General features: G+C 36.4%; 1 protein-coding gene across 3 annotated transcripts; it reads right to left on the bottom strand.

The window, feature by feature from the left end:
- Positions 1-28374: 28374 nt before the first annotated feature.
- LOC149793101 (uncharacterized) lies at positions 28375-122208 on the bottom strand. 3 transcript variants are annotated; one of them, XM_089967010.1, is made up of 8 exons: positions 121667-122207; positions 50770-55952; positions 50276-50349; positions 49583-49740; positions 46519-46658; positions 45894-46142; positions 45490-45547; positions 28375-36429 (listed from the first exon to the last, which is right to left on the bottom strand). In XM_089967010.1, the coding sequence occupies exons 1-7, from the start codon at positions 121788-121790 to the stop codon at positions 45527-45529; spliced, it is 5949 nt and encodes a 1982-aa protein (XP_089823136.1). In that variant the 5' UTR covers positions 121791-122207; the 3' UTR covers positions 28375-36429; positions 45490-45526. The 3 variants fall into 3 exon arrangements, with proteins under 3 accessions (XP_089823136.1, XP_089823135.1, XP_089823137.1); XM_089967011.1 differs by having other exon boundaries at positions 36331-36429; positions 45504-45547; positions 121667-122208; XM_089967009.1 differs by lacking the exon at positions 45490-45547.
- Between the last annotated feature and the right edge of the window lie 10736 nt (positions 122209-132944).

Here is a 132944-nt window from a genome sequence, read left to right as displayed (position 1 = left end):
TGTGTTGATAACAAATGATTAAATGGGGAAATCTTCTGAACAGCAACAAAAGCTGAATGTAGCCGATTGATAAGATCATTGATATGTTCAGCAATCACTGATTATGATGTCCTAAAATTTTCTTGTACTTAAATGACTCTTCCATCACCACACACGGTCCCGAAAGCAAGTGATATTACACATATAGTTGAAATCGAATTGTCAAATGTTAATATATCAAACATACCTCGTATTCCCACAATTCCCAACGAGTCATTCTCGTTTTCCATAACAGACGTCGTATTCCCACAATTTCAGATTAGCCAATATAGTTGTCCATAACAGAAGAGTGTACGATTCCTAGAGAGTAGTATTTCTTTTTACATCAACCCACGTGTATAGGGACACATTAAACATCATTCAATTTTCAACACATAAAAATAAAAATATAAATAAAATACTGACTTGTTTTTTTTTCTTTCTTCGGAATATCAAATTTTCAGACCATACACTAGCGCAAGGATACGATGACACTAACCTAATAAAAGGGCGATATGAGAGCTTTAAGGATACGTAATATTTACGCTTCCTTGCTCATGCTAAATGAAATCAAAAAGCCCAAATAATAATTCTCGCAAGTAGCAGTTTTCATGTTAACATTCTTGGGTATGGATATTACAGGCTGAGGTCTAAAAAATTTTGGTGCATTTAGTCACAATGTATAAATCCTAATTTGGAATGACCTACGACCTGCGAAGAGATTCGTCTAGAACATCGACGTACTATCTCAAGTTCTATGATTTCTCATTCTGTGATAGTATTGTCCTATCACAGATAGGAATCTCAATAATCGACAAGTCCATGGGTCTGAAACGGAATTGAACCGGCAGTCAAACGGCAACTGCACGAATCTAAAACAGAATTAAATCAGCAGTCAAACGAGAACTACACGAGTATAAAACGAAATTAATTTGGCAGTCAAACGACAAATCCACGAGTCTAAAAAAGAATTAAATTGGCAGCCAAGCAGCAGTTGCTCGAGTCTAACATATTAAATTGGTTGTCAAAGGACAATTACATGAGTCTAAAACGAAATTAATTTGGCAGTCAAACGACAACTACACGAGTATAAAACGAAATTAATTTGACAGTCAAACGACAAATCCACGAGTCTGAAAAAGAATTAAATTGGCAGTCACACACAGCAGTTGCTCGCGTCTAACACATTAAACTGGCAGTCAAAGGACAATTACATGAGTCTAAAACGAAATTAATTTGGCAGTCAAACGATTAATGCTCGAGCCTGAAATGGAATTAAATTGGCAGTCTAGTTATAAACGATGTCTAATGACTATGTATGAATTTTATTTTCAAATATGGCAGTATAAGATGATTATTTATCATTTATTAGCCAACTAATGATGATATTTGTTTTTAAAAAATGTATATAATTTAAAAACAAAATTTCTGATTCGATTTTGCACCGATGATAAGCCTCGTTATGGTCGATAACCCATATTTGGAATTAGATGTTGTGTCTGTTGTCATATGTGCAAGTTTTATTGTGTGTGGCGTTTTATAATCAAATGATTGGAAATAAATAAAAGCATTAGAATATTAATGTTTGTACAACGAGATTTCAGTTTATGGCTAGATAGTGACGTCAACTCTATAGAACTCTTCAGGCGACAACATGCTCTTGAATGTTCCATACAGGGACCGTTTATCATAACGGACATGATCTTGAGTTTTGTCTACATAAACGCTTTATCATAACGGATATGCTCTTGATCCATGACTACCCCTGATTATAACGGATATATTCTTGAGCCATACCTACACGGTCCCTAATTATAACGACATCATGTTGACCCATAACTACACGGACCACAGATCTTCGCAGATACGATCTTGCGCCATGCCGACATGGACCCCTAATCATAACGGATATGCTCTTGATCCCTGCCTTCACGGAGCCCTGATCATCAAGGATACGCCATTGAGCCATTCATTCACGAAACCTTTATAACGTACATGCTCTTGAGCTATACCTATACGGACCCCTGATTATAACGAAGATGCTCATGACCATGCCTACACGGACTTATGGTTATAATGGACGTTTTTACGAGACATGCCTAGATGGACCCCTGATTATAACAGACACGCTCTTGAACCACGTTTAAACAGACTCCTGGTTATAACGGATATGCTCTTGAGCTATACCTGTTTGGACCGCGAATTATAATGGACAAATGCTTGGGAATTTCAAGGACATGAATTCAAAATACTTTATTCACTGAGTTCGTATCATTAATAAGTGCACTCATATCAAAATACTTTACTCACTGAGTTCGTATCATTTATAAGTGCACTCATATCAAAATACTTTATTCACTGAGTTCGTATCATTTATAAGTGCACTCATATCAAAATACTTTATTCACTGAGTTCGTATCATTAATAAGTGCACTCATATCAAAATACTGTATTCGCACCGTTCGTATTATTTATCAGTCCATTGATATCAAATAACTCTATTCACTGTTCGTATTATTTATGAATGGACTGATATCAAATTACCGAGTGGTTAGAGCGGCCGCCTTGGATGTGGGAGGTCGTGGGTTCGATCCCCGGCTGAGTCATACCAAAAACTTACAAAAATTGTACTAACAGCTGCCTCGCTTGGCGCTCAGCATTAAGAGGTTAGTGTTAGGACTGGTCGGCCTGGCGTCAGTATAATGTGTCTGGGTGGGACATCATGCTACATGTTTGCGGCATGATGCCACAGTGCTAGCATCACTATAAACTGCTACACTACAGACATCGTAGCGATATGACTGAAAAATGGTTAAAGCTACGTTAAAAATCCAAATCACACACACACTCAATTTACTCTGTTCACTGCGTTCGTATTACTTATCAGAACATTAATATCAGTTACCTCTATTCACTGTGTTTGCATTATTTATCAGTGCACTGATATCCAATTACAGTATTCACTGCATTTATTTCATTTATCATTACGCTGATATCAAATTTACTTTTCCCTATGACATAAAATAACCTTTTATCATAATGGATATACTGTTGAGCTTTGCACGGAACCCTAATTATAACGGACATGTAGACCAAGTAATTAATTCTCATCTGTACACAGTCATTCAAGAGACGGTAGTGAAGTCATTGCTTACAGGCAAGGCAATGGGTATCTTTTACCTTCTGACCCGGATTTGAATCGCTATAGATTAAGAATTAACATTTTCTAACCTGTACGATAATGCTATTTATTCATATTAATAAAAATTATATTAGTAATTTCAAGCATTCTCCTACTGAATCGAGGGATAACACTTTCTGTTCTGTTTGGTGCATATTTGTAATCCTGTATAATTATTTATATATACCTTGATTTCTCTATTAGGAACCCGGAATAACTTTGTACAGATAAGAATCAATTACTAGGTCAACATGTGGTGGTGTCTGTTAGGCACGGATGCCTGTACCACTGACACTATTACATCACTTTTTGGTTATGTACATATAGTCGAGACGGTATAGGAGTCGGTGCTTACAGGCTAGGTGATGCGCGTCGTTTACCTGCGGTTACGGGTTAGAATCTCTGTAGAGTACGAATTCAAATTCCTGTATGATAATGCTATTTATTCCTATTTAAACAAATTATCTTAGAATTTTCAAGCATTCTCCTGTAGAATCCAGTCAACATTTTCGCTTCTGTTTGGTAATGATAAGGCTATTTATAAAGCCTCCCAATATACATACGATTAATACAATAAAGTTTTAGTTTACATACCAGTCAAATATATACATGAGAATATAATAATACAATTACACAGCCAGATGATTCACACAAAATTATATACAAAATAAAGCAATATAATACTCCTACACACGTTATAGTGCATCTTTAATCAGGTTATCTTCTATCTTGACGAGCCTAATGTCAATGTTGTATTCTTGCAACATCAAACTCTATCTCAACAATCCCTGACTATTTTCTTTCACTTTTGTTATGAACTTAAAGGGGATGTGATATCTAAATACAATAATCGGAGAAGGAGCTGAATTAACAAATACTTCAAAGTACTGTGAAGCCAATATTGAAGCCAATATTAAAGCCAAGCACTCCTCGATAGTGAATAATTTCTCTTGTGCTCTTTAAATGTTTTAGAGAAATACTTCATTGAAAGGTCCAGACAGTTTTTGTCTTCTTGAATTAGAACTCCAGCAACCCTACGAACAGACATTTTAAAGATTGGTTAAATCCGGGGCTGAAAGTACAGGAGCACTCTTAGGTGTGGCTTTTAACGTATCAAAAGCCTCCTGTCATATTTCAATAAAACATGGTTCTCTTACTCAAGAAATTGTTCATGGATTCAGTAAATATGGAAAGACTTAAGCAAAAGTTCCGATAATATCGAGCCATACCAAAACTCTCACCAACTGCTTCTTAAAGACAGGCACTGGGAATTCCGAGATAGACCTAAAATTAACTTCTAGAGGTTTAAATTGACCGTGTTCCACCATATATCCTAAACATGTCACACAAGCACGGTAAAACTACTTTTATCAAAATTCATTGCAGCAAAATTGCATCACTGAATCGATCAAAGAATTTCCGAATGGTTTCCATGTGACCTTTCCTAGTGTTGTTGTACATAATGATGTTATTGATATACGTATCACAGTTATTAATGCATATGGAATATTGACGGAGAATATCTCAAACCAAATGGCAACAATTTATATTTATAAAATCCATCTAGAGTTGTAAAAAAAGTCAAACTTTCGTTTGCTCTTTTCGCGAGTGGAATCTGCAAAACTTCTTTTAAAAAATGGAAAGTATTATATAGTTTCATCACTTGAACACATGGCGAACTTTAATTAACTTTACTTGGTTCAATAAAATCATTCCCCAACAAATACTGAATTTTATTTTACAAACATTCATGCCTGAGAGGATTCATCATGTAAGGATGCTATTTCACAAGTGGAGAATCTACAATTTCAGCGGTATGGTCGAATTTATTTGTTCGTGTTGGAAGTTAGTGCACCTATTCACATAATTGCTGTTTTAACTCACTCGTTTTTGTGGCTGTATACGTGAATAAGTTCTGGATCGAAGCATTTAATGTTTATGAATTCTTAACAATAACTAAACCAAAGTTACTGCAGCTGGATTGCATGTCATCCTTATTTACATCCGCACCGTTTATTTGACTGAATGATTAGCTAGGCTATCACGACAAAAGCTCCCGTTTAACATATTTTTGTGATAAAGCTGTTTTGCTCCAAGGAGTATTAATGTAAGTCAGTTGCTTTCTTTTCAATTGTATAATAATCATAGACTTTAGCCCAAAGAGGTATTTGAGTTATGACATGGGAGCTAGAACTCTTAAACCAGGCAGAAAACTCAATTGTTTTGTATTCTTTCATATCTTAATTTCCGTTTTGACTGAGGAGAGTTAATATTAGTTTGTGCTACTTTACGGGCCTTTGGCAAGTTATATTTGAAATCGGAAACATAGTAAAGAAGACTGAATTTCTGTTCGAAAGAAGTTTCTCTTTAGCAACTTCAATAGTCCACAGACGGTATATCCAGAATCTAGTCCAAAAGAACTAAAACCCAAAGATTCTTGAACTTTTTCCCTAACAGCAAATAAACACCCTCATCCAGAATTTTTTCCGATATCTAATCAATATAACCAAATCTTTTAAATAAAAGTTGAATGAAACATTTTCAGAGACCCTCGACTTTCAGGGTGATAGGCAGACGATTTAAACTGTTGGATGACAAATTCAAGCATAGCTTGTTGGCAAATGTTAGACTTGAAATGTGACCTGTGATCAGACTGGATAGATTTTTGCGGGCCAAATAGTGTAGATTTTGTGAATGCACACATTATGGTCGACAAGTATGTGTTGTCTGACTTGGCCTTAGGCAAGGGACCGACACGGTAAACAATCTTTCTGCTAAATGCAAGCGTTTGTTGCAGATGAACCTTAGGTATACTCTGATTGCATTTTTCTATCATTTGACAAGTGTGACAAGATCTACAGTATTTAGAACCATCCCATTTAATTGTCGGCCAATACAAATGAGTTTAAATCTTGTGGTAAGTCTTATTAGCTCCTAAATGACCAGCCAAGATGGTTTCTTGGGGTAGACTAAGCACTCTGATAGCTCAATGGCTACTCGTCACTACCGGGAACTTCAGGTAGTCTCCATTTTCTCAAAAGGATCATGTTTGTTTTAAAAGAAGAAAAACAAACTGGGAATTGTGTGGCTTCAAGTTCGCTGATAACCCTTTCATACAGGTGATCGCAGGATCTATTTCCTGTTCGACAACGAGTGATTTGTTTTTGTCATCATGATTAGAATTTTTTTAAAAAAATGAATATTAACAAGATCATTGTGATTACTATCTCTTGATTGATCAATACAAGTATCAATAGTGACCGCATAAAAAGTCTGGCCGAATAATTGTGTCAGATTAAGAAGCCGGTTCCTGATAAACATCGTCCTAATTCTGGTACTGTCATAGCTCTAGTAACTGCACAAGCAAGGTATACATTCATTTTCGATTGGATCAAAGTTTTGATTCAAACATGAGCTTGTTAGTGACGAGATTATTAATCATAATCTTATCTCCGGCTGGGTCATCATCTAGTAATAAAAGAATACCATGAATGGGTAAAAGAAGTGTCTATTCCGATAGTCATGCAATCTATGACTAAGTCTGGTGACAAATTGATAGAAAGGATAGGAAAATTAACAAAGCCGCATTTTACTCCCTGCACAAGAACATCTTCACTTTAAGAATACTTCCCAGAAAAAGGCAAAGTACCTGTACACAAAAAACTCGGAGAAGCTCATGCGTCCCTTATGTTTTAATAGGTTAGGCGTCGCAGAATCAACAATTAGTGATATAGAATCTTTCGACATGAATAGTTCATAAATCTCCTTAATAAGCTCAGACTGGGGTTTGTTTGACCAAACAAATGTATTACGTTCATTATTAGACCATGACCTTGACTTCTGAGAAATAAGAACATTTGGAAACGCTCTGTCCTTATTCTGTTGCTAATTTTTCAACATCTAGCAACCAGAAATAACGCGCTCTTTTTTTTAAAATGCCAATAGCCAGTGATAAGGTTTTACATTCAGTATTATTAGAAGTTTCGTTCCTAAAAGTTGTGTCAGATTGAGCTTTGGATGTTCTCCTTTAAGACTGAGATAACTTTCTGCCAAAACAACTGCAGAGAGGAAGACTTATTTATCGACTGGTCCAACAGCATTTCTCAAGGTCCTACCATTTGCTGATAAAGAATGTTCTTGACATTATATTTTACTCTTCTCCTACTCTCTGAATTTTTTATTCTCTCTTCTTTTTCTCTCTGCTCTACAATTGTATTTCTCTCATTGTTCTCTCAGAATATGTATTTCTCTCCTTTTCCTGATGCTGAAGTTATATTTACATAACTTCTTTCTGACGCTGCAGCTTTCTTAACTCTAATTCCAGCTGGTGTTTTCATTTTTGTTCTTTTACTTACCTATAACACCAGATAACACTTTCTAATCAATCCTAAGGCAAATTTATCTAGAGAAATATTTTCCACCAAATATAGAATCAAACCATAAGTAATATATTGTACAGTGATTACAATGGAGGGATGATGATGACAGACCATATATTTATTTTAGACAAAAATAATGGCAAGTGCCACAAATTACTTCCCCTCCTTTGAGTTTATTTTGAGGTAAAACTTGTTTCCTCCCATACTTGTGTCATATTTTAAGGTAAAGAGAGTTACCTCCTCTGCCAGCTTTCTATTGTTAGCAACGCAAAATATACCAGTTGTGCTAGGCACATACTTGGCAATGTATTTATACCAGAAGTCTTTGTACAAATAGCTATTGCATGGCCTAAAGTCTGCAAGCCATTCTGTCTTGACCTTAGAGCTATGAGACAGTTAGAGATACACCCTAATCTTCCGATGTGAAAGTTGCATTAAGTTGACAAAGTTATAAAGCTGTTCACACTAGCGACCCGGTGCAGAATGATATCTGTTCCGTTATGTTCCTTAGTTGCTAGGGAATTAAACGTTTCAAGAGTGAGCACCCGACCAGAGACTGTGATTTTGCAATAAAAAACAAACAAATAAAAAGAAGAAAAATAAATTTCCACGCATATATCCACATACTAGTGTTGTCAATAGACCCACCTTTTATAAACTTCCAGATTGTATGATGAATTCAAGAGACGATATTGTTACGAATCCATAACCTTAAACTAAATAACAGAAAAATGCAAAAACCAGCAAGTTTGATAAAATTCAACAAATGATTTATTTCCCTAAAATACAGAAGGAAAATTTAAAAGAAACTCAGTATTGTGCAAAAAGAATTTACAGGATGGTGAATTAAATCTCCAACAGTCCAAAAAGTTCTATCACAAGTCCTAATATATGAAGTTCCAACTGAATTCCAGTGGTATTACAAATAAGTTCCGATACTGAATGTGTTGATGTGTCTGTTGTCTCGGTTATATTAATATGCCAGTGGTCTGTAATGTGGTGATGTGCTAGCAATCTTTTGATGTTTCATAATAATTTAATCCAACAAGTTTCCTGTTTGAATTCACTGTAATTTCAAATCAATGTTCCAGTCCAAGAATAATTTTGATGAGCAATTTGTCTTTGCATTCAATAATAATTTGAATAAATAAATCCACCCAAATGAAAATACTGAACACAGCAGTAAGACTAATTCTGCCTAAGATTTTGAAGCAAGAATAAGAATTTCTCGGGTAGCCAACATTATATAAAAAGACAAGATATAAAATTAGAACCAGGATGAGGGTCGAAGTTCATTTCTGTAGCATTCTAAATTGTCAACAAGACAAGGTCTGTTACTAAAATTATAATAAAGAATATGAGATAAATCAGGTAGACCAGGTATTTCCATGCTGGAATACCACTGTCTTAGACTCACATTAAGCTAACTGTGTTTACTTCCATTAATAATGATCCCAATATTTAACCTATTCTCACAGAGAAATATTAGCCATGTGTTATGTCGTTTACAAAATAATGGCCCTAGTCAGATACACAGCAAACTTGATTTTGGACAAGGTCAGGTACAAAATGCAAATGTGTATAACATAATCATTAAGAAAGAGCAACAAACAATAACAATGAAATATACATAACACCTAACCTCATAACAAAAAAGGTGTATACACAAAAATCTTATTGTGACTACTAGTTAAAGAAAGTTCCCGATTGGCCGAGTGGTCTAAAACGCTAACCGTTACGAATCATTGCCATCTCACCTATGTCTGCATGGGTTTGAACCTCGAGTTCGGCCAATGTGGGTATGTGAAAAACTCGCCAGTAGCTTCTCTTAGGTCGGTGTTCTTTCCGGAGTTTAACGTTTCTTCCTCCACCATTTATACTGGCCGCCATGTATAGCCTATCTTGTGCTGAAAATGGCGCTAAACCCTACAACAGCAACAACTAGTCATAGATACATGTGGTTAACAATTTCACAAAATGAAGTCATTTGAATGATACATAAAATATATGAAGTAATACATTACTTCGATACACATACTAGTGAATCTGTACTTATATCATCTTATCCCTTGGTGTACCTTATGTCATTATTGTAATCCTGCAACTTCAAACTCAACCTTAATAATTTTCCGATTTTTGGTTTTCATCTGGCTAATGAAAGTAAGCAGCTTGTGTTCACCGGTTACAATAATCGGAGAGTAATCTGAACTAATATACACTTCCAGTTGTTGTAAAGCCAGTATCAAATTCAAATAATCCTTATAGAGTGTGCAATAATGTATCTGAAGGTTGTTTATTTTTTATAGAAGAAAAAAAAATACTTTGGAGCTAAACCATTTTGCTTTCTTGACTAAATACTCCGCCAACGGCAGCATCACTTGTATCAACTGAAATTTTTACCGATTGTCTGAAATCTGGATCTGAAAGAACTGGTTCACTCAGTAGTATGGTCTTTAACTCATGAAAAGCCTCCTGACAATTTTCAGACCAATGAAAAAGGTTTTCTTTACTCCACAAATTGGTCAGGATGTCAGCAGTTATCGAAAATCTGGAGCAAAATTTCAGATCGTATACAGCCATACCCCAAACATCGCATCAGCTACTTTTTTCTGATAAGCACAGAAAAAAACATTTTTACGATGTTAGATTGTTGATTCTATACGTTTGAAACAGCATCCTTACAGGACCAACTCTTCGAAGCAGGACTGTTTGGAAAATTAAATTCAAAACCAGTTTTATAAAATCATGTAAAAGTGCCTGGTGTTCACCGTGTTATCTTGTGCCGAAGTCAGATAGTACATTATGTTTGTGTACTGACTATAGAAAAATCAAAAGTGTCAACAGTGGCACCAAAACAGTAATGTCCAGAGCAAAGAATAAATGACTGCATCGAAAAAAATTGGAAATGCAAAATGTCACCAAGTTTGACCTTCAAAAGGATTCTGGCAAACTCCACACTCAGAACGAGCAAAAAGAATGTTCGATATTTGCAACTCCATTTGTGATGATGCCATTTGGTATAAATCCTCAATCAATATTCTATTGTGTAATGACATGATAACCTCTGGTCTTGATAATTGTGATGGATACATCGATGACGTCATCATCTACAGCAATACCTGGAAAGATCACTTGGAAACTATGCCGAAATTATTAGATAGACCCAGTGACGCAAATCTGACAACTTATTTTGGTAAAAGTGAGTTTTAAAGTACTTATGCTTCATTTAAAAAACGTATTGTGAGGTCAAACCTATAGAAATTAAGATCAATTCTCTCTCTGAATTCACAGTACATGATAGCTACAAGCGACTGAGTTATGGGTATGACCGGATATTATCGGATATTTCCTCATTTGCTTTTGTAATTTTTGAATCCTTGACACATGTGTTGATTAAGAAATGAAAGTTTAAGAAATTTCACCAGGTTTTTCATAAATGAAGATCATACTTAAGAGTGGACCAGTTCTTTCAGCTCAAATTTCAGTCAGTTATTTGAAATCTCAGTTGATGCAAGTGCTTGAGAGATTGATGTAGTACTGTTTCAAAAAGATAAAATTTATTTGGATTATCCAGTGTGCTAATTTTCAAAAAGAAAACTAAAGTAACTAGAGAAATGTTTCCAAAAGCGAGAAGAAATGTTTGGCTTTGATATTGCCTTTGCATCACGTTGAAGTGTGTATTAGTTAAGCTGATTGTTTTATTTTTTGTCAGCAATCACAACCTCTTACTTTCATTAACAAAATAAAAAGCATCTGTGCTTGCGAACCTCTCTTTGAAACCCAAATCTATGATTGAGAGGAATAGCGCACGAAAATGACAATAATGATTAAAGAATGTGTTCAGCCAATCCAAGGTTGTAGCTGGGATTCACAAACATTACATTTTCTAAAGTTTTTAAAAAATCGACAATACTGTCTGTGTGGCCTGTAGCATGCTGTATGATAAATTGCACATGCTTTACAATGTCTAACCCATCTTTGTTAAACATCATAAGCGGGACAGAAGATCTTGAATAATTGTCTCTGTTTATAGCGATTTCGTCGAGGCGATAACAAAATTGCTCAAGCATGCTTTAATTTCCTTTCCATCGATAAGCGAATGTGCGTTGCTAAACTGATAAAGTTGATGACCAATCCAATATTAACACCACGAGAGTAATTATTACTACTGTTTTTTAATCAATTTCAGAAAATTCCTCACACCGGTGAAAATATCGAGACGTATCATGCATTTATAAATCTAGTCGACTTCTATGACCAGGATCTTTTGGGTGGTGCGCATATTACTGGAAATTTATTTTTACTTCTACCTTCGAAAGCACTTCTATGTCAAACGCGGGATCGGTAACTTTTTCAAATCTTGCCATTGTTTATATGTTATCTGTGTCGTCTAATACCTATTTGTCGCCGCTTGCATCATATATTGGTGTTGATATATAACTCGATCCGCTAAAAGGTTAAATGGTTAAAAATGAAGTCGAACTTCCAAGCGTCTGGAAATCATTCATCCGGAACCTCCTCTGGAGTATTTTAAAACTTCTCATGAATCTTTGCATAATTTTTTTAAATCTCGTCGTTGCTGTCCTCGTGTCTTTATTGGTTTAAAATTAAACAAGCACGACAATGTAACCATGGCTATGAGAAATGGTGTAAAGCCATATTTAGTTCCATGGTCAGGTATGGCAAATTCCACAATAAAAACAACGCCAACCTTAACTTAAAACAGCAACACAGTCTTACGCAGATGCTGAAGCATTGATATGATCCCCGGACTTTTTTTATAAACGTTTTACGATGCCTCTATTTTGCTTATATGCGCTTGGGATAATTTCCCGCCAATTTTGAACCTCACAAGAGCTCTTAAGGTGACTGCGATGCGTGTCAGGTCTTCTTGCACCTCCTGGTATTTGTATATTACGTTCATGCACGAACTGTTTCAGTCATTGTAATACTAATCTTGTTGTTGCCACTGCAACATGTTGTGTCTGATGTTTGGGAAGTCCTCTCGCAGTCAGCTATGATTCATTTACGGGTCCTAATAACTACGTATGGCAGCAATAAGTATACGGCCATGTAAGGAAATCATTGTTTAATAGCAAACACCGTAAATATTGTTTATTTTTTATTTTAAATACCGTTAATAAAATTTTAAGCATTTTTATGTTTTCAGGATACGAAGCTGCAATCGCGTCAATCCAGGCTTCTTTTTTTAACTGGATCTTTTTGATCGAGGCAGCGCCGGCGCCTACATTCGTTGCAAGTCAGTGCGAATTACAATATTCGTAATGGCACATTCATGTTTTCCAGGGCATAAACGTTTGAATTGATTGAATTGATTGCGTCCGAATCTCACCAAATTTTTAATTTATTTACAATATATATATATATATATATATATATATATATATATATATATATATATATATATATATATATATATATATATATATATATATATATATATATATATATATATATATATATATTCTGTAAAATTAAATATTTTTGTAATCTATCCCCTTTGTTTAACACATTATCTTTCATTGGATAGTAGTTAACATTATACCATTCATTAAAACGGTGTCACACGAGCAAGATATGCCACCATGCTGCAGCCGCCAAAGTGTGATAACAAAGCGATCTTTCTGTGGAAATAAAAAGCTTTTGTATAGGATATTAACAAAATCACTGCCTCTTTATGTTGAGATATGCATCAAAACAACTCGAAAATGACCATCCAATGTGCACTCAAATGCAAGAACTTCAAACGTGTTGTAACGCTTGTAACAAGATTTGACCTGAATGGATGTTTGGATTGAATGACAACACAACACAATGTAATGAAAGATGGATGTTTATGAAATGAATTAAATATGTATATACTCTACAAATACATTCATTCTATCAAGCTCTAAACACAAGATTCATATAATATCAAGTAATGAAAGTAAGATTCAAATAATCTCATATAACGAAAGTAAGATTCAAATAATCTCACGTAATGAAAGTAAGATTCAAATAATCTCATATAACGAAAGTAAGATTCAAATAATCTCATATAGCGAAAGTAAGATTCAAATAATCTCACGTAATGAAAGTAAGATTCAAATAATCTCATTTAATTAAAATGACTCAGTTGTACTCAGTTGAAACAACATAATCAATTGAAACAAACATATGACTCGTGACTCAGTCATTTGTATAGCCGTATGACTCATACATACTTGTAAAAACTTGTAAATGTGTCCATTGTCAAACCACCCAGTTCCCCTGAATTCTTGCGTTGGCCCACACTTATATTGGCCACACACACCCTTCATGGATCCACCATGCACACAAGTTTACAAATCAGCGGTTCCATCCTTGTATGGTCTAGATGCTCAGGCCAGCTTCCATCTCCATGCAGACACACAGACGGCCAGACCGACAGCCTGATATAACCGCACACACATACGCAAAAACAGCGACAATAAAACCAAACTGGCAATAATACCAGGTACAGAATTTAAATCTATAGATACATGCCACTAAATTAAACTCTTAATAGCAGCTTGTAACAATTCAAAAGTTCACAACGTTTCAAATCCGCGTAGTGGTAAAGGCATCATTAAATATGCTTCACTTATCAAATAAAATAAAAATGTATCACTTACCCCTTATGGCTGTACAACAGAAATGGAGAACGCACACACGATCCAAAAGACCAGTGTGTCAGTCAGAAAAGACTTTGCTCGAAATCGCACAGGAGAATGAGTATTAGCAAGGGTACAATACCCGTGCATACCGGGCTTTCAGTGTCTCTCAACGCAAGCGATCTACGACGAGATACATGCTTGTACAGTTGCTTGACCAGAAAAACAATTATCCGCCCTAGGTAACGTTGTCAAATCGTTCTAATGCGAAACCAAGTTATTTCTTGCCGTATTCTGTGACAACGCTCGTTTCTGAACCTGAAATTATTTACGGTTACCGAACCTTCCCTGAGTATTTACTGTGTGTGCTCGGTGTCTTAGCATTCTACTCAGAAATGCCACCATTTCAAAGGCTCTTGTGCCATTTCTTCATATTGTTTGTCATTACAGATGAATTTACTATTATGCATACGTTTGAGTGCCAACAGCGCTTTAATATAATATGCCAACATCATTTTATTCTATTAATTTAGTCTTGGTGAGTTTCATTTCTACAACTATATTCGCTAATTAATTTACACTGAGTGACATACTCAGCGGGAGCGATTTCATTCTTTCAATAACAATATCAAAAATGATTTTTCATGTTTTTGCTCATGCGACTGGCCAAGTCTAAGACGATACTTTTCCAAGATAATGCCCCGGTCATTTAATTTATGAAATAGTTCTGAATATGCATTTGAAAAATAATATATCTTCTAAACGTCTTTGACTAACCTCTTAGTAACATCATTTGAGGCTCGCCAGAGGGGATGTTCACCGAGGTTTCACAGTTTAAATCAAGCTCACGTGATTACGGATCAAGTCACGTGATTACGGATCAAGTCATGGGGTATAGAAGGATTTGACCTACATCAGTAAGCGTGGCCCGAAACCCCATAATGGTACTACATTGTGGAAAGACATTGGTGTTCGAAGAGAATACTGTGTATGGGCCTGCTGGGAGGAGAATTTGACGAAGACAAGTGAGTTCATGCCACTTATGTTAACCCTCTAGTGTTACCAAAACAAACGGCTCTTTTCTGTGCCATCAATATATCTAGAAAAGAGATATACTAATCATTTAGTGGTTCTTTTGTATTTTATGGTGGTGCTTGCTTAACTTAACATATTCATCAAAGAAAAATGTGAACCATTCTTCATTAATATTATTGATATAGATATGTCACTTTCATGACAGAAAGGCATTCGTATCAATGTTAAACAAAATATTTAAATGTTTATATTAGTTCGAAGTATCAAAAAAGCAAACTTTCTGGAAGAAATGGTAATATAGTAAGCTGCATCTTTACGAGACGTGGACAAATGGTTTATCTCAGTTGAGCGTGTCATTTAATTTCCTTTAGCATTCGATACCTTGTTGTTTACTGTTTATATCAAGATGTAGAAGTATACATAAACAATCAATATAAGAATTAGTAACCAGCTGATGGTAATGTAGTTTTAACAAGCTACAATTTTCAATATGTGTCTCTTGTTTGCTTCATAATATTTGTATTTTAACACGTGCATTTGGACTTAAAACACGGACACAATTTTGCCCTTATTCTCTACTTAGATCGTATTTACTTTTTCTTCTTTAATTTCGTTGTTTTTCATTTGAGGAGTTATTTGAGACTGTGCAATAGCATCAGGAATTATATTTATTCACACATCTTTATTTGTATTACCTTCGTTTGTCTCTCATTTGCTATACTGAATAAAAAAGCATATCCAACCAATACATTGATTGGTATCAATAGTACTATTGTACAAAACGGAAGACAGGTTATTAATCTCATCCAACAAGCTATGTTCCAATCTTTGAACTCAAAATGTGATATTTTTTCCATCGTTATGACTTGTCAATATTAACGAAGATAATTTGGAATACGCTAGCGTTGATGCGTGTAATTTTACCATGTAATAGTGCAATTTTGCAGTTGTGCACGTACATATTGTTTTTTTTGCAATGATATTAAGAAGACCAGCAATCGTTGTTGCAGTTGAAACATAAATTGTTATAACTGCTGGCGCCATCATTGTTATCGTTGACAATAATACGTCGGTTCCAGATATAATAGTAGATACTGAATAAACAATTATGTCAATAACAACCACACTTCAAGGATATTTTTTTACTTTTACTGCATACTCGTCAGCGATATTTTTTTTAGTTTTGTTTGCCATTCACGTGCTTGATTGTATCTAAAATTCTGAACGTTGATCGGAAGGTTCGTTATATTTTAAATAGGTTGGTATTTAGCCACTAATTCAAGGCACCAATAATAAATCAAGCCGAGTTTGTTTTTTCTTCGGGTTCCACAGATCCAGGAGATCCACCTGACAGAGTCAGTGGATAACGCCGTGAAATTGTAGTAGATATTATAAGTGTTACAGTACCAAGTACTGAGAGTCTGTATTTCTCACCCATGCGACAGAGAAATCTACTTGTTTTGCTAGCGTTACTTTTCTTATCTCAGTCGAGTCATCTCAGACCAGTCGTCTCAGTCAAGGTGTCCACGCGCTCAGAACTACTGTAAAAAAGAAACCCTTGTTGTCTTCAGCTGTGCCTGACGTAGTTGTACTAAAATCAAACAACAACAACAACAACAACTAATATATAACAAAAACATAGTAACTTAAGTTAAATCCATCTCTGAGAACACACAATACAAAAACATTTGGAGAGAGACAAATACAAACGCATTTGATGTCGAGCTTTTTGATATTATGCTTGTTCGTTCCACACAGCATGGTCAATTTTATCCTATATGAAGGCCTAGCTCAGTAAATGTTCAGGTTAGCGTCATTAAATGTAGCTAAAACTTCTAACTAGTTTTAAATACTTCCTGTGAAACAAATGATATACTGTTAGCTACATCTAATGACGTGTTAGCTACATTTAATGACGCTGACCTGAAAAATGACTGTGCTACAGATATGATAAAATTCTCAACGCTGTGTGAAATGAACTATAACAGAAAACACTGATCCATGCACATAGACTATAGACCTATACACTTCATAGCCTCCCAACTCTCTTAACATCTACGGAAAACTTAGTAGCAGCCAGAAAAGTGTTATACAAAACATGCTTTATTCTAATTTTGTTAAGCATCTCCATTGCAACCCGGCTGAATCAAAAAAAGAAAAATTACAATATTTAATGACAAATAATGCACTTACCAGCCAGAAGGAGTCATTTATCCGGCAACACATTAATCCATAAGCAAATTTCACTGTAGCACTTGCCATATTTCCAGGACAGACAAATCAATGTTCAAAGAATCCGTGAACTTGAAGTTTAGCACATGGTTATCCGCTAGAGTCCGTTTTTGGAGGATCTATTTATACACGGGGGTAATTTTGAAACATCAACTAATGAACACTTTTCATCAGAATTCTAACACAGATTTGCAGTGACCTTGACGGTGATCCTAACATCAAAGAAAACAATATATGTTACCATAATAACATATATGTATCATAATTTCCATTAATCGGTCAATGTCGGATCTGACATTTTCTCGTTAATAGACAGCATGGCTTAGTGTGCATTCCTGGTACATATGTACCGGACACGACAGTGCAGTATCAAAGCTAGTAAGCATTTATTGATCCGTGATAGAACATAAAGTGTTATAAATTGATGGTACAATGTTAAAATTGAATAAATGAAAACCAATAATTTAAAAGTGTCAAAGGATAAGTACGTTAAAATATGTAGGTATTATGTTATTTATAACATTTCCGGTCCCAACATCTCCATCGCTTGCAGCATTCATACATAATACATATGCGCTAAGATAGCAACCTGCCATAAAACAAATAACCTATTACGACTTATAAAAACTGATTAAATTTTATAATCAATATAAATTATTTCCTCAGCGTAATATTCATTGGTTGCTTGACTAAATAGGGACACCTGATTATGAACCAAAAATAAACTGTGCTACCATGATAATATCCGATTTTGACTTAAATGAAATTCTGAAGGCGGAAAACACAAACTAGTGTATGATAAAGAAGTATATCTACGCCGAAATTTGTGATTACCTCAACAAGATGTACCAAGAAACAGGAAAATAATAGAATGAGTATTGACTTTAATGTGACTCAGTTCTTTGTCTGATCCTGGATGTGAATTCTCCCTTGTTTGACTCTCTTCCATTGTAAACATATACATGATTAATTTAAATAAAATTTGGAATAAATGCGTACTTATGCAAGGAAATAAATAACTTGTAAAGGAAATAAATATATACACAAACAATACGACTACATCCGGTGGTGTCAAACGCTTGTGATACAAAACAAATTTCTTGACATACACATGGTTAAGAAAGAAAACTATGTTTACCTGTGTGAACTAAATAGATGACGATTTCATGTTAAATGCATTTAAATATATGGCAGCGACATATAAAGTGTCATCGCCACGTTTGCTTTGCTCTACTGTCAGCCGGTGACTTCACAACTATAGTCACGCTCAATGACACGCAATCAGCAAGGGAGACTACTCAAGTATGAGTTGTACTGTATGAGAAGAGTTATAATGCCCTAAATTGGTAACGTTTCGTGTCTAAATCGAGTAGAATCAATCAAGGGCATTAGGGTAGTTTCGAATTTTAACCACACTAATTATTACGAAAGAAGGCGTAAGCCGAATGAGCTTGAGACTTGTGCTTATAAATTCACACCAACTAAATCTTTAATTTTGTTTACCTTTTTTTTTTTGAATTAGGATTGGTTTGTTATCCATTCGATCAGAATCAAACACAAAATTTGCTCTCTGTGCTACGTTTCAATGACGGACTCCAGTCCAGCATATCTATCCGATTTCACCCATGTGTACACACCAGCAAGATATTTACGCTCCTGCATTTGTATGGGAAAATATGAACCTAGGTTTCGTACTGATTGTGTGAATTTAAAGTTGGTGTTGCTGATATTTATTGTTTGAGGTAAAGGATGTGAATGAGAAAGTCTTTGTGTTGTGATCAGAATGGCCTCAGTTTTATCATCATTCATCTGCAGCTTGTTACATGTCATCCATGATTTCACATCAGAAATGCACCTCTCTACACTTTGGATGGTAGCATCAACTTAAATTGGGTGGCTAGATTTGTATATTTGCGTGTCATCAGCGTACAATTAGTGAGACACTGGATGATGATCTATGACACTTGAGAGCGGCTGAGTGTATAGAATGAAGAGAACAGGTCCAAGAACAGACCCTTGTGGAACACCACAACATAGATCAACTGGGCTGGAGTGTATTCCATTTGCAGACACAATCTGTGTCCTGTTGACCAAGTAGGACTTGAACCACAGTAAGCCTGTATCATGAATGCCAAATACATGCTGGAGACGGTGAAGTAATATATCATGGTCTATTGTGTCAAATGCTGCAGACAAATCAAGGAGGATGAGGACTGTAATCTTTCCGCTATCCAAAGCAAAGAGAATGTCATTAACTAGTTTTAGAAGAGTAGTTTCAGTTGCGCACAAACCTCCGCCCAGATAAACTTGAATTTAGTCCAGCTCTAGACAGAACTTTCGAAAGAAAATGGCGTTTTGGTCTACTTGAAAGTTGGTGTCATATTGTGAATGAATGCGAATTGCAACAACTTTTCCATTTCATCTGGAATGAATAGATTTTTGTATTTTTGTCGTTTGTACGAAATTCTGTGATTATGGACTGGATATATCTATACCAATTCTACATGAAGTACAAGGGATTTCAGAGGCAACAGAGCAGTGTGTTTCTGCAAGCGTATTTCTGTTCTGTCATCGAATGTTTGAAATCAAAATGTAGGAAAAATATGAAGTCTTTCAATTGCAATTAACAAAACGACGCTATGGAATACAACGTTTATTTCATTTTGAGTGCAGTAAAGAGAATGTAATTGCACTTGGAATATAGTCGTACAGTTTCAAAATGTGTAATCAAGCTTGAGAACCCATGACATTGATCATGTAATTCGGATTTGCAGAATTAAGAAAATACATTTTGAGGAAATTCAGGATGTAAAACAGTAAGTATATTTTTGCCATTCCTATTACCAGCTAAAGAAGACAGTTTATGCCTTGTCACTTGCATGTTATTTGAAGGAACCCAGCAATTTTATGAAATTTGGCGTCTATCGCCCACCTAAATCCGAAACATTGTATCAAATAAGTTAACGCGGATTGTGGCAGTCCATGAAACATCTGCTTCAGTTCACTGAGAAACAAATTTAATCAGCCAAAACGTAAAACGCCAACTACGTGGGTGTACATGATTTGTTTACAAAGAAGTTATTATACAGCCATCGCTGCACATTTATGATATCACGTTCAGTCACCTGCTTCGTTGAAAGTTTTTTTTTAGTCTATGAATTCATCCACATTGTCAACGTTGACATCTCTACTTTCAAATGGTTCAAACAGTTGGTTCACTTTATCCACAGACACAAAAAAATGAATCAAAAGTGCTGGCATCTGCGTCCGTTGTTTGTTTACAAATATAAAGTAGTTCCTTTATTCACGCGAGTTCAATATGAAGTACGCGCGAGTGCAATTCGTAAAATATTGCACGATTCTGGCGATGTAAAGTTAACGTGAGCATATAATAAATTTAAATCTCGAGTAACATGTTTATCTATCAGTATAAAACCCACGAGCTATGAGGTAATCAGTTCTGAAGTGGCAAAATAAACTGAAATGATTTTCTTAACACTTATTCAATATATACATTTGACGGTGGACCAATTGTAAACTCGATGGTCTTTTTTCGAAAACATTATGTTTACTGCCACATGACAGATTTGTTTAATGATGTTTGTCGTTTCAATCGACACGTGTCTTCCGATAAAAGCTATGCCCTTTATTAGCTCAAACTATAGAGAAATAAAAAATGCAATTTAGCAATATGCTTTCTTCTATGACTTATATAGCTGTGACAATTGTCAATAATTAAAGTGCATTTTTTCAGAACAATAAATTACAAAAAGTCCTTATGATTTTAGAGCGTAATTGATTTGGATTTTTTTACGTAGCATTAACAATTTTTCAGTCATATCCCTACGATGTCTGCAGTGTGGCAGTTTATAGTGATGTCTAGCACATGGGCATCATGCCGCATACATGTAGCATGATGTCCCACTCAGATACGTTATCCTTACATCGGGCCGACCGGTCCTAACAATAACCTCCTAATGCTGAGCGCCTAGCGAGCGAACTGCTAATACCATTATAAGTCGTTGGTATGACTCGGCTGGCGTTCGAACCCGCGTCCTCCTGCATCCGAGGCGGTCGCTCTAACCACTAGGTCACCGGAGTGGTCCTTATGATTATAGTATACATTTGGACACTATCAGATCATGCTATAATATTATGCTGATGGTAAGGGCTATGAATATTTATTCTAAACAACACTACACAAACCAAATCAACATAAATTGATGAATGCACTGAAATCGTCACGGACAAAATGCAAATTACTACATGAATGCATCAAAATTTATTTTCCTTCTCTTTATTTCTGTTTAAAATCTCATAGACTAGCTTGTGATCTTTTACGCTGCAGTTGTTGATCAGCTTTGTTCTCATGTAGTCGTTATCTTTTACACTTCGATTGTGTATCAGCTTTGTTCACATGTGTCTGTAATCGGCTTCATACTTTTGAATTCTAAAAATTTGCATTTCGTCAGGAATGTCATGTGTTTTCCAGCTAGGAGACTGTATACATTTTCATTGCCGTATCACATTTTCTGCATACCATTTACTTACTTACAACTGTTGCTTTTTATGTACTTTGTTTTGCCACGCAAATAATAGAATCCAAACAGATTTACAAGTCATGCATATTTTCACTCATTCAAGCTACAGTGACCTATTTTGTGCTTCTTTTATATCTAGCGCTTCTAAAAACTTGTTATCTTTCAAAAGCTATAACTGTTTGTACCATTAATATATTCTTATGCACTCATCTTCGGTTATTGTTGTCATCTCCGATGAATTCGTATGTTTCTGGAAAATCAATTATTCATTGGCAAATTGTTTTCAGTTGGTTTCCAGCTGCTAAACCATTAGTCTTATCCATTCCATTTAGCATTGATAAACGTGTTGCCGTTTTCGTTCATTTTGCTTTTAAAATCTTTCCAAATGTTATCTTGTTTGTTGTATCGAGAGATAACTCTTGTTTGTAAAATAATCTAATACATCATCTCTCTTTAAGTCTTCCGGTTTGTGGAGGATTATTTCGCCTAATTTTGCTTGCCTGTTTGTAAATAGATTCTTTGTAGAGCTGGGAAGGAGAACGTTCCTTGCATATTTGACATTAGAATATTCTGGCTGTTTCACTTATAATTCAATGGTCTCATTCGTATCAGTTGTCATGCAACCTAACAGGCGTATTAACCCTTTGGATATGTTTATTTCCTTGCTTGCTTCAACTGGCGACATGTGCGGTTATTGTAATCATGTGTATTAGCTTTGGTAAATAAACCTGTTTTCATTTTGATTGATATGCATTATAGTTTTCAGAGTTCTCTTAGACTTTCCATAAATCCTTGGCAATCACCTACCGTATAATTAGAGTCTTCTATCAGACTGTTTCTTTTCAGATTTTCGCTTTGGAAGATTCCTATAAAAGCATTATATGTGTCATATCTCCATTTTTATTTGTTTATGTTTAGAGAAAATTCAAATTTCGAGTATTTTTCACATGCTGGAATGTCAAATATGTCTGCCTGACACTGGTCATTCACGTGACTTTCATTAACGCTTTTGAAGTAAATTTTTTTTATCTTTTTCTTGCTTCTGTAAAGTGTATGTAGATTGTTCGGTTACCCATTTTTAATTTAAACGTCTCCTTAGAGGAGTGCGTTGGTGTGTATATTAACTCTTAGCTATAACTGTCAATTTGATTTTTATTTTTAGTTTGCGTATCCCTACATGATTGGGTTGGTGCTGCGTATCCCTACATGATTGGGTTGGTGCTGAAATTTATAGCTCCATAGAATTCTCACATCCATTATTTATTCTAGTATTATCATTCACCAACACTAGCGGTTGATACTCTGTTTCTTAGTGTTGTCAGATCACTTCACAAACGTGTTAGCATAAACATTACACCTCTCTATAAATCGTACATTAATGCCACCGATGAATGTTTTAAGTTCTATAAAAGATTATTTGACGATTTCGTGAGTACGTTTCATTTGACTTTATGATTGACTTTGAGAATTGTCCTTGTTGTACCTTCGATGTGCGGAACATGACCTTTCGCGAACATTATCTTCTTTTGTCCTTATTGTACCTTCGATGGTGCAGGGACATGACCTTCTTTTGTCATAATTACATTGAATGATGCAGGGAATTTACCTTTTGTTGTTCTGATTGTACCTTCGAACTATGAAGGGACCTCACCCTATTTAGTCATTCTTTTAGTTCTATAATGCAGAGGCATGACTTTTTGTCATTGTCACTTCGAATGAGACAGGGAAATGACTTTGGTTTGTCCTTATTGTATCTTCGAATGATGCAGGGGCATGACCTTCTTTAGTCCTTATTTTACGTCCTATAGTGCAGAGGCATCACCTCGCTTTGTCTTTATTGTACCAAAGACGGTGCAGGGACATAACCTTCTTTCGGCACCATTTTGATTTATGTAATGTCTGCAGTTGTTCATGCACTTCTTTTGCCATCCTATAATTGTGTACAAAGAAATAAGGGTTTAATAATGTAACTATATTTTCAAATGACTGTTAAGTTCCAATATTTGCAAAACATTAAAAGTTTGGGGCACACTTTTAGGAATAACTATACTTTTACATGGATTGACTTAGCGCAAAACATTTGATACCAGTACGGAATATAATACTTATCTGCTTTTATTGCTTGGCTACGTCTTTACCAGGCCTTAGTCCATAATCCAAGAACACCATTCCTTCCTTCAATTAGTAAATAGAATATAAAACGTCAGAGCGCAGAGGGGAGGGGTTGACTTGGGTAAAAGTATCATGCAATTATCGGACATTTCAAAATTGTTTTAATAGCATCGATACATTATTAGTGTTTCTAGAGTTGCTTTGCTAATTTGCCAGCCTGGTGGAAGGAAGATGACCATTGAAAAAGTTGACACAATCAAAACGTATTTGGACTAACTAGTAATTCCTTCTCTCTGGTGCCACATAGATCGAAGGTGGAGTGAGACCAACAGAATCAATAGCCCTGGTTTCATGGGCTTTGATTTTCGTGAAAGAAAAATTCCCTACGTGAGAGACTGACAAGTTATTTTAATAGTCCGAACCTCCCTTCTCGAAATTGCGGCCGCCGAAATATCTCAGGCACCTTTGAAAGGGATAACAACATGATTTGGACATATTCCTTTCATGTAGACAGAGAGAAACGTAAGGCTCTAACTGGGCAAATGAGTCTTTCATTTCCAGCACTGATAAGAAAAAGACTGGGAATTTCATTAGGATCAAACATTACTCTCGGTAGCTTACTTTTAGCCAGAAAAACCAGCTTGATAACAAAGAGAGACCGAATCATTGTTATTATTGAATCGTAATCATCCCTTTTCCACTGACACGACATAAATTTGACTACTCCACGCCGACGCAAGGGAGACAGACGACTGTTTTAAGGATAAAGTTCTCCAAAACAAATCTCTCATAGGTTCAGAAGAAGGTTTAGATAACAACCAAAGAACACACTAAAGGTTTCACCTAGGCACAAAAGAGCGGGAGTCTGGTCTTTGGAGCAGAAAACGCCAAAAAAGTTCTGAAAGATGTGGGTCTGCCATTATAGTGGAGCCAATAGACAACCTTAGAATATTTATGAGGGAGGGATTATCTATAACGGGAGGGATCCTCTATAACCCTTCTTGGTGGATAGTGACCAGTTCATTTCCTCGAAGATATGAAGAAAATAGGCAACTGCAGTTGAAGACGATCAGATAGGGATCTGCTCATTTACTTTTCAGGTTCTGCTCATTTACCTATCAGGTTCTGCTCATTTACCTTTCAGGTTCTGCTCATTTACTTTTCATTACCTTTCAGGTTCTGCTCATTTACCTTTCAGGTTCTGCTCATTTACTTTTCAGGTTCTGCTCATTTACTTTTCAGGTTCTGCTCATTTACCTTTCAGGTTGATTGCCATTTAGAATGAGCTATTTATTTGACAACTTTCTCGAAAACGGACCCTATCTGATAGTTCACATGATACGAACCAGACATTAGCGTTTATAATCTGTCGAATGTTGTGAAAGAGGTGACTTAAACAGATCCCTCTACACTGGTTAAGTCCCTTAGGTTGTCAGTTGGATTATCGCCTCTTTTCCTTAAGTTAGTCATCACGTGGCTTCTGAGTGCGCAGCGTTTATCATCATACAAGCTGTCCTTTTGTAATTTTACTGTCAATGGTATCCTTTCTGTGGTAAGTTTTATATTTTACTGTCAATGGTATCCTTTATGTGGTGAGTTTTATATTTTACTGTCAATGGTAACCTTTATGTGGTGAGTTTTATATTTTATTGTCAATGGTATCCTTTATGTGGTGAGTTTTATATTTTACTGTCAATGGTATCCTTTATGTGGTGAGTTTTATATTTTACTGTCAATGGTATCCTTTATGTGGTGAGTTTTATATTTTACTGTCAATGGTAACCTTTATGTGGTGAGTTTTATATTTTTGCTCCAGTTCTTGCACATATTCTCCTTAACTGTGTTCATTTTTGTTTAATTTGAGGGATTTGAGAACTCACTTAGAAACCGTTGCTTTTCTTTTTAAACCCTTCTACAGAAACCAGTGTAAGTATTATCCAGACAAGGCTTGTTCAATTCCATTATTTCTTGTATTTCCTTCAGCATTCAAGATGCCCCAATGTGAATGTAAATGCGGTCAGAAAAATATTACTTGGAACACTCCAACTCCTTAGCCTGTACTACGTGTGTACGCACGGACGGTTGTCCTTTTTCTGTTTGCTTATAGGGCCATGATAAGGGACAGTCATATCGTTACGATATCTGCAATGTGGCAGTTTATAGTGATGTCTAGCACTGGGGCATACCGCATACATGGGTTACTAAGTGATTCCATCCGTTGCCGGGAGAGGCCAATGTCATTACCCGAATGAAAGAAGTGTGTGTGTGTGTGTGTGTGTGTGTGTGTGTGATTTTAATTTTAACATAGCTTTAACAATTGTTCAGTCATATCGTTACGATATCTGCAATGTGGCAGTTTATAGTGATGTCTAGCACTGGGGCATCATACCGCATACATGTAGCATGATGCCCCACCCAGTCACATTATCCTGACACCAGGCCGACCACTCCTAACACTAGCCTTTTAATGCTGAGTGCCTAGCGAGTAGTACCATTTTTTATCAGTCTTTGGTATGTCTACTGGGGTTCGAACCCGCGACCTCCTGCATCCGAGGCGGACGCTCTAACCACTAGGCCCCGGGGCAGTGATTGAGGGAAGAAAACCAGCTCCTGTAAAGGAAGGGTCTGTGGCACTTTCAGATGTTTGAAAATCACTCTCTCCCTCAAAACTGGAATCACTAGCACATTACAGGAATTCGTCCGTTTCCGCGACGGACGTGTCCTTTGCGTTTTTCGAAGGAAGGAAGTTTCCATCACGCAGTAGCGAGTCGCGACTGAAGGGAAGAGCGGTCATCTCGCTCGAGTAACATGTTTTTAAATGGACGGGGTCGTGTTTATCCGATTCCAGTTCCCCAAACAGAGACTTCCGCAGTAAGATATAGTTTGTCTGGCCGATCATTTCTGTGTTGTTGGTTTTAAAGCCACCATTTACTAATTGAAGTAGAGAATATATTATCCTTTGACTGGAGATATCTGCCAGAAATATATAGCAATGCGATAACAGCAGGTTAGTAGTACTGCTTTTAAAATTCTATTACTATATTTTAATTTCTTGCTTGTTTTGCTTTGTTTCTTGCATTGTGTATTGCTAAGGGGTTTTGTTTTTATTTCTAATACTTTAAACGTTACAGCTATTATTTGTGTCATCTTCATCACCATATAGCCTTCATAGACATTTTAGCAATATCGATCTATATTGTTCTCTTCCGTTTTGGTTGAACGATAAAAGCTATAATGACTTCATTATAGAAAAAAGTTGACCATCCAGATCCGATACGAGTAATTGCTTGTATGGCAAATTGGATCCCCGTTCCATTTGACTACTTTTAATCGTGTACGTGTTTTTTGTTGTAGGGTTTAACGCCATTTTTCAGCACAATATAGGCAATACATAGCGGTCAGTGTGTGTGTGTGTGTATAATTTGGATTTTTAACGTAGCTTCAACAATTGTTTTAGTCATATCGCTACGATGAGGGAAGAATTGTCTGCATTGTGAGTTTAGTGATGTCTAACACGTGGGCATCATGCCGTAGAGTTGTAGCATGATTTCCCACCCAGTCACATTATACTGACACCAGGCTGACCATTCCTAACACAAACCTCTTAATGCTGAGCGCCAAGCGAGGCAGCTGTTTGTACCATTTTTATAAGTTTTTGGCATGACTCAGCCGGGGATCGAACCCACGACCTTCCGCATCCGAGGCGGACGCTCTAACCACTAGGCCACCGGAGTGGTCCTTGGAGTCCAGTATAAATGGTGGAGGAAGAAACCGGGAAAACCCCGGAAAGAACCACTGACCCACAAGAAGCTACTGGCAAGTTTTCCCATATGCCCACTTTGACCGAACCCGAGACTCGAATCTACACAGACAGAGGTGAGATGGCAGTGATCCTTAACGGTGAGCACTTGACCACTCTGTGCCCCTTCGTGTACGTGTATCTGTGCATGTACGTGTATGTATATATGTATGTATGTACGGAAGCCTGTTGAAAGTCGTATGTATAAATATATACTAGTAAGGATCAAATTAATGTCCAGTGCATTGGTAACAAACTAATATGCACTAAGACTATTTTCTAAAACTGGCCGAATCGCACCTGTTTCATATGTCACCCGTGCAAAGACCATTTTTTCTATTTAGACATTGTTACTGCTTTCAATTAAATCTCAAGAGAAAGCCAGTGAAACGCATTACTGATTTTCTTTGGAACTACAGTGGAACACTGAATAAAGGAAACAACCTTTTGGTACATTTTACGAATATATGTTTTATTGTTCTCAATATCTTCGTCAATATATACATATTTTACATTCTGGTGCAATACAGTTGAAGCCGGACTGAATATAAAAAATATATATTATATATTACACAACTCATGGCATATAAAGACATTATTGTTAACTACCACATTTGAGAGTCAATAAACGTTATGACCATAATATAAAATATTTGCGAAGTGTAGTAATTTTCTCAGCTTTAAAAGACAACGCTATGCTGGATATCAGGCACATCTTTACGATTACATTTTCTTTTCAAAGTGTTTATTTTGTTCAGAGTACATTCCCTTGCTTCTTCATTTATGGAGGGAAACCAATTTTCCTTTTAGATTGTAAAACACATTTCTTATTAAATATCTTCACATATGAAAATTAACAAGAGTTAAATTTAAAATAAATGTTAATGGTAAAACTTTTGTGTTAGAAGAAATCAAATGAATATGTTAGTACATTTTCTACCAAAAACTTTAGCCTGATACATTTTTGTTAACAGCGTAAGCGTGTCTGAACGTTTCCATCAAAGATTGTATTTTTCTGCTCGTTTTAATGGCACTTTGAGCACATTATTGCCAAGGAAATGGGAGCTTAATGCCTTTCCTAAGGACACAGAGAGGCAGCCGACCGGAACTGGCCTGGGCGGGCCCGTGAGCCTTTGATTACGAGTCCGACGCTGTACCAACCAAGCTGCCGCGGCTCCCTTCCATCAAAGAGGATAAGACAATCCCCTCATTGCCCAAATCGTCTCCATATTATTTTTTGATTCAATGAGCAATAAATAGACACCTTCGGTCCTCATTCATGTATTTAATGCTGGGATGCAATAAAAAGATTTTGTGATTGAACTCAAAAAAATCTTGTTGATTAAAATAAAATAATCGAATGAATTAATAACAAATTTAAACACTACAAAATGTGCAAAATATGCACTATTCGTTAAACTTAAAAGTAGATTTAAATGCTGTATGTATTATTTCCTTATCCATGTCTTAATAATATTAATTTATTGACGCAACTGCAAAATGTAATGCAGTTTATTTCGTCATCATCATTACGATTGTGTGACGCTAATGCAAGCTAAGAAAAAATGCATGCATTCAATACTAATTACTTTCTATTCAATGTGTGTGTGTGTGTGTGTCTCTGTGTGTGTGTGTAATTTGGATTTTAACCGTAGCTCTGACAATTTTTCAGTCATATCGCTACGATGTCTGCAGTGTGGCAGTTTATAGTGATGTCTAGCACTGGGGCATCATGCCGCAGACATGTAGCACGATGTCCCACCCAGTCACATTATCCTGACACCAGGCCGACCAGTCCTAACACTAACCTCTTAATGCTTAGCGCCAAGCGAGGCAGATGTGAGTACCATTTTTGTAAGTCTTTGGTATGACTCGGTCGGGGATCTAACCCACGACCTCCCGCATCCGAAGCGGACGCTCTATCCACTAGGCCACCGGAGCGGTATCTATACAATGAAGGAATGCGCATGATATAAGCCTCATCAACGTTATTACTTACAGCGTGTTCATTTTTTCTACCATCTCATCTAGTCCTTATGACGAAATACTCCCCAATTTAAATTTAGTAACAAGAATCAGTAGAACAGCTTTGAAAAATTAAATTGTTTGATTGTATGCATGAGTAAAGGAGGTTTTGATCAAATTTAGAAATTGAAACTAAAACATGCTCAATGCTCATGGAACACAGATGCCGCACCACAGATTGAAAATTGCCTAACTTAAAGCTTAATCAAGGTGCGATGCCAGGACGGACGGACGGACGAGGGTAACACTAACCGCCACCAATGTGCTGATGAATCATAAGAATGATTTAGAAGTCAATCTTACAGAGACCATATCTAGGGACAAATAATGCTGATTTAATGTTTCACACAGCCTGTATCTAGAACTGGTCTACAAAATTATAAAGCTAATATTTTCATAATTACGTGCAATTGAGTAAGAAACTTATTCATTCCTGTTATTATTGGCATAGATTTCATTTTTACCTGGAATGTTTCACTAGTACGTCAAAAACTATGAAAAATATTTATTGTGGTGAAAGATAATGCAAAAATATTACGAAGCCCTGTATAATTTGTCTATATTAAAGACCATTTGTCTTAAAATTGGAACCAATATGAGATTTTGACAAAAAGTATCGAAAATCATAACGTTTCATTTCAACGAGACTCATAAACACTAGCAAACGTTAATCTGGTTGAGTGTTCTTGAATCTGTATTCCTCTTATAAGCATCTACGATTTTTATTTATTTTTAAATCAAAATTAATTATACAATATTAGCATAATCTTCGGCTCAGCGAAACATCATTCTTCCATCAAAACGAGTTTTGCGAGACAAAGGAATTTTTTTTGTCGATTAATATTAAAAGATATTGTCAGGCACGTAGTCTATCAAATGAAAAGCAATTAAAATATTAAATTTTAACTCTGTGAAACCCGTTTTTTTAAACTCCGTAATCAACTACCAAACAACACTTTTACTCACAAGAAATGTATAGAACTTGAATACACTGGTCAAGAGAATCACGCAAGAGAAACTATTTAATTAAACTTTGCAATGAAGCCAATATAAACAAGAAAACAATTAATATCACACTTCAAAACGTATATCTTCAGTAAATATTGCAAATTAAGTAATATCATTAGGTTCTGGTTACAAAAATATATTTAAAAAAATTACAGATCATCTGAAATCCAAGTGATGAACGATATAAGAAGATAATGGTACAAGACTCAATACTTAAATTCACGTATTTTCGTGGATACCAATTTTCGTGATTTTGTGACAAATTAAAATTTTATCGCTACTTAAACTCGTGGATTAAAAAAACAAAACAATTTCTATAGAAGGATAAGTACAAATTGGGTCGTTAAATCCAAACTTTGCAGCAACGATAAACGAAATCCACAACAACTGGTACTCCACGAAATATAGTGAATTAGCGGTATTTGTTTTAAGTTTATGACTTCAAAAAGTACTGCAATTATTACAAAGCAAACAAATATAACAAAATTTAAAGTATTAAAAAGGGCATTATTTCCTTCAAAAATTAATAGGACAGCTGAAGCTCTGGAATTGAAGTAGGTCCTACAACAATGGGAAGTCCTACAACAATGGGAAGTTCTGAAGGGGACAATCATAAGTTAAGGTAACTAGCTAGTGTCGTAAAAGACAAATGAAATTGTCCACATTAACAAGTTATACAGGTATGTATCACTGCACAGGTACTAACATGTAATTTGAGCAAAGGCCAGACTTACGCATTCTTGTAGATGTTTCCTTAAAGTTATTTTATTAAGGTTTGACGATTTTTCTGAATCGAATAAGTGTCACATATGTTAACAGTTACATGATATACTAATAAAATAAGTGAAATCTGTAAAGCTTGGGAAATTTGGAAAACGTATTTGGTTATTCTAACAGGACACACATTCTGGAAAAGCCCAAACAGACAATTCATATGGATATTACAAACTGATATATTTTTTATATTTTTGAACTTTTAAAGAAACTGTAAGAACTTATGCCAGGTCAATCATCGAGTCGAATGAACGAACTGCGAGGTTTGACTATTTAATACCCGGCTTGACGTCAATGAGAAAATCATGAATGATTTCACAATTTTCAAATCAGTAGTATTAGTCTACAAGAACAAATGTTGCTATACTAACAAAGCGGTACAAGATTAAAATCGATATTATAATCACAAAAAATAAAAGCTTTCTGAGAAACTATGATTTTTTGTTGAATCTTACTATTATAACAAAACAGATAAAGCTCTTGTATCTAAATAACCAAAGTGACAACCAAGGTGAGACAAAGTTGATTATAATTATTGTAGGTAAATAGTGCAATAGAGCTAAGACTATTCATGAGATTTACCAGTTTAATATTTATCCAATTATTTCAGAATATAAAGTTGGAAACTATTTTCAAATTAAGATAATACTTTGAAATTGCGGTGAAACCGCAAAGATCTTGTTCAGGATTGCCGACTCTGTATGGTGGCTGATGATTATTTATATTCGCTCCGAGAGTTCAGTGTCCTCTGTTCCATTACCTCTGTCTTTGTCTCGCATATTGAGAAGTGTATGACCCAATAAGCGGATCCTAATTACCACATTATACAGCGTAACAAGTAACCTGACCTACGTAACGTCACATAAAAACAGCGTAACAAGTAACCTGACTTACGTAACGTCACATTAAACACCGTAGCAAGTAACCTGACCTACGTAACGTCACATTAAACAGCGTAAAAAGTAACCTGACCTACGTAATGTCCCTCACACCTCCGCAAAATAGTTCAATGAATATACAGTTGTGAATATTAGTTTATTGTTTAAAAGTAAGCAACACTTATACACAAAGAATGAAATGGATGTACAACAAGTCAAGCAATTGTAATTGGTGTACTTAGCTTTTATGAGATTCTTGTGAAATACTGAGATACTGAAAGACGTTAATGGAAAAAATGGCAGTGAACTCGGGGAGATTGGCATATTTTGGTTTTCTACAAATCTTTCGGATATTTATACACTGCTTGTGCGATTTTCATTAAATGTCTTTAAAAGGTAATCATACTTTTAAGACTATATACAACGGTCAATTAAATTCTTTTATCTACCATCGTCAAACATAAACTTATGAAACAGTAAAAAAAAAAGGTTAACACAGACAATCCACGAGACAGGAATGTGACTTGAAAGAAAGAAGAACATACATGTAGTATGTTTTCCAAAATATGTTATATATGGAAGACTAGTTTATTTACAATACGTATATATATATATATATATATATATATATATATATATATATATATATATATATATATATATATATATATATATATATATATATATATATATGTCGCATACTATAAGTTGATACAATTTTGTTTATATACAATGTACAGATATACTTCTCTGTGAGCCTGTTTTCTGTCTTTTATGTTATATGGCCTTTTATAAAATGAAAAATGTCCCCATACATTTGCCACCAAGTAACAAAAAAATTCAGACGAAACTTAATGTACGTGAGGTACGATATGAACATCACATTGTTTATAGTAGGTAAGTAAATGTACAGTATGTAAGTTAAAGTACACTAGGTAAGTATACTAGAAAATGCATACTGCTGGTAATGTAGATCTTAACAGATTGTGGTTCATGACAGGTTTAATGTGCCTTATTCCATCAAACACGTGTCGTTTTCAACTTTTCGGTCAATTCACCTGTATTTTGCATTTCTCCAATTCTTTATTTCAGTCAATTTAAAATTATATTAAATTGATTTTTTTTTCTCATTTAGGCACGATTTAAAAATCCCTGGCCGTATAAAGTTTTGTATCACAGGCACCAATTGCGATCAACGCATTTTGAAATCTATGTATTATCATAGGAAATCGGAGATACAGCTGTCACAGCTGGTGAGCATGAATACATGAGAGGAGACGGTAATATTCCAAATGAGGTATATAGTTCTATTACCAGATAAAGTGTAGGATAAAGTACAAACATTTACCTTTATGGTTCGAATCCATAATAGAAAAACAATACGTTCCAAATATGTATCGCCATATGTGAACAAATATATCTGGAGACAGCATTTACTCGAAAATTATTCCCCTATCACGTGTTCTACAAAGCTCCACCTACATTCGATTTAGGTTTGCAATAAGTGTTACGTTTCCTTCTTGACAGGTTGATTCTAGTTATATAAAACAGATGACTGTACATATACTGCTAATTTACCTGATATTTGTACAAAAGAACTTTCACGTATATTAGTTTCATAAACGTCGATTTTCCTCCATTATCCGAGTTACGTTTTATATTTCAAGCTCACATTCTTCAAAACACGCAAGTTGACTATTACTAGACAATCTCAGCGAAATGTCGCTTGATAAATATTCCAAATTACAAAACAAAAGATCTGCTGAAATAAGTGATATCATATTTCGAAGAGAGCAAAACAAGCTGAAGGCACGACTCTGTCTTATAAAAGGTGAAGCATTATATTTATAAAATTAAATAAGAAATCAACGATTTACAAAAATGATGTTTTAAAGAACACGAATGTAATGTTATGAACAACGTTTATCAGCCTTTTGGTATTTACCATAAATTTAAGTATACGGTATGCTTAATCACCCATACAATCACCTATTATCTCGTAGACACTCACATTGTAATAATTCTGTATAACAATCATGATAACCCAGCTTTATGTACAAAACTAACACCCAATCTTCTCACATTTTAGCACAAAAATAAAACATTAGAAATAGTATGGTTATGTCAAAATTGACACAGACACATTATCTTCTTATATTTTTAGCGCAACAACTAAAATAGAGCTACATATTCAAAATGGTTTTCACCAGTTTTCATAACTAAGAATCATGGAAATGCCAATTTCTCGATTCCAACGGATAGCTAAAAATGTTTCCTAACTACTTATCTCTGTTTTATCCCTATTGGATATGATAACATTCCTACAACATCAGTACAACATTTGTACAACGTCAATACAACATTCGTACAACGTCAATACAACACCCGTACTACATCCAGACTTCCACATACTGCCCCCATTTCCACTGACACACCTACATCCTTGACTCTTTGAGTCATTTTAAAAAACCAGTACGTATTCTTGCATAGGAAGTTTCTCCATAACATTCCACGAGACTCTCCTTACTGACCATACTTTATTTGTGGAGAATGTCTAATTACACACCATCATCGTATACAACACCAACAATGACAGTTTTGCAGAAAATGTAGCATGTATTCTATCATACATTTCAAGCTTTTAACTCCTCAAGCAACGTATAGTGTTTCATATTACCCTTTCGACATGACGTTTGTTTATAAAGAATGCCAAAGTTACAATTTCGTATTGGCAAAAAACAGTGTCCGTCACTACTAACATTCGACTGGCAGATAAACAAAATATTTAGAAACTGCGTTTTGTTCTGAGTACACATTTATACAAGGCCAGTTGTGTTAATATGCATTGTAGTCATTAAATGTAATCTTTATATAGACATTTTTAATAGCAAAGCACAATACTTCTCAATTATTTTCTTTCTTTTTGCGGTATTTTTCACGAATTTGTCTTAGATTAGTGACAGAAACAGTAAATGGACTCGTATTCTGATGCCATATCAAACTGTAATTATCTCCCGTTGTATGCATGATGATACTTGGTGTAGCTTTTCTCTGAGCTATCTTTTCGTTATGGCAATGTTTGGTTCTAGATAGAGTTTCCAAAAAAGGTTTTGACAACCTGAAAACGTAAAGTCTATAACTGTAATATAGAGACATTAAAATTTCTTTTTTTTAAAATAAATAAAATAAAATAATCTATTATAATATTCATCTTCACACGATCCCATTGATGAAGAACAACATTCTTCAATACCAGTCAAGCATTTTCCTGTTCTTTCTACTTTCTAAATTCACGTTAGGCTAAGAATATTTGGAAGCCCCGATTATGAGATACAATCTCTGTTATCTTTCCGGAATCAACCATCATTCCGTGCACTTAACTTTTTTTAAAACTTCCTGAAGCACACTGTATGAAACATTTCATGGAAATCTCGACCCAAAATATCTGATCCAAGTGAAGTTAATAATGATTCTTGTGTTAAGAAAGTCAAGGTTATACATCATTTTATATGTACAGAGAGCTGAAAAATGAACATCATTCGAAAAGACGAATATATTACAGAAGAAATGTGGCATCTTAATGACAAATACTCATCATGGCTGGAGTTTTAATTATCATTAACTGTTTTAGCACTCTAATATCGAAGACATAACACAGGGTTAATTGTCTTGGTTGTTGACGATCTCATCACAAGAAACACCCGTTACAAATGGGTCTCCCATGTATCAGTCTCTTGATTGTAAAACGTCCAAGCATTATCATAAAACGGGGATATATTACCATTGGCAGACCAGTCATGTATGTTGATTAATCTCTGAAACGATATAAAGAGAATAATATATAGAAATGATCAATATATTACAACCTCCAAAAGTCTTAGGGACACGAGGCAAAATATTTAGCTGAGTTATCGGTTGTTCCTGTTTTCAGTTGTTTTCAACTGTTCCAGCTTACGTTATCGCAAGCAAGAGAAGGATGGCATGAACATTAATTCATTATTACCTATATTTTAGGGATGTGAGCTCTCACTGCTCCCCTAGTAACACTAACTAAACAACCTTTCTGACCTCGACCTCTGACCTTTACTACTCCATTCCTCTGCAAATCGGTGACAAATCTCATGATAACACATTTATGTTAACATAGCATATGGTCGCTTCATGCAGGTCTTTAACATTTACACGCAAAATCTAAACAACAGATTCACCCGGTGACTTGAGCTTTAACACCTGGATCCATCATCCCGTAAAGGATGTGCCATGTACTCTGGCGAGTCTAATTTTTCTCCATATACACATGAAGCTATGAAGCAGAGTGCTCTTAACCTTTGACGTCCACTTTACTCCCAGTCACACTATTTGTACCCCATCATAAATGTATTAACTTTGTCTGATGTCCATTCATCCATATCACTAGTAGATATCACTGTCTGATCTATAATCTTTGACCAATGACCATCCACCTAAAGCTCAAACAAGTGATATGTGACCTTGACCTTGGACGTCAATATCTAGATGTATTCCTTCCAGCCGATATTTTAGACAAAGTCTGATAAATATTTCCTAATGGAAATAACAAATAACTTTTAAGCAAACGTTGGGGCCGGGAGGATAGTGTAACCACTGGCGAGGCAATAATGAATAAACGTGTCACATTTCGTATCCGTTCAAGGAATAGTATTTAAAAGCTGAAGCTAATTGCGAAAACGTAACGTAAACGCCAATGATAACATAAACAACAGCATCACCTCTGCCAGAAACGTGAATTCTGTGTTTTGTCAATGCATTGCAGCCAAGACAACCTGATACAATGATGAATGTATCAAATGTGATACATTATTAGGTATGTTGTCACGCATCAAAAGTCGTGTTTTCCTCAAGTTTCATGCGCCTCAAAACCACATCACCACAATATGTGAACCGTCAATTGCATTTTATACAAGAGTTTGTTGTGCAAAAGACTTTAATAGAGTTACGACTAGTTGAATATTTATGGGAAATCTCTATAACTGCACTACGCTGAAATATGACTGATTTGCGTGTAAAAGAAGAGACCTGATTTTCAACCAACCCGCCTTTCATTTAGCTTGAAATTAACAAAAACATTGAACACTGACTATAATTTAGGGTATAGACGATTTAACGGACGTACGAACACGCATATGGACACAAAAGTGACAAAAGTACTGCTATGTAAAATAAGCCCAGTGTGCGTGTCCTAAGAGGCGACAAATCGAGACAGGAGCCGACATAGCATGGTAGTTAACATGCTGGTCTCGCAAGTGAAAGAACCTGAGTTTAAATCCTACCAAAGGATCCGGTCTGGTCTGCTACCGAGATACGTTATTGGGCTAGAACATTTACTCCCGTCACCTCTGTACTAAATAAACTACACGCATTCCTGTGCCGTGAAACACCAAACCAGAAAAGCCAAACCAAACAAAAATGCAACATTCAAACCGAACCAAATAAAAATGCAACATTCAAACCAAATCAAACAAAAATGCAACATTCAAACCGAACCAAACAAAAATATTAGATCATTCCAAAAGGCAAATTTGACCCATAACACGTATTAGTAACTAGATACTCCGAATTGTAAGATACTAGCATAAAATAATTGCTACCTAAAACACGATACTAAAATGAAACAAAACATAACATGTAAGGAGTATATAGATGAATTCATACAATTTTAAAAACATACAATATCATTTTTTATAATAATTACAATTTTGGTAGAAAATAAGTTAATTTATCCAGACCATTATAAAATGTCATCCACATTTGATCTTTAACAATATTTACATTACATAGAATATGTTTGTAGTATTTGTTAAAACTTTAAGTAAGATGCCTGATTTAGAACTGAATAAATTTGATTGTTGAATAACAATGGTTCGTGTATATGCCTTCTATTCCAACACACCCGTTGTATGTTTTTGGAAAAACAAACATGAGAGGTAGAAAAATGATTATTTTGCGTTGTATGTAAAGTGTGTATCTAATTTTTATATCAAGTATTTATTACTAAAAATAAGTCATACGTTACCTTTTTTTTTAATTTAAGCCGATATAATGACATATACACAGTATTGACTCAATAAACAAATTCCAGTTAAATATATAGCTCCTGGTAAAATAGTACATATTTAGATTCCTGTCTGAATAGTTTGCCCTTGGGTGAAAACTCGTGTGATTAGAAGCGGGTTGATGAACTGGATCAGATACGTCGGAGCCGATTTTATCCCAGTAGCAAAAAGGTCATACTCAAATTAGAATTCATCTCACAATGACCGACTGCCTATATTTGATGACTTTTCTGACCTCGCCATTAACAATATGAGCGGAGACCATATTAAAATGTTTTATCCAAGTAAACGTTAACGAATAATCTTGTCTTTATATGGTCGAGAATATTCTGTCGATATTATAATGCCAACATGTTTTCACCGATTACATAGCTGGCCAGACTATTAACAGTCCGCCAGCCATTGTTGACATTTACAATCATGATAATAATAATGAGGACTTTGTATAGCGCCTAATCTTTAGAAGCTCTAAGCGCTTTACAACATTAGACAACACATATAAGATAAAAAAACATAAAATAATATTATTACAAAAACAAACACCATGAAATTAGAAAAACATTAAAAAATAAAAAACATGCTGAGAATATTTCAGGTAGGAAACATTATTAGTTCTTTAAGTTTGTTCTTGCAGTAGAAATAAGTGAGTTTTGAGAGCCCTCTTGAATGTGATCACTGTGTCTTTGTGTCTAAGTTCAGTTGGCAATTCATTCCACGTTGCTGGCCCCTGGTATGCAAAAGAACGTTGTCTATATGACTTTGTTTTCGTAGTGGGAATAATGAATATAGGATTGTCAGAAGAGGAGCGTAAGTATCGTGCTAGTGTGTACACATGGGTGAGGTCGGATAGGTATGTTGGACTAGAGTCCGACAGTGAAACGTAGCACAGAGAACAAATTTTGTGTTTGATTCTGGATCGAATGGATAGCCAGTGTAGGGTACAGATCAGCGGGGAGGTGTGCTCTGATCGTGGTACTCTAAGTATGATCCGAGCAGCTGTGTTTTGAACTTTTTGAAGTTTCTGGAGCAGATATTGAGATGAACCAGACAGAATTGAGTTACAATAGTCCAGTCTTGAAAGTACTAATGAACACACAAGTGTTTTAGTGGCATCAACTGAAAGATATTTGCGAATTGAGCTGATGCGTCTCAGCTCAAGATATGCAGCCTTGCATATGTTCATGACATGTTGGTGCAATGTGAGAGTACTGTCCAGAGTAACACCATGGTTTCATGGGACCATGCAAGATATTAATTACATGTACAATAAAATAAGTCATTTTAACTATTGAAATGTTGGATCATGTGACGGAGCATAAAACAACCACAGTGTGATCAACGACTGCATAGCTCGCATGAACGAAGCTCCGAATAGTTTCCAGTAGCCTTTGTAAACAGAAAATCAGTTCAGACTAAAATAAGCTTGACAAGGTTGGCCCCTGTGAATACGCCTTCTCATAAGGGACAGAAGAAGTCAGGCTCTTGACTATCCGCTAAAACAAAGGTTTATGATATTCCTAATATTCAATATTGTAATCGGAAGAAGTTTATCTATATTCATATAAAAACCTCGAAAATATGAATTTGTCTCCATGACACTGATGACATAGACAGCTGTCTCTGAGTAGTCAATATGTATTGGCGAACAACTAAATCAAACGGGTCATATCTCAGTCAAATGTTGACTGCAGCCCATGAAAACAGAGATTGACTTAGATCTTAGTTTAACCGTCTAATGGAACGAAATTCAGTGTGCAAGGGCAGAAATGTAATTCAAAAGGAGCCACAACTCGCTCATAGTTTAAAAGACTTAAACGATTTTCTGGAACAAACTACATGTCACGACTTTCATGGCCTCAGTGAAACACCTTCAGTTGCCTACTATACGTAATTTTCCTTTTCATACCCAAGTTCCTGCATAGTCTTTCAGGGTGGTTCAGTGTCTGCGTTATGACCCATGGGGAAGTCCTCATGCGGTAGTGTGATACTCGGGTACAAATGCTACCTGCATGGACCATTTTACGTTTTCATGCCAGTGAAGTTAATTTATCGATAAAGCGTGTGAATATTAGTGGCTTCAAAGTTATAACTGTAGGGACATGGCTGAGGTGGGAAGGGTGGGCACAAGGGCAGATATATGAACCTATGCTATATGCGTAAATTAACCCCCCTCCCCCTGTAATGCCAAGTAAGTATTTGTATGTTTTGAAGCAGGGTTATGAAGTTTCTGAGTTAAGACCCAGGGTCCGACACCGCGGCCAGTCCTCGTGAAGCAAGAACAGACCCAGAAGCTGGTTGCATAAATTACTTCCCCTTTTGATGCCAGGAAATTGTGTTCATGTTTACAGGGTGGGGTAAAATGATTTCCAGGCTATTACCTACAGAGATAATAACAGACACAGGGGCATGCCCCCCCCCCCCAAGGGGAGGACTGAATTAAGCTCAATCTACCTGTCTACTTGTGCACTATTTTAAAGAGAAATCCAAAGATAAACGAATGCATCATAACAATGACATCTGTTAAAATTAAAGTTTAATTCTGACCACCCCATTCCTCCATTCAGCGAGATCGGATTAACTGTGAGTTTAAAAACGTCAATATAATATCTTTAAACATTAGGTGTTACAAGTTTCATCAAAGTCCAACAGGTAATTTCAGGTTTATGGACTTGCAATCAGGTACTTCAGGTTTATAGACTTGCAAACAGGTAATTTCAGGTTTATGGATTTGTAAATAGGTGTTTCAGGTTATGGACTTGCAAACATGTAATTTCGGGTTTATGGACTTGCAAATAGGTATTTTAGGTTTATGGACTTGCAAACAGGTACTTTCAGGTTATGGACTTGCAAATTGGTATTTCAGATTTATTGATATGTAAATAGGTAACTTTAGTAATTTCAGGTTTATGCATCGCGAACAAAGCTTTCTAACCTGAGCCGGTGCCGACGGTGACGACTAACAGTTTTGTCTCACATTTTCTCTCAAATGGGCGAAACAAAATCTTAGAAAGGATCAATGCTTCTCTTTTGGGTAGAAAATCTCAAAATAAATAATATTAACAGCACATCCTTAGTGCCCTATACTTACTCAAGATTCAGTTCATGAAGTCCATCAAAAGTTATTAAGTAAAAACTAATTTTGTGATAAGCGGGACGTATATGAGAGAACATAGGTAAACTTAAATTCCGGCTCCATACAAATTGGCTGGCACATAAAAAAACTGCAAATGTTTGAAAACCTTTCAAATTGACATGATAATATCTAAAAGGAATGAGGGGCGTTTTAACATTCCTTTTGTTGCAAGATACCCGTCATCTGCAAGCCAATATTTAAAATCGAGAAATGTTTTAAATTAGTGTCTGAGAAAACAACAGTAATGTCCATGCTTGAATTTAAGCAATTCCTGAATAGTGCAAAAAGGATAGGCTAAACAACAATTATTGGTCACGTGACTTATAGTTCTAGTGGTTAGTAGAATGACTCAACAGAGTCTGGGACAACAGAGTATATCTGTATGTCTTTAAAAAAATATAATGTGCGTGGTAGAAAATATATATGTAAAAAAAGGTTAACATGTATTTATAATTTCATATTTCTACGAAAATCTGGGGTGGATAAGATAATGAAGTTATGCAAGCGCTGACCATACTTGAATTACTTAAAGAACCAAAGCTGACACTAAAAGTACGTGTTTGTGATATTAATATCTCACAAGGTGAAGGACAATATCATGCATTCGTCATAAGATTGCCGATATTGGAACGTTACTGCAAAATCTTAACATATGGGTTCATTTAAATTCCTTTTCGTGTTACAATAACCATCACAAATTGTAACCTTTTGCTACAAATATCATACATATTACTGTTGGTACACGTTATTTTGATTTTTAACGTAGATTGTGAAAAAAAAATCAGTCATCAGATGTCTGCAGTGTGGCAGTTTATATAGCGATGTCTAGCACTGGGGCATCATGCAGCAGACATATAACATCATGTCCCACCCAGTCATATTATCCTCACACCAAGCCGACCAGTCCTAACACTAACCTGCTATTGTTGAGCACGAAGCGAGGCTGCTGCTAGTACCATTTTTTCTTTGATATGACTCGGCCGTGGTTCGAACCCGCGACCTCCTGCATAATAGGCTGACGCTCTAACCACTTAGGTCACATGACCAGTACTGTTGGCACAAGCAGCAGAGTTATTACTGTTTGCCAACATTATGAATAGACAAATAAAAGACTGCAAAACAACGTACAGTTGTAGTTTCTTGAAGTATCAAAGCCAACCGTCATTCGGTTCCATTCTTACAATTTTATATAATATCTGTAAATCTTTTGATTAAGTATGCGACTTACCTTAGTAAGTCGACTAAAATGATGTGTGTAAATTTCTTTGTTTTTAAAATTGTTGACACTGTAAATCTGTATAAATTAGTCAACAGCTTCAGTATCAAGAATTAATTATGTCCAATACTTAATTAAGGTTCACTGAACTGGCCGAGTACTGTTCATAAAACATGTCTTCATCGGACATATGTGGACCGACATTTCTAAAAGGATATACCTGTGAAAGTCCAATTGTTACCGCGATAAAACGCAACAAACCGCGACATATTCTATCAATCCACAAGACCCCATCAATCCGCGATAACTCCATCAATCCGCAATACCCCATCAATTCGCGATAGACCCCATCAAACCAACGATGGATATACAAAAATCATAGCTTACTAATCATTGTTTAGTATGAAGCATTCACTGCAAATCCAGCCAAATTATATCGCGCGAGTTTCAACAGGTGACCCACAATGCTCTACTGGCCAAAACGTTTTTCTACAAATTCAAGATAAGACTGTTTCTTCCATCCTCCTATTCTTTTTATCTGCCGAGTCCTGAAACGTGATCGGAAACTCCATCATACCAAATATGGTAACGAAATATTTTCTGACATGTTTACAAGATACCAGTAAATTTAGTGAGAAATCCTTGATCTTGGTATTTGACCTTGACTCTTGTAGCATGCACAAAATGATCGCAGAACTTGTCTCATTCAGTGTTAAGATATACCCACCGGCTCAAATTATAATTAATATTGTTCAGAGAAGAAGAAATTGTTATTAAGTGGCATGATTCAATGCATACGCCAGTGAAGTTGAGTTACAATCTTCAAGCATAAAATAATGTCATGGTGTTGACTATCAACTTGTTCTTTGAAATGCGGATCCGTACAAAGTCTCGTCAAAATTCACATGTATAAGCCATTGTGTGCATAAGCAAGCTCGCTCAAGTATTGAAAAGCAAGCAATGGCATCGAACTTGATCCAATTGTCTGGTTTCCAAAATCATTCAGAAACGTGAAGATATGATAAAGATTACAGCTACGCCATTTATTTAGAGCCAATTAAATATTTCAAGATGTGTTTTAGTGAAAACCAGTTTCAATGCAATAAGTAGTAATAAAACGATTTTCAAGATGACCCCTTTTGTGCCAGGCTGGATGTTAATAAAAACAGATACATATTTGGTATTGAAAACTAAATATCTATATGATCATCCATTCAAGAAAGATAACAGCCGTCGGGCAGAAATTATGGAGGTTGGATAAATATCAGTTCTATACAGCAACAACTATCAAGTGCAATAAATAAGTATCTTAAAAACAAAATGATGGTATGGTCATCCATCAGAGAGAAGTAACTGTTACAAGAGTTTTCAAATTCTGGAAAGTCTCATTAAACCTAATTTTTATTTAGGACCAATCACATATAGAAAGAGGTAGTTTAGTGAAAACGTCATATTGATACGACACTCGCCTTTAAGAGGAATGGTGATAACAGGACCAAGGCCATCGTTTTTGCAGTCTGATCAGCAAGTTTCTGGGTTTGGGGTTTTTTTATTGTTTTTTTTTGTTTTCGACCGAGTAGATATCAAAAAGAAGAATTTTAGCCCAAACTCTTTGCCTGTATGATCATCTGTTCAGAAGTAGCTGTAACAACTTTTTCAAGATGGTTACCATGGCGGCCATACTGGAGATCAGATCGGCGCTTTATCAATTGAGACTGACCACACGTCACAAGACTCTTGTACAGGAAACTCCATTTTAATATGACCATCCGTTTAGAAGAAGTAACGATGGAAGAATTGTCAGAATCGCCTTCGTGCTAGCTATATTGGATATTTGAGGGACACTGTTTTCACACAAGATGAACATAAATTTGTCCTAAATATGTGTGTTACTTTCCATGGTAATCCTCCCATAGTAGCTAAGGAGTAGCGGTAACACAATGTTGATATATTAAAGACGATGGACGATAGACCTTCGTTAAAACTCTTTTGGTCTGACCCGAAAAACGAAATGCTTGGGTTTGATGGCTTGATACAATTACACTACACAGGGATGTATAATGAACAAGAGAAGGACGATAGGCCATCGCAAATGCTCGTTTGGTTCGACATGGAAAGCTAAGAAGGTTTCGTTTTGATGGCATGGAGCATACTGTGACACGAAACACTGACAATTCAAACAGAATACTGTGAACATATACTTCGATTACAATTTTTCTATGATCTATAACCAAATAATAACATCTAAAATGTTAAGCGTTGTTAGAAAGAAACGGTATTAAATGCATGTTAATCAGGAACCAAAGGGTTCATTGTTAGTACAGGTTAATTCAAAGGTTATCTTCTGGTTACCCGGGAAACGAATAGCTTGTGCAAAAAGGGCACGCTGCTTACAAAACGTTGGAAAACTACTGTGCAGCAAATGTATACTTACACCCTATGTTGTACCTTTTCTAGGAAATCCGGAAATCTCACAAGGATGTGGTTTTATTCTGAGGAAGGCAAATTATTTTATGAAATACCATGAATATATTGGTGGACACGGGATGTCATAAAATTATATTTGAAAGCAGTTTTAAAAATATCATAGTTCATTTACTTTTTAATTACGCAAACTTGAAAAGGACAGTTGTAAAAGTACGTCTAAGAAAAAAGACAGACGATATCAGATTACAAAAATAATCAAAATATACGTATATTCGGTAGAATTATGATATGACGCCTATCCAAAAGAAAAAGAAAACCTGTAAAGCTGACTGTCTTCTTGCAAATATGAAAATAGACAAAATAAAATGAAACAAGTAATCATAGAATAAATCAAATAATTATGACACTCACGTTATCTGTGGACTGGTTTGGTGACACGTCGTCTGCTGCGTCTTGACCGCCATTTAAATCTCTATTTGTTAAATTGTAGAATGCTACAGGTTGTTTAACTTCGTGTGTTTCCGCTAGGTTTCCCTCATGTATCATTTTATTATCATAAGTGTAGTCATTAATTTCGCTACTAGACCAGCTTCTCCTGTAGCCTATATCATCCGGGTCCTCTGTAAGTGCATACTTGTGACGCGCATGACGACGCTGGCACTGTAGAAAGCGAAAATGTAAATAATCGCTAAATGAATAATGGTATCAGATAGTTCCATTTTTTAAAATTTATTTGCGATTTATTTGTTGCAAACAACTGAAATCACATTAAATCTTTTCGTTTCTTTCTTTCTTTTGTTTCCTATTTCTTCCATTTCCGTTCAGATACAGTTTATTAAGTATTATAAGTACACATAGAGCTAGTAACAGGAGAAATAAAAGTTTGTGACAAAATCCTAAGAAAGTAATGCTTTTTCTATCTGGACTGTTTCACCTCGGTTTAAGAAGGCACTTAGAGAAAATGGAATATTGAAAGCGTGATAAAAAAAAAGTAACTACAAAAAGAGAAACATTTTGAAAACGTATTTGAACTTACCAGGGCACAAATGAGAGCTATGAGAAAAATGAGGACAACACCTCCACATACTATAACCGCAATTCCCCAGTTTGGCAGTTGTTCCTTCTGAGGAGCCCACGTTGTGCTACTAGCTGGTGCGATGGTTGTGGCTGTCACGACTAAAACAAATTAAATTCAGTACTTAAAAATATATCAACCAAGGACTGAAAGTCGATGGTCCAAAACATGCCAAGGACTGAAAGTCGATGGTCCAAAACATACCAAGGACTGAAAGTCGATGGTCCAAAACATACCAAGGACTGAAAGTCGATGGTCCAAAACATACCAAGGACTGAAAGTCGATGGTCCAAAACATGCCAAGGACTGAAAGTCGATGGTCCAAAACATACCAAGGACTGAAAGTCGATGGCCCAAAACATGCCAAGGACTGAAAGTCGATGGTCCAAAACATACCAAGGACTGAAAGTCGATGGTCCAAAACATGCCAAGGACTGAAAGTCGATGGTCCAAAACATGCCAAGGACTGAAAGTCGATGGTCCAAAACATGCGTTTCTTATGCAGACTACAGTTCAACACTGATTTATCTCCCCTGAAAACAGGCATGTACATCATCGGCTTGGCCATCCTGCGATAACATTATTTACTGACGTGAACTGAGAAATTTGCTACATAACACAAGAAATAAACAACCTAAATGCAGCTTAAGTTCAATGTAAGTACATAAAGAAGCAATTAAAAAAATCATTAAATTTTATATGAAATTATTACCTTCTATACATACAAGTCAACTTTTAAAATTGTTGAAAGTACAATAAACAATAATATCGTAAAAATATATAAAGAGTCTAAAATGGATCTTAAAATGAATGGATCCTAATAAATCACACAAAAGGTATTGATTTAATTGTAATTAATTTGGCAATCCTTTGACATTACGTGCAAATTAGTTTACCGAGAGACAAATACGTAATGCTACAATTATAGAATTAAATATTTGTCTCTCGGTAAACTAATTTGCACATAATGTCATACTACAATTATAGAATGCGATAAAAAAATTTACAAGGCAAAAGTTATAGGTAAAACGAGATTTTAACTGCTCATTGCTGTATGATTTATGTAGGACTTTAATAACTTGATTATTACAAAGAAAACAAATTACTAATATTCTTGATGCTGCCAGGGTGATTGATTGATTGATTTATATTGTTTACTGAACAAAGAGTGGAATATGAGAAATGAAAGATGTAATGTACAGCCTGATCTTTCCGGTGACCTAAGTGGTTTAGCGTCCGCCTCTGATGTGAGAGGTAGCGGGTTCGAACCCAGGCCGAGTCATATGAAAGACTTACAAAAAATGGTATTAACAGCTGCCTCGCTTGGCGCTTAGCATTAAGAGGTTATTGTTAGGGCTGGTCGGCCTGGTGTCAGGATAATGTGACTGGGTGGGACATCATGCCACATGTCTCGGGCAAGACGCCCCAGTGTTCGACATCACTATAAACTACCACACAGCAGAGATCGTAGCGATATGCATGAATTTTTTTTAAAGCTAAGTTAAAAATCCAAATCACACACACAAGCACATACACTCTGCTCTTTGTTATTATTGTGAGTGTATATAAAAACCTCAAACCTGTCAATAACTCCAGCATATATATATATATATATATATATATATATATATATATATATATATATATATATATATATATATCCAAATCTGTCAATAACTCCAACATTTACACAAAGCTCCAACCCGTTAACAATTCCAACATGTACATAAAACCCAAAGATGTTCCAGTATGTAGGTAAAGACGCCAAAACCTGTCAAAACTTGACTCCAGCATGTACACAGAAACTCCAAACTTGTCAATAATACATACCCTAATTTTCTCTTAGGAAGATTTACACTTTTCTCCCACTAAATGCTAACACAGGCCAGACAAACGTAATGTGGAAATAATAGAGCTTTTCTGACACATAAACATATCAGTGCAGAAATGAATCATGAAAGTAGTGCGTTAAATATGAGAAAACCAAATTTGCATCAGGTGAACTGTGCCTCCTTACAGAATTTATGCACTCATTACATGAAAGTTTAAATAAAACAAGAGTTGTTAGCTACCAGCAGGTCACAAAACAGGCCCCACTTCTGTGGCATGTATTGGGTTCAGATAAAATAGTTTAATAATGTATACATAATAGGTTATGACAACCTAGCTTTGGTATGTGCCACCGCTTACTCATAAAATGTACCTACAATGAAAAATGGAGGTAAATAAGTGACATTGGTGTGGAAGGCAGAGCAATGATATAACAATGTTCAAGGAATCCAAAAAATGAGGTATCGTGCTAACCAGATGCACAAAATACTGAGCAAGTTTCATGGAAAAGGTGAAAAGATGTTTCAATTTGAGGTAAATCTCAATTATTGAGTAATTGTTGTTTTTTTTAAAATATAAATCCCGGAAAGAAGATCACAATGACCCAGTTTATAGACAAATTTATCACATATCAATGCACCTATGTTTGGATGTCAATCAATAAAGTGGAATAGAAGTTATATCCTGGATTAGCAGACAGGATGGGTGAATGCACGGAGAGATGGAAAGACGGACGAATGCATTGACAGATGGAAGGCGAGACTAATGCATAGACAGATGGAAGGATGGATGATCGCATGGACAGATGAAAAGACAAGATCAATGAATGACGAACGAATAAATGGACACATGGAAGGACAATACGAATACATAGACATATGGAAGGAGAAAATACATCCTATGAAAAAATCGCGTCTCGAAATTGGGGTACAATGAACACTTTTAAAGAAAGACCAATTTTCAATGAACACTTTTAAAGAAAGACCAATTTTCAATGAACACTTTTAAAGAAAGACCAATTTTCAATGAACACTTTTAAAGAAAGACCAATTTTCAATGAACACTTTTAAAGAAAGACCAATTTTCAATGAACACTTTTAAAGAAAGACCAATTTTCAATGAACACTTTTAAAGAAAGACCAATTTTCAATGAACACTTTTAAAGAAAGACTAATTTTACAGTAACAATACTCACCGTCTACTTTAATGCTGTCAACATTCACTTTCCAATCGCCACTGATTGACGAATTGGTCAAGCCGTCCTTGAGAACCGTTGTCAAAATGCTTGAATTTATTGGAGAGTTTGGTTCGTCCCTAAACTGAGCTGTGAAATTCACAACAACACTTCCTTGTCTGAAATTGGAGAACAGCTGACATTTCAGAGAGTTCCTATAGATGTCGCTATACACGTTTACATTTCCTCAGTACACCCTGATTAGCCCTAATCATCTCCCTTGAAAACGAATTGACATTTATCTGTCGACCACATATGCATTAATGTATATTGGGAATAAAAACTATTAGGCCATATATATCGTTGTCTCGGCATCGATTCAGAAAGTTGTCTCAAATATATTTCTTTAGAAAACAGAGGTTACAAGTGTCTCCCCAGAAAAACTCTGTCAATGTAATTTTGTTGGATCTATACAGTTATTATGTTGAAGATATTTTTAAGAATTATGCAGAGTTGATTTTTCAAAGAACTGTTTTAGATGGCGTTGATATTAAGCAGTATTTTATCGAGTCGGTTAAGCTACATTTAGCTACTAACAATTACATTTTACATACAGATACTAATGATATGAAACAATGTTTACTAAAGTATGCACCGTTATGACAGAGAACTTGTGGCATCATAAAGCATGCCAGAATATATTCATATACTCACGAAAATTTGACTTCTGAAAGTCCCAGAAACTGGCGGCCAAGTTGTTTACTCCCTGCACGAAGAGACTGGTTCACCTAAAATGCATATGAAAACGTAGATACTGAGTGACAATTTCTTAGTGTGCTAAAGTAATTGGCAATACAAACCGCACATAATGCTGAATGTCCTTCTTTTATGTGAAACTATACAACTGTTCCCGGTCAGAAATAAGTATATTTTAAGGTAAGACTGCCTGCATATAAGCATACAAGCTAAAATCAGGAGTGTTAAATCAGGAGTGCCAATATGTTTTCACTATGTATGGACTGTTATAGAATTATTAATGAAACGTTGGACTTTAACGCATGCAAACTTATTTCATGGCCTTTGAGGCGTCTTCACTGTTTAAGATATCTTCATATGGTAAAGCATGCGTAAATGCAGCTCTGTTAATCTCTCTCTCTCCCTCTCTCTCTCTCTCTCTCTCTTTGTTGGTGAAGACATGTGAACCTTACCTTTGTTTCAACAAGTGTCCTGAGCTGCTTGTACTGCTCTGAGGATGTATTGTCAAGTTCTGTTGAGTAGTTGACGCCAGTCTGAATAATAAAGCTTCCAACGGCGGTAACAATTTGTGTAGGAGTCGATGTTGGCGTGACCGTTGACGACGTTGTTACGGTACTAGTTGGAACGATAGTTGATGTTTGGGTAATTGTTCCTGAAGTTGTGGGTACAACCACTTCAGAAGTTGACAATGCAGACGTTGAAGAAGTGGGTGAAACAAAGCTCGATGTTATAAAAGATGTTGACGTTGTAACAACTGATGTTGCAGATGTATCAATTGTTGACGAAGCTATGGTAACAGAAGTTGATGATATTGCTGGAGTGGTTAATGTTGTTTCAGCTGGTGTTGAAGTTGTCGATACTAACGTTGAAGTCATCACTGGCGTTGATGTTACAATCTGTGTTGAAGTCGAGGCAGTAGTTGATGAAGGTGTGATGTCAAGTGTCGAGCTAGTTGCTGTCGGTGTAAAAGTTGTGACAATGGGAGTTGAAGTTGTTGTAATGATTGACGTTGTGAAGAAAGTAGTAAAGCTTGCGACAATTTCTGTTGAAGTTGTTGTAATTGTGGATGAAGATGTGCTTACAGGAGTCACACTTGTTGTCACAGGGGTCGAACTTTGTATGATTAGTGTTGAACTTGATGCAGGTGTGGAAGTTACCAATCCTGTCGAGGAAATCGTATCGGTTGTCATTGAACTTGACATTACCGTGGTAGTAATTGTAATGTTTGGGGTTGAACTTGTTACAACTGGTGTTGATGTGATCAATTCCATTGTGGAACTTGTTGTATTTATAACCGAAGATGCAACGGAGGGTGTTGAGCTTGTTACATGTGAAGACGAGAGAGCTGGTGAACTTGTCATTACCGATGTTGAACTTGTTGCACCTGTTGATGATAGTGTGGTAAATGATACTGAGCTAGTAATTGTAGGAGTAGCATTTGTGAATTCTTGAGTTGTAGACGATGGCGTTGCAACTGGTGTAGAAATTGTAACAGAAGTAGCAGCACTAGTGAATATGAGTGTCGAAGAAAACACAGACGCTGAAGCTGAAGTTGCTATGACAGGTACAGAACTTGTAAAACCAAGCGTTGAATTCATGACATTTGTAGCTGAAGTTGTGTCTACAACTGTCGAGCTAACAGCCTTGCTTGATGAGCTTGTGATCGCAGGAGCTGAACTTGTAAGAAAAGTTGTTGATTCAATAGCTGTAGTCAATAGCGTACTTGTTGCCATGGGAGATGCAGTTGCAATGATAGATGCTGAACTCGTCACAACTTGCGAGGAGCTAATAGTAATATTTGATGAGCTCGTGGGTAAAATGGTTGGCGTAGTAATAACTGGTGTTGAGCTTGCTGGTGCAATAATTGAACTTACGACTGTGGTAGTTGAAGTTAATGCAACAGGTGTTGAACTGGTGGCTTCATATGTTGAGTTAATGACTACTGGCATTGATGTTACGACAGAGACTGTGCTCGTGACCATCGATGGTGATATTAAGTTTGTGATCGATACAGCTTGACTATATGAGCTAGTGAAAGTAGAAGATGAACTTGATATCACAGGTGTTGAGCTTGTCATCACTGAGGCAGAACCCGATAGTATTGGACTGGTACTCACGGATGTAGAGATTGTGCTTGTATCGATGGAGACTGAACTTGTCGCCGTTGAAACTAAACTTGTGATCATACTGATTGAACTTGTAACTGTAGACATTGAGCTTGCGACCATACTTGTTTGACTTGTAACTTCATGCTTTGAACTTGAGAACGTATTTGTAAATGAAGACACTAAACTTGATATCACATTGGTTGAACTTGTAACTGCGGGCATTGAACTTGTAATCATACTGGATGAGCTTGTAACAGCAGACAATGAACTGATCATACTAGTCGGACTTGTATCTGTATGCAATGAACTCTGGATAACAGTGGTTGAACTTGTAACTGAGGGCATAAAACTTGTGACAATAATGATTGAACTTGTCACTGAAGGCACAGAACTGGTCATAGTGGTTGAACTTGTAACTGCGGGTATTGAACTCGTGACCATACTTGTTGAACTTGTAGCTGCAGGCACTGAACTTGTGATAATGCCAGTTGAACTTGTAAATGCAGGCACTGAACTTAATAGCATACTGGTTGAGCTTGTAACTGCAGGCATTGAACTTGTGGCCGTACTTGTTGAACTTGTACCTGCAGTTACTAAACTTGTGACCATGCCAGTTGAACTTGTAACCGCAGGCATTGAACTTGATGTAATGATGGTTGAACTTGTAACTGTAGGCATATAACTTGATATCATGCTGGTTGAACTTGTAACTGTAGGCATGTAACTTGATATAATGCTGGTTGAACTTGTAACTGTATGCATAGAACTTGATATCATGCTGGTTGAACTTGTAACTGTAGGCATATAACTTGATATCATGCTGGTTGAACTTGTAACTGTAGGCATATAACTTGATATCATACTGGTTGAACTTGTAACTCTATGCATAGAACTTGATATCATGCTAGTTGAACTTGTAACTACAGTCACTGAACTTGTAATCATACCTGTTGAACTTGTACCTGCAGGGATTGAACTTGTGGCCATATCAGTTGAACTTGTAACTTCAGGCTTTGAACTTGATATCATACTGGTTGAACTTGTGACTACAGGCACTGAACTGATCATACTGGTCGAACTTGTATCTGCATGCAATGAACTCGTAATCATAGTTGTTGAACTAGTAACTCCAGGCACTGAACTTGTGACCACACTTGTTGAACTTGTAACTTCAGGCTTTGTACTTGATATCATACTTGTTGAACTTGTAACTACAGGCACTGAACTGATCATACTGGTCGAGCTTGTATCTGCGTGCAATGAACTATTAATCATAATTGTTGAACTAGTAACTCCAGGCATTGAACTTGTGACTATACTGGTTGAACTTGGAACTGCAGGAATTGAACTTGAGATCACACTGGTTGAACTTGTAACTACAGGCAGTGAACTTACCATACTGGTTGAATTTGTGACTGGAGGAATTGAACTTGTGATTATAGTGGTTGAACTTGGAACTGCAGTCAATGAACTTGTAACCATATTTGTTGCGCTTGTAACCATAGCCATTGAACTTAACGTACTGGTTGAACTTGTAACTACAGGTATTGAACTTGTGATTATAATGGTAGAACTTGTCACTGCAGGAAACGAACTTGCGATCATAGTGTTTGAACTTGAAACTGCTGGCATTGAACTATTAACTATACTGGTTGAACTTGTGTCTGCATGCGATGAACTTGCAATCGTACTGCTTGAAGTTGTAACTGCAGGCATTGAGCTTGATATCATAGTTGTTGAACTTGTAACTGAAAGCACTGAACTTGTGACCATGCTGGCTGAACTTGCAGCTGAAGGCATTGAACTCGTGACCATGCTAGTCGAACTTGTAACTGCATGCATTGAACTTGTGATTACTGTGGTTGAAATTGTAACTGCAGGTATTGAAATCGTGACCATACTGGTTGAACTCGTGTCTACATACACCGAACTTGTGACCAAATTGATTGAACTTGTAACTGAAGGCACTGAACTTGAGATCATAACGTTTGAACTTGTAACTGAAGGCATAGAACTTGTGGCCAGACTGGATGAGCTTGTAACTGCCGGCATTAAACTTGTGAACATGCTGGTTGAACTTATAACTCCAGGCATTGAACTTGTAATCAATGAAATCGAGTCGGTAAAAGAACTAGCGGGTATTGAGATTGTCGCCACACTGGCTGAGCTTATCGTTGAAGAACTTGTAGTAGCAGCTGCTGTGCTTGACAGTAATTGTGTTGAAGTTGAATATAACGAACTGTGTACGCCTGATGTTGAACTTGCGATTACAAAAGAGGAACTTCCTGGCACCACTGAAGAGCTAACAGCAGTGGGCGTTGAACTTGTAACTTCTGGCAAGGATGTTGTAGCAATAAGTGAAACAGTTGTAACAGAAGTTGAAGAACTTGATAATACTGATGTTGAACTTGTTTTAATCACAGATGAATCACTTGAAGTAGTAGGCGAAAAGCTTGTTACTGGTGGTGTTGTACTTGTAAAATCAGATGAAACTGTAGCGATTGGTGTCGCGCTCGTCATTGTAATAGATGATGATCCAACTGGTACTGAACTTGTCATGACAACTGAAGAGTTTAAAACTGCTTGTGAAGAGCTTAAAGATGATGTAGCTGAGGTTGTTGTCAATAGGAAAGAGCTTGTCGGACCTGTTAAAGAACTTTTATCCGTGAACATTGAACTCGTAATCATGGAGGGAACACTGCTGACAACTGAAGTTGAACCCATTGTCTCATAGGAACTCGCATGGATAGTTGCTGAACCTGTTGTGGATGAACTTGATGTGGAACTAGTAATGACAGTTGAAGAATTGCTCAACACTGATGGCGAAACTGCTGTCATGGTAGCGCTGGCTGTAGTTGAAGAAATCATCGTTGAGGAGCTGGTCGAAACAGGGGTAGAACTAATCGAAAAAGATCCAGAGCTAGTTTCAATTGACATTGAACTAGATACAACAGACGAAGGTGATAATTGTAACGAGCTGTACCCTGGTGTCGTGGAACTTACAAAAGGACTGCTTATCATAGACATAGAACTCAGACTCGACACAAGAGCCGAAGTGGAAACACCTGGTGTAGAACTTAATGTGACAGAAGTTGATGAAGATCCAAGTGAAGATGTTGGTGCAATAGACGTCGGTACCGCAGGTGTCGAACTTGCCAAAACTGTCGAGCTTACAATTTGAGAACTTGATATTTCTCCGACGGAGTTTGTCGTAACCTGGGACGCGCTTGTCGTGGCCAACGTTGAACTTGTAAGAGTTGGCATGGAACTTATCATCAGTGTTGAAGCACTCGTTATGACCGGCACCGTTGTTGTACTATTTGATGAACTTGCTGATGAACTTGTCATGCTAGATGATAGGCTTGTTGATGAACTTGTCAATACAAACGTTGAACTTGCCGTTGACAAGTAACTTTGAGAAACTATCAACGAAATTGTAGCAGAGGTGGAAGAAAGTCCACTAATGGATGAGGAACTTGTCACTGAGCTTGTATCTGCAGATGATGAGCTTAACAATATGGTGGAACCTGAAATAAAGTATTTCAATTGGTAAAAAGATCGCAAAAAGATTTAACAAATATAACGTATTTGGCATCCTACTATTCTGGTAACTGAATTGATCATTTGTTTTTTGCGAGCTCTGGGGCACCGGTTTTAAAGCTACATTTTTTAATATAAAAAAACCGATATCAGAGAAAAACATATACATCCGGAGTATGTAACCTCCCAACAAACAGCAAACACGAAAGAGACTGGCCATTTAATTTTATTTTTTCGAGAGGTGTCTATCTTCCGATTTCTTTCGTAAAAAATATCCATCCCCCAAATAATTTGATAAAATTACACTTGCTCTAGTTTGCTGAATATAAGAACTAATTTCATCCTGTCCCTATCCCCTCCATCTCTCTCCCCTTAACTGAATTGGTCGGTATAGATAGAAAATATCCATGGGAAATTATGTCGATCGACTAGGTCACTTTACTGGTAAAAGCCGGATTGCATTTTCCGATCATGGAATTCTTGCAACGTTTCGGTTGTGTGATCCTATCTGGTCATGCAGCAAATAGTTCGTCGGGAGATAACAGGGTTAAGAAAAGCAGCGTGTGGCAGAGTTGTCCTAAAGCGGTGGCCTTTACCGATCACTGCCATCGTACCTTGTCCGCGTGGTTCAGATCTCAAGTTCGACTAATGTGACTATGTGAGAAAGCTTCCCGTAGATCAGTGGTACATACGGGATTCTCCAGGATTCTTATACCAACAGTTATACTGGCCGCCATATATAGCATTCCGCATGCTGAAAAATGGCGCCAGGCCCACAAGAACAAAGTTAAGGTGCATGGATCTATCGTGGCCATCACAGCACGTATTTGGACCGTATGACTTCAACTGAACACAGCAGAAACAACAGACTATAAAATGATAAGATGTACCTAGACTGCACTGTTAATAGGTAAAACTATTTAATAAACTGCCGTTAGAATACGCAATTATTTTCTTGTTCATTAATGAAACTTTAAAACAATGACGAAGTCCAAAACATTTTAAAGATTTCAGTTCAAACACGCTTATAAATGTGAAAGATAGCAACTTAACGCAATAAGGGTCATGTATCCAGGCCATATTGGTAATGTATTCAGGTTATGGTGGTCATGTATCCAGGCAGTAATGATCATTTATCCAGGCCATAGAAGTCATGTATCCAGGCCATAGTGGTAATGTATTCAGGTTATGTTTGTCATGTATCCAGGCCATAATAGTCATGTATCCAGGCGTAATGATCATGAATTCAGGCCATGATCATGTACCCAGGCCATAGACGTCATGTATCCAGGCCATAGTAGTCAACAATGTCACGGATGAGTAACCTCAACTTTACCAAAAATAGGTTTGAGATTCATTCAAACATGAATGTGAAATTACTGTGAAGTTGTGGACTTGGTCAGTTTGTGGTGAAGCTGTATACTGAATTGAAATAAGTTGTTTATTCAATTGACATTTGATTAAATATGTTTTGCCCATTGATAATTACAACAATGCAAGCTGTATACTCCATTCAGTCAGAATTAACTTCTATGCACAGTGTCGATCGAAGCTTAACTCAGCCATTTCCGTCGTGTCATGAGGCAACCTCGTAGTGGTTGTAGGAATACACATCATGTTCATGCGATTGGTGATTTGCCTCTGGTCAAGTGCACCACATATGTTACGACAATAAAAGATGAACATAGTCCGATTGTGACTTTGTCTACTTCCGCTGCTATTAGTCATATATGAACGAAAGTAGTTCAGAATATAGTCCTCAACGACGAGGAATCATATCCGAGGCTTCTTTCTCTTCTTCATTGAAAAGGTCTAGAATATTCCGATTCAGTATAGTGTCTGCGGTACTCATATTTTGAAGTCATGCAGCCAGAATACACATTGTAATAGTCCAAATGGAAACATAAGCCATGATGATCAAGCGACGGCAGTTACGTCTTCAGCAGTTTTGTCTCTACTTGCCTGTTAGAAAATGTCTGGGTCTAAAAGACATTATCGGTTGTTGAGCCCAGTGAGTGAGTGAGTGAGTGAGTGTGAGTGTGTGTGTGTTTGTGTGTGTGTGTGTGTGTGTGATTTGGATGTGTTAACGTAGCTTAAACAATCTTTTAGTCATACCGCTACGATGTCTGCAGTGTGTCAGAGTTTAGTGATGCCCAGCACTGAAGCTACATACCGCAGACATGATATCCCACCCAGTCACATTACCCTGACACCAGGCTGACCAGTCCTAACACTAACCAACTAAGAATGAGCGCCTAGCTAGGCAGCTGTTAGTACCATTTTTATAAGTCTTTGGTATGTCTCAGCCGGGGTTCGAACTCGCGACTTCCCGCATCCGATGCGGACACTCTAACCACTTAGGCCACCTGAGCGGTAGCGCATTGAAAGATTTATAAAGAAAAACATTCAACTGTTAGATTTAACGTTAACAAGTTTGTTGGTTTGAACATCGCCTTATCGGTTTTACCAGCCTGATTTGACTGTTCCTTACAACAAATTTCCTTTTTTTAGAAAACAAATAGCATACTGGCATGATACTATATGTGAAAATGAGATCGATGACAAACTGTATTGTCGAGGAAACTGTTGACAAGATGGTCTGATGTGTCGACACTGAATAAAGGTAATGGCTGAGACATTAAGGAATATTACAAAAACCAAAGTAAAGAAAACGAGGGGGAAAAAGCTGATACGAAAAACTACAAAACAAAGATGTCACTTTCTTTCCAGCAGATCTGTTTAATCCTAACTAAAACCAAAATTTACAAGTTAATCAAAGCTTGGGTAAAACCTTTTAAAATGCTTCTTCGACAAAATATGTCATTTTCATTAGCCCTAAAACAAATTCATTTACTTGAATGATTATTGATCAGTCATTTACCTGAACCTTACAAAGTCATTTAACTGACTTTTGCAAATTCATTTACCTGAACCTTAAAACAAATTTATTTACATGAATACAACAACAAAGTCTTTACCTGAACTTTACAAAGTTATTTGCCTGAGTGCTTGATCAAAATCATTTATCTTAACCTTACAAGATTCATTTAACTGAATCTTGCAACAGAGTTGTTTACCTGAACCTTGTAAAGCAATTTACCTAAACCTTACAACAAAAGCAATTTGCCCGAACCTTACAACAAAGTCATATTCTGAACCTCACAACAGTCATTTACCTAAACCTTGCAATAAAAGTCATTTACCAGAACCTTGCGATAAAAGTCATTTACCTAAACCTTGCAATAAAAGTCATTTACCAGAACCTTGCAAAAAAAGTCATTTACATAAACCTTGCAACAAAGTCATTTACCTGAATACAAAGTCATTTACCTCAATAATACAAAGTCATTTACCTGAACCTTAAAACAAAGTCATATTCTGAACCTCACAACAGTCATTTACCAGAACCTTGCAATAAAAGTCATTTACCTGAACAATACAAAGTCATTTACCTGAACAATACAAAGTCATTTAACTGAACCTTACAACCAATTCATATTCTGACCTAATGGCTGAAAAATAACTGGTTTAGTTCAAGATGAAAACTTTTACAAGAGATGGTGTCAACAATACAATAAACAAACCGTGTCCAACCGTTACATACTGAGAATGTTTTCAGGAAACCTTGATTTGTATGCTTCAAAACTCCAATATTATGGTCCTTCACACTTTGTGTTGTTTTTTTCGTTTTGTCAGTTTTCAAGGCACTGTCATTGTTTATTTCTACAATTTAGAACTGTGCTGTTTTGGCACAAAAGTTTCATTCATTTAAATATCGATCGACAAGGTTTGTCCATCTAACACGAGGACCCAAATTGACCTGTTTGAGGTTTAACAATTAATATGAGGCAAACTTATGGAGCGAGATATGTAGTTCAATATAATTACTTCAGATGCTTTTCATTCTTTTCCATTCAAGAGAAATGGGAGCAGTTTCCAAGGTTACGCGTGTTGTTCCTTGGAATTACATTTCTCAATCTATGTTGAGTGTAAAAAAATAAAATAACAAAAACGATAAAGACAATTTCACCGTAAAACCACAGGCATGCATTTAAAGGGAAATAACTCGAGCAACCTTAATATATGTACTGACATCTTACCACCATAAATACAAATTCAGTAATAGCTGGACAATGATTTAATATAATTTAAATTATTATTTACGTAAAGCGCCGACAATTTCTGAGCGGTTTGCGGAGGAGACAGAAACGGACTTTCAATTTCTTGTATAAAATTTCACTTGATAAAATGGGATAAAGGGAAGGCCTTATTTTCAAAAACATCTTCCTTATTAGATAATTATTGTATGTGTTCAGAAAAGTGGAATCAATTGTACGTGTACAAAAATGGGCATCATTTGTCTGTATACAAGAAAGATCCAACAATTGTCCGTGTACAGAAAAAGACGTCAATCGTCCGTCTACAAAAAGGAGGAATCAATTGTTGGTGTACAAAACAGGGCATCAACTGTCTGTGTACAAAAAGAGGCATCAATTGTCCGTGTACAAAAAAAGAGGACTCAATTGTTCGTCTACAGAAGAGGGCATCAATTGTCTGTGTACAAGAAAGAAACATCAATCGTCCGTCTACAAAAACGAGGTTTCAATTGTCCGTGTACAAAAAAGAGGTATAAATTGTTAGTACACAAAACAAGAGAAGGGTGTCAATTGTACGTGTACAAAAAGGAGGAGTCGATTAGTAGTGTACAAAAAGGGCATCAATTGTACGTGTACAAAAAGAGACATTAATTGTCCGTGTACAAAAGAAAAGTATCTTCATTTCCTCATATCAGAATGTTGCAATATGGACCAGACCGTACAACATATGTTGCTGACAGTTGTTACGGAGGTAGGCAATTTATGAACAATTTATAGCCGTGTTATCAACATGTTGGCAGGACACGAATTTTTTATCGAATCCACGTGTACAATAGAAACTGCGACATTGTAATATGTGCATCAAATGAACCCTATTTAAAGGTGAAAGTTAAAAAGGACAGGTACAATAATGTATGTATTTATGTATGTATGCATGCATGCACGATATATTCTTTGTCATTTCAACAATAAAATGTGCAAAAACTGTCAACATATGACAGAGACCAGTGACTAGAGAAAAACTAAATATACATGGTCCAAACAAAACGTGCAAAACAGAGAATGTAATTTATCTCATCACATGTAAGATTTGTAGCCTTCATTATGTCAGAGAAACTGAAAAGCTACATAAAACGATCAACCTTCATAGATCTGATTGGATGACAAAGAAGCTGTACATAAGTCCGGTCGCAGAACACTTCTCCTTCCCTGGCCACACTTTGTGACATTACACTTATTGCAATTGCTCACAACCCCAACTGGAGTTCCGAAACCAGGAAAAGAAAAGGATTCTTACTGGATACGCCGCCTTAGAACATTGAAACCAAGCGGTTTAAGCCAAGAAGACTAGAAAACGACAGCCATGCACAAATAAAATTATCTTTTGCACATTTTCTTTTAAATAATCCTCTAAATTTGCTTAACAGCCTATAATTACTACTATAACAATAAAATATCTGTCATATAATTTGCGCTTACATACATTTACATAAAACAACAGATGTAGTTATGGCTCATCGATTTCTAGGTCAATAAAAATATTTTCCAGCATCCGCAACAAGTTGAAATAAACAAGTTGAAACATAATACATTTAAAGGATTAATTCCTGTAGAAACAGCCATGCAACGTTTTGCAAACACAACGGTTTTTGTGTTTTATATGTTTGTCTTGTGTATGTTTTATACTTGCCTTTGAAAATGACTCAATAAGAGTCAAAAGCGCTAAGGCTAGTTAGATACTAGTTTTGCACTGTTCATTGTCAGTTTGTTGAATATATATATATAAGATAAAATGTGTCTCTCCACCTAGAACAATTTCTCTTTCTTTTTTGAGTGATGGCATTTGTCAATATTACAGAGGGCTTTCAAGTAAGGTCTTTCACTTAGAGTAATGATTGATCTTTGATCACCTGTCGGTTCCGATTTTAGCGGCTACCTTTGATACTTGCGTATCTGTCCAATTTGACATTTAGCCTTCCCGATGATCCCACATTTGTTGCAGATAATGCCCTTTTATTACAAATTTGAACTACATATGTGTGATGACACTAAAGAACTACATATATGTGTTGACACAAAGAAGTACACATGTGTGTTGACACAAAGAACTATACATGTGTGTTGACACTAAAGAACTACACATGTGTGTTGACACAACGAACTACACATGTGTGTTGACACAAAGAAGTACATATGACGCTCATACTATAAATTTTTAAAAACGTCAAATTATTTTGCATCTATTAAATACCAGGCAGATTAAAAAATTGAATCTGGATTCGAAATTTCCTGCATTTAAATAGCCAGCATAAAAATATGATTGGTATGTATAAATGCTACCATACCCATCCCGTAAAATTAGTGTGTTTGTGTGTGCGCGCGTGGGTGTGTGTGTGTATTTGTGTATATGTGTGTGTGTTTAATAACTTTTGAAAGATCGCTGCAAGTTAACTCAATACCTAGTAAAAAAAAGTAATGATCATCGACTGTAATGAATTATTGTACATATGAAGCGGAAATTTTACTCACAAAATTGAGCCTAAATCGTTTGGTTCTTCCACCTTGACAGCAGCTTTTTTTAAAGTAATTTCCTTATATTAACGGGAGATACAGACATGCAGAAAGAGACAGGGATAAAGAGACAGAAATACAGATCCAGAACAGGGAGAGACAGAGCGAGTGAAACAGAGATTTGAAAATAACTGAGGGAAATTGATGAGATGGATCCTTAAGCAATATTAAGCTCTTAAAAAATACAAACTTATGATCAAAGATCATCATTCTAAGTGTGTGGTAGGTTTCGTTCGGTCTTTATCCTGATATGAATGACAATCAAACCCTTATTGACAGCACAAGCTGCATAAATGAGATTCGTGATTTACAAGGGAATTTTCTCCAAGATCACAGGGAAACAAACTAGTGTACAGCATGTAGGATGGTCGTATCGAATTTAATAGTTCAAAGCAAAACTGTTTTGCAATAACCAGCACATGTCCAATCCTTTCTATATGTCCATCCCATCCACATTCCCACAGGCAGGATTGTCTTAATCGTAGGATTGTCTTAATCGTTATACCTCGGATTGGAAATTGAATATGTAACATTCATACCTGGTATTGGAAACACAGTTTTATCATACATCCGCGATTGGAAACTTAAGTCTAAATCATCGCACATCGAACTGGAAATCGAGTCTTATCATCATAACTATAACTGGAAATCGAGTTCTAACTATCAGACCTTATTGGAAATCGATTCATTAGCGTCATACCTCAAATTGGTAATCGAGTTCTGAATGTCATATACCTTACTGGAACTTGAATTAGAATCATCATACCTCATACAGGAAACTGAGTCTTAATCGTCATACCTCATATAGGAAATCGAATCTTAATCGTCATACTTCATATGGGAAATCTAGTCTTAATCGTCATACTTCATACAGGAAATCGAGTCTTAATCGTCACATTTCATATAGGAAATCGAGTCTTAATAGTCATATCTAGGAGATCGAATCATAATCAACATACCTCATATTGGAAATCGAGTATTAATCGTCATACATCTGATTGGATATACAGTTATGAATATTACACCTATGATCCAAGAATTTTTTTTACACCCACCCACACACCCTCGCCGGTTTCTTGTTCAACTGGTTATACCACTTTCTATTTGTGGGCGGCTTTCCTACCAAATCATGCACGTTAGACGCAATTACATTTCTGGTCTTGTTCTATACATGGAATTGAATGTCGGTGGCGTCCTTGCTGAACCATGCATGTTCGAAGCACGTGCATTTTTAACGTTGTGCTAAATGTAACTGACCACTGAAAATTCGCAGCTTTAGAGTTAGAATAGGTTGATTTCATAACATTATCTCAACTGCATGTCAAAAGCTAAAAACACCCATTTTTTTTATTTAAAGTTTAAGTTATTATTTCCTATGCCATCCATAAAATGGACAATAAGAAATGGACGAAAAACAAATCACCAATGTTGGGGGTGGCAGCATGAAAATGAAACCTCAGTCTCGCAGCTGCTATAACTGTCATTATCTCGGTAGAGCCTCGCAAAAGAAATTAAGTGAAATCTTGACTGGGATTTCTTCATATCGGTGCCATGCCCAGCAAAAATTATTCCAATCCCCACCAATTATCATCTCACCAGTCACGCCTTTAAAGGGACATATCCTAATTCCTGAAATATGTGTATCGCAGTTTGGTCCTGAATTTTCCATTGTAAATTTATTACGATAAAGTTGTGCAGACCATTAGCAAAATCGTAAAAAAAAGCACACGGGAGTTGGGTGTAAACGTCCTATTTGCATGTGGTCGAACTACCTCTTTACCAGCGATCTCAATCCTTAATTATTTCTCATTAATTGGGGGGTATGTGAAGAAAGGAAGGTAAATGCAGGTCTCATAGAAAAGATGTTTATATTTTTTTTGGGTACACGAAACAGTTTTGGCAAGTGGTTATACGAAGGCTGTCTCATTAAAATGGTAGCTGTATTTTGCGTGTACGTTCTTGTACATGGGGTTAATATAGTTTTAGACCGCGATACGCTGTTTGACCGATTTCCTATAATGTAGTGTAATCGGGTATGTGATTTTAATAGCCCTGCTATGAAAGAGACGTCATACACTTCTAATTTAGTTACCTGCATTTAATGACACGCCCAAGAGACTAGCATATTAAACGCATATTTAATCATTAGAAATCTGCTCTCCTTAACGTGTGTGTGTGTGTGTGTTTGCTCTTGGCGTGCCTACGACCAAATAATGAAAGTGTTTTCAAGGTACAAGGTTGTAGGGGTGGTGAAAGTCTAGTTTACAAAATAAACGAAATGGAGAAAGACAGAGAGAAAGGGTGGGTGATGAAGGTCTAGTAGGAGGATTCCTAGGATTGTAGAAACAGATCTAATCAGATGCGTAAAAGATCGGCATGACCCATACTGGGATCAGATCAAACTGGCATAATGTAACTTGAAGGCTTGGAATAACTATTAAGTTACTCAACTGGTGGAGCAACTTTGAACGACAACAGGTCTTAAAGTAACATATCCACGAAGAATATACAAAATGAACGGTTGAAGTGTCTTCCGTTAAGCAGATTTGTGATGAATCAGAGATAAATCATCAGTCGAAAAATATGAGAGAGAGAGAGAGAGAGAGAGAGAGAGCATTATATTATATCACTGTTATTTCATCAAATTAGATAAATTACGTCTGGTCCATTTTAATTTAAATTATTTAATTTACGCATCGACCAGTTTGTGAACTGCATCTGATATTAGTTTGTGCTTTGTTTATCCAGAGCAAATAAAAATAGTAACGTCTCTATGGCAACCATCGTGCACAAGTCAGGTTTATTAAGCCGTTACAATTTCAAGTTCTACAAAACACGGTCGATCTGCTTGACATATTAGAAGGATACAACGGTACGTATCCAAAGATATCATGAATTGGATACAACGGTACGAACGCAAGTGGAAATCCAAATGAATGAGGTGTCCAACAGCTCTGGACTCATTTCTAACCACTATGTAAAATAAGGCACGAGCCCGAGACTCGAACCCACGCAGACAGAGGTGAGATGGCAGTGATCCGTAACGGTGAGCGCTTTAGACCACTCGGCCACACGGGGCCCCCGGTGTCCTTGAGAAAGGCACATAGCTCCCGTGTCTATGGCATAACATAGTTAATAACAAGATACAGATGCCATTACACCTAACGCAAAATGTATGTATGCATGTGACTAAGCAGGTAGATAGGTATGTAGACAAATCCAATCTCAGTCTCATCTGTACTCCAGGGAAAGAAAGAGTGTGTGTTTTGGATTTTTAACGTAGGTTTAACAATTTGTCAGTCATATCGCTACGATGTCTGCAGTGTGGCAGTTTATAGTGATGTCTAGCACTAGGGCATCATGCCGCAGACATGTAGCATGATGTCCCACCCAGTCACATTATCCTGACACCAGGCCGACCACTAACCTCTTAAAGCTGAGCGCCAAGCGAGGCAGCTGTTAGTACCATTTTTGTAAGTCTTTGGTAAGACTCGGCCGGGGATCGAACCCTCGACCTCCCGCATCCGGTCGGGAAAGAAAGAAATAAACAAAGAAGATATAGTAAAAATAGAATCTTGCTAAGAAAACTCGTAAACTATGCATTGAACATATTATGTATATTTAATTGTAACTTTATACATTTGGACTTACGACAATTAGGATTTAATTCACAATATTGCAAGTTCTTTAAAAAGTTTCGCTTTTGTATTCCGGGGAATACATTATTTGTTGAATTTTACAAACTTTGTTGGCTTTCGCTCCTTTCTGCTACTTGGTTTAAGACCAAAGAGTCCTAACAATGAGATTAGTTCTCTTAATTTTACTTCATCTCTAACACTTGCAAATATTTTCCAAACACAACTAACCACACAAAACACACGACCAACTGGCTGACAACCACACAAAACACACGACCAACTGGCTGACAACCACACAAAACACACGACCAAATGGCTGACAACCAACACAAACATACTTTAATACAATAACAAAACTCAGCATCAAATTTATCTTTGTAGTCCTGCTAAGAAAATGCTCATATGAATTGTGTGCGCCACGCTACTCCGTCTGACAAGAATAATTTCCAAATTAAAGAACTTGCTCGAGTCCTGAAATCACACGGCTTGGGTGATACTCATTACTCAAACCCTAACCAATGTTTGTAATATACGCAGCATCTGCATGAATGGCATGCAAGTAATCATTGTTGTATTAATTATTATAACCGTTGCTTCGAAGTCCCTGTATTAGTATATTCGATTTTTTTTGTTTGTTTCTGTGTATTGTTTTTCTCTCTTAGTCCATCCAAGTTCGGGATCTCAACGGAGCTATTTTACATTAACTGTTATTTTTAAAACAGATTCTACTTTACAAGGGTATCAGTTTCCCAAAATATGTACATTAGCAATCTAAAATGAATGCTTCGTGAAATATTAAAAATTTCATTTAAAAATATAATGAACCATGCTAATTACTCATGTTAGAATTGAATAACTATGTGAAGAACATATACGTACGTGTACATGTATTCCGACTGTCTTCTTAGTGTAGTCTTTTTACTTTGAATACTATTGAAGGGATTTGATTATACGAACAGGTTTGATAATATGAATTAGGGTTCTGTAATACAATATTGATTCGTGTGGGTTTAGAATGCTACTCCTTCAAAATAGAAGATAACCACTTATCCTTTTTGGTAACAACTTTATTATTTTGGTAACCACTTTACCTTATTTGGTAAACATTTTGCTATTTTTGGTAACCACTATACTATTTTTGGTAACCACTTCACTATTTTTGGCAATCACTTTACCCTTTTTCGTAACCACTGCCCCTTTGGGCAACCTCTTTATCATTTTTGGTTTGCTTTCAATTTAAAGACATTGTGTTGTATATTTCAGGGATAGGAAATAGTAAATGTCCTTGCTCTGTTTTAGGGAATAGTATTAGTATGCTTTTGCTGCCTTGCAGACGGTACTGTAGGGCATGTTGACGGTACTGCAGGGCATGGTGACGGTACTGCAGGGGATGGTGACGGTACTATAGGGCGATATTATAAGGCATGCTGACGGTATTATAGCGCGTCCTAAACTGTACCATAAGGCACACTTAAATGTCGACCAAAGATATTAATGGTAAAAATTGCAAATAAGAGCTAACATCATGGAATCAGATCTGCCACACCCGTCAGATAAAAGTCCATAATATGCGCTCCATATATAATTTCAACACTATTGTGGAAATCTACATCGGCAAACGCATTGTTGCACAGCTGTGCACTGTTGTCAGTTTTATCCGTGATATACATTTGTAACTTGTTAACAAATGTGTGTGAGCCCGAAATCATGTGTCTCATTCAATGGGTACACTATGAGTTGATTACAAAGAAGTTCAGGCATGCGGATCGGTGATGTCTGTCCGTCAGTTTATCGTCAGCGTTTCAGGATAGGGTTTGCGTTTAGGTCATTTCTCAGACATGTAGAGTCACGTAAGGTGGTACTTAGAGGTAAAATGTTCAATATTACACCCTAGAGTTAAAGTTAGGACACTGTGACCCATATTTCAAGGTGGCATAATTTTGGCCAACCCTTGCATTAAGCTAAGTTTCTCAGACACTGTTGTCAATGGAGTTAGATAAATTAGTTTTTACGGTACTTATGAGAAGCATTACGACCGTCAATGAAAACAACCTCACAGTGACATGTAATTTACGATTCAGCTATTTCTACTTACAGTTGTGTTCAGTTTCTCCAGGTTAGACGTGTTGTTTTCACTTATGTCATTCTGTCAGTCATCAATAGTCCTTGAGTCAATTAAGATGACAAACATTTGTGACAACTGAAGTCGTACATAGTACAGGAAAAATCGTACACGGTGACCTACCTTTATACGGTCTAGTGATTTAAATTAACCTTTTACGTTTAGTTCACTTTTCGTATGCATTATATCCAGTCACATAAACTGTTATTTTATTTCGTCATGAAGTGCACTACAGACTTAGTGAAAACAGGGTCACAGACTATATTTTATGGTTGCCTGATTCGTGCTTACCTTTGCACTAAGACTAGTCACCCTTGACTAGGCTTCCTGTTTATGGCATATTCTCAGGACACTTGGACTTCACAAATCACACAAGTTTGCAATTTTAGCTATGCCAGTCCATGGTTTAAGGAAATAACTTTATAATTTAGCTATGCATTATATGGTTCCAAGGATATAGGTTTGCAAATTTAGCTATGTCTGTCATGGTGCAAATAAAATAACTTGTAATTTAGCTATATCAGCCATGGTTCAAGGAAATAGGAACTCTACAAAGATTGATACCACGTGAATAAAAATTAATTACATTTATCATGGCTCGTAATACGACCACACTGCCAATGCCATTTTTCTTTTGTTCAATGGTACGTTGTCATGTGCCAGATTTAGGTGATACTGGATGTCTTGCACTGACCACATGGATGCGTCTGATATTTTGGTAAAAGCGTTGTTCCTACGAACACGTAAGAATGTATTGTGGTATGTGGGATTTAACTTCTTAATTTATGCCATATTAGATTACTTCAAATTAATATCATGCATAAATAATGGTTGCGTTAATTAATCAGTTTGATATGTCTATATGCTGATATGTACCACAGGTAATGTACGTTGAGTCATAAATGATATTTACCAAAGGTGCATGCTGAGTCATAAATAATTGAACGCTACGAAGGTGTTGCACTATAATAAACCAAATAATTAGATATGGACGCCAAACGCATACTGTTGCCTAAGCTGTGACTTAAGGAATGAAGTTTTACAGACGATTGACGTGTGTGTGTGTGTGTGTGTGTGTGGCAAGAAAACATTCAGTTTCATCAAACTTTTTAAAAATGATATAACTAAAACACTGTTCTAATTCAATGTTTCACCAAAATAGAACTCATAGAATGACTGACAAGCTAGTACTGTACGAATTGTAAAAAGTGTAGCAATTATGTTTAAAAAGTAAAATATGCTACTTGTTATATTCGATTGCTACATATTTGTTGCATGCTCTACTGAAGTTCTTGGTAAGCTTAACCTGTATAATCTCGGTTTCCATGGTGATGTAGAAAATCGAATTCATGTTTACTTGAGAGATGTATTGCATTTGCAATGCAAAGGAGTAACAAGCCATAACAATAACGCAGTTTCGTTTCAGAAATCACAGTTTGTGGAAAGTCATACAGTGGCGCTGGGACACACTGTAAGGATTAGTCTCTCGTACACACACACACACACACACACACACACACACACACACACACACACACACACACACAGAGTAACAATTGTCTCTAGAATTGCCAGTGAAAAGACTATTTATTGTTAAGTATAATTTTGATTGCACAAGAAGGAGGAGGGTTTAAATATAAGTTCAAGCAGGAAGAGGGTTTAAATGTAAATACAAAGAGGATGAAGGTTTAAATGTGAATGCAAGGAGGAAGAGGGTTTAAATGTAAATACAAAGAGGATGAAGGTTTAAATGTAAATGCAAGGAGGAAGAGGGTTTAAATGTAAATACAAAGAGGATGAAGGTTTAAATGTGAATGCAAGGAGGAAGAGGGTTTAAATGTAAATACAAAGAGGATGAAGGTTTAAATGTAAATGCAAGGAGGAAGAGGGTTTAAATGTAAATACAAAGAGGATGAAGGTTTAAATGTAAATGCAAGGAGGAAGAGGGTTTAAATGTAAATACAAAGAGGATGAAGGTTTAAATGTAAATGCAAGGAGGAAGAGGGTTTAAATGTAAATACAAAGAGGATGAAGGTTTAAATGTAAATGCAAGGAGGAAGAGGGTTTAAATGTAAATACAAAGAGGATGAAGGTTTAAATGTAAATGCAAGGAGGAAGAGGGTTTAAATGTAAATACAAAGAGGATGAAGGTTTAAATGTAAATGCAAGGAGGAAGAGGGTTTAAATGTAAATACAAAGAGGATGAAGGTTTAAATGTAAATGCAAGCAGGACGAGGGTTTAAATGTAAATACAAAGAGGATGAAGGTTTAAATGTAAATGCAAGGAGGAAGAGGGTTTAAATGTAAATACAAAGAGGATGAAGGTTTAAATGTACATGCAAGGAGGAAGAGGGTTTAAATGTAAATACAAAGAGGATGAAGGTTTAAATGTAAATGCAAGGAGGAAGAGGGTTTATATGTAAATACAAAGAGGATGAAGGTTTAAATGTAAATGCAAGCAGGAAGAGGGTTTAAAAGTAAAAATAAAAGTAAAAACCTAAATTAATAAATTAGCAATGCTAATGGAAAATTTGGAATAACTAATCTTTCTGAGCATTCTTCATCACTGCTGTTCTTTACTCTGATGTTTGCGCCCACCATTTTCGAGTACTGTAAAATCATTCAACTGCCGTCATGATTACTACCTGCGTGTATATATCACCTGCTAGTCACTCGCCCGTAAAACTGTACCTTTAATCGTTTTATATATTTAGCCCCTTGCATACTTCTGACGTCCTTGTAACAATAAGTGGCTTTTCATAGTGTAAGGTCTCGCATGTTTCAATCATTCATGATTTATGATTTAATATAAATATCATGACTCAACATACATTACATGTGACAAGTATCATGTATGAGTCAACATACATTACCTGTGGCAAATATTGTTATATGGACGCAAAAAGACTTGTAAATGACATCAGTTTCAGTAATCTAATAAGAATTAAGTTCAAACGTTATATTTCCCATATACCACATGATATGCTTACAAATACGCATGTAGAACTGTTATGTATATTTGATTTAATTTATATTTGATTTAATTTAATTGTTTGTAAGTTTTAAAATCTTTTTATCTTTAATTTTATTATATGTCAAAATAATATAGTTTTGTTTACTAGGAACTCAAAACTTTTCTAGAAAATAGTTTGACATTAACCGTTCATTTCTAACTACCTAAAGCTGACCTAATTCCCGACCTTAATCAGAAATCAGTGAGAGAAGTAAACAATTTTTTATTTTTAATTTATTTCTTAGAGTAAAATGATTGGTTTTGTCATGGTCATACTGCGACTACGTGCTTTTATACATAAATTCTTCTCGAAGGTTCTGGAAAGTTGACCTTCATCCGGGAATTAATTTTGCGTTTTGAGTTCTTGTATAATCATTGTTTAATGAGATATCTCAGTCTGGGCTTAAAACACTTAATGTCAAGGTGTTCTTTAGTTGTATCAGTTTGGAGTTATTTTAATGTTTATTCGAATTATTTGGATTCAAAAGGATGACTTCTTTTTTTCCTGGAAATATCTGTGTGCTCATACATAATTCTTGGACAAAATGATTTCATTAATTCAAACACCAGATTATTGTTTGTGAATAACACAGAACTGTAGACATTCCAATACCACAAAGGATACAATATACGTCATCGCCTTCTATCTTGGATTCTTCGTCGGGAATCGAACTTGCATTCATTAGAACATTTGATTATTAGGACTTCAAAAATTTAATTGTGGATTATTCTTGCATTAATTTTTATTTGATTATTAAAATCGCAAGTTCTTATGTTTTCATTTTTACAGTATTTTTCCAGGGAAATAAATTATTTGTTAAATTTTCAAAGCCTTTTGTTTTCACTCTTTCTTTTATTATTGTGTATTCGAGTCTAAACACGTAACCTAAGATAATGGTATCATCGGGTCACAAGAGGGAAACGTATGGTTAGCGGAATACATCCAATACCATATAAAAGGTGTCATATGGCAGCATACGGTTCAACAAAGAAAATTGACACGGGCTACGTGGTTGTATTGCAATCAAAGAATAATGTAAATTTATTTTATTTTTCTTGTATTTATATCTGTAGATGACGTAATAAAATATCAAGTTATATGACTCGATAGGAAAAATAATGCCTGCAAAAAATGAACTAATTACAATGGTTTACGCAAATCACCAGCACGTATAAGGGAGATCAGTGAATCATTTTCACTGCACTATGTACAACTTTACGTAAGACAAACGAATGCCATCTTACTTGACTTAGGACAATTAATGTCTGACAAAATGACATAAATACAAACAACACGTCTAACTGTTGACTTCTAAACTGGTTACACGAAACTGAACACAACGGTAAGAAGAAATAGCTAAACCATAAAATACGGGTCATCGTGAGCTTGTTTTCACTGATGGTCGTAATATTTCTCATAAGTGACGTAAACACCAATTTATCTCACTCAGCTGACAGCATTGCCTGAGTAAAAGTTCAATATTTGACCAAAATTATTTGAGCGTCAAATAATGGTCACTTTGTTTAATCTTTTAACTCTGAGGTGTACTATTCAACGTTATTCATCTAAACACCGCTTTATGTGACTGTACGTGCAACAGTGTCTGACAAAAATTACTTAAACGCAAACATTAACCTGAAATGCTACACCAAAGTGACGGACAGACATCATCAATCTCCAAGCCTGAACTTTGTAATCCGCTCAAAAACACTCACTGAATGCGACAAACATGACCCTGGGTACCTAGGTTTTGTAACTTATTTACAAATGTATATCACGGAAAAACTGCCAACAGTGCACAGCTTGTGTAACAATGCGATTGCAGATGTAGATTTACACTATTGTGATGAAATTATATATGGAGCGCACATCATTGACATTTATCTAACAGGTGTGTCAAATCTGATTCCATGCTCTTATTTGCACATTTTACCAACCATTACTCTCTTTGTGCGTGTGTGTGTGTGTGTGTGTGTAAGTGTGTGTGGGATTTTTAACGCAGATTTAAATTTTAGTCATACCGTAGTTTTTGTACTAATTTGTTCTCATAATAACAGATCTGCAGTGATAGGTTTGTACTGACCTGTCATACTAAAAGATCTACAGTGATAGGTTTGATGCTTTATAACAGATCTGCGGTGATAGGTTGGCACAGATTCGTCATACTAACATATCTGCATTGGTACGTTTGGTAGTAATTTTGTTTTCATAATTACAGATCTGCAGTGATATGTTTGTACTGACCTGTCATACAAAAAGATTTGCAATGATAGGTTTGATGCTTTATAACTAACAGATCTGCAGTGATAGGCTGGTACTGATTTGTCATACTAACAGATCTGCACTGATAGGTTGGTACTGATTTGTCATACTAACAGATCTGCAGTGATAGGTTGGCGCTGATTTGTCATACTAAAAGATCTGCAGTGATAGGCTGGTACAGATTTGTCATACTAACAGATTTGCAGTGATGTGTTCGGTAGTAATTTGTTTTCATAATTACAGATCTGTCGTGCAATTAAATGAACCATCAGTTTTTCAAAGTCCCGATATATTTTTACATGAAAACATTTGGTACTGGCGAGAGGTCGACAACTAAATGAAAGCTATGTGCCTTTGCAGTCTGCTAGAATGCAAATCAATGCTTAAACTTTAGAATGAAGTAGTCATTCAAAGAAAAAAATTTCAAGTAACCAGTTTAGAAGTCACTACCCATAGGTGACTATCCAGTACGTCATGTCCCATTTGGTTATGTACTACCTTCAAACAAATATTTTAATTTTGGATAATTTGAACAATGAGATTTTCAAGCAAGCAGACAGTAAAGAAACATTTTTTTTCCATTGTCACTAGAAACAACGCCATCTTTTACTATTGCCTTCTAGGCTTGATGTCTGTCTCCATGCCGAAATCTCACAAACATATCTTAAGTAAACACTCCAAGCATATGATTGGTTAAATTTAAGATTTAAATTTCATCCAATCAGATTGTTAACATCTAGATTTAAGCATATCTTCAGGCTCGGGTTCTTCTGGTATAAGTCATGCTCGGGTTCTTCTGGTATAAGTCATGCCAGATGGTGTGATCGTGCTATCATATATATATATATATATATATATATATATATATATATATATATATATATATATATATATATATATATATATATATATATATATATATAACAAACCCCCTTTTAAAATACGTTGCAACAACCCTAGGATCCTGGGTAAGGAAAACTCCTGAACCATGAATTCTCGACATATCTAGATATTTATCCAGATAGAATGGACATTAAGACAATACTAGCGGAAATAATTTGGGTATTTTGCTGCTGGGGATTAATTCGTCTGTAGTTTGAAGTGAGGTTTTGTGTGGGCAAGAGTATCGACACTTTTAGCTATATCATGGCTATATCATGCCTAGGACATTGAAGCTAACTGCGTCGTGGTTTACGTCTTTCTAAAGGACAGACACTACTAGAAAGTTGGTATGGGCGGGTGTAATACCAGTCTCTAGGATTACTAGTCCATGCTACGGACTCCCGGCTTGTGGTGAAAGAAACCGTTACCATGCAAGCCCCAACTATAAAAAAATGCGACTTGCTGTACGAGTTATTAAATAATTTTTGTGATAGTTACTTGTGAAAAATAATATTGCATACGGTCTCATGCGTCTTTTTTATAACCAAGCTAAATAATAACACATCAACACTTGTAACGAAATTAAAATAAAAATGGTTAAGTCAGTCGGTATATTCTTTCTCAAGGGTTGTTGACAACGCCCTGTTGTGTGCCCCGGCACTCAAATGATGAGGGTTTTATGACTTCAAACATCAACGAGTACAATATAAAGATAAGAGGCCACAAATATACCTTCTAAAATAACAAGGAGCTTAAAATGGCTGGGATAGATTGGTAAATAAACATGTCCACTATTATCCTAATGTGGCCATTACAAACTTTGATAAAGCAGCTTTCCCCAAGCCTGATGTAGATAACGCTAATATGTCATCAACTACTGACTCACTAGCATGTGATGTGAAAAGGAGTGTACGGTGTGAGTGTGTGTGTGTGTGTGTGCGTGATTCGGATTGTTAACGTAGCTTTAACAATTTGTCAGTCATATCGCTACGATGTCTGCAGTGTGGCAGTTTATAGTGATGTCTAGCACTGGGGTATCATGCCGCAGACATGTTACATGATGTCCCACCCAGTCACATTATCCTGACACCAGACCGACCAGTCCTAACACTAACCTCTTAATGCTGAGCGCCAAGCGAGGCAGTTGTTAGTACCATTTTTGTACGTCTTTGGTATGATTGGGCCGGGGATCGAACCCACGACATCACGCATCCGAGGCAGACGTTCTAACCACTAGGAGTGTAAGGTCATGACCTACTCAGAAAAAGGGCATCATTCGGGTCATAAAGAAGGGTCCAGCAAATTTGCTTTTTGCTGACCCTTCCACCTTCAAGAATATATGCCAATGGGAAGAAGAAAAAAAAAACACGAGCAAAACATATGAGCTATTTTCTCGGCAAAATATGGCAAACCGTTGCTGTTTGTTGTATGCTATATACCACCACCACCACCACCCACCACCCCCGCACCACCCACCCCCTAAAACAAATGAGTGAAACCCGAATCCGGTAAATGTTTTTCCTTCACACAATGAAAACATTCCCCAAATTAGGTCAATACTGTTTTAATATGTTACTGTATTTGATAGATTTGTAAATTTTCAACTCTAAACTCTCAAATAAGCATCCAATGGGAGCAAGCCAAAATCACCTCCTTGGACAAGATTACCTTGTGAACAAAATTACTACCAAGTTTTATAAATTTCTACATACCGTACAGGAAGAGATGAGATAAAAGACGGATGGACAAGCAGAAAGTAACTCCATATTATCCAGAATTAAACATGATATTTAAAGTTTTCTGGAAATATATTGTACCCGAGCACACCTTCCAATCAACTGAAGGGCTGTAAGTACGTTATGGAAATACATTGTACGCAAACACTAAGTACATTTTCTGTTTGTTTTAATTACAGGCACACATATATCTTTTTTATACCACTTCTGACTTATTCTCGTATTAATCAATACTTTCACACGTTAAGTTACTGATCTGTATATCCATCCAGAACAACGTGCTTTCATTCATTCATTCATTCATTCATTCATTCATTCATTCATTCATTGATTGTAAACCACACATGCGCTAAACTAGTTCAGAGTGCCTTTTGAAAAAACGTTCTTGATCCAAACGTCTAAAATGATGTAGTGCAAATTCTAACTCACCCCATAAAAAAAATAAACATTTTCGTGATAATGAAATAAGCCTTGTGCTAGAATGTTAATAACACAAATTCTAGACAGAGTCTATTGCAAAATATTAATGACGTACTAATCAGTTCACTTAAAGATTTATCTTAAAGATTTTGTGCTGAAAATTGCACACTTTAATACTGGAAATAACCTTTAGTACAACAAAATCATTCTCTCACAAGTTCTTCCTTTTATTTAATGCAACTAACAAGGAAAGCTTTCTCACAATTTGAGATACTGCTTGTTGGAAAAGAAGGTGTCTTTATTTTGAGGGTTACCGTGAAGGAGCCGCCACCAGCAATGCCAACGATGCCGCGGAATATTCACAAAAAAATAATTCTTACAATAATTTAGACAACACTTGACAAAAAAAGTGTATAAACTCCAATGGCAAAAGATCAACCTCGTTTCTGTACTAAAGAATAACTTTCAATTGAAACACGAGACCAATTCATGTAAATAGTGGAGCTCTACAGTTTTTTTTTTTTTGCATCAGGGTTAGATTTTTAACGAAAAATAATTTCCCTGCTTTTCCTCACTGATTATCCTGGTTAGATATTTTAAAAAAGACCTTGCATATCTAGGATACTATTAAAGAACTTGTAATTCCCTTTATTTTCGCATTTAATGACGGGTGTAGTTTGGATTATTGAGTTACACCTTGGCCTTACCTCAGATGTAGTATCAAAAAACTGCTAGCTCTGCTTGGCTATTTTCACTTCCTGGACTTCAAAGGTAAATTGCCAACACAAGCCGACAACTTTACTTTCAACTTTTATATATATTTTGTAATACATTCATTGCACTTACAAAAGCTGTTATTGTCTTGCCTGGCAAAATTCGTTTTCCATGTTTAATAACTGCTAAAGATAGTGCATTTTAAACTAATTCAGGCTAATCACATGGGAACGGTCATTTTGGTAAGATCTGTGCTTACGTCATTTAAATTTTCAAAAGTACAATATCCAAAGAAACTGCAGCCACAGTACATGAAAGTAACGTTTTATTTTAGTTTTGATTTAGTGAATTAAAACCACACCTCTCTCCGCGAAGTTACGACATTCCTTGTTGACATCTTTGTGGGTCATGTTTTACAAGTCTGCACTTCAAAAAGTGGTATTTAATGATCATATCATTTTATAAAATATAATTTAACTTTGGAAAGCTGTTGAAATGAAACTTTTAGCTGAGAGACGACAGTACTGGAAACACATATTAAACCTCCCCATTTGCTCTCAACGAGTGACTCTAGATACATCACACGTATGAAATAAATTCCGCGTCTCCTTAACAACTTGTTTCAGAATAGAAGAAAGATATATTGTATCCTATGTAATAGGAATGTAAGCTATGTCTGAATATTAATAACACAAATTCCAGACGACTGTACCTGTTACAAAATATTTATGACGTACTCGACCATTTTACTTACAGATTTACTGTCAGCTTTTATCTCCCTTTAGGTCATAATGTGGACTTAAACTTTGGCAAAACGACTGCAGTCTTAGCATGGAATGAATTTACGCTGTTGAAAAGGTGGATTTTAAGAAGAATTTGGAGACTAAAAACTATCTTCTAATGATAAAATATATGTCTACATAACTGATATTCATAAAAGCTGCTTAAATTTCACACTTTTAAACCTCCTTCACGCCATTTAACACGTTCCAAGGTATATAATACTCGTATAACGATTCGGCTTGTGTTTAAGTCAGTAAATTAGCAGGTAAATTTGTGTCATGCAATGTTTTTCCATTCTTTAAATATTTAGACACTCACTTTATACGTTGAGGTATGTGAAAAGTTGCATAAAATCTTTCCTCGTCTCTTTTATTATACATACTTAAATAGGTAGGCATATCCACTTATGTAAGTTTGAAATCATGGGTCTAGCCGAACCAAGGAAGGCTAGTACCTTTTCAGATATTGCTTACTGTGAAGTTTCTTCGACAATCTTTAAGTGCATTCCGTTTAATAGAAGCGTTTATTGTACAAGTTATCTTCTATACTTGGTATTCAGTACAGACTCGTATCAAAAGACAATAAAATGCTGAAATGTTATGAACATATAAATAGTTCCATAAAGAATTATCTATTGACAATTAAAATGCACGTCTTAATATGGCACTTTGGTTTGGAATTTGTGAGATCTTTAGATAAATGAACCAAACGAAGCAAAACACTAACAATATAAATATGCACAACACTCTCTCATTATAACGCTGTCTATGGCAACCATTATGCATAACGCCTTTTAGTGAGATCGTGTTATAATGAATAGTTTATACATATAATTTGACTACTTCAAAATAAAATAACTATACGATATTTATTTTAAAAAAACGTGTTATAATAAAGGATCTTATGGTGAGGCAATGTCGTATTAGTCGTATGAGTAAACGGTTTCCTTTGACAAAGATTATGTATACAATCAACTTAAAAATAATTCCAGATGACTCTTATGATACCCTTCTGTCCACATACGTGTAAAATAACGTGTCATTCTTGGCTCTCTTCCGGGTTGAAAAGATCGAAATGCAAGAAACGTTCACAGCACAGCGACACGTTTGACTATTTTAAGAAAATGTTTTTTTACATACACAATATACGTATCCGGGAAGGAACCGTGAGTAATCGCACCGTGGGAAGGAGACCCGCTAAGTATATAGAATAACGTCATGCTTGAAAAGCGCGGGGATTCACAAAGGTAAGACACTGAATATCTCTAAATTGTTAGCTGTGATAGCTCATTGGTTAGGGTGAGAGACTCGCGACCGAACAGGTGCGGGTTTGAATTCTAACATCATACCAGCCTGGGTCAGCTGCCGTTGTGTGTCACTGGGCAAGGACTTTACACCAACTGCTTCTGTACTAAATAGCTTACTTGTGCTGCTGTGCCGCAAAGCACCACATCAAAAAAAATATCCAAATAAATGCTTTGAAAAGAAAACGTGTTTGTTGCAATTATATTTGTGGACATTTCAAGTCGATAATCATTTAATAAAAATGGAATTTGGTGTATAATTATAAAAGTTGGACATAAATAAAACGATCGGTTTAATTTCGATCATTTTGAACGAGTGTGACATAACTAATATAAACGTCAAATCAATTAAATTCAAACGGAAGATACATCATCTCCAGTATATTATTTTTTATTTTTTTTTAACTCAAAGTTCATCACGCAGTGTGACATATACAAATAACAAAAATGAATACTGCAAGTTAGCGTAAAAAAATTCTTTGTGAATATCATGTTTTTATAATATAAGAATATGGCTGCAATACTCAGAGACGGGGACCTGAATCCAGATCTGTATTCCAAAAGTGTGGATGTATGTATAGGGTTGTTTAGCAATGCCCCTTGTGTGACGTCACGAATCATTACCTCATATCAAAAAATAGAATTTAGCCCCTGTTTGGGACAAACATTATAACAATGTGGTTGGCCGGTACTATTATTTAAATTACAAAATAGCGTACTTAAAGAAAATGAATCAAGCAAATTAAGTTTTAATGAATATAATGAAACAGTAATTAATCTGACTGATTATCAACCTATACGAAAGTCTGTTCTGTTCTGTTCTGTTCGTATACGTTTTAAACAATAGGCACGCACTTGCTCCTGTGGTTTAATGTACTATAATATTTATGTACAAAAACTGTTATTCTAGATTCTTTATATATTTTTTCTGATTTAATTGTTTTATTGTACTTTCAACAATTTCAAAAGTTTACTTGTTTTAATTTTAATAATAAAATACAGAGTTATAAACATTAGTAATTCTTTTATACTAAATTCAACCAATGTTAACCGAAAATACATTAACATGTGTAGAAATGCCCTGTATGAAACAGTCTGATTACGAAATCAGGTGGGAACCCCTGGACCCACTCCCTGAAATTCAGTCAACATATTATCGTTTAATCTTTTTTTTTAGTGCATAGTAAGAAAGGAAATGTAAACGTGCAGATATGTAAACGTGTAGTCTTTCTAGGAGTCCAGGCTCTTGAGTCTTTGTATCATTTCTGTTTCATAACGGCAATTAAATGATGAAGTAGCTTGTGCTCTATCACGAGGAAAACACTTCTTAATGTCAGCTAAAACGGAATTTTTCTAATGGGTGTGTGCGATTTAAGATCTGATTTAAAAGGATTAGTTTAAATGTATTTAAAACGGGCACAGTCAAATAGTTTTGATTATTAAAATGTACTTCATTCTTGTAATTCATTTCCAACGATTAACAACTAAATAGTACAAAGATCAAATTATGAAATAATAATAATAATAATAATAATAATAGTTATTATTATTATTATTATTATTATTATTATCATCTTTGTACGGTTAAACAATGCATAAAGGCAGGGACAGTCAGCACAATTTCCATAACAGTGTTTCACAACCATTTTTAGAAGTCCCTCCTGGACAACACACAATCACTATCACTTAGATAAAGATGGCAACAACAATAAGGTTTATTGAACGCTGTCATGTGTTTGTCCACAAACAATATGGCCGAGGCACATGGCCTAGTGGGTAAATGACATCATACAATATTTATAGCTCGCTAACCGGCCCTGTGAGATATTACCGTATAGAAAGAAACATCGCACAAGGGTATTATAAGCCAGGGGGTAAATTAATGTAATGATTAAAGACACTACACTAATAAATCATATCATTACTTGGAAACATCTAACAGGATGATCGCTGGTACGAGCTGACAGATTAGATCACATTAGAACATAAACCCATAACGACATGTGGGACGTTCAAAATCCCTTCATTCTGTCTAGTACAGATACACTTTTAAGAAACAAGACTTGAATTCTATTTCTAAACTTTGTTCGCCCAGCCGACAAGACCGTGTCATAAACCGCATTGAAGTACGATGTTATAGTGAAGTCAGCAAACAATAGCTGGCTGCTGCTACCAGTCAATAAAACGGATACTGAATATATATATATATATATATATATATATATATATATATATATATATATATATATATATATATATATATATATATATATATATATATATACACACACACATAGATATATATATATACACACACACACACACACACACATATATATATATATATATATATATATATATATATATATATATATATATATATATATATATATATATATATATATATATATATATACACACACACACATAGATATATATATATACACACACACACACACACATATATATATATATATATATATATATATATATATATATATATATATATATATATATATATATATATATATATATATATATATATATATATATATATATATATATATATATATATATATATATATTTACATACATATCACTCATTTTCGTTCCGCTGTTACTCATAAACAGTGTCACCTTTTACGTAATATCATAACCAAAAAAATTATATATTCTTTTTTGGTGCCTAATAAATATCAGTTCTTCAGAATTTTCTAGTTCGAACATGTTTTCAAACTCAAACATCTGCTGTCCAGTTCTACTTCACAATTTAATTCAAACTTCAGCCCTATATTATATTGTTTAGTACATGGATGCGATATTTCAACAAAATCACGTTCTGTTTGACAAATCACAACTACATCCAACATACACAATAGGTGATATACGTAAATTAGCAAATGAAGGAAACGAGTTCACCCTTCTAAACGAGATAACGATCCAGTATGTCGAGCCATGTCGTTGTTGCATGGTTGATTAATTTTCCTGCGGGGATATGGAGTAGTGAGTGGGTATCTTTATCAGGAGATGCAATTGAAGCCATGCTGAACTTAAAATGAAAAAAAAAAAAAAAAAACTTAAAGGATGAAGGTATCAGCTATTACTGGCAATTATCAGATCAGAGGACTATGAAGGGCGTATGATCCAGGGCAGGTATTAGACATGGTGAGACCCTAAGCTAAGGAAATCTGTAGAGAATAAAGCTGTGTAGCAACTGATCTTGGCAATTTTTTCTAATTATTACAATGTAAATTATGTGATTTATATAAAATAGATTGCAAAGATAATAATTGTGAACATATTATGCACAAACAAAAAATCACGGGTTAAAGTATTATTTAAATATAACTTATAATAAAACTGTAAAAAAACAAATAATGTAAAATTCTGAAATTTTGAGAGGCCCCTTCAGACTGTGAGTTACTAAGATGTAGTTTATTTAGTTAATGCCTGAATTTGGCCCTGGTATGATTAGAGCACGATAGTAGTATCATCGTCAAAGACTAAGAGAATAGATTCGTAAATGGATTTTCCTCCCCTGTTAGGAAAGAAAACCCGATGGACCCACTTGATACGGCAGTCCATGCGCATGTGTATGCGTACGCAGCTAACTGTATGTGCAACATCGCACAAGTTCGACTGCACTTTGAAATATAAATACGTCGCGAGTTTATTGGGGTGCATAATAGTATTCGGATGCCATATAGTCCGAGATTATTTTGGTATTTGGAGGTTTTATTGTAATGGGAGGTCAAAGTGCATTCCCAGTCGAAAAAAAAAAATATAGAATTTCGCCCAGGAGACGCAGTAGCGGCATACGTGAGTCGCTTTAAACAAGGACTAACATACTTAAGCGACCTTGTACAGTACCATGTCTGTATGATATCGATAAGTAGCACACTTATAATAATTACAACCATTTAGTCTTTTTAAAAAGACGACACACGAGTCAAGTTTTCAGTAGTTACACAATGGCATTTCAGATTATACGATCACGTGATCGAAAATCTCGCAGTCTCAATTTGCAATAACGTCAGAGGTCAAAGATTCAAATAAAGCATGCAACCTGTGTAGGAAAACACGACTGCGTTCGCATGCTGATGCCACGAGATGTGGCAATAACGTGACTGTGAATACGCTGTACTGTATAGAAGAGTAAAACCGACTGGTATATTTTGGATAATAACATTATTTATCCGCTTATTAAAATATTAGTATGTTTGAGATGATAAATAGTCTACCAGTCGACTTTCTGACAGGTCGAGTTTGATGCTAGGTGTCTAAAGTTTGCTAGCCTCTGTCTTAAATGACAACTCTATGCCACTACCACGTAGATTGGGCGAATTTCGTGTCTTAGGTACGGAAAGTACATGACCCACCACCTCATCATAACTTTTCAAATACCTAAAATACGATGGAAAAGGTCCAAGAAAACTTGGATTAAATGCCAACAGAAGATTAAAAGAATATACGAAGATAACAAGTCATTTTGCTAATCGTAAGAATGGTTGAGTACCCAGACATTTAACAAATAGTACTGTATAAACTGTTAAGTACGTATTACAGGCATATTTCTGCCTTGATATGAAAAATAATGGCTTTATCAGGAAAACTGACTGTTTCAGATTCAATACTAGGGTCTGGTCAAGTCTAAACCTATTTCTAAAAGAATAGGCGCGAAACGGTAAAGAAAAGTAATTTTACAGGTATGTGATTTATATGAAACTTAACTTGATCGCACTGAAATTGATATTTTTAATAAAAATGTTGGTTTGATTTGCCTGTTTATGTAATTAGTGGATATACAATTACATGTATACAGTCGGTTGAATATATCAGCGTGAACTACGACAAGATTGTGATATTTATATCAACCATGATACAGCCGTTATAGACTGTACGTATATCAACAATAACACATCCATTATACAGTGTCTATATTAACCATGATATATCTTTTATACATTGTCTATATCAACCATGACACATCCATTAAACAGTGTATATATCAACCATGACACATCCATTATACAGTATCTATATCAACCATGACACATCTAGTATACAGTGTCTATATCAACCATGACACATCGATTATACAGCATCTATATCAACCATGATATATCTTTTATACATTGTCTATATCAACAATGACACGTCCATTATGCAATATCAATATCAGCCATGCTACATCCATTATCCACTATATATCTCAACCATGATACATACTTTATACAGTATAGATATACATATTTCAACCATGTTACATCCGGTATATAGTGCTATATCAATCATGAGACATCCATTATACAGAGTCTATATCAACCATGACACTTATATTATAGTGTCTATATCAACCATGACACTTATATTATAGTGTCTATATCAACCATGACATATCCAATATAATGTCTATATCAACCATGACACATCAATTATACAGCATTGATATATCTTGTATATGCTGTCTATATCAACAATGATACATCCATTATATACTATATATATCAACCATGCTACATACCGTATACAGTATAGATATAAATATTTCAACCATGATACATGGTATATAGTGCAATATCAACCATGCCCCAAGGGGCCCCGAGTGGCCGAGTGGTCTAAAGCGTTCAACGTTCCGGATCACTGCCATCTCACCTCTGTCTACGAGGGTTCGAGTCCATGGCTTGGCTAGCGTGGGTACGTGGGAAAGCCTGCCAGTAGCTTCTCGTGGGTCGGTGGTTCTTCCCTGGGTTTTCCAAGGTTCTTCCTCCACCAGTTATACTGGCCGCCATGTATAGCCTATCCTGTTCTGAAAAATGGCGTTAAACCCGAGAACAACAACAAAAACCATGCCCCAAGCCTTGTGTTAATGTCCTTGCAATTTTCAACTAATGAATGACCTCCGTAGGAAACAAGGATTACGATGAATAAAGGCTTCCATGAAAAAGTAATAGCTCATATCTTGATCTTGATGAAGTAGATGAAATTATAAAACCTGTGTCGATTATATCGTCACTGAGACGTAAAGATCGATTATCACAGTGTTAATTAAGCATTAGCTGCGTAATTACATAGTTATAATTAGTTATTGACTAACATGCGAGATCAGATCAACTGATATTTCTGCTAGAACAACGATAGGAGTAATATAATGGATGGTACAGTAAACAAACAAGAAATGATTTACTTTAAAAAATCGAAAGTTCATATTTTAGTTGAGTTTTATCTTTGTTCATTGCCAAAAGTGAATACAAATATAAATGGCCATTGGATTGCAAAGAAGTTACTGCGATTTAGTTGTTCTTCTTCGCGGTAACCAGTACTGACAGAAGTTACACATGCTACCTCCGCTCACTTACAAGGAATGGCGATATCGCTCACTTGTATTGGGTAAGCTGGAATTTTAAAATCAATGAGATTAAGTGTGTGTGTGTGTGTGTGTGTGTGTGTGTGTGTGTGTGTGTGATATTTGGATTTTTAACGTAGCTTTAAAAAAATTCAGTCATATCGATACGATGTCTGCAGTGTGGCAGGTTATAGTGACGTCTAACACTGGGGCATCATGCAGCAGACATGTAGCATTATGGCCCACCCAGTTACATTATCCTGACACCAGGCCGACCATTCCTAACACTAACCTCTTAATGCTGACAAACTAGCGAGGCAGCTTCTAGTACCATTTTTAGAAGTCTTTGGTACGACTCGGCCGGGGTTCGAACCTGCGAATCCCCGCATCCGATGTGGACGCCCTAACAACTAGGACACCGGAGCGGTTTGAGATTAGGAGGTTTCTTTTCCAAAACGGAACAGACAGAGGAAAAATTGCGATTTCAAGTTGAGTCAAATATTGGTCCAGACATTGTTCCGATTTCCCGAACTACCGAGCACGTAGATACCCCTATGCACTCAAAGGCAAGCTGCTTTGTGAAAGTAAACAAGGAATGTTCAAAAAGACGGAAGCATTATGTTCCCTGTGGGATAGGACTGATTAAATGTAATTTAAAACCCTTAACAAGGCTTATCGAAAGACATTAAAAATTACATGCATTTTTAACATCAATATGTAAAGTACATTCCAGATGTTTTACGTATAACTCAGGACAAGATGAGCGAAACTGAACCAGAAACAGAATTGAGGGTAAAATCAAGTCTTGAATGAGCGAAAACACGCCTGGACTGAACGGAATTGTGGGCAAAATCAGGTCTAAACAGAAAAAGCATGCTTGGATAAAACAGATTTGTCGCTGAAACTGAGAAAATTTGTGTGTGTGTGATTTGGATTTTTAACGTAGCTTTAACAATTTTTCAGTCATATCGCTACGATGTCTGCAGTGTGACAGTTTATAGTGTTGTCTAGCACTGGGGCATCATGCCGCAGACATGTAGTATGATGTCCCACCCAGTTACATTATCCTGACAACAGGACCAGTCCTAATACTAACCTCCCACGACCTCCCGCATCAGAGGCGGACGCTCTAACCACTAAGCCACCGGAGCGGTGAAACTGAGAAAAGAAACATCCATTTCCTGTAGAAAAATATGTAATTTGCCTGAAAAGAGAGTGCGTTGTTTAAAAAAATATAGTTCGATTGTCATTGTACACCTTTCTTTCCAGAAACGGACGTAATGAAACAAAAGGGATTTATTACCAATATAACATCTCTATAATTTACCACAAATATGATTACAAAGACTACGTAAATATTTTTTTTATTTTCACACAAGACAATTCTGGCTAGGAAAATTATGAAAGCGCATCACTCTGAACGCCATAAATGAATACGAAAATAATCACTTGAAACACATTTTTAATGCACCCTTTCAAGTTTAAAAATATACATAACTGTATTAAACCCGCCTATGTGTAGCAAATATACCAGGATCAAAACGATTCAACAATATTAGCCAAGTTTCTGGTCAATCCATACAGTGAGATACTTTATAACTGCCAATACAAGAATACTCTATACAGAGCGATACTTCATACATCGCGATATTTCATAACTGTCACTACTACAATACTCCAAGCAGTGCGATACTTCATACAGAGCGATACGTCATAACTCTCAATACTACAATACTTCATTCACTAATATTATTGCAGATGGATAAACATCGTGTCGAAAAATGCAAATAATGAGGGATCGTGTTCGGTCTCATATTATCAATAACTCTATCGTGGTTTATAGTCAGGGCGGCCACTGATGGCATGCCCATATTACATAATATGTGTACATATAATAAATAAGTTCCTCAGAATTTACTGGGTAGGGAATTCCCCTACCCATGCTGACAGATGACCCCGAGTAATCCATAGAAACTGTATGTCAGCAATATTTTCTACAGGAACTTTAAATAAATTACGCAACCAATGTCATATCACCGAATCGGATTTATGATCGTTGTTTCGGAGAGGTGGAAAATATTATATGTAATAAATCAATGAACTCAGCGTATCCGGTTGCATTACTTCTCAGATAAGATGACCACATGACATTCGTTATGTTTCTTTAGAACTGTTCCATATTTCTAATGCAGTGCTTACCCTGGTTCTCTGCTTTGGAAATTTTATTTTGTACTTCGTATATTTGTTGAGTTAGAGAATGAATGAATCAATGGTTTATCTATAGATACCGCTATGAAGAGAAGGACAATATCAAACGTGCCGATCTTTGGCGCATGGTGAACAGGTTTGAGCTTGAAAACGGAGCTCAATGAATTCAAAATTGACTATTTTATTTGATCCATACAAAATACTTAGTATGACCACTAAAGTAGGGCTCTTTATATATTTTACCTATGTTGTTACTAATCTCCTAAAGAACTAAATAATTGCGAAAACTAATGAGAGAGAGAGAGAGAGAGAGAGGTACGCAATTCATTCGCAAGAAACAAAGAATAACGCCTGTGGTCGTGACAGACATTAATCAAGACAGGTCATGTTAGTAATGTATTTTTGGATCTAAAGATTATCAGTGTATTTGTATCAATATAATATGTTAGAAAGGACCGTATCTAAATCAATTTAGATATTAAAAACTGAAAGACTTCCAATAAATCTGGTATGTGAATGCTATCTAGCGTACACTCAATAGAAAAAGCAGCGGTTGTTTTGAATTGCTGATCCGCAGGACCATATTTGGATAGTTGTCGTGTTTATGGGCCGTATTGAGGCGACTGCGTTTATGTCGCAGACGTGCTAGAAAAAGGGGAAGAGAAATATGGTCCCTTTTAAAATCTGAGGTTTGAACTAGGTCTAATTGAAATAGGACGTTTCTTCCACTTCATATTGATTCCTGTAAATACTAGTTTTTAGAAGTCCAGAGTTTAATGAAGGTACTGGGATTTCCGAGGTTGTAAGAGGGAACGTTTCTGGAGACTGGTTGTATTAAATCTGTTATATAATCTGGACAGTGTTCGTTCATTCAGAGGGGTGCTTTAAAAGTTCTGAATATGTTATAAGATTGGGTGGGTGGGTGTGAATGTCAATAAATTTAATTCTGATCGACCGATAAAATAACATTCCATAAATGCAGCTCGCCGGAAACCTACGAGTGTAACGTAACACGCAAACGACAGCGATGTTAAAATGTCCGAGAATGAGAACAACACTGCGACTGTGCAAAAGCAAACTGTAAATTCCGGGCGCTCTTATGGTATGTTGGCTGACTTGGGTAATGTTTACGAATGCAATTCGCTGTCATATTGTATAAATTTTGGGCAGTTTCATCGTTGAAACGATGTTCGGGAATCCGTAGGAGATTGGTGAGCTGCTGTAAAGGGGGTCAGATTAATTAATCATTAGTTTTTGACATACTGAAGAAACAAAAATCGTTCGACGGAGTCAAGGTCATCTTCGCTAGCCAAGGTTCCGATAATATAACCCTATATACAGATTAGATTATCATATCGGAACCTTGGCTAGCGAACAACTGTCAAAAGTGTTTTAGTTTATTTTAATAGACGCATTAGTTTCGATGCATAACATCGGGTCATCTTGTACATGGGACTGATTGTGCTACTGTCAATGGACATGTTTATGCCTCCACAGTATTTCCAATATTTGTGGAGCTCTAGCGAGCCAACCGCACCGGTTCTGAAGAGATCCATATATCCCATAACAACGCAGCAACACAAAGATTCACAACATCTTTGCCACATTCCCATACAGCTCTTATTTACCTACCGGTGATTTGGGACTGAATCCCGTTAAAAACGAATCGCAGTGGAGCAGACGAGTTGAAAACCGCCATGCGGTTGAAGTACAGCTTTCCATCATAAGTACAGAATGCCGATAGATGAAGAAGACAAAATGGCATTTAATAACTGGATTATCAGGCTCAAAAAATTTGTAGAGTTACATCTGGAGTAATTTGCGAGAACGTGGTGACGTACTGTTTGTTCGTTGATAAAGTGTTTTTCTTGTACAACACAAATATTCAAAACGTTTCAAATAATACTCATTTTATTTTTCAAAAAAGGAGTACTTGTTTGTTTTAAATTTCTCTCTTGTTTCCAATTGATATGACTCTGTGCTTCATACTAGAGGGCGTGTCTGCTTTAGGGCTGCCACCGAGGATCAATCTAGGTTCAAAATTATTAGTTTTAAAATATTTTTTTACAGCGAGAGGATTGAAATTATAATTTTAAAAATCCAGAACTGGACGAATATAAACTAATTACAATTATGAAGCAAAATCTTTATAAATTTAAATTTATTTACGTTGCTAAGACAACTAAAGGCAGATTAAATATCTGCATCGATGTGCAGGACCAAATAACCTTAAAGCTTCAATGAAAAATCACAATTTTTTCTCCGTAAAACTTAGTTTTAGGCATTTAGTTTATTTTTCTACTTCGGATTAAAATCGGCTTTTCATGCCCTGAAATCAAACATCACCCAGCCTTTTTTATAGTTATCATTTAACAAATTCTGAACGAAAAATTTAAGTTTACCTGATGAAAAGATTCACCTGTACGAACTTCACAGAAAGATTTCGTTACAGAATTTTAAAACAAAATTTGCCAAAGAATATTTATTATATATTTCATGATGAGATAATGAAATAAATAGGTCAGAAAAATACTGTATCTCCATAGTGGAGATACCACTTTGATTTCCACTTTTTAGGCCTGTTTCGCCATCCCCCCCCCCCTCATTATGATGATGATCATAAGAAGGTGACCCTTTAGTATGCAATCGTGTAAACATAAACAATGTCAAGGCGCTGTCAAGAATTCAGGAGACAAACAACAGGAATATGCTTCAAGTATTAAATTTTGTATAATTAGTTTTACATCTGAATCATGCACACGAGCATTGACTGACCTTACATGACCCGTTGCTATTCCATATTCTGTCACACGTGCAGTATCATATACGTGTTATACACAATGACACTCGGTACACATTTTTTAAGGAAAAACACTTGATTACAAATAGGTAGTAATAGTATTGTTTCAGTAGCGGTTTTACCGACACCTCATTGAAATCATGTATGAAAACTGGTGGAGAAATCGGGCATTAATTAGTGACGATTGTAGACCGAAAATACGTGACCATCGAAATTTGAGTGCAGCGTCCGTTATCAAAACAGACTGGAAATTTGCCAACACGCAAAATTCATGTCTGAATGCAGCCACAAATTAAAAAGCGACAAAATCGTTACAAATTAAATCACAACAATTGAAGTCTGTTGTTTAATGATGCTATGCTTTGAAGTCTGCTGGAGGGTTCTGTCATGTTTCTACAGTATTCCTACCACAACGATGATCACTGTATCAATCGACGCAAGCAATGTATTAAGGAAATTATAATCTCTTCATTTTGTATAAAAACATTAATTTTACAAAATATACAATCTGAATCATTATGTGCATAATTTGTAAAAAGTCTTTTAACACAGAATGAAGAAACAAATCCTTGCAAATCGAAGGTTTTGCCTTAAAACAGATATAACAACAAGAAAATCTAAGTTTTTGAGTCCATATAAGGAAATACTACAGTAATAAAGTGGAAACGCTCGTGACAATGCAATGTTTCCACTTCACTCGTGAATTATTTCCTTATACATACTCACAAACAAAAACGTATATATCTTCTATATCCAAGTGAAATATAATAGAGAATGGCTGCAAATACATAAAGCTCAATCATTTTTCTATTACTTTTGCAATAAAATCTGAATAGGTCTTATTTTCGTCACATCATGCACCATTGTTCGCGGTTTCTTTTTAAAGGTGATCAGTAAATTAGAGAAAGATTTGTTTCTGATACGGCTACCACTTTTTCAAATGTTAGGGCGGCCGTTGTATTACACCGTAGTAATGTAGTCCAATTTTGACATTTTGAGTGGCACACTGTCGTTATAAACTGATGACTATTCTAATATTAAAGACCGATTCTCCACCGAAGTTGAATAAAGATTCGTCTCATCATACCCTAAAGGTCCCGGGTCACCGAGCGGTCAAAGGCGCTCGCCTTTACAGAAAAATCGTACGTCTCACATCTGTCTGTTCGTGTTTGGGCTCGACCAAAGTAGGTATGTGAGAAAGCTTGCCGCAGCTTCCCGTGAGACGCTGGCTCTTCCCAGGGTCCTCTTGTTCCTCCTCCACCAAATATACTGTCCACCACATATAGCCTATCATGTGCTGAAAAAATGGCGTTAAAACCCTCTAAACCAAAACAAAGTAAACATACCCAGCGATAGAAATTATACTTTGCTATAGAAACCAGGATTTAAAAAACCTTTGCCTTCGTAGAACAAACTTTCAGATAGCCTTTGTTAGAATATTATGTGTGCTTCAAGTTGCAACTCGCTTTATGAAACACTCGTTTATATACGAACAACGCAGCGAACAAGCAAAGATAAAATGGCGCGTAGTGAAAGAACACCTGGGGGGTGGTGGTGTGTGTGTATTGTTTTCTTAATTTACCAAGACGATGCAAAGTACACTGGATTTCGAAAGTAGGGACAGTTTCTTTCACGGATAAAGAAGAATAAATTTCGAATGAAAACGACAGCAACTAGCTAATGACAAAAGCGGTGTCCTTGAATAACGTATCGTACTCTATATTCTGCAAAGAGGCGCAAAAGAATCGAGGGACTATATTTGCAGTTTAAATTTTATGGTGGAATAAACATGTACAATAGCATCTGAAGTGATGTGTTGTATATTCTTAGAATCAGTTTCTGTTAAATATGTTCCGTTAAACCCTACATTCGTTTAAATAGGTACACGTGGTGTCTTAAATTGAAAAATTCATGTAAAGCGACCAATCAAAATATATTTGTACAAATGCACACACACACACACACACGTACAAAGAAATAAAGCCAAAAATGAGAATTAAATCAAATAAATAAAGTCTCCAGAATAATTTGCAAAAAAAAAAATGAATTCTTATTAACATTGAACAACTTCGAGATTCGGCGAATGAGATCACCGTTGTTGTTGTTGTTGTTGGGTTTAACGCTATTTTTCAGCACACGATATACATGGCGGCCAGTATAAATGGTGGAGGAAGAAGGCAAAATTCCCCAATAGCATACTAAATGCTCACACATCCAAGCAATAATGTCGACCGACTACAAGCCCGCAATGACTGAATACGGTAAGCTCGTTAAAATAATTGTTTAGTCAAATCGAATCATTCGATAAGCAGCACTGACTGTTTGCCAAATGATTATTTTGTGCGTTTATATTCAACACTATCGATACTGCTTCTCTCTCCCTTAAGGGCTCGTATCTAAACATACAAATATGGACAGAGGGTTAATGGGTAGTAATATGTACACAGCTAACAGTGAAGTTTGATACACAATTATCCTATAAATAGACAATGTCCCACCCATTTCGCACCCTATAGGTGTCAACTAGCTGACAATACGCCGGGAGACGTCAAGACAAGTCCACGTGCCATTTATTGATCAATATATATTCGCGGATTAAATCAATGAGTGCAAAAAGCATACCTCTAGCGTTATAAGACTTTAATTGTCCTTTTTAGGTGGCAAGGTCCACGAAGGTTTCTAATGGAGTACAGCTTCCACAGATATGAGACCCCTGCCGCCGATTCTACAGACACGCATGGACACGCATGCATCACAAGCGCGAGCCACTGTAGGTAGCTCAGTTGGCAGAGCTTCAGAGTCCTAATCCAATAGAAGTGGGTTCGATAACGGCTCAGGCCAGCCATGGTTGGTTGTCTCAATGTGTCCTTGCGAGAAGCGATCCCATATTTTTGGCATAATACAGCCAATATTGTATTGAACGTGCATGTAAAAATGAACAAAATAGAAAGAATAAAGAAAAAAAAAACACCACTAGCATGGCAATGATGAAAATAGTGTGTGTGATTTGTATTTTTAATGTTGCTTTAACAATTTTTCAGTCATGCCGCTACGATGTCTGCAGTGTGGCAGAGTTTAGTGATGTCCAGCACTGGAGCATCATGCCGCAGACATGTAGCATCATGTCCCACCCAGTCACATTATCCTGACACCAGGCCGATCAGTCCTAACACTAACCTCTTAATGCTGAGTGCCAAACGAAGTAACTGTTAGTACCATTTTTATAAGTCTTTAGAAAGACTCGGCCGGGGTTCGAACCCGCAACCTCCCGCATCCGAGGCGGACGCTTTAAACGCAAGGCCACCGGAGCGGTAATAACCATGCAAATAGCTTTCATCAACTCTAGTTGGGGAGATTTTCAAACGCAGAAATTAAAGTATAATGGCATAAGTAGAAAATCTAGTAAATCCACTAGTTATACAATACTTCTGAACTTTTCATTTTCCCTATTAATCTTTCCACTACTTCCAAACGTTATAGCTTACCCTATTTAACACTTACGACGTTACTGTTTCTACCTCCTGCTTGTACGCACTAGGTAGTAAAAAAAATTATATATATATATATATATATATATATATATATATATATATATATATATATATATATATATATATATATATATATATATATATATCAATGCATAATAGCATCACTCCATATGTCTGTCTCTGCCAACCTGATATAGGTCCATTTCTGGACATGCTCAGAAAATGACAGTTTTAATAGCGAATCCACGTGCAGAGTCCCTGTGTACATGTAAGCTCGTGTTCCCAAACAACTGCAGAGGTACATGGTGAGGCGGTGCATACAACAATGTACAAACGGCCGTAGGCTATTTGAAGCTAGATAAATTGAGACAGTAAGGAGGAATTCCTACGCCCTGGCTCAACAACACAAAAACAAATTTTTATATGTCCAGGAAAGATGTTTGCTTTGACAAATACCGGGACAGTTGTTGGGCTTAACACTCTTACTTAACTGAAGATTTTCATTTCTCTGCTGCACTGTAGATTCCTTAATAATGAACACGCGTAGCCGTACAGAACCTAGCCATGCGCCCTTGTTACATATAATATAATCGTAAAATATCAATTAGCGCTCTCTCTCTCTCTCTCTCTCTCTCTCTTAACACACCTGTGTGCGTATCTATCTATCTATATATCGACATACATGCAAACATACATACATACATACGTGTGCATACACACTCACACAAAAGTTTGATATTTTTATATCCATTTCTTCTGTATGTCTTTTTTTAATTCTTCTTTAAAATAAATTATGAATACAAGTTATTTGTGCAAGTAATTCAGATCTATCGTTTAGAAGGTATCGATTGAATGTCAGCTCAATCGGTCTTAACTCTGGGGTTAATTTACATGTCAGCTCAGTCGGTCTTAACTCTGGGGTTAATTTACATGTCAGCTCAGTCGGTCTTAACTCTGGGGTTAATTTACATGTCAGCTCAAACGGTCTTAGCTTCAGGATTATTTTACATGTCAACTCAGTCGGTCTTAACTCTGGGATTAATTTACATGTCAGCTCAGTCGGTCTTAACTTTTGGAATATTTTACATGTCAGCTCAATCGATCTTAACTGTGGGATTATTTTACAAAGATATGAATATGGAAATTGCATGCGACGGTCAAATATCACACAGATGTGAGTGCAGTGTGTAATCCAAGCCATGATATTCCTGATTTGTGTCAGTGTAATCTATATGTACAAGTTTATATTTTCAGCAAACGCCAACACATGGCTTGTAGAAACCGACAAATATGTAGTCAACGAGTTAGAGAAAGCGCAAAAGGCAGCAGACATTATAACTTTGTCCATTTCAATGACCCGTCCATATACACAATGGTCAAAAATAACCGGTATCAAGAAGAGTCAAAACTGATCGGCATTGCCAGGAGAACAATAACAATAATTGGCAGAATACATCAATAGGTTGTTATTCTGGGGTTTAACGTCATTTCTCAGCACAAAATAGGCTATACGTGGCGGACAGTATAACTGGTGGGGGAAATATCCGGGAAAACACCGGAAAGAACCACCGAACCACGTGAAGATACTGGATACCTACATTGGCCGACCATCAGTAACTAAAAATACCCCCAGAAAATGGTCTTTGCAAAGAATCAGTTACCCACCATTCATGATATGATCAGTTATCGACTATTTATGATATGATCATTGCAAAGAATTAGTTGCCGACTATTTATGGTATGATTATTGCAAAGAATCAGTAACCGACCATTGATGGTACGATCATTGCAAAAAATCGTTACCAAACTTTCATGGTATGATCATTACAAAGAATCAGTTAGCGCACATTCATAGTATGATCAGTTACCAACCAGTCAGTATATGATCATTGTAATGAATCAGTTACCAACCATTCATTATATGATCGTTGCAATGAATCAGTTACCAACCATTCAATATATGATCATTGCAATGAATCAGTTACCAACCATTCAATATATGATCATTGCAATGAATCCGTTACCAACCATTCATTATATGATCATTGCAATGAATCCGTTAGCAGCCATTCAGGGTATGATCAGTTACCGACCATTCAAGACAAGAGCATGCAAATAAATAGTTACCGACCATTCTGGATATGACCATTGCATAAAATAGTTAGCAAACATTCAGGGCATGAGCACCGCGCATGAACATTTACCGACCATTCCAACTCTGCTTTCGGCGCTAAAAAGTGAGGAATCTCATAAACAATAAAGGTAGTCTTGAGACATTGCGGTGAAGGCTCATAGCGTAGGGTTTCGTCTGAAACACATTGGAAATTAGTATGGAATATCTGGATATTTGCAGGCCATGAAATATCTGGATATTTGCAGGCCATGAAATATCTGGATATTTGCAGGCCATGGAATATCTGTATATTTGCAGGCCATGAAATATCTGGATATTTACAGGTCGTGGACCATCTGGATATTACAGTCCACGGAAGATCTATATATTTACAGTCCATGGAATATCCGGATATTTACAGGCCATGGAATATCTGGATATTTGCACACCATGGAATATCTGGATATTTACATACCATGGAATACCTGGATATATACAGGACACGAATATCTGGATATTTACAGTCCACGGAATATCTGGATATGTACAGGCCATGGAATATCTGGATATGTACAGGCCATGGAATATCTGGATATTTATATACCATGAAATATCTGGATATTTACATACCATGGAATACCTGGATATTTACAGGCCACGGAATGTCTGGATATTTACGGTCCATGGAATATCTGGATATTTACAGGCCACGGAATATCTGGATATGTACAGGCCATGGAATATCTGGATATGTACTGGCCATGGAATATCTGGATATTTACATACCATGGAATATCTGGATATTTACATACCATGTAATGCCTGGATATTTACAGGCCATGGAATATCTGGATATGTACAGGCCATGGAACATCTTCCTAACATCGTAACATTGACAGACCAGAAGACCGATTGAGCTACAACGACGAAACATACTAATGCATGTCACACGAGGTAAAAACATATATAGGTTTAATGAATGAGATCAGGTTCTACGTTTCTATGAATAAAAGACAGTGCAAGATAACCGTTGGTGCTTGATCTAAATGATGGATTTGTGTACAATTTTTCATCCGCTTTCAAGGCGAAGTCATCCAGTGGTAATCATCATTTCGAAATGAACTTTGAAGATGATATTATTGTACACCAAAACCACTGACGTGTATCCGTTTGTATATTCGTCATGACCATTGGGTGTTAATATTACACCATAATCAATGACATGTATCCGTATGTATATTCGTCATGACCATTGGGTGTTAAATACTACACCATAATCAATGGCATGTATCCGTATGTATATTCGTCATGACCATTGGGTGTTAATATTACACCATAATCAATTACATGTATCCGTATGTATATTCGTCATGACCATTGGGTGTTAAATACTACACCATAATCAATGGCATGTATCCGTATGTATATTCGTCATGACCATTGGGTGTTAATATTACACCATAATCAATTACATGTATCCGTATGTATATTCGTCATGACCATTGGGTGTTAAATACTACACCACAATCAATGGCATGTATCCGTATGCTTTTACGTCATGACCATTGGGTGTTAATATTACACCATAATCAATGACATGTATCCGTATGTATATTCGTCATGACCATTGGGTGTTAAATACTACACCACAATCAATGGCATGTATCCGTATGCTTTTACGTCATGACCATTGGGTGTTAATATTACACCATAATCAATGACGTGTATCCGTATGTATATTCGTCATGACCATTGGGTGTTAAATACTACACCACAATCAATGGCATGTATCCGTATGTATATTCGTCATGACCATTGGGTGTTAAATACTACACCACAATCAATGGCATGTATCCGTATGCATTTTCGTCATGACCATTGGGTGTTAATATTACACCATAATCAATTACATGTATCCGTATGTATATTCGTCATGACCATTGGGTGTTAAATACTACACCACAATCAATGGCATGTATCCGTATGCTTTTACGTCATGACCACTGGGTGTTAATATTACACCATAATCAATGACGTGTATCCGTATGCATTTTCGTCATGACCATTGGGTGTTAATATTACACCATAATCAATTACATGTATCCGTATGTATATTCGTCATGACCATTGGGTGTTAAATACTACACCACAATCAATGGCATGTATCCGTATGCTTTTACGTCATGACCATTGGGTGTTAATATTATACCATAATCAATGACGTGTATCCGTATGTATATTCGTCATGACCATTGGGTGTTAAATACTACACCACAATCAATGGCATGTATCCGTATGCATTTTCGTCATGACCATTGGGTGTTAATATTACACCATAATCAATTACATGTATCCGTATGTATATTCGTCATGACCATTGGGTGTTAAATACTACACCACAATCAATGGCATGTATCCGTATGCTTTTACGTCATGACCATTGGGTGTTAAATACTACACCACAATCAATGACATGTATCCGTATTTCTTCATTAACATTGGGTGATACTATTACACCATAATCATTGATATGTATCCATATGTATGACATGACATGTATCCGTATGTATATTCGTCATAACAATCGGGTGTTAAATACTAAACCACAATTTATGACGTGTCTCCATATGTATATTCGTCATGACCACTGAGGTGTAAAATAAAGACAGTACAAAACAAAATCCGAGAAACGGACAGATCCAACCAAAAAATTGAGAAACCAACACAATATATTGAGATTAACGAACTATCTATTGATTTCGAGAGACTCAATTGCAGTTTTCAGCAAAATGAGTTCTCTGATTATCATGACAAATTTTCAGTTTGCACTCTGACAGAATGAAACGCATAGCTGTTCCTAAATTCTTCCAGATGTTATACTGATGACAGGCAGGTGTCATACTGGTGACAGATGTAATATTGGTGACAGACAGATGTCATACTGGTGAGCAAACCCCGCAGCTCTGGGTTGAAATAGCTATAAGCAATATTTCCATCCCATGTGTAAAAAAGAGATTACACAAATGCATACTATGAAAACATACTATCACCAGGATGTGTGTGTGTGTGTGTGTGTGTGTGTGATTTTGATTTTTAACGAAGCCTTTAAAAAGTTTCAGTCATATCGCTACAATGCCTGCAGTGTGGCAGTTTATAGTAGTGTCTAGCACTGAGGCATATTGCTGCAGACATGAAGCATCATGTCCCACTCAGTCACATTATCCTGACATATGCCCAACCACTAACCTATTCTTGCTGAACGACTAGCGAGACAGCTATTAGTACTACTTTTATAAGTCTTTGGTATGACTCGGCCATGGTTCGAACCTGCGATCTCCCGCATCCGAGGCGGACGCTCTAACAGCTAGACCCCCGGAGCGGTCCCATGAAGAGAGAGTGTCACCCATCTTTCATACTGCTTGCAATGACATTGTACAATATGAAAACATGGCAAGAATGCGTCACCCATCGTACATACTGCTTGCTATGATATTGTACGATATGAAAACATGCCAAGAATGCGTCACCCATCGTACAACCTGCTTGCCATATCCATTGTACAATATGAAAACATGCCAAGAATAATGAAATAATATGAAAACGTCTTGCAGTCGTAAATATTATTACTGAAGGAAAATTATTTGTAAACTTCAAATTGTCTCTGTACAATGACAATTCATCGAATTTCTAACATGTTAGGTTGGGAGATTTATATTTGAAGAGGCCAATTGTAGATATATAACAACCTTAATTTTCAAATAAAAGACAGATCAATTTCACAACCGATTCGTTTCAGAAATGTTGTTATCCGGAAGTTTGAAAGATTCCGTCCATCATTTGCACATCAATTGATGTTGAATTTTTTACACAGACCTAAAGTTTCTAACATGAGACGTACTATTACAGCCCCACGTCTATACCGCATAATTCTAAATGTATGTATGTATGCACGCACGCACGCACGCACGTATGTATGTATGTATGTATCTGCATGTCAGCACAATACTGGCTATACTTGGAAAGAGGCCAATTATATACGACGGACACTGCTGGGTAAAGATAATGTAGGTCATGTGATTTTGTGATATTTACTACCAGCGATATAATGATTCTTCAGAAAATATATTTTTAATCAATAGCTCTCGGCCACCTAGTTATTTTTTAAGTAGTCAGCTCAATTTAAAATTTAAAATTACCCGGTTATTTCAATACAACAATATGAAGAAAAAGGATCACAGTGTTGTAAAAGCACACGATGGTAACGCTGGCATTGTAATAAGCTTTATGAAAAAGCTTCTGGCAGCTGAAAGAGAGAAGGCTGTGTACATGTCTACAGACCTGAAACGAAGGATTAGAGTGTCACTTGAAATTAAGAGGGTTCGCGATAACCGATGAACAGAAACGTATATATATTGTGATGAGGATAATGTTTGCTGCCATCTGATGTTTAAGCCATAATATCGAATTGCAAGGGCGCATCTCTGTTTGGTAGTTAAAACTAAGAGCGAAGTCTGAATTACAGTGTATACTTTTGTTGACTCTGGCAGCAAAAAGAGTGTACTCACTGCGTTCACACCGCTCATGGATACAAGCGAGGAAAGTCTAGCATGTACCCTTGTTTAAAACATTTGTTTACCGATGGAACAGCGTTAATACTTGGAGCTTTGCGTTGGTTATCACTACAGAGTTATCCATTGGTGCTTGGTAAACACTGATCCTTTAAAGTCCAAACGTGCAAGCTTGATTCCATGCATGATGTCGTGTTGGCCACTTTAAGTGGAGCCCGAGTCCTGTGTTGAATATAAATACCTTACCAGTCTACGTACAAAATGTTATCATAAAAAAAACATGAAAACATGGCGCCCATTGAGTAATACTGCATGTACACGCTTTTAAGTCGAATCAAACTGCAAATCATAAAATTCGTGATCTGCCATAGCATAATGCGCCTGCAGATGGCATAATGCGCCTGCAGATGGCATAATGCGCCTGCAGATAGGTTGTGTGTTGTTTGTTCTAGTGATTAAACCTAACAAAATACTAAGACTCATATCTGCCGGTGCATAATGCGAAGGCAGATCTGGATTAGTGTCGTTTGCAGTTGGACTCGTCTTATAAGTCAGTAAATACGGTTAAAAAATAAGAATGAGAGGCATTTTTTTATTTTTCGCTTAGAAAGCAAACTTAAGTACAAGTTAGCAAGATGCAGACGAAACGTGGACTGTATTACTATTTTTAACAGACTAACCGCAACAAATGTAGATGTGAGGGGAAATCCACACAAATAAATACTGATAAAAGTATAAGGGTAATCTCAATGAAAGTCATACAAAGGCGAATATAAGCATTCAATCTCCTCGATTCCTATGTATCTAATAAACAAGTCATCTCATCGATTCTGAGGTTTTATTTGGTTCCTGGTCTACATAACAAACAAAACAAAACAACAACAAAATGTCAAAAGTATAGTTTGAATAAAAAAATTGTCGAAATGTCCATTTAAATACCACATTGCAAATATAACAAATCCCGTCTATATTAGAATATTTCATGGAGCTCTTTCCATGCTGAAACAGACATATATGTTACATGACAACTAATTCAGTAACGCAGCGGGTCTTAAAACCATTTTGGGCGGCGACACAGATTATGTTTGTTGTGTTAACCTCACCACCCATCAAATTTTGATGAACCACGTGGGTAGGAAATGTCAAATTTTTAAGGATGATCTCAGCGACCCACTCAAAAAGGAATGGTGACCAAGTTTTGGGTCGCGACCGACCAGTCAAGAACCACTGCATTAGAGAATCTATCAAGAACACATGGTAGGCTTTACAGGTCTAATGTATGACGGGGACTATCAATTGATACAAGTATGAACGCGAATTTAGAGACATCCTTTATCTATACGGATGTGCATGTTTTGTAATATGCACTTACGAGAATGTTATTTAAGACGTTGTTGTTGTTGTTGCTTTTTTTGTGGTTTAACTCTATTTCTCGGCCCAAGAATGGATATACATGGCGGCCAGTATAACTGGTGGAGGAAGATCCAGATAACAACTACCGACCCACGGGAAGCTACTGACAATGCTTTTCTCAGTTACCCACACTGGCCGAGCCCTATATTCGAATCGACGCAGACAGAGGTGACATGGCAGTGGTCGATTTAAGATGTAAAATGTTTATAAAAAGAAGAAATCCCGAATGCTCCAATATGCGGTTGACGCTTTCGAGACGTTTTGACGGGTTGGAGAACTTGATTTGATTCAGGATATGTGACCAGTAATTACCCTATCACTAGTAATTATCCTATAACCAGCAATTACTATGTCATCAGAGACAGCACCACTAACTACCAAATTATACAACTCACATGTTTCATATAATAATTACACCGGTATGTACCATTAGGAACGATAAGCATATACTCAAAATGTCATACAACTTGGTTGAAAAGCGACAGATTATAATGTTATATGATGCCATTTAACGAACGCAAGACGGGTTGTCAGTATTTACAATTCTGCCTCTGATTTAGTGTCAGTTGACGGACATAAGACCAGATGTCGATTTTAACCATTCTGCCTGTAATATAGTGCCAGTCAACGGATTTACTACAATTGTCGATTTTGACTCAGATATGTCGAACAGCAAAATAAAAAGGTACGAAGTATCGCTATAGTTTTTGTGCGCATGCGTTGGTGTATTTAGTTCAGCTTTATGTAATTTCATGTTTATAAGTGTCTCATAAGAGTGAAAGTCATCACATATTTACACTATAGGAAGTCGGCACTTTTGATGTCAGTTTGTTTAATGATATAATGATGTTAAATGTCCTCGTTGTCATAGACTAACATGCTGAGATTTGGCTTTGAATTTTTAAGCTAAAAGGTGTTACTTTTAAAAGTTTAAGACATATGAAAAATAAGGGTAGTGTGTGACAAGAAACAAAAAGGTGGTGTGATTACATTTCTTCTTAATTACGACATGAAATAAGACACTGTGAAAGCCTGGAAGAGGGTGGAGGCGTTCGGGGGAATAGTTGGGATTTGGTGAAATAAATTTTTTCACCCGGACTACTTACCTAAATACCCTTGCTCTTTTTTTAAACAAAAGATCTAATTATATTTATCATATTAGGTGGAACACAAAATATAATTGCAGAAAGAAAGAAAAAAATATTGTTCATGTTTGGAAAATCCTAGATCACTACACTTCCTCCTAAAAGACAGAATTAAATGGCAGACCTATGTATCATACTGCATAGTTTTCACACAAAAAAAGGTTATTAGATAAAAGAAACAGAAAGGTTTAAAGTGGATGCTGCTAGCAGGTTCAATGTCTCTAGAAAGCACAAAGTTTCATTCATGGGTTCCTTAACCAAATCCTGAGGCCAATTTTGATCAATTACCTGTCCTATTCATGTTATGCAACACGCCACGTGGCTAGTAGCGTTCTCCACGCTGACTCTTCAATCATCAACCTTTCCCATTTCCCCGCGTTAAAATTTCCAATAAAATGTAATCGATTAAAAAGTAACGTGCTGGCTGCGGTCATCGGCTACGGTTTTCTAAACAAAGAATGGTTTATTACTTCTTAAAGCGGACACTCAAGCTTTTCAAAGAACTGGTTAGGTAAGGGCATGTCACTTGTAATTTTGAATTGGTTAATCTCTTTGGAGCTTGGGGTTGGGGGTTGGGGAACTTGGGGATATTTTAAGAAGCTGAATAAAATCAAATTATTGATTTGAAATTATTGTTTGGGGTACATACTCCATGTAAATCGTCATTTATGGTGGGGGGGGGGAGGCGGCTGGGGAGAAATACTGCACCAACGACCGTACTAAATGTATTAATCAGCAAAGAATAATAGGAAACTAATTTCTGAATTTGTCCCCAATATCATAATACCATAACACACACACTCACTCATATATATCGCACTTTTATCACGTGAGAAGAAACTGTTCAACTCTCACACATGATCCCCGTCCCACACATTAATCTTTCAAGTATAGAAGACTTATTTACAACTGACTTCTGACAGACGTACCAGACAGCAAGACACGTCCTTTAATCATATGTCATCTGCACCATTCGCGTGGCTGCCAAACTGCAGTTGTAACTCCAAGGTGCAATGTCGTGATTTATCATCAAGTGTCAATCTACCATGTGTCCATATGTCATTAGCATTAACACCGAAGCTGCATGTTTTATGCACTCTATTTGCGGCGATGTTCAAAGGAATCAACTGTTTTTACACCATGAAAAAACATGGCTACTAATGTTACAAAGATATGACGATTTCTGTTAGTACTGACTAGGAGAGAGAAGGTTTGTTAGGTGTGCAAGGGATCCTCTCTGTGTTGTGCTTAAGTCGTTACATCAAAACTGTTTAGAAAACCATCTTTATATACAAGATACGGTCGGTACCAGAAAATATGAAGGACATAAACCCGAATGGCTCAAGATTTATTAGCAGTCTGGTTTATTCATTTTATTTCTTGTCAAAAAGAGAGGTCGACATAGGGAGATAGGGCACCTAAAGGACAAGTCTATTAATAGCGGAGGATGAACGTAACTGAACCAATTAATATTGTATCCGAAAGAAAATATGTACTAATATGAAATATATGCGTCCATTTTGTTCCTCAAATACTTGGCGCCGTTAGGGACCGACCATTATTTGATATCTGATTTATTCTTATTTGCTTTGGATGGGGGGGGGGGAATAAAGTAAGTTATTTTCAGAGCTAGAATATGTTTTTCAAACTACCTGGAGGCCGGATTTTTTAAGCCTTAGGTTTATGGTTATAATATACCTGGCGGAGGGAAAAAGCCGGGAAGACCCACCGAACCACGGGAAGCTACTTTCAAGCTTTCCTACATACCAACACTTGCCGAGCCTGAGTCTCGAACCCATGCGGACATAGATGAGATGTCAGTGATCGGTAAAGGCGAGCGGTTTAGACTACTCGGTCACCCGAGGCCCCTGCATGGCCGTATAAATTTAAAAGTAACTTTCATATGGTAAAGGTTGATTTTGATCGATTTTCCACCATTATAAAGAAAATTTACATTTAAATCGAAATTCTTCCTACAGTATCAATATGTGTATCCAGCCATCAGAGTTATGCATACATCGGTGAATCGTTTTACCCCTGTGATATATATCGATGAATGCGCGATGAATGCCGTGTAAGAAAAAGAACAATTTAACTACTTTTTTATAGCAGGAATGGGAGATCTTTTCCTTTAGAACCATTACAAAATTAAACTTGACATTTAAATCAAGCCTCTTGTTAGTTTGAAGACCCTCTTTAACCACCCACCCACCTACCTCTAAGCCGATCTTTTATTGGACCAAATAAAAGCAACGTTCACAAGCAATACAGTCAGCCCATGAATTCGACATCTTTTTGTCCTAAAATATTACGAAGATTGCTACACAAATTAATATCTCTGTTCGCAGCTTTGATGTTAAAGGTTATATGCAATTTGAGAACCAGCCAACATTCATAACGCAAGATTGGATACATTTTTGTCAGGCGTTAAGAAATGTCGACGCAACTCGGGATGAAAATGCTTAGGTCGCACACAGATACTGAGGTGCGATTTGTCAGATGACGTTAAATTGCGACCTGCGTAGCATTTGTCACCCTTCTCGGGAATTGTTTTACCTATTCATTTGTCACTTTTCTTCTCTATGGCTATACACCGGCAAGACCAAACAATTTTTTTCTCCATCTATCGATTAAATACCTGCCTATTTCGACATACACTGATCCAATATATTGGCCTCCTTGCGATAACAAGGAAGAGAATGAGAAAGAACATTTTCTGAAAACTGACTTTTCCATGGCATATTACAAAATCTGCCCAGTACAAACGCGTGGGTATTAGAAAACCTGCCTAGTACAGCTCATGGTTATTTCTCAGGCTCAGCTGTGTTAGTTTCATATGTATCATAGACTTTTCTGAAATGTTTTCTGAAATCCTCAAATAAATTATTTCTCTTTTATGTCCTGTTCTCTATATTTGTAAATGAACAAGAGATTGACTTACTGAGTGGAAAGTAAACCCTTTCAAATAAACCTAAACATGTAGAAGGAGATGATAGGTAAAAGGCAAAGGAGTCCAAACTCTGTAGAAGATACATACAAGAGATAAAGGTCCAGTCCATAGAATCCTTAATATTGGGTTATTGTGTTCTATTAACCGAATTCCCTTAGAAAGTCCGAGATTTTCTCTTCGGAATAAAAACGACGACCAATATATATATATATATATATATATATATATATATATATATATATATATATATATATATATATATATATATATATATATATAAGAAACTATCGAACAATCGAGAAGCTAACTGTATTCCTCACATCGCAATGTACGTAAAATTGAGAAAAACTACAAGAATGTAATTGGATAAGCGTTCCTTTTTATCAACATATAACTGTGTATTTCCAATTGGCTTTAAAATGAAACAGTGGCAATAAGTTGTATTCTATACGCATTGCCAGGCTTATGGCTACTGCATTAGCATTGCCAGGCTTATGGCTACTGCATAAGCATTGTCTGGATTATGGCTACTGCATTAGCATTGCCAGGCTTATGACTACTGCACCAGCATTGCCAGGCTTATGGTTACTGCATTACTATTGCCAGGCTTATGACTACTGCATTACTATTGCCAGGCTTATGACTACTGCATTATCATTGCCAGGCTTGTGACTACTGCATTAGCATTGCCAGGCTTATGTTTACTGCATTAGCATTTCCAGGCTTATGGCTACTGCATTATTATTGCCAGGCTTATGGTTACTGCATTATCATTGCCAGGCTTATGGCTACTGTATTAGCATTGCCAGGCTTATGGTTACTGCATTAGCATTGCCAGGCTTGTGACTACTGCATTGGCATTGCCAGGCTTATGGCTACTGCATTAGCATTGCCAGGCTTATGGTTACTGCATCAGCATTGCCAGGCTTGTGACTACTGCATTGGCATTGCCAGGCTTATGGCTACTGCATAGGCATTGCCAGGCTTATGGCTACTGCATTGGCATTGCCAGGCTTATGGATACTGCATTGGCATTGCCAGGCTTATGGCTACTGCAAACTCGTGGCAGCATGATGACCTCACAGAGTTTACATAAAATATCCTTACTAACAGCTGCAGTTACACAAGACTGTCCTCCTCAAGAATCCTCAAGTGAAGTCAAAAGCTAATCGCAAAATTTTGCCAACAACATTTAAGTCATATGTATGAATTTTCATTTATATTGTCATTTATGAATTTTCATTTTTAATATCATTTATGAAGTTTACTAAATAATGTCATTTATGAACTTTCGTGTATAGTGTCAAGCATGCATTTTCAGGTACAATGTCAATCATATTTTCGTGTGTAATATCTAATGTCAAGTATGAATTTCCATTTATAATGTCAAGTACGAGTCGTGATTATTTATGAGATACAATGGGAAATGAGCCTCAGTCTAACGGCACTAATCAATTTTTGTCAGATCATACACTATCAATGATGCTTTCAAAAGCTTAAAATCAAACATTTTATATGTCAAGGTTTTCTCAACGTCATGAAACAAGTATAAAAACTTTACATCCTTATTTTGTGAGAAATTTAGCGGTAATAAAACATCTAATGAGATCCCAAAAAAATCCATGTCATTTCTACGGATCTTTTTGGAAACGGAGAATATACACAAGGAGACGATTAAGGGCCGAGGCAATCTGGATACATCTTTTTTCCAAGGGACACTGTGGTAGTTGACCCAAGTTTATCCGATCGTAGGATTCGAACCCGCAACCTTTCCGTTTTGATTTCGGCACTGAGCCACTGCCATCATCTGCTGAAGGTATCTTTCAATTAGTACTACTGACAAATTCTTTTATACTCTTTTTTGTTCTCAACATAAGTTTGTTCGCACATTCTGTTGAATGGCGTTTATTTTTTATTATATTGTTTATAATTTTTCATTCTTGTTTACTTTCGGATTTAGCGGCCGCGCATGAAAAATGGAAAATATCGTATCTATTTATTATTATTATTATTATTATTATTATTATTATTAGACCATCAGTTTATGAATTTAACTAATTCCATGGAAGTAAATGAATAATTATATACCCATTGCTGAAAAAATGAATGGAGAAAATGACTTTAATTAAAAAAAGAGCAAGGAATAATTGTACCCGAGCAACATATAACCTTTCCTTGATTTTCCGAAAAGTCCGCTTCAACATCCTACAAAATAATTTAATAACCTATCTGTCAAGAACTTGTTACGTTTGCATGATGATAAAAGAAATACCCTTTACTTTTTCCTGGACCGTACATGCGGTTGTGGGATATATTGTGTCCGTCCGTCCGTAAGTCTCAAGCTTGACAGCGCGATCAGTCAACAAGAGCTCGACTTACAAGAATGAGATAAGATAGGCTTAATTCAATGAATCTACAGATGACCTGGTTGAATTTTCATACAGTTTCAATGATTTATGAAATTCGTATGTTGTCTTATTTGTGTTTTTGATTTGGATTTTGAGGTGAAAACTCGTTAGCACAAGAATGGCCGGACGTACACCGAGGAATGGCCTGTCGTACACCGAGGAATTTCATAGAAATATATGTACTCATGAAAAATGATCAGAATAGATGTCAGGTCAGTGCTGTATATAAATGTATGCAATGTGCGCGCTCGTGTGTGTGTGTGTGTGTGTGTGTGTTTAGAGGTTGGGTGCGTCGATATATTGTCTGTACATCAGACTGGTTTGTCTTGAAACGATAATCGCAAACTCTGGCTCTCATTGGCATTTTTTCATTGGATCTTAGGCATTTATTCCAGGATTTATGATAAAAATGAGTCGTTTCATTTTTATCGTTTTCCTTTAAAACCATATAATTCACTTGATAGTCAATAATGTTTGAAAAGTGTCGTTAAAACTTATATCATAGGCACATAGTTCACATGACATAGCCAGCAATGCCTTGAAACAAACAATAGCTTCCCCCCACCATACCCCTTTTCATTAATGCAGCATTTCTAATGAATTACTTGTACGAAGCTAGTACGGAGATCCACAGCGCAACAATACATTTTCTAAACGTATCAGTGCAACGAAAACAAATAGCACAATCGATGCTAAGCGGAATGTTCGTATTTGACCGAATATAAAGATTATTTTTAAACGTCTGCCACACTTGGATTTATTTTACAAACATGGGACTGGAAATAATTAAGAAAATGCAAACTGGGCATGGACATCCCCAGGAAATTTTCCGAGTGCGTGCGTGCGTGTGTGTGTAACAAAATTATAAGGATATACTTATATACTGCACAATGGATTTTTTAACATTCTATGGGGCGAGGAGAGGGGCAACTAACCCCTTCCCCCCTTTAACGGAAATCCATGCAAACTAGGGATCACTTAGTCATTACTTCTGCTGTTTATTTACGCCATGTCTTCTTGTTTGTGTCGTCCAGATTTGCGCGAAACATGAAAGTGATGCACTATGTGTATAGGTAATTAGATATCATAAATAACCTCCCTAATCTATTTTGGAACTAGTCTTGTTCAACGAGACTCTCGCTCGAGTCCAAGAGATCCAAACCGACCGTAAAGGTCTGTACAGCTGATTGTCGCCGATGATGAGTGCTGCTTATTTCTTCTTGCTTTTATCTTACAAATACATTCTTTATATTGTATGGTCCAACTGCACATTTGTGCATTAGCGATAAATATAAACATGTTTACAGTGTACATTTACATGCTCATTGGGTTAGTGCCACTGTCTGACAATGCGCAAGGTTTCGTGCAGACACATATTGTATATGGTCGATCCAAAACATAAATAAAACTAAAGCACATTCTTCATTATGTAATATAATTTTTCATTATGAGCGCTGACTTACCTACCAAACTATGAGACACCTTGTGAAATTCTCTCAGGCCTAATTTACAGTCTATTATAGACACCGTTACCAGACACTTGTAGGGCGAAGATCTCCTTCATTCAAGCGAAATATACGATTGAACGCGATAAACTGCATGTTTTAGTATGGAAGGATAACCAAGTATTGATGTATCATTGTTTTCCCCGTGCCTTGATTTTAAACAGAGACAGGCATGTGTCCATAATGGACACATTTTGTGGCCTTTGACGGTCCTTTATATAACGGTTTCACGGTATAATTTTACAGTGACTGGGAACAAATGCTAACGTTCTATTTGACAGTGAAATGCCATTTACCAGAAGAAACCAAATTATAGTCGATCTTGATCTGGATAGGCGATATTTATGTCGATCTTATCAAAAGTTTTTTTTTTTTAATGATCAATTGATTCAAATAAGGTGTACAGTGCTTTTCTAATCTTGTTCATGCTGTCACCCAAACCCCCCGTTTATCCATAAGTGCTTGTGAGCGATGCTAATATTTACTCTGCGCATATAGTATCTCTTGTTATTTGCAATTACCTGCAAGGTTATCTGCAAGGTTATGTAATTTTCCTTTTTACAATGACGTGTACCTCATTTACAGATATTTTTTTTGATCTACCAGACAGTCGATTAGTTACAAACTTGCAATACAAAAAAGTGTTTCTATGTAGCCCTCTATATTTTCTTTTCCTTTTTGTCACTCTTAGCCAAGATCTGGAGAACTGTATACCTGTCGGAGTCCGATTAAAACATCAAATAAACCAGATGTTGGCAACAGCTGAGAAAGATGCACTGCTTATATCCATTTGCTTGCACCTACGTTGACCAATTTATTCACGAGTAGATCGCAATACTAAATGAATGTATACATGTACTTTATTCTGCATATATACCTGTTTCAAGTCCGCATGCTGTATTAAGAACAGCTACCTTGAACCTACTTTCTTAAGCATATGAATATACAGGTAATTATGAGATTGTGGAATATTCAAGGGGGCATACAATTAGTCTCTCGAATTCGAATTCCTTAAATACAATACACAATTCCATGGTTAATTGTTACTATGCATTAGGTATAGCAGCGATAGATTTGAGCAGAATATATTCTCCTTAGATCATTGTGACCTGCTATAGCTCTGCAAGAATACCCTCTGTTCCGCAAGAAATACGAAACTGAAAACAAATGGTTCAGATAGCGTAGGGCACACTTCACGACCAATATATAGGGTCTTGTTAAAAAAAGAACGAACTATGAAGGTGTTCTAGCAAAATAAGCCCATGAAAGATTGTTCCAATAGGATGTCTAAAACTGAGTACAGAAATACTCTAAAAACGTGAAAATTCATAACATGTAACTTTTCAAATGTTTCATCGTTGTTGCTATACCGATGCTTGTTTAAATTAAAACAAGATTTAATGTCTGCAGCATAGAAATGAGAGTTTGGATAGTGACCCATTAGCGTGCATCCATCATTCCCAATTCGTATCTGCTATTTTATCAAACTGCATCAACTACGTCCTCAAGCAAATTGCCAATTCAAAAAAAGCGGACAAAAAGCGCCTCAGCCTCTCCATTTACTGATTTTTTATTTTCTGTTTTCATATTACACTAATCGCATAACCCGAAATACTCAACTTCTAGAAACAATTCATTATCAGTTAACTTCAAAAAACCCTTATGCGGACGAAAAAAGTCAGATGTGAAGAAAATACAAAAATACAAAATATGCGGGAACCAAATAACCATTATAACATAAATTTGCTTCTGCAACAGACCTAAAGGCGTCAGGTTTCACCATCCCTACAGCCTTTCCCAATGACATACCAATTATCTCTACAGCTGTGTGTGTTAGTGTGTGTGTGTATGTGTGTGATTTGGATTTTCATCTCTACGATTTCAGCAGTTTGGCAGTTTATAGTGATGTCTAGCACTGGGGCATCATGCTGCAGACATGTAGCATGTTTCACACCCAGTCACATTATCATGACACCAGGCTGACCAGTCCTAACACTAAACTTAATACTGAACGCCTAGCGAGCCAGCTGCTAGTACCATTTTAAAGTCTTTGGAATGACACGGCCGGGGTTCGAACCCTCGACCTCCCGCATCCAAGGCGGACGCTCTAACCGCTAGGACACCGGAGCGGTCACAACCTCAAAGATAAAAAGGCGTTCAATTGCCATTCTTTGAAGTAAAAGAGAGGTTCATAGCTTTGGTGGACTTTAGACGCATCAAAGTCGAGAAAAGAAAGTTGTTTCTGTGGAAACCATGTTAGCTTACAAGGAAGACATAACAGTCGAATTTCTGGAGACTACAACATTTTTCGTCAAATTTTTAGTTGAGAACAATATTTTAACAAATATCCCCAATCCTCTGTTACTTCTATTTATACATGGGATGGCTTACAAAGTAGAAAAGACAATAACTATAAGAAACTGTATCATCCTTTTGACCTTTAGTTTAAGGTCACAACAGTATGCTTGGGTCGTCTAATTATATAATAAAGGCAACTCATTATGTAACTCCCTCATTTGGTTTTGTGGAATTAACTGTACAAAAAAAATTAATAACTGTAGCCGCGTATATAATTATGCATGTTTCGCTTCGCTGTGTGATTTACTTGCAGGCCCTGGTCTTCCAATTTATGACAAGCATTACGTCAGTTTCTTGTGTGATTAAATACCAATGTTTTTATTAATTTCCGTGTCCCCATCTCGCCTGGGGGGTGATAATAAAGTCTAGATTCCGAAATATTATTACACCATCATTTCTTGCGCTGTGAAAACTGGGAAAGATTGGACATAAAGTGACGTGTTTTCCATTTGTTGAGGTGAAAAAATGAGGTTAAGAATAACATAAATACACGCAAATGGGAATACTAATGCACTGGTAGCTAGATCAACCATTTTAGAACGGGATGGCTTTCCCCAACAGCCCCCAGACACCAGAGGCCGCCACCACTACTACATGCCAATTATGTCCTTTAGTCTTGTCCAGATCTGTACAGTTCGTATTGGGAACCTAAATGAAGTACATGACTTTGGATGACCTCGTCATGTTAGAGTCAATGATATTACACAAAAGACAAAAAGATTTTTTTTTAAAAGTTGATTGTTCAACCAATGTTAGTTGAAACTTAAATCATTTAATTGGCTTATTGTCTGTTTCAAGTTTTTTTTTTTTATCTTCGTTGGTTTTTTCCTGATGAAGTTTCTTATTAAACTATTATATATTATTAAATTATTAAATATGTATGATGCGCAATACAACGCTTTGAAAGAAAATATGTAAATGAAAGAATAAGGGACCTTTTGAACTCTTTAGCTATTTACGACATACTGTACATCGGCCGCTCCTGCTGCTTTTTTGCGGAAAACTAAAGTGATTTTAGCATTTGCGTCATCATCGTACTACTAAAAATTCACTCTCAGTGATCTCGTCGTCTTAGTGTATTCAACAAAACTGTATGATTTAGATTGTTAACATAGCTTTTAACAATTTAAGTCATACGATCGCTACGATGTCTGCAGTGTGGCAGTTTATAATGCTGTCTAGCATTGGGACATCATGCTGTAGACATGTAGTCACATTATCCTGATACCAAGCCAACCAGTCCTAACACTAACCTCTTAATGCTGAGCGCCAAGCGAAGTAGCTGTTATGTTAGTACCATTTTTATAAGATTCTGGTATGACTCGGCCGGGGTTCGAACCCGCTGCGAGGCATCCCTGGTGGAAGCACAATCCACTTAGACCACCGGAGCGGTGTATTCAAAAAGCAGATTATATGATCTTTAGCCATTGTAAATTCTGATAATTTTTAAATACGCATTCAGCTATCATTTTATAGGCAATTAGTGACAGAGTACTTTTTCATAATTTTCAACCAGTAAATTCTTTAACTTGACAAATATATGAAACTAAGAGGAGTGCAAGAAAACACATCAATCTATTAATACTTAATATTACTCTGGATTGCTTGGACTCTTTTCTATGTACGTATTTCTTACGACTCTTGTTTTCTTGGACTCTTTACTCTGTATGTATTTATTATGCATAGATTGCATTGACTCTTCCCTTTGTATGTATTTTCTATGACTGGATTGCATGCACTATTACTTTGTTACGTATTTATTATACCTGGATTGCGTGGACTCTTTTCTCTGTATTTATTATGCCTGGATTGATTGGACTCTTTACTCTGTATGTATTTATTATGCCTGGATTGACTGGACTCTTTACTCTTTATGTATTTTTGTGCCTGGATTGATTGGACTCTTTACTCTGTATGTATTTATTATGACTGGATTGCACGAATTCATTACTATGTGTGTATTTATTATTACTCTCAATTGCGTGGACTTTTTACTATATCCGTATATAAAGTTTTTAAAACAATTTAATTACTCTAACATTTCAAAAGTGACCACTATGCGACAATAATAAAACTATGCATACGTCTGCATAAGAGATTACATTAAAGTAACCTAAATGTATGCACACCTCAGCCTCCACTCCTAAGCTTTGCATGCATGGTCATTTTAAAACTTCTTAAAACGTGAAAACACATTTGCACCTCAAGCAACGCGATAACACGTTATTGTAATTTTCCAATTCTTTGAAGAAAGCTCAAAGAAATACGATATAACTTTCGGGATATGCAAAAACATGAACAGACGATTGGACAGGTGAACATTTTAATTGAAAATTGAAATTGTTTTTGGAAAAAGAAATATTTTAACGCTTTGAAGCCAATATGATCCATATGAAGCATTAAGCATATTCGTATGAGACATTTTCACAAAGCAAGTAAAATTTGAAAGACAGACAGATGTCCTCAAGACCAATTAACCATTAATTTGATTGTTTATCTATATTTCAAATATAGGGATGTCCGGGGGATGAAAACCATAACAGTTGTTTGGTTATCGCCGATACAGCTGACTGCTGTTCAACTTTGTAGCGGGGGGGGGGGGGGGAGGGCAGACTAAACCAACATGTATCAATACTGTGAAGATCTTCTTGCCTTTTTGGGTTTTCCACCAATGTAAGTGACTGATTTGCATAATCGAACGAGACACTAGAAGATTACCTTTCTCCAATGAAATATTTTCATTGAAACTGTAACTCTTTCAGGATATACTTACGCAGTAAATTGATACTGTATTGGAATTATTTGCACATTCTGTAAAAGAATAATACTTAAGCGAGTTCATGCCTGACAAAAATAAATGTGGGATTGTTCCGGCCAAGAATAGCACGTACTCATCACGTCATTTCCTCAACGAGACAGAGGCATATGCAATGGCGGCCACTGTACTATTTCCAACGTGTTTTTTCCTATCATTGGTGGAAAGGCCCATCATTTCATAGATTTAATAACTAACCTGATTGGTGAATTATAAAGTGAAGAGAACGTTACCTTGTGTTATTTCCCGTCAGATCTCCGATAGGAAAGATATCTCGATTTTATTTAACAGACTGTGTTTCACCTGTTTTTGCCAATAATATAACTGTCGTTGGTTACTTGGTAAAGCAAGAATAAAAGAAGAAAAACATAAAAACAGTAAAGAAATATTCTTTGAACTTTGAATGCTGTACCCATATGGATCGGGCGCCGACTTTTTTTATTTATATACCTTGCACGTCTTTACTCTCCAAAAAGATAAGAAAAAGCATTCGCAGCTCGAAGGTCAATCTTACGATCATACCTCGAATGTATGTCACTTCTCGACTATTTACAAAACAAAGACTGACCGAGAAGTTGAGAATGATCATTCGTAACCTCTCAGTAAAACCTTAGATTCAATCAAATCGTAGAAATGGCCAAATTATGATCATTCGTAACCTCTCAGTAAAATCTTACATTCAATCAAAACGTAATAATGGCCAAATTGGTCCGAATATACTGGGTTTCTTCATTCTGTGGAGAAATTTCCAGAGAAGAAAATAACTTTATGATTTTGCTGTCAATTACCGCGCAGACGTACATCTGAGGCATATTTTTGTCTCCCAGAAATGCTTGCTACAAATTACAACACCATCAACATTCCTAATAGTCTCATAAGATTTATACAGACAGTCCAGCGTTGTGGATATGTACCGACATATTCACACACAAGACGAAATGTCGAACGAAACCAAAGACCTATTGATGAACATTAATCAGATCAGCGTTGAGCCTGGAGCAAAATTCTGACAAGTATTGTCTATTAACGCGATAAAGAATAATTTTACAGCGTAATCATGTGATCATCATTAACAAAAGAACAAAAGATCGTGCTCATCTGGAAGTAATTGCCCATGTATACGTGACGAGTCGTAAGAATCATACATACATACATACATACATACATACCCGGAGCCTTCTTTACATAACATGATCACAAATATCAGTTATTGGGTCTAACGTTTTCTTTACAAATTGAACACTTGCAAAATACAACAGCAAAATCTGGCGCATCTGCATACCAACGAGTTTCGATACCATCCTTTCGTCTTCAAATTGATTTAAGCAAGAAGACGGCGCAGGTTTTCGAAGGGGAGAAGCAGAAAGGGGAGAACGGGGATACGTTAGAGGCAATGAGTATCATAATATTCCTCAGTTCCAGACGATCTCTGACCCATATACATTCATTCAGGGCAATCAATTAGAGCGGGGTCGAAAACAGCGGATATACGACAAGTTACGATAACTAATCACTGGTTACCCCCGCCATTATGACGTATTGATATTTACCTTCTAATAACTGGTATAAATGTCATCAATGTATTCCCCTGGCACAGGGTCGTTGACACTATAACACGAATAATTATAACTCTCATCCGTAGAGATCTGATTTAACATATAATTCAGACTTGTTATACAAGTATGAAATAGAAAGGATTACCTCATAATATATATATATATATATATATATATATATATATATATATATATATATATATATATATATATATATATATATATATATATATATATATACACACACACACACACGTCCGAAAATGCAATGCTTGAGACGAATATAGGATGATCCTTTCAGGCAATTTAGAGTATCCAGTTATGTGTTTCTCATCAGCACCAGTAATAACAGAAGTGACCATATAAAAACTAATTAGGCTAATATGGAATCTTACGGTGTAAAACCTATTGCATAGATAATGTGTCCAATATATTTCTTTAAAAAGACGTTCAATTTCCTAAATAACAAATATCAGTTACCTTAAATGAAAAATATGTTAAATTAGGGAACCCGCCTTTAAATTGTGAGACAGACGATTAGAAAGACGAATTAATACAATTAGTTATGTGAAAGCTATGAGTATATTGATTAAGGAAAGAACAGTTAGAAACATTTAGTTGATCAACCGTGACTTCTAAACATTCGACTCATTAAGTATTGAAATATGCAATAAGTGTAAATTTGGTGTCAGAACTAAGATGCCTTACTCTACCGTTATATTTTTCATACTTAATAGACATACTTAGGGGCCCCGAGTGGGCGAGTGGTCTAAAGCGCTCTCCGTTACGGATCACTGCCATCTCACCTCTGTCTGCGTGGGTTCGAGTCTCGGATTCGGCTAATGTCGGTATGTGAGAAAGCTTGCAAGTAGCTTCTCGTGGGTCGGTGGGTCTTTCTGGGATTCTTCCTCCACTATTACTACTGGCCGCCATGTATAGCCTATCGTGTGCTGAAATGGCGTTAAACCCTACAACAACAACGACATACTTATATTTCATTTTCGCCTCCCATTATTACTTTCGCTCATGTACAGATGTTACGCTCTTCCATTCAGCTTTATTTCGTCACTGTGTAACTTCCGTCATAAATTTAATATATGCTATTACCGTTGCGTCCTCTAGTGATACTTTCTAAAGTACTAACATTATTCTTTCTTGTACTTGATGACAGGGTCATATAAACTAATGTCCCGTGACTGGAATGGGTAGTGTGGCTCGAAAAGTCATTGTCATGTTGCTGTGTTTGTATTACAAACTTGGAAATGTGTAGCATCTTCTGATAAAATGCTTTATCGTTAGATTCGTCACCGTATTCTCTCTCGAACATACACACCCTACTGTATACATCACCTACTGGGGTGATAAATCCTACAAGGCATGCAAATTTATCTCCTGGAATTGTGTCAACATAAAACGAGTCATTTGTTGGTAGCATCAACTCTATTATAATTCTAGAAAAGGCTTGTGATTGGTTAGGTCTGGTTTATGTTTTACACCCAGCAACACCTGTAGACTATTTAGAGCTGATGCAATTACAGTAAAGTGACATGCCCATGCTGCGGTAGCTTATCCAGACTGGTCCTATGGTAGCATTCCAAAACGTGAATTGTGAAATGAATTTGTTTTTAAAAATGTCAGACTGTCTCTCCTCAGAACGCTGTCATTCAAACTAGACACTAAACACCATGTGCATCAAATCTGTGATTGATTTTGCACAAGACCTTGGTGGCTATTCAGTATGCAGGAGAAAGCATGGGGCTTTGCGACAGCAAACCCTGCCGTTGCCCCAGTTTCAAATTATAGAGTACAACCCCTATAAGCACATGATCACGGGTGAAAACGATAAGAGGTATTCATTAAAGTTAATGAATAAAACTCAGTTCAACATAAATATACGTATTCGCGCGGCTTGGGACGTGTCTTTACACCGGCAGGGATATGCCATCAGGAATGATGTGAGGTCATTAATAAATAATACTCAGCTGAACAGAAATATACGTATGAGTGGATTGGGACTTGTGTTTACACTGGCGCCATCAGGAATGCATTGGGATCATTCACGATACTTTAAAAAAAAACACAACAGTTAATTAAATTCATGACAGAATCACACTAGGCACGTGTTTTTTTAATTGTTTTTTTTATATGGGGAAAATTCACTTGCGCAGTAAATGTTCTATATGACCAAAACATTCAAATGACCCGTTTCATCTGCACTTTGTGAGTTTAGCATGTGTCGGTTCTTCTGTCACCATCCTTGTTTTCCTTTTAATCTGAACTCCATCTACATCAACTAAGAGACGGAGGTCCTAGTTAGTATAGTGTTTTAATGAGGATTTGGTGGGGTGTTTAACGAGGATAAGTATAGGACAGTGAAGTTTTTGGGGACGTAGCTCCTGGGGTAGAGGATGTTAAAGGTCTCAATTTCATAGTATGGACTTCTCGCAGCAATGTAAACTTCGTGTACAACGATTAAGAATGGTGACATTATTTACTGTGGTGTTTTGATGGGACGAATAGATAGCAACGACGGTTTCAAATCAGGAATGCAGACAGAAGTACCTATGTGCATGTTGATGAGGGAGCTGGGACTAAAATGAAAGAGAAAAAAATGCGGATATCTGTTATGGTTTCCAGCTTTTATTTTAATTTGATTTTTATTACATCATATGGGGAATAAGTCCACGAGGAGGATCGATTCTTGTTTTATCTTGGAAGGACTTAGTAATATTGAACATTTGCTACTGAAAGTGTTTGTATAGTAACTTGGCAACCAAATACAGTCGTGTATTTTGAATGGCTCCGTAGCCTTTTCAGAATCTAGGGCTTGAAACGACTACGGTTGGCTGTAATTAGCCACAGAATATGACAGAAAGTAAGGACAGAGCGATACCGAGAGGTCAGTTGATGAAAGTTCTTTACGCACTGACCAGCAACATCTATAAGTTCGCTACATGCTACATGTCTGCGGCATGATGTCCCAGTGCTGGACATCACTGTAAACTGTCACATTGCAGACATCGTAGCGATATGGCTGAAACATTGTTAAAGCTACGTTAAAAAATCCAAACCACACACTATAAGTTCGTTGAATCATAATCAAGTGTCGCAGTCAACGTACAGCTAATTTTAATGTGTTCTGTATAGTGCATGGACACTGCCCTTCGTTTTGGCCTTTTCGATCTGTCATTAAATGGACTCTTCCGCTAGCACCGTTTTCCTTCTACTTTACTCCCGGATGTTTGTCATCACTTCCGGTTTTGCGATGTCGCTATTTGTATCTGTATTGTTGCGTGATGTTCGATAACTGAGAACTAGACGGTTTAATTTTTAAATTGCCCGACTGTACACCGGTTTATAGACTTAAATAGTTTCCCTAAGAAATCTGAAGTGATACTAAACATCTCGATGTAGAATAGGCACAATAAAGCAGGCTTGTGCAGAGGTGAAAATTCCCCATCCAAAGTCGGTCGATTTCACACTGATCTCCGGTTTCTCAATGTTAAAACCAACTCATTCCCACATCCAAAGACGCTTTTATACAATATTGAAAATTAAACTTATAAACAAAAACACACGTTGACGCCTATTTTTTGATGTATTTTTCTGAATCGTTCATAGTATGTTCTCTCAACCGTTAAGCTTGTTGTCTAATTAACGTAGTTCAAAATTAAATTTTGTGCGTTATCCGTTTTTATACTCCAATTTAGGCATCTAGTTTTATCTTGTAATGCTGTTTACTCAATAGGCCGATAGAGTACGATATATACGGTCTTTTGACATATAACATATAAGCCTAATGTAAAAAGGTAATGCTAAATTGCTTTCACTATTGATCAAGCAAGACGATTTAATCATTCAGAAAGTACGTATAAACACCCGTCACACGCTCTGGTTGCACTGTATTAGTACACATATTTGGAGCATATGTACAGAATATTTGCATGTTACGATAAAACAAGTGTATGACGGTCACTAGAAAAACGTAATACGCCTAAAATTACCGCATTTAATGTCGGCCTTCTAAACTCAAAGCAAATACATTGTCAAGAAGTGTGCGGCAGATATTATCTTTTCTCCACATACTGACAAACCCTTGTCAATTAAAAAGTGTATCTATAATAATGAAGTACATATATATTTTTTAAAACAATACAGGCCCTTTCAGACGCAACTTGACCTCTCTCTCTCTCTCTCTCTGTAAAACAATGCCACCATCCCACCCACACCCCACGTGAGAAGTCTGGTTACGCTGCTCCATTTCACTAAAATGAATCGTATCGTCTTTCTGCAAGCGTGCCACACGTCTAAATGCATGTCTTGATGTACATGTACAGACAACCACAATATGTGAAAGGACTCCTATTTGCACAGCCCTACTTGTACAACTCTAATATGTTTAATATACTAGTAAGTGACTAATAATTTGCATGTTAGAATGATCTACGCATATTCTATTGTAAATATCGAAAGTACTACTTACTATTTTGAGCATGAGTGATGGTGAATAGAAGGGCCAACCATAGCACGTGCCAAATCGTTGACAAGCAGGGGACGCCGGCAACCCTTTTCGCATGTGTCGTAGTTCTTATTTTGAAAGATTTCATTCTCAGTTTTTATCACAGAATATGGCCTTGTAGGGGCTGGGTACAAACTTGCGTTTTCTTTAAGTCTGTGGAATTTGGCAATCCAAAAATCCCTTTATAGTATAAACCGCCAAGCCTTATCACTGAATCAAAAATCGTATCCGACAGGTTGGTGTTCTACAACACTACGTTACGACAGGTAATTTGGATTTCATAACCAAATTTCATTCCACAGTGCAACGAATAAATTTCCAAGTAACCAACTCCGTGAGAATGTCGAAAGGAATGAACCGGATCTTTTCTTATTGGGTGTGGTAAACTTGGCCGTTCCCAGTCAGAAGAAGTATTTTATAGTAGCAGTTGTCACACCTTTATCTTACTGCATGGTGGATCACCAGAGCAAGTAGTCGCAAACTGTTCACAGTAGAATAATAGCGACTGAATTGACCATTATGTATTTGGAACACGTCACACAGGTAAGAGCAGGTAGAAAGATACTCTCTATTCCCTCCAGACATGTGATAATTTATCGAATAAAGCGAAATATCGTGTTGACCGGCAACTGTCACTGCTTGTTTTCATTGATTTTCTACCTCATGAACTTTCCAATTGTTTATTTATCATTCTGTCATGGTCATGTGAGTATTTCAAACTACACTCTCAATACGCCTTACCTATGGTGATAATGGATTCATTCCAAAATACCTGTGGGACCTTACTTTACGAAAAATTTGCGTTCATTGACAAACCTTGCATACACAGAATCAGACAGGACTATGCTTGTCTGGGACTTATTAATTCGTTCATTCTTAAACTTTATAAGTACGTGCCCCATTTTTACAGCCATTGCAATTCGATTTATGTTGTGATATTTACATGGACGATTATGGGTATGATACATACTGTCACATGGTACGTGCCAATAAAATCTTATGGTGCGCTTCCTTGGCTTGATTAGACAAGTCATTAAACCTATCATTTATATGTGAGTTTACTTACAGACGAATAGACCTATTTGACAGCGGTTGTTAAATACGTTGCCCTTAATGTAATATATTTAGACCGTTCGAAAATTTGTTTTTGTTTCACCTTTATTAATTTCATTATTTTTGTACATTTTAATCAGCATGTGACACAGCTTGAAAATAGACCAGGACCAGTACATAAGTTATTGCTTTCAGCATTGCTAGGACTAGTGCATAAGGTATTACTTTCAACATTGTTACCACTAGTACATAAGGTATTACTTTCAGCATTGCTAAGACTAGTGGATATGTATTACTTTCAGCATTGTTACGACTAGTACATAAGGTATTACTTTCAGCATTGCTAGGACTAGTGGATAGGTATTACTTTCAGCATTGCTAGAACTAGTGCATAAGGTATTACTTTCAGCATTGTTACAACTAGTACATTAAGTATTACTTTCAGCATTGCTAGGACTAGTGGATAGGTATTACTTTCAGCATTATACGACTAGTACATAAGGTATTACTTTCAGCATTGCTAGGACTAGTGGGTAAGGTATTATTTTCAGCATTGCTAGGACTAGTGCATAAGGTATTACTTTCAGCATTGTTACGACTAGTACATAAGGTATTACTTTCAGCATTGCTAGGACTAGTGGATAGGTATTACTTTCAGCATTGCTAGGACTAGTGGATAGGTATTACTTTAAACATTGCTAGGACTAGTGCATAATGTATTACTTTCAACATTGCTAGGACTAGTTGATAGGTGTTACTTTCAGCATTGCTGTGGCTAGTGTAAAGAGTATTACTTTCAGCATTGCTAGGACTAGTGCATCGAGTGTTACTTTCAGCATTGCTTGGACTAGTGCGTGTTATACAGTATAATATATTGGACTTATTATGTTAGACTCACTATTATTGTATATCGTGAGTGTTACAGAGTAAGATGTATTGGACTCAGTACGTTAGACTCTTTATTCAGACATATTGTGAGTATTATATAATAAGGTTTCTAATATTCACTGTGGTGTATGGGGTGCTCTTGGAGGGGTAGTAACTCTGGTGGGAGTAGCAGTCGTTCTCCCTTGGTAGTAGCTAGTACACCTTTGGTCCCCACGTGGCGCTCAGCTCTCACCCGTGGCTCAAAGAAGCTGTATTATGCGCAGCGGCCACACCACGGGAAACGGTTTCGACTAGCCGGCTTAACCAAGTTGAGGGTAACCGACGGGTCTCAAACCCCTGGTGAGTTAGGGATTGTCCACCATTGCATGTGAAGACTGGACCCCGCGGACTTCACGGAGGAACCACCAGCTGGTCAACTAGCAGGAAGGCGGACCCAGCAAAGCGATGTGGAGCGCTAAGAGCACGGCAAGACACGTAGGGCGCCTTGGTTAACCATTGCATCCAGTCTCCATTCCAGCCGTCTTGACTACGTTTTGCAACTGAACAAAGTGGGGCCTGGACGAAAGAGTGAGGCTGACGCAGCGCAACTCTCCCCCACTTTAATCCAACTCACGCGCAAGTCATTTATGTCATCACCCGTGCCCAAGTCCTGCGGCGATGGGCGAGCTGCGAAGCGGTAGATGTGGATGCACTGGCAGCCGTAGTGGCTGACCTTCACGCAGACGGCGCAGGCCATAGGGTCGTCTTCCATTGATCTGAAGCAGAAATGGATATCAGCAGCCGTCTGAGCGACTAAGCAGACCTCTTCAGGATAGCGCTGCTTACCTCCGTAGCCTGAGGAAGGAGCTAGAAAAGGTGCCATAAAAAGACTGCTTCAACTCCCCCGACCAATTTACCGCGGCTGGAGGGAATCCCATTCTTGCGATCGAAACACAAAGAAAAACCGAAAGATTCCGCTCACTCTTGGTGCGTGAAACTTTCGCAGTCTATTGGATCGTGCAGAGGCTGACAGACCGGAGAGAAGAACTGCCCTGATTGCAAGAAAACTTGACCGCTGCAAGATATAGATAGCAGCCCTGAGTAAAACTCGCTTGGCCGACGTGGGCCAGTTAATTGAACATGGAGCTGGCAACCCCTTTTTCTGGAATTGACATGGTACCGATGAACATCGTGAGTCTGGTGTTGGTTTCGCTGTCTAGTTGAGTTTGGTGAATAAGCCCCCATCTTTTCAAAGGGAATAAATGACGGTTAATAATGCTCAAGCTACCCTAACATGAAAAAAGAAAGCCAAACCATGACCAACTCGGAGGAAGCCAAAGACAAGTTCTACCAGGATCTGGAAGTTCTGATTGCTTCAGTACCAAAGTCAGAGAAAGCTGATTATTCTTAATGATTTTAACGCCAGAGTTGGCGCGGACCACATCTTGTGGGAGGGAGTTATTGGTAGACATGGTTTTGCACAGCAATGGACATCTGCTCTTGAGGATGTGAAAAACATATGATCTCCTGATCACAAACACCGTCCTCCGTCTGCCTAACCGTAATAAAACAATCTGGATGCACATGCATTGGCATCAGATCTACTGCATCTTAGTCTGTAGGAATGACAGGCAGGATGTCCGTGTGACCATGGCCATATGTGGTGCTGACTGCTGGGCAGACCACAGGCTATTGATTTCCAAGATGAATCTTAGAACTCAGCCTCTCAGACGTCCACAAGAAATCAGATGTCAGGACAAGGTACCAAACAGAGGTGCTCACTCAAAACCGGCATGACAAGCATACACACCATGCTGTGCAAGGCACAACTCCAATGGGCTGTCCATGTTGTCCGCATGACGGTAGAACGCCTACCTTACAAGGTTTTCAATGGAGAGCAATAGAAAGGCAATATATCACACGGTGGTAAAAAAAAAGAGGTACACGGACACCCTCAAGGACTCGCTGTAGAACGTAGTCATTGACCCTGACAGTTGGGAGAGTATCGCTGCTGATTTATCTGCTCGGCGCAGTCAAGTAAATGCCGGTGCATTGCATTTGAGCAGAAAAGACTGGTGGACGCAGCTGAGAAACGTGATCTGCGCAAATCCAAGAACAGCAGTTCCGCAACTCCCAGTCAGCAACATGTACATCAATGTGCCCACTTTAACATACTCTTCCGGGCCCGGATCGGACGGATCAGCCATCTCCGGACCCTCCCCCTTTGAATCGATGGCATTGAATGGTCGTCATCGACACAGATGGACGAACGTCATCATTATATTCACTATTATAATATATTATGAGTGTTATACAGTAAGGTACATTAAACTCATTATGTTAAACTCACTGTTAAGACATAACGTGAGTGTTTGATAATAATGCATATTTGACTCGGTATGTTAGACTTACTATTGAGACATATGAGTTATAACGAATATGGTATGTTAGACTCGGTATGTTAGACTCGCTCCTGAGACATATAATAAGCGCTGCTAAGTAAGATATATTAGACTCAGTAAGTTAGACTGACTTTTGTAACGTGCATTTTGAGTTTTGTCGTTTAATATATGAAACGATAATTTCGAGACATTATTGAGGAATGCATCATGAGGCTTATACAGCAAAGCATGTTATGCTTGGTATATTTGACTCAGTACTGAGACATGCATAATGTTTTATAGAGTAAGGTACATTAGACTCAGTGTGTTAGACTCATTGTTGAGATGCATAGACATGTATCCTGTGTGTTGTAGAATGAAGGTATAATGGTCTCATTGGCGAGAAATGTATCATCAGTGTTATAGAGTAAGGTACATTACACTCAGTATTAAGACACTTGTCGTGCGTCTTTTAGAGTAAGGTGTGATAATCTCAGTATTGAGACATACATCATATGTATTATAGAATAAGGTGTATTGGACTCTGTATTGAGACATACGTCATATGTATTATAGAGTAAGGTGTATTGGACTCTGTATTGAGACTTACGTCATATGTATTACAAAGCAAGGTGTATTTGACTCTGTCTTGAGACATACATCATATGTATTATAGAGTAAGGTGTATTTGACTCTGTATTGAGACATACGTCATATGTATTGCAAAGCAAGGTGTATTTGACTGTCTTGAGACATACATCATATGTTTTATAGAGTAAGGTGTATTTGACTTTGTATTGAGGCATACATCATATGTATTGTAGAGTAAGGTGTATTTGACTCTGTATTGAGACATACATCATATGTGTTATAGAGCAAGGTGTATTTGACTCTGCATTGAGACATTGGAGTATTATAAAGCAAGGTGTATTGGGCTCTGTCTTGAGACATACATCATATGTTTTATAGAGTAAGGTGTATTTGACTCTGTATTGAGACATACATCATATGTATTATAGAGCAAGGTGTATTTGACTCTGCATTGAGACATTGGAGTATTATAAAGCAAGGTGTATTGGGCTCTATCTTGAGACATACATCATATGTTTTATAGAGTAAGGTGTATTTGACTCTGTCTTGAGACATACATCATATGTATTATAAAGCAAGGTGTATTGGGCTCTGTATTGAGACATACATCATATGTATTGAGCAAGGTGTATTGAGCTCTTAACTGAGACATCTATAATAAGTGCTATATTGAGACATCTATAAAGAGTGCTATAAAACAAGTTATGTTAAGTTCGGTACTGCGACTTGTATCATGAGTGTTTTAGAGTGAGATATGTTAGAGTCAGTATTGATACATTTATAATGAGTTTTTTTTTAGAGTTTTGTATGTTGGAGTCAGTATTGAGACATATTGTGAGTTGTTGTTGTTGTTGTTGTTGTTTTAGGGTTTAACGCCATTTTTCAACACACGATAGGCTATACATGGCGGCCATGTATAGCCATGGAAGAATAACCCGGGAAAACCCCCGGAAAGAACCACCGACCCACGAGAAGCTACTGGCAAGCTTTCTCACATACCCACATTAGTTGAATCCGAGACTCGAACCCACGCAGACAGAGGTGAGATGGCAGTGATCCGTAACGGAGAGCGCTTTAGACCACTCGGCCCCCCCCCCCCCCCCCGACATATTGTGAGCGTTATAGAGTTAATTGTGTTGAAGTAAGTATTGAGATCTGCATCATGAGTGTTTTATAGTTTTGTATGTTGGATTCAGTATTGAGACCTGTATTGTGAGTGTTATAGAGTGAGGTATATTGGAGTCAGTATCGAGACCTGCATTATGAGTGTTTTAGATTGAGAAATGTTGAATACAATATTGAGACGTGTATAACGAGTGTTATAGAGTTAGGTATGTTAGAGTCAGTATTGGGACATATATCGTGATTGTTTTAGAGTGAGGTATGTTTGAGGCAGTATTGAGACCAGTATTATGAGTGTTATAGAGTGAGATATGTTTGAGTCCGTATCGAGACATGTATCATGAGTATTATACACTTATGTATGTTGGAGTCAGTATTGATACCTGTATCGTGAGTGTTTTAGAGTGAGGTATGTTGGAGTCAGTATTGAGACCTGTATCGTGAGTGTTTTAGAATGATGTATGTCGGAGTTAGTATTGAGACGTGCATTATGATGGTTATAGTGTGAGGAATGTCGGAGCCAGTATTAATACATTTATAACGATTGTTATAGAGTGAGGTATGTTGAAGTCAGTAATTAGACATCTATCGTGTGTGTTTTAGAGTGAGGTATGCTGGAGTCAGTATTGAGACGTGTATTATGAGTGTTTCAGAGTTATGTATGTTGGAGTCCGTATGGAGACCTGTATCGTGAGTGTTTTAGAATAAGGTATGTTGGAGTCGGTATCGAGAAGTGTATTATGAGTTTTTTTAGAAGGAGGTATGTTGGGAGTCCGTATTGAGACCTGTATTATGAGTGTTATATAGTGAGATATGTTAGAATTAGTATTGAGCCGTTTATAACGAGTGTTATAGAGAGATTGTTTTTGGAGTCAGTATTGAGACGTGTATAAGAAGTGTTATAGAGCGTGGCATGTTGGAGTCAGTGTTGAGACCTGAATTATGAGTTTAATAGAGTGAGGTATGTTGGAGTCAGTATTAAGACGTGTATCGTTAATGGTTTAGAGTGAGGTATTTAGGAGTTAGTATCGAGACCTGTATTATGAATTTTATATAGTGAGTGATCTTGGAGTCAGCAATGAGACGTGTACCACGAGCGTTTTGGAGTGAGGAACGTTGGAATCAGTAATGAGACCTGTATAACTAGTGTTTTAGAGTGAGGTATGTTGGAGTCAGTGTTGAGACCCTATATTATTAGTGTTATTGAGTGAGGTATGTTGGAGTCCTTATCCGAACATGTATCCTGATTGTTACAGAGTGAGGTATGTTGGAGTCAGTGTATCGTGAATGTTTTAGAGTGATGTATGTTGGAGGCATTATCGAGACCTCTATTATGAGTGTTTGAGAGTGATGTATGTTGGAGGCATTATCGAGACCTGTATTATGAGTGTTAAAGAGTGAGATCCGTTGGAGTTCGTATCGAAACATGTATCATGAGTGTTATAGAGTGAGGTATGTTGGAGTCAGTATTGAGACCTGTATCGTGAATGCAAATGTGATAGCATTTGTAGAGTGAGGTATGTTCAACTCATTATTGGACACGTATCATGGGGTTTGCAAAGCAGAGTAGGTTATGTTCAACTCATTATTGGACACGTATCGTGGGCTTTGCAAAGTAGGCGTTTTAGATTAAGCATACAAAGCTCAATTTATAGATATTATCACGAGCTTTACCGAGTAAGTGATATTGTATGCCATTGATATATGACGAAACGAGATTTACCGAGTAAGTTATATTGTGGGTCATTGATATATGACGACACGAGCTTATATGTTATATATGATGTCGCTATGATATTGAGAAAATAAATGTCTAGTGAATTATTTGATAAAGAATGACCTTGTATGTAATGATTAAATGACGATGTTTTAAGTAAAATTGGTTTGATATCATTTTTTATAGAAAAACACACAGGTATTCTGAATTATTCAATACTGAAGAAATGCCTTGTTCATTCCGGGTTTTGTTCTCTGAAGTCTATACTAATTAGATGAAGTCTATACTAATTAGAGAAAAATTATGGATAGGAATAAATCCCACGATTTTAACTTGCAGAATCCTCACCTAATGGATATATTTTTCAATGTTCTCTTCCTCCTGTGACGATACTACGATGCTACCTTATTTACATTTCTGTGGTAGATGGCACTGTTGTTCTGTGACATCACATTTTCACACTTCTCCCACCCCATCGTCAACACAAGTCTGACCCCCGACTCTGACCTCCTTTCTGTGCGTGAAGTCATATAATGACGGCCCTTTAGACTCAGCATTGAGACAAGTTTTGACTGAATTCACTACGCTAGACTTAGTATTGTGACACGCATTGGTAGAAGAAGCAATATTATAATCAGTATTGACACATGTATTTATAGAATAAGAAATATTGACTAGTATTGAGACATGCATTTATAGAATAAGGTATGTTAGACTCGGTAGTAAGACATGTATTTGAGCGAAGTATGTTAGATTCAGTATTAAGACGTATTTAGTTTTATAGAATTCGGTATATTAGACTCGGTATTAAAACAAGTATTTATTGAGGAATGTATGTTGGACTCAGTATTAAGACGTGAAATGAGATTTTTTAGAATAATGTTTGTTAGACTCAGTATTAAGACATGTAATGAGCTTTACTGAGTAATATATGTTAGACTCAGTATTAAGACATGTAATTCGTTTTATAGAGTAGGGTATGTTAGACTCAGTATTAAGACATGTAATGAGCTTTATTGAGTAGGGTATGTTAGACTCAGTATTAAGACATGTAATGAGTTTTATAGAGTAGGGTATGTTAGACGCAGTATTAAGACATGTAATGCGTTTTACAGAGTAATGTATGTTAAACTCAGTATTAAGACATGTAATGTGTTTTATAGAGTAAGGTATGTTAGACTCAGTATTAAGACATGTAATGAGTTTTATAGAGTAATGTATGTTATACTCAATATTAAGACATGTAATGAGTTTATAGAGTAATGTATGTTAGACTCAATATTAAGACATGTAATGAGTTTTATAGAGTAAGGTATGTTAGACTCAGTATTAAGACATGTAATGCGTTTTACAGAGTAATGTATGTTAGATTCAATATTAAGACATGTAGTGAGTTTTATAGATTAATGTATGTTATACTCAATATTAAGACATGTAGTGAGTTTTATAGAGTAAGGTATGTTAGACTCAATATTAAGACATGTAATGAATTTATAGAGTAAGGTCATCTGAGCTCTTTTATTACTCTCGATCTCATAAACATGGATTCTTGTTATGAACCAACAGGAACACTCAACGTCAACTGTGTAGACAATAAATGTCTAATGACCGCAAGGATATGAACTAACTGAACACGCAACATAAACTAGACAGGACAACAAAGTCTAGAGAATTCGAGGATATGAACTAACAGGAACACGTAACATAAACTAGACAGGAAAACAAATTCTACTGACTTCATAGATATGAACTAACAGGAATACGCAACATAAACAAGACAGGAAAACAAAGTCTATTGACTTCATAGATATGAACTAACAGGAATACGCAACATAAACTAGACAGGAAAACAAAGTCTATTGACTTCATAGATATGAACTAACAGGAACACGCAACATAAACTAGATAGGAAAACAAAGTCTATTGACTTCATAGATATGAACTAACAGGAATACGCAACATAAACTAGAAAGGAAAACAAAGTCTATTGACTTCATAGATATGAACTAACAGGAACACGCAACATAAACTAGACAGGAAAACAAAGTCTATTGACTTCATAGATATGAACTAACAGGAACACGCAACATAAACTAGATAGGAAAACAAAGTCTATTGACTTCATAGATATGAACTAACAGGAACACGCAACATAAACTAGATAGGAAAACAAAGTCTATTGACTTCATAGATATGAACTAACAGGAACACGCAACATAAACTAGATAGGAAAACAACGTCTATTGACTTCATAGATATGAACTAACAGGAACACGTAACATAAACTAGATAGGAAAACAAAGTCTATTGACTTCATAGATATGAACTAACAGGAACACGCAACATAAACTAGAAAGGAAAACAAAGTCTATTGACTTCATAGATATGAACTAACAGGAACACGCAACATAAACTAGATAGGAAAACAAAGTCTATTGACTTCATAGATATGAACTAACAGGAACACGCAACATAAACTAGACAGGAAAACAAAGTCTATTGACTTCATAGATATGAACTAACAGGAACACGCAACATAAACTAGAAAGGAAAACAAAGTCTATTGACTTCATAGATATGAACTAACAGGAACACGCAACATAAACTAGATAGGAAAACAAAGTCTATTGACTTCATAGATATGAACTAACAGGGACACGCAGCATAAACTAGAAAGGAAAACAAAGTCTATTGACTTCATGGATATGAACTAACAGGAACACGCAACATAAACTAGATAGGAAAACAAAGTCTATTGACTTCATAGATATGAACTAACAGGAACACGCAACATAAACTAGAAAGGAAAACAAAGTCTATTGACTTCATGGATATGAACTAACAGGAACACGCAACATAAACTAGAAAGGAAAACAAAGTCTATTGACTTCATGGATATGAACTAACAGGAACACGCAACATAAACTAGATAGGAAAACAAAGTCTATTGACTTCATAGATATGAACTAACAGGAACACGCAACATAAACTAGAAAGGAAAACAAAGTCTATTGACTTCATAGATATGAATTAACAGGAACACGCAACATAAACTAGATAGGAAAACAAAGTCTACAGAATTCGAGGATATGAACTAAACTAATAGGAACACTCATGATAAACTTTGTATATAACAAATGTCTGGTAAATTAATGGATAAAGGAATGAATTTGAATGTAATGATTAAATATCAATGGTTTCTTTAAGTGAGCGTGCAATAAAAGATAGAGAAAGGTATTTCCCCCTATTGGAAGATAGTATATATATAGCACCCCCTATTGGAAGATAGTATATATATAGCATGATATTAGCGTGATTTTTATATTTTACATATCTAGTTTATTAAAGCCTTCTACCATCAATGAATTTGATCTCAAATCACTCGCACATGCATATGCACGAATATTACCCACAAATGCCCCTGTAAGAGGAAACTATTGTGGGGCAGAAGAATTCAACCTACATCAGTAATCTATAAAACCGCTGGTATCATGCAGAAACATGCCAATCA

Source organism: Sinohyriopsis cumingii, chromosome 8, assembly GCF_028554795.1.
Source record: "Sinohyriopsis cumingii isolate HCF-2022 chromosome 8, ASM2855479v2, whole genome shotgun sequence".
In the NCBI taxonomy this organism is placed as follows: domain Eukaryota; kingdom Metazoa; phylum Mollusca; class Bivalvia; order Unionida; family Unionidae; genus Sinohyriopsis; species Sinohyriopsis cumingii.
The sequence above is the reverse complement of the archived record's forward strand: the minus strand, read 5'-3'. Positions and strand labels throughout refer to the sequence as shown.

Excerpts from the sequence above, each read along its gene's own strand:
- LOC149793101 (XM_089967009.1), bottom strand. The coding sequence starts at position 121,790 with ATGAAATCTTTCAAAATAAGAACTACGACACATGCGAAAAGGGTTGCC. Across the intron at positions 49,741-50,275 it reads CTTTCAGAAGTCAAATTTTC|ACAAGGAAGTGTTGTTGTGA; the intron begins GTGAGTATATGA and ends CTCCAATTTCAG. Across the intron at positions 46,659-49,582 it reads TGACAGCATTAAAGTAGACG|TCGTGACAGCCACAACCATC; the intron begins GTGAGTATTGTT and ends AATTTGTTTTAG.